Source organism: Gymnodraco acuticeps, unplaced genomic scaffold, assembly GCF_902827175.1.
Source record: "Gymnodraco acuticeps unplaced genomic scaffold, fGymAcu1.1, whole genome shotgun sequence".
NCBI classification, from domain to species: Eukaryota; Metazoa; Chordata; class Actinopteri; order Perciformes; family Bathydraconidae; genus Gymnodraco; species Gymnodraco acuticeps.
Window position 1 is genome coordinate 991,499 of NW_022990235.1, and position 122,340 is coordinate 1,113,838.

Here is a 122,340-nt window from a genome sequence, read left to right on the forward strand (position 1 = left end):
CAGCAAAAGGTTGGAGGCTGTGGCGCCGTGCATGATGTCCTCCTCAAACGTGCTGGGATCACGCATCGACTCACGGTCATCCATACCAAAGTTAGCTGAAGTGTAGAGAAGGTTATTTTTAGACATGAGTAACAGCTTTAAAATGTTGATCATTAAATGCTGTATGTTAAAAAATGTTTCCCTTTAATCATGTTGAAATATAGGCCTACATATGCAGTGTATGGTAGGAGTTGACATCAAATATATACAATGCATGTATAGTGTCGTACCAAAGTCATTGTCCTGCAAGAGGCTGAGGTTGCCAACATCTGAACTGCACAGCAGTTACAAAGGTCAAACTACATTAGAATAGAATTGTCCCCATTTTGTCTTTAATAGTTACTAACATTAGATATTTTAATGAGATATGGACCGCAAAACAAAGAATTTCCCTGGTCTTCATTTTTATAATCAAGTCACCGAATGCAAGTAGTCGCCATAGCTTATTTTGTTATGAGATGTGAATTACTGTTCAATTTAGTGTAATAATCGTTTGGTTTATTTTACATTAAAAACAAGTTAACATTTTCAAAAGGTCTTATGTTTTTTTTCGGGGGGGAGGCCCTTTTTCCAGTTTAGAGCAATAGCCCCTCCAAATGTCTGTGCACGTCCCTGCTTTGGTTCCCCTATTCTTTATCAAGTAACATTTTAGATGTGTTTAATTTATTATTGAACATATTTATTCATTAATTTCTTTATGAATTATTCTTCCGCAATTTGAATGAATCCAAAACACATTCAAACTAAAGTATCAATGTATGTCACATTTAACCAACTAGTGCCGACATGTATGGTAATATTTAAATCAGTACATTAAATGGCATATTATTCAATGTATGTATTTTTATAAATATATTTATTTTGGTAGGTCTGCTCTTCCGTAATACATTTTAATTATTATAATAAATACATGTGTCTAATAATACATACTTTTACTTAAATAAGATATGAATGCAGTACTTTAACTTGTAATGGAGTATTTTCACCGTGTGGCGTTTGTACTTTTACTTCAGGATCTGCTACCTGCAGCAAGTGCTGATAAAGGGTCTAAAGTAGGGCTGTGCGATTATGGCAAAAATCATAATCACGATTATTTGGGTCAATAATTGATATCACGATTATTTTGACGATTATTCATTGACCATTTATTGAACTTTAAAACAAATAATATTTTACCAATAAACAAGATCAACAAATATGTTGGAGCGCACTTCCAAAACCATACTAAACATATATTATTAATATGATAAATAAAAATAAATTAGACCAAAATAAATGAAATCAAACATGTTGCAGTGCACTGTCACAACCTACTGAAAACTCCTTAACATATAGCCAACATTTTGGTAAAACATATTCAACATATTCCACTAAGTTAAACGTTGAAGGCTGGCCAACCGTCATGGTCCAGAAGTAACAGGAAATAAATGTTGAACTACAATTTAAGACCAAATAAAAATGTTTAGGCCACCATGGCAAATGCTGGTAGGGCTGCTCATGTCATCTCTTAAAGATTGTTCGCAAGAAACACCAGCCTGTTTACATGGTCTGGTTTCAGAGATGAGCGCAGGCAGGTGACAATATTGCCACCTGTACTGAAGACCCTCAGACACGCCCCGACACATGGGGTGACGCCGGCCAATCACAAAGCTTTGATGCGTTCAAGTGCATTATTCTGGCACAGGAAGATTATGTTACAGGACATTAACGATAAAACAGAATATTGTTGTTCTATTTTTAGACACATCTCGCGATCGACTGGTTGGGCACCCCTGGGCTAGACCATAGGTCTGTTGTGGTAGCAAAGTAGTCAGCTGAAGCCACATCTCTCTCAACTTCCCCACGGCATTTGTCATATAGTGCAGGCAGCGCAGACCTGCTGAAATAATACCGAGACGGCATCGCGTAACGCTTGTCCAACGTGTTGACAAGTTGCTTAAAGCCCTGGTTGCTAACAGTGCTAACTGGGCACATATCTTTAGCGATGTGAAATGTAATGGCACCTGTAATATCTCTGTGTCTCTGCGAGCTCGTCGCGTCGGCCGTTGCTCTGTACAATGCGTCCAGAATCGATGACTGTGATGATGTGGTGGATGAAGTCGAGCGGGCATCTGCTTTTTGTTGTATTACTGCCTGGTCGTATTGCACTTTGTGGTTGTATTTCAGGTGATTAAAGAGATTGGTTGTGTTAGCGTGTGGTGCCAACACAACCTGGTAACAAATCCTGCACTGTACTTTGTTTTGCTCCACGTCGGACTCCTGAAAGCCAAAGTACTTCCAAATAGTGGAAATAGTTGTACCCTTCTTTTTAACGAGTTGCTGCTCTTGTTCTGACATCTTCGCTCGCGCTGAACACTCACAACACATGTCACTCCCACGTGGCCGAGTGGGCTTTTAGGGAGGGGCGAAAGCGCACCAGCAAAAATAATCGTATTTTGTCAATTATGCTGTTTTCATAATCGTCGCAAACCATAATCGTAATCGCGATTAAAATACGATTAATTGCACAGCCCTAAGGCAGCCTCATTTATTTGACAACATGTACTCGCCCTGACCTATGTTTTGTCGTGAGTAAGTTATCACAGCATTTTGCTGATCCCACAGAAGAGCACTGGATTACAGCAAAACATGTTTTCCGTTATCTTAAAGGTACAGCAGATAAACAGCTTTGTTACAGGAAGAGCAGCGAGGGCTTAGGGCTTCAAGCCTATAGTGACGCAGATTGGGCGGCAGACGCCACAGACAGGAGAAGTACCACAGGGTATTGTGTGAGTATGGGTACAGACAGCTCACTGGTTTCATGGAAAACAGGGAAACAGCCCACAGTGGCACTATCAACTTGTGAAGCCGAATATATGGCTCTAGCCTTGACAATACAGGAATGTATTTATCTGGAACAACTGCTCGAAGGAATGGATACCTATGTATATAAGAAAACTGTTGTTTATGAAGACAACCAGGGAACCATTGCACTTGCCAGAAACCCTGTGTGCCGACAGAGATGTAAACATGTGGATATAAAATATCATTTAATTAGATCTGTCATCAGAGAAGAAAAGATGACACTGGTTTACTGTCCCACAGATGACATGGTTGCAGATGCTATGACCAAGCCTGTCTCCAAACTGAAATAGAAAAAATTTGCAGGGGTCATGTTCGGTGTGTAAAATATTGCCTATTATGGAATATTGACTGCCATGTTCTTTTGATATTTTGAACTGTTATTTTTCTTGGAAAAGTTGTACAGTATACATATCATTCATAAGTGGGAGTGTTAAGTGTAAGTATTAGGGGTGTAACGGTACACGTACCCGTACCGAAATTATTCGGTACGGGCACTTCGGTTCGGTACGGGTGTGTACCGAAGTGTACCGAACGAATATAACGTTAAACGTAAAAAATTTAGAACGTGAACAACTTTTTGGAAGTAATCTCAGGTGCTGCGGGCGCAGCATTCAGAGTCATTTGCTCACATTGGGTTCCACGCGTCATAGAGCGAGCAAGTAATTTCATTGGACGAGAGAGGCATGCTATGAGAGCTGGTCACAGGGATGCGTTCAAATTTAGTCAGTAATTTGAGGAACTCTCAAAATGGCGAACGCAGGGAAAGTGGAGCTCGAAAATCCTCCACCAACATTAAAGTCTCCGGTTTGGGAACATTATGGTTTTGCAGTTGCATACAACGATGACGGACAAAGACAGGTGGACCGAACTAAAGCTGTTTGTCGGCATTGTTCGACACACATTGGTTACGCGGCCGGCAATACAACAAACATGCACACGCATCTGAAAAGACATCACCCCGAACGTAAATATTACCGGTACCAAACGAAAAATGACTGAAGTGCAAACTCAACTCCCACTATCATTTAAGCCTCCACCACTCGTAAAAAGTTCCGACCGAGCCACAGCTATCACAAACGCCATAGGTGTTTTCATAGCAGCGGACATGCGACCATATTCCGTTGTGGAGAATATAGGGTTCAAACACATGTTGAGAGTGGTCGAGCCTCGTTACCAGGTTCCCTCTCGTCCGCACTTCAGCCAGGAAGTGATACCAGCACTTTACAATAAAGTAAAAACAACAGTTGTCCACGACCTATCCAAGGCATCTTCTATTGCTCTAACGACCGATGGGTGGACATCTCGGGCCACCGAGAGTTATTTAACTGTAACGGCGCACTACATTACACCCGACTGCAACTGGAACATGCAAAGCCACGTCCTGCAAACTCGCCCCCTTTACGAACAGCACACAAGCACAAATCTGGCAGAGGTACTGAAGGAGGTAGTGTCAGAATGGAAGTTGGAGAGGCCAGGTAACACAATTCCAGTCACAACAGATAACGCAAGAAACATTGTCAATGCAATCAGTGAAGCTGGACTGGGCCCCCAAATTGGATGCTTTGCTCACACAATTAATTACCAGGTGTCCAGGCTGCTAGGCAGAATCAGGAGTGTTGTGTCTTTCTTCCACCGTAGCACAACAGCTGCACATATATTGCAGTGCAAACAGGAGATGCTCAATGTGCCAAAACACAAACTCATCCATGATGTCCCCACTCGCTGGAACTCCAGTTATGACATGGTGGAGCGGTATCTTGAGCAGCAAGCTGCTGTTTACTCAGCATTGACAGAAAAGACCCTCAAGAAAAACAAAAACATTAATACATTGAGTGACCAGGATGTGAGAATGGCAGAGGAGGTAATTGAGGTCCTTAAACCCCTAAAAACAATTACAACACTGATGTGCACTGAAACAACTCCATCAGTTTCAATGATCCTGCCTCTCAAAACAATGCTGATTAAATCCATGGGACCAAATGAGAAGGACTGTCTAACTGTGAAGGAAGTCAAAGCTGCCATCAGAGGGAGCCTAAAGGACAGATACACTGACCCTGCTCTTCAGGACTTTCTTCATAAATGCACAGCTGTAGATCCAAGGTTCAAGGCCCTTTCTCATGTGGATAATGCCTGCCGTGAACACATCTACAACAGTCTCACCACAGAGATTGTGGCCATTGAAGAACAGGTATACAATTAATTAATTTCCTTATGCATAAATTCAATTTTTGCTTAATTTGAGACATGTTATAGCTGTTACAATGTGAATAGTACTCTCATGTAAAATATAACATTATTTCTGTCATTTAATTCTGCAGAGGGAGGCCACAGAGACAGCAGGAGCCATGTCATCCGCAGGGAGAGCAGACCCAGAGGAATCTGTAGAATCTTCCTCCTCCTCCTCCTCCTCCCATCCTCCTCCTCCTCCTCCTCCCATCAGGAAGTCAGCCATGGCAGAACTGTTTGGTGAGCTCTTCAACACTGAGGAGAGAAACAAGCCCACTTTGCACCTGGTGAAGGGAGAGGTTACCTCATACATGGCAGCGGACAGCACTTCACTGGACTCCGACCCACTTGCATGGTGGAAGAACAATGAGGCCAAATATCCTCATGTTGCCATGTTGGCAAAGCGCTACCTGGCTGTATCTGCTACCTCTGTCCCTAGCGAGAGGGTGTTATCCACAGCAGGAGACATTGTTAGTGCCAGCAGATCTGCCCTTTCAGCAAGCAATGTGGACAAGTTAATTTTTCTAAAAAAAAACCTGAAAATACAATGAGAAGCAATCTGCCGGCTAATGTCAATCTGCTGGCTGCTCAGGTCTGAGTACTAGTATTACGAACAGAGTACTACAGTACAGTTCAAGCACAGATTTCAGTTCATCAAAATGCTGCACTTTTATGTTCATTTTGTTATATTTTGTATTTATTAGAGTTCACAGTTTAATAATAATAAAAAAATATATATATATATTTTATGTTTTGTGAGAATTTTTTCTGCTGTACCGAAAACGTACCGAACCGAACCGTGACCTAAAAACCGAGGTACGTACCGAACCGAAATGTTTGTGAACCGTTACACCCCTAGTAAGTATTAATATGTCTGCATGTAACTGCACTATAACTGTTCCACAGTAAGAGGGCGCTATAGGCGTAAGGAGGCGCAGCTATTGTAGCTGACGTCAGGTATCAGATATAAGGGATTGTTCCCTCCCCTTCTACCTCTCTCTCTAGCTCTCATGGAGAGCAGGTAAAGTGGTGCAATGCACATATGAAAATAAACCACGCCAGTTACGGAGCCTACACACGGCGGCGTGCGTTACCGCTTGGCGGTGGGCGTGTCTGAAGCTTGGGGATTTTTTACGAACAACGCGACCAACAACCAATCACATGAATGTCCCGCCCCGGACATACAAAGCAAAGCATTCATGCTACATCCATGCTGGCTAAATATACTGGCTATGCTTGCTAGCTGTCCATTCAAACGAAGTACACTGGATATAAACTCCCCAAACAGGCGACACCTACCAGTTTCACCCACTGTCTCTGCCACCTCCCCCCATGCCTGGCTCCTCCGGTTTGTATCCCTGTATGTAAAGAGGGACTGGTCATATAGTACCGCCACGATCATTTTCTCCTCCATTTTTTTACATATGGGAAATAACTGCGGTCTGGCTCTCCCAACATACACGCGGTTTGATTGGCTAGCGCTTGTAATGTCAGATTTGCATACGCGGGATTTGATTGGCTGACGCCTCCGTCGAGGCGGCAAAAGTAGAACATTGCTCTACTTTTGCAGCGAGCACCGCGAGAGAAGCTACGCTTTGCTCCCACAATGCAGTTCGGCGAATCGTGACGTCACCCCATTCAAAGTGAATGGGCAGAAGCGTTGAAGCGGCAACGCACGCCGCCTTGTGTAGGCTCCTTAAGGCGAGACACGGCAGGCAAAAACATCGTTTTTCAAGTACTGGTCAATTTTGAGATTTTGTGCTATTTTGATTCTATAACATGTTTTCTTTCAGGCTTTTGGAAGGAAAACGTACAAAATACACATTTAAGTGTTTATTTTACTGTAGTTTGTCTATTTGCGTCTGTAGATTTATCCTAAATTCACCAAAAGTTAGCATTCTAACTAGGGCCGGGACTTTAACGCGTTAATTAAGATTAATTAATTACACAAAAATTAACGCGAATTAACGCATTTTAATCGCACTTATTTTTGCACCGCGGAACGTTTCTCACTGGATGAGTTTCAGGCGTACCGATTATACTGGAGCACCAACTAACGTTCATGACTTCAGACAACAACAAACCACAGTGAACAACAGTGGGAAATGTTGTTTTAAAAAACGGACGGATGGAAGCGTCGATAAGAGCACGGTTGTGTGCAAATTATGCAAAAAGGAATTCGCATATCACCGCAGCACATCAAGCCTCAAGTATCACCTCAATGCAAAACATATAGCAGCTAGCGTGGAAGCTAGCGTGGACGTTAGCCTATTTTATCGCGTTCACACCAAAAAGAGCCGGTACTAAAATTAGTTCATGAGAACCTTTTTACCCCCACGAAAGTCCCTGCTAGAGAGCAGAGAGCTGCTAGAGAGCAGGGACTTTCGTACGGCTCTCTTGTGAGAAAAGAGCTATATGTCTGATTGGCTGGGCGGATTGCAAACCACGCCCCGTAAAACTCCCAAAAGGTTTTGTGAAGCCGCCATTTTATTATCCTCGCATTAGCATTATTAGCATTAGCCCAGCGCAGAAACGCAGAGAGACTAACTTATGGCAACACAAAATAAAACATGGGAGCGGTGGAGATGAGGAGGTGTCGGCGTTCTGGCGATTTACTCGGAAGGCTGCTGGGACTCCCAGCAGCTTCTACTGAAGCCAGTCCCCAACTCCGGGGACTTTGGGCGGCAGTATACGCCGTGAAGTGGTTTGCGGCCTGCCAGTAAACCCAAAGCAGAAGAAGAAGAAGTGACGTCAGCGGCTTCATTTGCCTAATCCACCCCCAGGTTCAAAGAGTTCTCATGAACTAAATTCTCATGAACCTTTGTGGGAAAAGTACTGCGGTGTGAATGCGCCTAATGGTAGCCTATACTAAAATCCATGTGAAAAAAAATTGCTTCTCACTGTTCTTAGGTCCAATATGTATATGCGATTAAAAATGCGATTAATTTCGATTAATTAATTACAAAGCCTCTAATTAATTAGATTACTTTTTTTAATCGAGTCCCGGCCCTAATTCTAACGTAACATAAAGTACCGCGACCGCTGTGTGCACCATGTCATCAGAGATATCGCTGGAAAGCTGTGTCTCTCCTGCACAATCGCATCGGATCCAAATATGGTCATTTCCTTTGTATCAGCAACCAATCGTGAAAGCACAAATGGGTCTTAAACCAAGAAACGAAATCTCATTGGCTGGTGTCAATTTCTGACAACGTGATTCGTTCAGATGCGTCACGTGGTGTGCTAAAACACTTCCTGGTTAGCTTTCCTTTAGAAATTGAAATCTCAAAATAGCAAAAGAACGGGGAAAAAAACGTTCACAGAGAAGACGACAACAATTGTCACTTGCACGAAGCAAGGTTATACAAAAAACAAATGACCCCGAACATGAAATACCTTCACGGAGTGCGTCGAGGCGCAAGCTGTCATCCAAAGAACATGAGGGTTTAGCTAGCGCCTCACTGCAATCTTTAAAGGTCGTTTTCTCAAAATGAGTTTTTTCTCCTACTCTGAGTTCGAAATTTCAACTTCAGTAGCACGTAGATACACAAAACCTTCCAGTTATATTCCTATCAATATTATGAAGGCTTTTACAGAAGGGTTTGTTCATATATCATTCATAGCCTGAATTATACAACATTGTATACCTAAAACATGGCGAAAATTGATATTTTAGGGCTGTTGACAGTATTTTCTGATTTATGGAGTGATAAAAAGAGATATCCAATATCCCTTCTGTAAAAGCCTTAGATACTAATATGACTACAAATTGAAACAAGAATTTTGAACCTGGCTTTATCCAAAGTTCAGATTTCGATTCCTGAAATGTGTTAAAATATGTGCATATTTCATGAGATAATGGATAATTTGTATATTTAAACATGCTATTTCAGAAAACTTGTAATACAAAAAACAATTGCCTTATTGTAAGTAATTAACTGGAGACATTTCTAGCTGATACTTTTAAGTTAAAAAAATTACCCTATTCACCTGGGGTGTCTCGCCTTAAGGCTAAAGAAGACCTCGTCGTCATGATCAGTTTATTGCTATACATGTGACTGTCAACAGGAGGTCATGCAAAATTGTGGCATGTTAATTATTTGCAATAATTTATGTTGTGTATTACTTTGCTTTTACTTTTTTATGGTCTTCTTAGTGACATTAGATCAGTGGTCGCCAATCAGTCGAGGGTGGTGCGGTTAGATCGCGGACCGTTAAAAAAATAAAGTAACAAAAGAAAGAAAAATAAAAGAAAAATAATAATGTTTGAAAAATACGTTTTTAGATGCAAACCTATCATCCACCACCCCGTTAGCAGGTGCCACTTGATTGATGTATATTTGAGACACCTCAATAATATAATACATTGATCGTGCTTTACGTGAACCTCATCATGACACAAGAGAGGACGGCAGGACTGCAATTTCCCGTGTTCAGTGAATGCAACAGAGGCAAGTCACCAGACCAATCAGAGAGTTGCATGGAAATACACGTGTGCTTGTGTCATTCAAGCTCGGCTCTGTGTGTGTGTGTGTGTGTGTGTGTGTGGCAATAACGCATTTAGTGTGATAGAGAGGGAGAGAGAGGGTGAGGGAGGGAGAGAGGGAGAGCCCTCTCCTCTTGGCAATAGCTCAGTAGATTATAGCATCACAGACCTCGACCCCTTCTGTCTGAGGGCATTCACAGTCAGCCCCCTAACACCCTTATCTGATCACGCAGCAGAACCCAGTAAACTGAACTATACCAAACACAGGGTTCGTACGGGTGCTTGAAATCCTTGAAAATGCTTGAAATTTGACGTGGTGTTTTCAAGGTTGGGAAAGTGCTTGAATTATGGGAATGGTGCTTGAAATTGAGATAAAGTGCTTGAAAATGTAAATGCTTTACTTTTACAATAAATTGCTGTCTGACTGAATAGTTCGCTTTTTAGATTAAAAGAAAAGAATTGCTTCGCTTCTACATAAAACAGCTCCGCTGCGGCCTTCCCGCGCTATGCGCGCGACCTGCAAGTGTTTGTGTTACGTGTGACCTGGGCATTCTGATGAGAGTGATAGATGACTGTGTGCCAGGAGGTTGCAGTTTCAACGAGCGTTGGCTAGCAGAAGACAAATACAAGCTATGGCTAAGACGAGGGTCAAGCCCACGAGTAGCCTCCTGCAAAATTTGCAACATAACGATGGGAGAGTCTGCGCTGACGAGCCACATGAAAGGTACGCTGTAGTTGAGCATTTTAGATTAGGCTAACGTTGCATGTTACGTTTGTTTAAGCTAACGTTAGCGAGCTGAATAGCGAACTCGATTGAGGGATAATAATAATTGCAGGGGACAATCATTTCAGAGGAGCGTAACCTATGTTATGTGCGTTACAGTCGCCATCCTGTGGTGTTCAGAGGATGAAGCACTCACGGCATTTTGTGTTATAGTCACGAAATATAATCTATTGATTCGACACAGAGCGATTTTGAAAGCAATGTATTTCTACTGGTAGGCCTAGTATGTTTCGTGCCTAAACCAAATGTGACTTGCTCTATCGAAATCAGTCACATTGACCCGAAGACACATTTTCGTTTGTATTACTGGTCTGGGGGAAGCTCGCGAGTATGTTCGTGTATTTTTGCGTTTGTGTACCGGGGAAACACTCACAAGAAACACCGGCTGTTGCTTGCTGTGACGTTACATTAATCCGTTCTCTGCTTGTAATTATGCCGAAGCTTCAAAGTTGTATTTATCATCTGAATTTGCCGAAACAAGTTTAATATTCTGAAAGCCAATACTTTGTTTATTTGAAAACATGAAAACAAACTGTCTTTTATATAAAATTGAAGTATTATACAAGTAAAACTACATTTTGCTTTAATCCCATGTAATTGTAGAATGAACACAGTCTTCCTTTGCAGATGTCTAAGTCAGGTGTCTTGAGTAGTCAGCATTACCTACAAGTCATTGTACACATTTGTACATATTATTTTCCACTTGTTACCATTGTGAGTCTATTTTTATGCAGCTCTGTGTGATTTTGTGGCTACAATTCAGACTAATACACTACCAGAGGTGGAATAAGTACTCAGGTATTGTACTTGAGTAAAAGTACAAGTACTCAGATCTTGTAGTGAAATTATAAGTACTCAGATCTTGTGCTTGAGTAAAAGTTGAAGTACTCAGATCTTGTAGTAAAAGTAGAAGTACTCAGATCTTGTACTTGAGTAAAAGTAGAAGTACTCAGGTCTTGTACTTGAGTAAAAGTTGAAGTACTCAGATCTTGTACTTGAGTAAAAGTACCAGAGTGTAGGAATACTCTGTTACAGTAAAAGTCCTGCATTCAAAATGTTCCTCAAGTAAAAGTAGAAAAGTATTCTCATCAAAATATAGTTAAAGACAGTAAAAGTAGTCGTTGTGCAGATTGGTCCATTTCATAATAATATATATGATATGTTTTATAATGATTGATCATGAAAGTGTTCTCAAAGCTGGTAAAGGTGAAGCTAGTTTGAATGACTTTGTATAATGCAGGGTAGCTTGTGGATTTACTCCAGGTGGAACTAAAATCTGATTTAACACTTGATTAGATTTCACATCATTCATCCTGATCTGTGAAGTAACTAAAGGGATTAAATACATATAGTGGAGGAAAAGTACACCATGTACCTCTGACTTATGTTCACTTCCAACCTAAAAGTACCTCAAAAATAGTAATCAATAATGTATTGAAAAGTTATTTGGCTGATTGTTTTATATTGGCTCAGACAGGTTATATGGGACATACAGATGGGTCACTCATTTTGAAATATTAAACTTAATTTTCTTTTCTTTAATTTTTCATCCTCGTGTAGAAGGCTATCACGAAACACACATTTGGTTGTTTATCGCATAAAGAACATCTGATTTAATGTGAGGTAGGGAAATAATCATTTGAGTATGTGTATATAAATATGTAATTTACAACAGCTGTAAGATGCTTGAAAAGCTGGAAAATGCACCTTGAAAATGCTTGAAAAGTGCTTGAATTTGACTTTGGGAAAGGTGTAAGAACCCTGCAAACAACCTTATAGATGGACAAACAATAGAAAGGACAACTACCAGAAAGTAATCAGACATCAAACAATTCAATCCCAATTAGACCGTTTTCTATCCACCCCATATCCCCACAGTAACGATGGCAGGAATCAGGCTGTATGGGATATTAACAGCGTCTTTGACAATGTGGCAGATTTATCCAATCTGAAAAAACCACAATATCATAAATCAAAAAAGTCAACCAATGAAAAGTGGTTTGATACAGACTGCAGACATCTGAGAAAAACCCTCAGAAGTTTATCAAATCAAAAACACAGACAACCTGACAATCCTGAGCTCCGCCTCCAATATTGGGAAACACTGAAACTATACAGAAGAACACTCAGAACTAAAAGGGAGCAACATGCGCAGCACCAACTTGAAATCATTGAAGAGTCCATTGATTCAAATCATTTCTGGAAGAGATGGCACTCTTTCAGCAAACCACACAAGGAAGAACTGGCTATTCAAAATGGGGACATTTGGAAAACACACTTTGAAAACCTGTATAGTACCGTTACACTGAATTCGGCCCAAAATGATCTCCTCAACAAACTACAAATTCTAGAATCAGTCGTTAAAGACAACCAGAACCCTTTAGACTATAACATTACTGAGGAAGAGCTCCTGGCTAAAACCCAGGCCCTACAACCAAGGAAGGCCAGCGGTCCTGATGGCATTTTAAATGAAATGCTGAAATTTAGCAGCCATAAGTTCAACACTGCCATGTTGAAACTATTCAATCTCGTTCTGGGCATTGGACATTTCCCTGACATCTGGAGCAAAGGAATCATCACACCAATATTTAAAAATGGAAATAAATTTGACCCAAACAATTACCGAGGCATATGTGTCAGCAGCAACCTGGGGAAGTTATTCTGCAGCATCCTAAACAGCCGACTGCAAGACTTCCTCAGTGAACATAATGTCCTGAGCAAGAGTCAGATTGGATTTACACCACAACATCGGACTACAGACCATATATATACCCTCCACACCCTCAAAAAGTTTTTTAATGACCTGTTTTTAGCTACTGACTCTGGGAACAGTGCTGTTCTTATACTTTTAGACCTGACAGCTGCCTTTGACACTGTAGATCACAGTATTCTCATTTCTCGCCTGCAGCATTTTGTGGGAATCAGTTGTACTGCTCTAGACTGGTTTAAGTCGTATCTGTCTGAAAGAAGTTTTAATGTAAATCTTAATGAATTTACTTCCTCCTCTGCTCCTCTCCCATACGGGGTACCCCAAGGCTCCATTCTTGGGCCGATTTTATTTTCTCTGTACCTGCTCCCCCTGGGCGCTATCATTAAGAAATATGGTGTCTCATTTCATTTTAATGCAGATGACTCGCAAATCTACATGCCCCTGAAAAGAAATGACCCAAACCCTCAGCAACGTCTGTCTGACTGTCTGCAGGACATCAGAGCCTGGATGGCCTTGAACTTTTTAAAATTCAATGAAAAAAAGACAGAGGTGATAATATTTGGACCCAGTGGTGGCCCCAATGGGAGGTGTGTCATCTACCTGTCTTGGTTCCGGTGTGAAGGCCTGCTCCTGCCTGCTCCTGCCTGCTTCTGCTTCTACGGGTGCGAAGGCCTGATCTGAGATACTGCGGAGAAACCTGGATAGTTGCTACGCTGCTGCCTCCCTGCCTGGTTCTTGCTGCTGTCCTGGCGTGGTTCTTGCTCCGGGAACAGCGTGGATACTGTTGTGCTGGACTGGGAGAATGGCGGGTGTCGTGTTTCTGCTGTGCCTTTTTTTGGCTGTGCTGGACAAGGAGAAGATCGCTAGTCATCCTGAAAAATCTACTGGATTCGGGTATGTTCTGCCGCCCGCAGTGGACATCCCCTGTACAGTTTCGGAGGTGTTGCACAAACAATTGCTGGTTGCACTGTCGCGGACATTCATTTCGGAAAATGTTTGTCTTTCTCACATGCCTGCCACGATGGTCCTTCAGAATTGTTTTTTAAACTCTAATCTCACTTTCGCAAAGTTTGCTGGTGACTCTAGAACAGCTGACAATGTATGTGTGTTGATTAAGAGGAAAAGGTGCTTGGTATTTTTATTGTTGTTACTATCAGGAAATGTACAGCCAAATCCAGGTCCACCTAGCAGTATTAGTCAAATAGCTACTCCTGCTGATTTGATATCTAGATCTGGGCTAGGTTTAATTCATTTAAATGTGCGTAGTCTGTTACCTAAATTAGATTTTGTCCGTATTTGGGCGAGTTCGACTGATGCTGATGTCATTGTCTTATCAGAAACGTGGCTAGATAAATCCATTTTGGCCTCTGACATTTACATAAATGGTTACAGTGTATATCGTACTGACCGGCCTAAAAAAGGTGGTGGCGTTGCCATTTATGTGAAAAATAAGTTTTGTGTAACTAATATGGTTTCCAAATCTGTTAGTAAACAGCTAGAATTTTTAGCCGTGAATATTGAGGTAACAAAGGGTCAACAGGTCATGGTGGTGGGCTGCTACAGGGCCCCCTCGGCTGTCAAGGACTCTTTATCGTCATTGGCAAAACTGTTATCACAACTTTCCTACAAGGAAATAGTGCTGCTTGGTGATTTTAATTGGGACTGGTTAACTTCTGTGTCAGAGGATTTTAAAAACCTGTGTACCTCTTTGAATTTTACCCAGATTATAGACAGTCCTACTCGCCCAAATATTAAGTCCCCAAATAAATCCTCCTTAATTGATCTAATTTTAACAAATGTTCCACATAAATACTCATCTGTGGGAGTATTTGCTAATGATGTGAGTGACCACTGTGTTGTAGCCACAATTAGGGACACTAAGGTCCAAAAGGTTAAACCACGTATCATCACAAAGAGAGACAAAAAACACTTTGTGGAGCAGGGTTTTTTACATGATCTGTTTGATTTTGATTGGGGTAAAATCAATCTGTGTGCTGATGTAGAAACTGCATGGTCTTATTTTTATCTTGGTTTTATGAAAATTATAGATAGACATGCACCTCTGCGTAAATTTAGAGTGAAGGGACGAAACAATCCCTGGTTTTCTGCTGAGCTGTCCAGTCTCCTTCATGAGAGAAACAATGCTTGGACTAAGGCTAGGAAATCAGGCTCAGAGGTAGAATGGCTACGCTTTAGACAGCTAAGAAATAGCTTCACATCTCAAATAAAAAGTGCTAAATCAAAGTACTATTTGTCAGTTACCACAGAAAACCTGAATAATCCTAGGAAATGTTGGAAAGCCATAAAATCGATTTCCACTGGTGATATCCCAAATGAGCTACCTCCGTGCCTCACCACAGCATCTGGCATTATATCAGACAGGGCTACTATGCTAAATTGCCTTAATAAGCATTTTGTGTCTTGTGGCTCTCTGTTTGATTCTGTCACTGACTGTACTTCTGCTTCTGTGAACGCTCCAATCCTTGACTCTGAACAATGTGGTCTGGAAAACCCTTTCAGTTTTACTCCTTTAACTATTGGTATTGTTCATGAAGCACTATCCAAGTTAGATCCTAGGAAACCGGCTGGCCCGGACAACTTAGAAACTTTCTTTTTAAAGATAGCTGCAGATTTTATTGCTCCACCTCTTACTTCTCTTTTTAACCTCTCCCTCAGCACAAATACAATTCCAAAAGTATGGAAGTCTGCTTATGTCTTGCCTTTGCTAAAAGGAGGGGAGGCAACTATTTTAAATAACTTTAGGCCAATCTCCAAATTGTCAGTTCTGGCTAAGGTGCTCGAACGACTTGTGAGTGAACAAGTAAAGGAGTTTTTATGTATAAATGATATCCTGTCTAGACATCAGTCGGGATTCAGAAAGAGACACAGCACCATCACTGCGACAATGAAAGTGGTAAATGACATTACTAGTATTTTGGATAATAAGCAGAGTTGTGCAGCTCTGTTTATTGACCTTTCCAAAGCGTTTGACACCGTTGATCATCGCAATTTAAAGCAGAGGCTACTCAGTATTGGTGGTTTGTGAACTACCTCTCTGAAAGGTCCCAATGTGTTCATTTTGATGGACTGTCTTCTGAGTGGTTAAACATTTCTAATGGTGTACCACAAGGTTCTGTTTTAGGACCACTTTTATTCTCCATATATATTAACAGCGTAGGTGATAATGTGGATGAAGCTACTTTACATTTTTATGCGGATGATACTGTGATGTATTGTGCAGGTCCTTCCATTAAAGAGGCTGTTGTTAAATTACAGGCTGTTTTTAACATTATTCAGACTCAGCTCTCTGAATTAAAGCTTCTTTTAAATGTGGATAAAACCAAGGTAATGCTCTTTTCAAAAGCAAAAAAGACACCAGAGCCTGTTTTAGATATTGTAACTACGCAAGGAACAAAACTTGAAGTTGTTGCCTGTTACAAATACCTTGGTATCTGGCTTGATGATTGTCTCTCTTTTAAACTTCATGTCAATAACCTGCTTAAAAAGCTGAGGGTTAGACTAGGGTTCTTTTTTAGAAACAAGTCCTGTTTCTCTTTTGAAGCCAGGAAAAGGCTAGTCACTGTGACCTTTTTACCTGTGCTGGACTATGGTGATTTGTTGTATATGAATGCACCTGTCAATTACCTGAGCAAATTGGATGCTGCGTATCACAGTGCTCTGAGATTTGTCACAAATTGTAAAGCGCTTACACATCACTGTACCCTGTATGCCAAGGCAGGTTTACCATCACTCTCTGTACGGAGGCTCAGTCACTGGTACACTTTTATTTATAAAGCTATGTTGGGCAAACTCCCGTATTACATCTGTTCTCTGGTAAAGCAGAAAGTTGCAAGCAGCTATTGTCTGAGATCGCAGGATGTAGTCTTGTTAGATGTACCAAGAGTAAGGACTGTCTTAGGTAAGACAGCTTTTATGTGCGCAGCTCCACTTGCTTGGAACAGCCTACAGTCCAAATTGAAATTGAGCAATTATATTTCTCTGAATGTTTTTAAGGCACGTCTGCACGAGATGCTTCCTGACACTATGGGTGTTTGTAAGTGTTGGTGAATATGTAAATATGATGTCCTCTATTGTTTGTTTTTATGTTGTTTTTATGTTTCATGTGGAACTAAATTGATGCAGGTCTCCCTTGTAAAAGAGATCCATGATCTCAAGGGACCTATCTGTCTAAATAAAGGTTTGAAATGAAATGAATGCCCCACCTGTGCTGGATTCTCTTGTCCCATATGTGAAACCCATTGTCACAAACCTGGGTGTACGCATTGATCGTGATTTTAAACTAGACAAACAGATTAACTCTGTGGTAAAATCCAGCTTCTTTCAGCTAAGAGTTTTAGCAAAGGTCAAGCCTTTCCTTTCTTTTAATGACTTTGAGAAAGTAATACATTGTTGTATATCCACTAAACTGGATTACTGCAATGCTCTTTATATTGGAGTGACCAAGGCTTCCCTGTCACGCCTACAGCTGGTCCAGAATGCTGCTGCACGCCTCCTTACAAGGACAGGCAGGCGTGAACATATTACGCCTGTACTCGCCTCTTTACATTGGCTACCAGTCCATTTTAGAATACAGTTTAAAATGTTGCTGTTCGCATACAAGGCCCTGAACGCTTTAGCCCCACCGTACCTGGCAGATCTTTTAAAACCATACACACCCACACGGTCACTGAGGTCTGCTGACAGACTCCTTCTGGAAGTCCCAAAATCGAGGCTAAAGCAGCGGGGAGACAGAGCCTTTGCTGTTGCAGCTCCAAACAAATTACCCCTCCAGGTTAGACTTGCTCCAACTCTGCCTGTTTTTAAATCTCGTTTAAAAACCCACTTATTTTCCCTGGCTTTTACTGTACAGACCAGGTGACACTTGTGCTGTTAAATGTGGTTTTTATTTATTTTTTACCTTACTAGTGTTTTGTATTATTTTTACGTCATATAGGAGAGTTTTTCAGTCGGTGGCTTCTGATCTGGTTTCATTGTCTCGTGTATTACATTTGTTTCATGTCCTGTCTGTTTTTATGTATTTATGCTATGTTTTTATACAGTTGATGTACAGCACTTTGTTCAACTCTGTTGTTTTTAAATGTGCTATATAAATAAAATGGATTGGATTGGATTAATAAACGTGTGCACCAAAATAAGAAGATTTTCTCTTGTTTTGTAGATTTCAAAAAAGCATTCGACTCAATTTGGCATAACGGTCTGTTCCTGAAGTTGATTAAAAACGGTGCAGGGGGGAAAAACATATGATATCATTAAAGCAATGTATACCAATAATAAATGTGCGGTGAAAATTGGCAATATGGAAACAGATTTCTTCCCCCCACAGTCTCAGCCCCACCCTATTTAACATTTATATTGATCAATTTGCAAAATCATTAGAACAATTCGATATCCCTAGACTCACCCTCTCTGACACACAAATTAAATGCCTCCTGTTTGCAGATGATCTAATATTGCTAGCTCCATCTAAGGAGGCATTACAACAGCAAATGGATCATCTGCAAAGCTTCTGTCAGATCTGGGCCCTGACAGTTAATCTGGAAAAGACCAGGATTATAGTCTTCCAGAAACTACCCAGGGGTCAGGGAAACCCACACCGGTTCTTACTGGGCTCCACTGGCATAGAACACACACACAGCTACACATATTTGGGACTCAAAATATATATATATATATATATATAGAGAGAGAGATATATATAGAGAGAGATATATATATAGAGAGAGATATATATATAGAGAGAGAGATATATATATAGAGAGAGATATATATATAGAGAGAGATATATATATATATATAGAGAGAGATAAATGAAATACTATATGGCAGTAAAACAAGAATACAGTTTGAAAGGGGAGTGATTTGTAAAATATCCATAAAGAAAAAGAAAATCTGTTTACAGTTCTGTTTCATATGGGTGCTGAGAGAGGTATCCATAGATCTCTTCATGTTGCTCTCAAAGTGCACCAGATTGATGCTTTTAGCTTCAATATTTAAAAAAGATATTCCCGGGGGAGCATCCCTCCGGACCCCCCTAGAGGAGATGAGGACCTAGAGGAGGTGAGGACCCCCCTAGAGGAGGTGAGGTCCGCCCCCCACTCATAAAAAAAGCACTTTACCCCTGCCTATATGCCGTGAGCTGATTATGGAGCCTTCATTGTAACAGTAATTCAGATGCAATTAGCCTATATAAAAGGCCTCAAATTGGAAGCACTGTCTGGGCCGTCTTTTTCACTCAATTCTGCAATAGGTAGATCTCGCCTTTCACCTATAGGCCGAGGTCGGTGATCTTGGGCTTAAAAAGGTTGGTGACCACTGCATTAGATGATGATACATTTTCGCCCTTGGTGGACAAATAATATTGTTCCCCCATTGTTTTGTCATTTATCAAAAATTAATACTTATGCAAATTGATATTTTTCCTAGTGATTACATTTATTAAACACTGTATGTTGTGTCCTGGGAGGTCTGAGATTTAAGTAAAGATTGGGCAGTATTCAGCCCTACTTCCTGCCTTTCAATCACCTCACTCTGGAAATACTGTGGTGGTCCTCATGCCAGCTGCACAGCATGAGAACAGCTTTTGCACAGGTGAGGCTTTAATAATACAAAATGTAACCATTGCGAGCCCACACATCCAGCACAGTTGAAATTACGACAAATGTGTTTCAATTGTGTGAAGTCTTAAAATATGTAAGCACACATTACCTTATCTTATTTAGTTCTACAATTCAATACAGATTGAATGTGTGCAGCTTTTGAGGAAATATTCAGTTTTTATTCAGTTCTAGAGGAATGTTATTGTTGGTATTGAGTTGGTCCAGACCACACATTTGAGGGGGAGGGCAGTAACTCTAGAGGAAATGGGTGTTGATGACTCCTCCTATATCTAACTCCACATTCCTTTTCTGTAGCCTTTTCGAAGTTTTGGAGCCAAGACTGTGAGACCAGAAAAGGGCAGAGGAAGGATAACTGCAACTAGAAAGCAGTTGTCAACAACCACTGAACATTACAGACTCAAAAGCTCTGTAGCTGAAGGGTAAGAACTTCATCTTTGTTATGTGAGCTTAAACAGACATTATTCCTGGACTTTCACGTACAGCTTAGTATGATGAATCTATTGCCAAATAAAATGCAGGTCACTCCCTAATGTGATCAAATGCTAAAATACGGTTTCATTATGATATTTAACCTTCATAAGGCTGCGTTTCTGTTGATCAACAGTGCATTTTCTGTAATCATCACCTTCCTTACTGCCTGTGCTAGTTACCTCAACATTATGTAAACCAGATGTAGCACTATCTAATCAAACACATGCCTCTCTGAATTGTCCACAATGGAACAGCAACAGTGGTTTCCCCCTCTGGACAGAGCTGGGTGGGAAAGACAAACATGAGCAAGGCGTAGGATACTCATTCCTTAAAGTAAGTTGTCTTGTTAAGAGAGGACCATTTACGAAAAGGAAAGGTCTACCCCACCATTTGTATTTCAAAAGTGATTTAATGATTTATGAAATTGGCTAGCAACAATTTACAAGATGCACAGTTAAGGTCCCATAACAGCATAGAAAAACTGCACATAACACTTGTTTCTGTTTTAGGATTATTCGTTTTTTAGTTATTACTGTATTTACGTTTGACATGATGTCCGTTATGTTTTTTTTGCCGTTAGTTATTTATACCTGTATCTATGGGAAATGAAACCAAAAAGTCTTGCTTAATGATGCGATTGCCTGTTTTTGCAAGTGTCCTCAAAAATGTTGGATAGAAAAAAGTGAATCATACCATTGAGTCATTCATTTCTCCTTTTTAGAGTTGTTCCTATTTAAATGCCTTTTTGGCTAAGGGCTGTAAGATTTCAGACTTTCACTAAACAATTATCATGGCAAAAGCAATGCACCAGTGATAATATTATCATAATATCTATAAAATATTTGAAAGAAAAATAGCGCTATCAGTCTGATTCATTGTTATCCTCTTGCCAATTCAACCTTGCTCAATATACGGTGTAAGAAAAATTGAGTCTTTAACCATAATTGTACAAAAGCGTACAAAACAAAGAAATGGAAGTTATTCAAGAGGCGCTAGATTGTTATCAATCTTAACACAATATGACATTGTATCATAAGAGAATTTAAATGTTTTTTTCTCAAATTGAACCCGATGTATTATGATGGATAATCATCCTTTATACTGCAAGGATCTTTGACTTTGGATATGTCAGACCTTGTTAGGTAAAGTTTCAGGATAAAGCTTGTTTACAATTGTTCCAGGGAGTTGATGTTCTGATTCCTCAGAGACCGGAGCTGCTCTGGAGACGAAGAGAAACTCTCTGTGTCTTGCATGCTTGTGGCTGATAAATGGGCAGAGATTGTCAGTGCAGATGTTGAGATGCGTGATGAAAGTGCTCAGAGTTTCCCCAAGAGGCCGACACAGGGTCCATTGTTTCAGGCCACTTCCTTTAGAAATCTGATGAGCATTTTGGAAATGGACCATAAAGCTGCTGATTCACAAATATCAAAGTTCCTATATCATAAAAATGGATAATTCAATTTTTTAAAGTCAACTTCACTTTCATTCAGTTGTGATGTCACACTGATACTTTACATATAGGCAGAAAGTGCCGTCACATTGTTGTTCATTCCCTGGCTACAATGGCAGAACAAACACGCAGCTGCTAAAGAAGTTTCAAACAAATGATTAATACATATAGTCAGATGGACACTATTAGAAACAAAGGTATTTTGAACAAATACAATACAAGAGGAAACCTGCTGATGAGCATTACATCACTCCTGTAGCCCAAACAGATTTTACAGATGCAATTCTATAATTATAACTAGAGAATGCAATTCCTGAAGAAATTGCTAGTGGGAATGCTTTATGCTGAAAAGCTGACGCTAAACTGCTTTGCTGAAATGTAATGTGTAAGAAGAAAGTGAAGATTTGAGATTGAAATGATACATGAACACTGGGGGCTTGAATGTGTGATGAGAGAAGAAAAGAAAGTAAAAAGGCTTGGAAAAGAAGCAGAATATTTCAACTGCAAACCTTTGAACTAACTTAATGGTGAATGATCTGTCGCCATGCCAACGGCATTTGATGACATCCCATAATACGCTTAGATGCGTTGATGGCTGCATCGTTACCAAACATGTGAAGTTTTGGGGCGTTTGGAGCATTTTCACTGAAGTTATGAGAAAACCGTGAGTATCTGAAGTGTAATTTTTGTGTACTTTCGGGTTAATAATGTGGCCTTTCTGGCAGTTTAACTAAAGGTGTGCGGCTGCTGCTGTGAGGAAATATCAGCCTGAAATTACAATGGGCTTGAAAGGAGGCATGTTGAAACTTTTTGTCACTTCATGCCCTCAAGAGGCATTTTGTTGAATTATCTTTGCTTAATTATTTGTCATTTTTCAAGCTACGAGATGTTTTCCTACGTTTGTCATGATAAATTATGTCTCAGGAATGTAGGGTTTGGGAATTATGGCAGTTTAAAAAAAAAAATATGAAGGCACATTTCAAGATTTCCTACCCTCTAGCTGTGACATCACGCACTCTAGTTAATGTTAAAATCTGAAGAAAACCTCTTTAACAAGGCCTGAACAATGTTTAATATCTCTAAAAGTAAGAATCAGATTTCAAAGTTGTGTTACACGAATAATGTCAGAAAGATGTGTAACATTTTAAAGTTGGAATGAGGTTTCTGAGTGAAAGTATGAATGAACAGTTAGCAGTTGAAGTCGCATGAAGATTTGTTGAAGTCTGAAGATTTTCTCCATTGACTTCAATGTTAAAAAATGTATGAATTATGGGATGTATCTCTGGAATTATGAAAGTTATGAATGAGAAAAGTAATAGCCATCGATTCCCGACTGAGCTGAACGTTTTGATGTTTGAATGGAGTTTCTGCGATGTTCAATGCGGGAGGAGAAGAGGGCCAAAATTCCGGCGGAATAATAATAAACTTTTTGTGCGTAGAATAACATATAGTGGGAATGCTGTATCAGCATTCCAACTAAATTACATTACAGGTTTGTTTGTACACAGGATATACCACACTTTTCCCTCATTTCCAAGCAGCCATGGTTTTCCTGCTCATATTCATGACCGTGCTGCATTTGGTGACCTTGGCCATGCTCCTCATCGCCACCCTGGAGAAGGTGAGACGCATGTTTTCTCTCTTCCTACAGTAGATGTCACTGTTGATCCCTGTATGATGTGAATAAAGGCTCACACAAATGCTGCACATCAACTACTGCCAGCTGTGGTGTTGTGCAATTCTGAGAACCTGTCTTCGAAAACTGAACCAATCTTTATTTTTGCTTTCTTTTATTCTTTCTGCAGTCCTGGTGGATATGGGATGATTTAGAAATCACAGACCTCTGGTATAACTGCTTCCATGATAATGCCACGAAGACCTGGATGTGTGCTGCTACAAATGAGAGCGGTACATTTTAAATGATTTGTTTGCATGCTAGCCTGCATTATTTACTGGTCAAGTTTTGCATTGTGTTTTGCTTGTGAGTGTCTTACACTCATTCTCTGACTCACTCTCCCAGACTGGCTGCAGTCGGTCCAGGCCCTCATGGTCCTCTCTGTGGTCTTCTCCTCCATCTCCTTCCTGGTTTTTCTCGGTCAGCTGGTCACCATGTCCAGAGGAGGACTCTTCTACTTCACAGGCCTCTGTCAGGCATTTGCAGGTGAAGTCTTGAGTTATTACATAAGCCATATCAAATGTTGTCAATGAAAAAAAAAAAACAGCTTTTTATTTTTTCACTTTTAAGAGCCATGAAAGCTTTGAATCTTTTGTGAAAACTTGACTGCACTTATATTTTCTTTGCAAATGTAGCTTTTGTTTCTACAGTTGTTACGAGAGTAGACCTGTCAAAGTATAACTTGACAGGTCTGTCAAAGTATAACTTGACAGGTCTGTCAAAGTATAACTTGATGAGTGAAATCAGCTTGGTTTTTCTCTCTCATTATTTTGTGTTTTTTTGGAATCGTGACTTTATATTAATTTAGATGAATATATAGTTGTATCAATTTGAATATCAGTCTATCCCACATTCACAGTCTTGCTGCTATTAATAATAAACAAGACTATAATAATCTACAACGGAAAATGTTAGTTAATTATAGTCCCCTATAAATGCACTAGTTAATCCTGTAAAAACATACATGCCCATCTGTTTTCGAGAATTCTATTTCAAAGTGTTTTATTTATATTTACAAAGGGATCCTAATTAATCCTTATCAGGTAGTCACACAGGCATACCATGAAATGAACAGGTGTGGTGAGACATTTTGAACTAAAACCTTTTAATGTCTTGCTCCTGCAGGCTTCACAGTCTTTGCTGCTTGCCTCATCTTCACCTTCCACAGAAAGGAGATCTTAAGTGAATCCAGAGATCTTAGCAAAGGACGCTTTGGCTACTGCTTCATCCTGGCCTGGCTGTGTGTCCCTCTCCTCCTGGTCAGTGGAGTGCTATACGCCCACCTGCGCAAGAAGCAGTGAGCCACAAACAGAAAATATGCAAAATAAAAAAGCTCTTCACTCACATTCCAGAGTAAAGATAGTGCACATGAGGAGATAAGAGACTAAGAAGAAAATACTTCTTTAAATGATGTAATACTTTCAGACACAAAATCCACCCTACCATGCTACATGGTATGCGGGACGATATGTCATGATGATGACTCTCTTGGAGACACATTGTTATTGTTACTCAAGACCAAATCAAGAAAACTTCTAATCATGAAGAATTCTGTAATGGAAGTATTTGCTAATCAATGTATACCTTGTACTTAATGTATGATTGTGATTATGTTTGATATGTTTTGTATATATCTGTGTACTTATTAAAGTAAACAGAAGGTGCAATCCTCTGATGTTATGCTGTGGTTGCTAAAGGGTGTGCCAATCGTTGTTAAAGCATCAGTCAACATGTTGTGGCATTCAATGTTTACGTTGATGTGGTATGCTTGCATTTTCCACATCATTTCAGAGGAAGTTGATAGAGAACTAATAAGATATTGGTTACACTTCAGCAGTATCACATTCACCAACACATTTTTCCCAGAGGTAATAAAAACGAAACTACTGTAATTATACCTTTTAGATGGAAAGTTATGTGTAGTGTGAAACTGTTGCCTCCAAACCTACCTGTCAGGCTGGACCAGTCCAAAAAGGGAGCTGTGAGGTAAGAAGCAGTCTCTAAGACAAAGTTGACACGGCACTATTTGTTGCCACACACGTCGAACGCGTTTAGTGTATGACCTAGAGCCAGAATACCAAAGACTCTGATTTAAGTAAAAATACTGCAGCTGTGAAGACCATAGAGCGACACATTCGGCTCGAGACTGTGTGTCTGAGCAGCGAACGGATCTGTCAGCTTTGTAGAATGTCTGGAATCTGAGAACAATGTCGGTTGGAAGGAGTGGAAGTGTTTGGAGAGGTGAGACGATCGGCATGGGAAGGAACACATGAAGAGGTATAGCTCTTAAGAGCTTTTTAGTGATACTCGAGCCTGAGAGATGAGACATGCTTTCCAGGAGGTGGTCTTGCCAACATGGAGATATTGTGACTTTTTGCCAGAAGAATGAATGGAATTACTTCAACTAGATCCAAGGGTGACGTGAGCTGGTCTGGGTTAGATTTGATATCACACTACAGAAATCAGTAGTGGAAACTTTGTTAGCAGTTTTACACAGAGACATCAGGCTGCCGTCATGTCCAACTCACACGAGCAGAGCCTTGATGAGAATGTAGTTTTTCTACCGGTGAATGAGTCCTCCCCAGAGTTCCTCCATTGTGAGAAGGAGCGTCAGGCAGTGGAGAGACTCCTCAATGCAGGACCAGAGGCCTTCTACAGCTCCATCGACACAGAGCGCTCCGGCTGCTTCCTGTCTTCTGAAGAGGTCAGCCAGATAAGCAGCTGGGCTCAGGACTATCGCCTTCACCCGCTACAGGTGCAAAGACAGGAGAATGGAGAGGACGGCAGCTCAGAGATGGAGGACTTCTGTTCCACATACTTCCCCTCCTTCACAGACACACCACCACCGGGCCTGGATCTGGGCTGGCCTGAGAAGAGCCCCTGGGGAGCCAAAGACAGCGTTAGAGTCCACACCAGCCCTCCTGCAGAGGGAGACCCTTCTGTCAGGCAGATCATCAGATGGCACTTGCAAAATGCTGGCGAAGTATGCAAATATATCATGTTATGGATAAACACGTTTATTTTCATATGGTAGAGCTGGAACACTCTGATTTAAGAACTGTTTTTATGATAATGTAATTTATTGAGAGTTAATACTTTAACACCACTATATTTCAGAGATACATCTTCTTTTTTGCTATGTTAATCTGGAGACTTAAGTTAAAGATCGTACTAAAAGAATAGAATACAATATAAAGAACTCCTTCAATTTAAACTTTTCAACAATACATAAAATATAGTAACATGAAGCAACTTTACCAGCTCCACTACTTTTGTGGTTAATATTAGTTCAGTTTTACTTCTGTGAAGTAGCATCACATCTTCCTTTTCTGCATCAATATGATTTCTTTTAGAAAAATAAAGAAGAAATAAAGGGTTCAATTTTGTGTATGCCACTTTCTGGACATTCCGATCAAGTACAGACTAAGGAACATATTTGTATAATACACAGGTAATTGCCATTGTAACGGACAAGTTGACAGATAGTGCAATTATTGGAGATTTACACAAAGCTGCATCCCGGGGTGTCCCTGTGTACATCATCCTGAACCAAAGGTCCATTCAAGAGAACTTCACGCTCAACAGGCTCAGGCATCCGGTGAGTCACCTCCTGCAAATTAGCACACACCTAGCAGCCATTTGATTGGGTATGTTTGACATGACAATAAATTAACCCAAGCACCGCCAGTCAAAAGTGCCACTGGGTTACATCTTAAAGCATTGTTATAAACTTGATACACTGCATTTTGTGTAGTGGTGTCCTTTTACTCTTACATTCCTGTTGAATAATCTTAGGAATGTGAAATGTACTCTTGGCAATAGTTAAACTGGTTGCAGAGCATTCACAGTTGACTGTTTCTCTTGAGGTGGTGAAATGCTGTGCCTGATGTTGAATACCCTACTACAAGATATCAATTCATTTCATGATAGCAGTTTATGAAATTGATGAATGAACCACATTTTAAGTTCTCCATCCCAAAAATGACTCTTGCTCACCATGAGGTTGACATTTATGGTTTTTAGATAACTGCATTGACTATTGTATTGGTTGCCATTACATTTGGTGAAGACATTACAACCCCTCAGAATGAATTTTGTCAGGTTGGTGATCCCTTAACTTTCATCTGATGCCCTCAGGCCAAATACTTTGGTTAATGACGCAAAAAAGTGCAAAACTAATGACAATCACATCTCTTCATCTTTACTTTGTTTCTGTTACTAACTTGCACATTTGTGCATGCTAACATGCTAAACTAAGATGGTGAACATGGTAAACCTGTTTCTGCTAATCATCAGCCGTGTGAATGTAAGCATGTTTACACTCTGACGTTAGCTTTTGGCTCAAAGCACTGCTATGTCTATAGTACAGCCTCACAGGGCCCCTTGCATGGATACTCTTGTTTACTATAAACCCTGTGTAAGATATTATGCCGCTTCATCTCATTGTATCAAAGATAAACAACACCTTTTTCATTTCCTTCTATCTCAAATTTCAACTCTGGTTTGTGGTTTGGCAGAACATGCAGGTACGTGTTCTTGGTGGGAAAACCTTTTGTTCGAGGACAGGAAGAATGGTGGTCGGAGAAATGAAAGATAATTTCCTTCTGTTCGATTTACAGACAGTGATTCATGGCAGCTACAGGTGAGCAGTTGTTTCATTTACCTCATTTCCCATTGTTTTCCTTATTGTAGAAATCATCATTGACATGTGGATAATAACTTCATGCCATTTTTGTATTGTTTATAATTTCAATAGACCCATTACTTTCTATATTCAATACAAAAAGGTTATAATGATGGGTACTTTATTCCCATCATTTTTTATGGTTGTATTTTCCTAGAACAATTAATAAACTGACAGTTCAATTAACTTTTTCTTTACATTTTCATACTATATTGTTACATCCTTGGCTTACAGCTTGATTGAATGTTTGGTTTTGATCCTAATATTTACTGTCATCCTTCATTTTCCTTTAAATGTATCGGAAACACTGATATAACAAGCTATCTTTGCACTCTGCAGCCTCACATGGACCGACGCCCACCTGCACCGGCAGCTGATCACCGTTCTGAACGGCCCAGTGGTAGAATCATTCGACAGGGAGTTCAGGACCCTTTTTGCTGCTTCACTCCCTGTCCCCGACACATGGAGGGAGGCAGGGACTCATGTAGATGTGACTCATCATCTGAAAGACTGCTCAGATCTCGGGTTTCAAAGACATCACCTGTATGAGCCTGAGATTACCAATCCTCCATCCCCACCTGCTGATTCCCTCCTTGACTGGGTAGCCATGGGGGTTATACACACTACAAAGTGCAGTCCTCTTGATCAGCAGGAGGAAATCATGGCCAAGGAAATGCAGATGCAGAGCCAAATGCTGTTTGATAAAAACACACTCTTTACGGACAGTTTTAGGCCTACTTACAATGAAAACCAATTTGTGGATAACAAAAGGTAAATGGATCATCTTGACTTCAATCTAAGTTGTATTTGGACCAATCATACAGAATGCTTTTATAATTGTCATTTACACAAATACAATGTTGGTATTTTTAATTAAAATGTAACTTAATACTGAAAACTGACACCCAAATGAAAAATTGAAACATGTTTTCTGTTTCTTTTCATTCTCTAATTAATTTCCCCTAGCACAGAATTGTTGTGTAATATTTTGTGTTACAGGTTGTTTGCATGACTTATATATTGCGTTCTTTCTGTATGTGACAGGGTGTATCGAAACATAAATTACCAACTTTCAAGTATGTCTTCTTACAGTCATTTTTTAAAATAATACTGATGAAGAGTATTTGTTCTTGTCTTCTTCTAATAACGTTTTATGCTAATCTCTTTCCTGGAATCTTGATTATTTCCATAGAAAATTGTTGATTTATTGTGTTATTGTTTTTATTCCCTGCAGGGTGGATCACATAATAAATAAGGCTATTTCCCGACAACTCTCCGCAGAGAAGAGCACCAATTTAGATGACATAACACGAACAAGACTTGATGATAAAGGAATAGAACCAACACACCATATAAACATCCTTCCGTTTTCGGAGAGAAGAGAGACCTTAAAGAGGGAAGCCATATTGGGAAAAGTGGGAAGCATAAATAAAACTAGCTCACCCATGGAGAACAAACCATCTTCTAGAGTAAGTAACAGGCCTTTTCTACCGAAGCACTTGAGTTAAAATTGTGGAAAACTGAGATGCATTTCTCTCCTCACAGAAACCTCTGATCCTAATGGTGCCGCAGTCTGAGAGCTACAAATCCCTGAGTGACATCATGAAGAGGACTCATCCCCAGCAGAGCCCTTCAGGACAGATCAGGAAGGGATCGAAGGCCGCCGCGTCAGAACTGACCCAGACTATGATGGAGCTGAGTGTAAACAAAACACAAAACAGAGGAGTCCCGATGCCAAGGTTTATGGCTAGTGTAAGTGTGTGGATTCTTTATATCTCTTTCTGTATGTGCTTGTGAAGAAGTAGTGATGGAGGAGGAGATACTTCTTACGAAAATAAATGAACAGCCCCGTTCAAAGCTTACAGAGATGTTACTCTTTTTAAGCTAAGACAATACAGGAAAAAACATATATTTTTAATGCAATGGACAATTTTAAGAGTTTGGGCTATTTTGGTAAAATTGAAAATGGACTCTACTTATATAGTGCTTTATCCAGTCTTTAAGACCACTCAAAGCATTTTACATGACACAAGTCATCATTCACACCATTCATACAGAGCAGTGTCATTTGCACATGTAAGCTAACATTCACACATGCCATCGAGAGCAACTCGGGGTTAAGTATCTTGCCCAAGGATATATCAACATGTTGACTGCAAGGGCTGTGATCGAACCCACAACCTCCTGATTGAAAGGCGACTGCACTTCCTTGCAGCCACAGTCGCCCATTGTATATCTAGTGAAAAGTAAACAGCCAAAATAGACATTGAGTTGTAAGTATAACCCAAAAGTCAGCATTAGATAATGTCTCATTTCCATTTGTTTACATAATATCTCTGAACAAAAACATTTAAAACAAAAAACAAATGTCTAACTTTAGGTGATAAATATGAATATTGAGCCTTTATCCAATAATCAGATTTGTGTTTCATGTATATTTAAATCAAACATATTTAATAAGGTAATGGCTACTTTGCATATTAAGCTAAACATAACTTGTAATGATATGATTTGAATGTGTTTTTGGTGCCTTAAATCTCCTTTTTTCTTTGACAGTGCTTTGACCCAGATCAAATGACACCTGCTCTTAACCTGATGAGGAAGAGGAACGATGAGTTGAAACCGTTATTGTACAGAAGTCAACAAAACCTTTTGCCCAGAGAGAGGCCCCGCAGCTCCTCTTATGCGTCCTGGAGGTGGCCACTCGCAGAGGCGGAGGGAAAGCAGGAATGAGAAGCAAGGAAGAACATACATGATCAATAACTTCTGTAAAAACATTTGTTTTCACTGACCAAGGACAGCCGTCAACAGTGGATGGTTACAACCTCTGCAGTGTTAACCCAAATCAGGCCAAAAACAGGCTATGACTCTGAGAATAAAGCCATTGTTATATGCATGTCTGTAAATTCTACACAGGAAATATTGGTGAGTATTTTTTCCAGAGCAATTACTATTTTGCTCTGAAATAGTGATATTTAATCATTTTGGAGTGTATTTATTACTCATAGCTTCTAGAGTGTGATCAAAAATGCAGAGTCAATTCTATTGGAGTCAAACCATGACCACGATGTAACGGCGGTGATCTCTGGGGCCGTAGATCTCGGTCTCTTATATTATATAGCTTCATTATTGGCGAAGTATATTACTTTGTTCCACGCTAAAACATTGCACAGGAAGCATGTGAATCTATGTCATGTATGCATCTATTTGTCACGATCTGTCTATGTTTTAGTTTGTCTGTCTCTGTTTCCTGTTGTAGTTTGAAAAGTGTTCCCCCTCCCGTCTTGTCTGTTGCTGGTGATTGTGATTGTGTTCACCTGGTGCCCCTGTGTTTTCTCCTCCCTCCTCACCTGTGTCTTGTTGGTTTGATTAGTCCTGTGTGTATTTAGGTTCTGTTTTCCTGTTAGTGTGTGTGAGGTCCTTGTTGCTGGTGACTGTGTTCACGTGAGACAGTCATATTGAGGCTGTGTATCATGAACCACAGCGATGAATAAATGCCCACACCGGGTTGTGTTTTAACTCTGCCTCCTTGCTTGGTCGGGCTGCTCAATGGTCAGCTTCACACACGCCCACATGTGTTACTTAAGCACTTTGGTTTATTGACCTTTTTCATTATAAAGATCATTATGGTTCATTTATTCTATTCTGAGTAAAATTACCTTCTATTCTGAGTAAAATTACCTTCTATTCTGAGTAAAATTACCTTCTAGTTGGAGTAAAATTACCTTCTATTTGGAGTAAAATGACATTCGATTGGGAGTTAAATGACCTTCTAGTTGGAGTGAAATGACGTTCGATTGGGAGTAAAATTACCCTCTATTATGAGTAAAATGGCAGTAGAGTTGTTTTTAATATACACTACATAGAGTAAATAACCATTAAGCAGAGTCAAATCTAAGCACATAATAGAGTAAAATGAACTCTAAAAATACAACTCTGAACAAAGAGTACATTTTACTCTATATAGGTTGGGACCAAATGTAATATTTTTAGAGTAAAATGTTCTTCAATTTGAGTCAATTTTACTCAGAGAAATGTACTGTGTACCTCTACCTGTTTTTTGTTATGTTAATGTTGTTCCTCTTGAATAGTATTAACCTTTTTCACCACTACAAGGCTGTACAAATTGTAATAGGACCTTTTGATTGAAATATAGAATAACACATATTTGTAGACCTTTATTGAATGGATATAAATGTACATTTGTTTTGATACAGTATGAAGGTCAGGATTTGTATATTATATTAATTGGAATTAATATAGTATGAAATAGATGGTATATGAAATGAATGCAATAATCGTTTTAAAGGTGATGATGTTAAAGGTTTAAAGAAGAAAGACAAATACTTTTGCTAACAGTTAACGCACATGAGGTTATATGCTTGTTGAACAGTTTACACTTTTTGATTTAAATTGAGTTATTTTAATAGCTGATACCAAACGTTTAAGACTCACAGCACATGAACCATGACATAGACCACGTGTACAACAAGGAACAAATAAAGGAATACACCAACTGTCTCTAATGTCTGTTTACACCGGTTTAAACATGTTTGCTGGGTTTGAATGGCTGCCTGGACACATGACCACATTTGTATAAATGTGAGAGGTCGACTAAAGGCTGGCTAGCAAGCAATCATTGGGAGTTAAGTATTATATTATAATATCCAGAACAATCTTCATATTACCAAATATCGTACAAGCGGAGTTGCATTTTTAGTCAGATACAGTGCTCCATTGGTTTTATATTATTCACTCATATGTTTTGTTCTCTCCCTGCACGTTAATTGATACGATATACTTTATCGATCCCAAATTGGGAAATGTTTTCATTGCAGCATGTACAAGTATTGCACATAATTAGAAATACAAAAATAGTGGAAAATAAACAATTGTACAATAAAAACATCTCAAAATAGAACATAAAACATAACTAAAAGAGTGAAAATAAAAAAGTTGACCATGACAAAAAATATGTAAACTATTTGACAAATAAAACACTATTGGCGGGCTAAATTACAGCTAACACAATATTAAAGTGGGATTTTATTTACTGGTGGCGAGGGAGGCTGGGGTTACAACAGGGTCGGCTCTAGAACAAATCGAATGGGGGGGCAATCATTTACCAAGGGGGGGCACACACTGCCGTCAACAACCAACACACAAACACCAACGCAACTTCAATTTAAAAAAACATGCTGTAAAGTCTATTGTCTTTCACACACATTGCAGGGGTGTAGTGCTATTGTATACTGCACCTATGACTTGTGCATACATGCACGGTTGTGGCACGACCACTAAAACAGAAACATATAAGGACAGAGGGTGTCGTTTTCTCATACTGATATTCTGCACAAACTGTGCTGTTGTATTTGCTGTAAAGTGTCTTTACTGTAGGTTATTTTGTATTATACTGTATATACAGCACTTTGGCTCGACCAAAAATCGTTGAAAAATGTGCTATATAAATAAAACTTGATTTGATTTGATATGGACATAGGCCATCATATAAAAAGTGTGCAAATGTATTTAGTATCCTATCCATGTGAACATGTTTTAGGTGGGGGTGGACCTAACCTCCTCTAGGAGGGTCTGGGGGCATGCTCCCCCAGGAAGATTATTTTTAAAATATTGAAGTTAAATGCATCAATCTGGTGCACTTTGAGAGCAAAGTGAAGAGATCTATGGATAGCCTACATCTCTCAGCAACCATATGAAACAGAACTGTACACAGATTTACTTTTTCTTTATGGATATTTCACTAATCATTCCCCTTTTAAACTGTATTCTTGTGTTACTGTCCTATAGTATTTCATACCCGTTTTTCATTTATTCTCTCTTTAATAACTATAATGATCATATAAAGGTATTCCTCGAAAATACTTACATAAATGGTGACCAAACTGTTTGAGACCCACTGAGATAACTTACACTAAAGTGAACTATCTAAACACTGAGAGAGTCCTTACCTCACTGAGCTGAGGTTATAAGATCCTCTCAGTCTGACAGGAGAGGACTGTCCTCCACCTCGGTGTAGAAACAGCCCTTTATATCCGTTAGCATAGCTAGCTAACCAAATGCTAACAACATTCCACGTTACCGCTCGCGCACTCACAAAATGCGCTCGTGCCACACACACACAGAGCTTGAATGAAACCCATGTACTTGTACTGTACTGTATATCATATTATTTTCGATGGCTTTACTGTATAATCAGTGTAACAGATGGACAGATTGCCACTGGGCTTTCATCTAAACACTCAGCCACGTAATGATAACAAAAAAAAGGTCGGGGGTCATTGGTCAAGCAACACACCAATCAGAGAGCAGCAGTGAGCACACCTCAGGCTGTGTTTTATATTTGTATTATTTATTTCTGATGTATTTCACACAAAAAACCTTTAGTGGAAACGTTTTCACTTAGCCTATATGATTAAAAAAAGAAAAAAAACGGCAAAGTGGCAAGGCTTGCCCACCCTGCGTTGGGGGGGCACAGTGACTCATTTGGGGGGGCATGGCCCGCGAATGACCCCCCATGACGCTGACCCTGGGTTACAATGGTGTAGACTCAATGTATTTGATTCAAACCCGTAAACAAGTCACTCAAAACTCAAACACTAAATCAAATAGATGTATGTAGCCCTCCCTCACAGCAGAGGGCGGTGTGCAGCCTTCACGTCGCTGTGGAGACCGTCATCTAAAGTAAAGTAGAAGAAGAAATCACGGAAGCACATGGCAACGACAGTGGAAGTGTGTCGATTCAACGCTATACAACTGGATATTTAATACAGTTCTCTTTTGTTTTATCTCCAGTTGTCAGCACTGGTGTTTAAAAGCATTGCTTCTTTTCCACTGTAACGTCCTGTTTGTCTGCTAACGTGCAGCTAACAGTGCATCATGGTTCGAGAAAAAAGGTGAGTTCGGCCAAAGTTAGCTAAACCAGAGTCTGCATGTTTTTATGTTGCTATGTGATTGTTATGCTGCTAAAGCTGCATTTAGCCTCATAGTTAGGCAGAGGTGTTCTGATACAGTCTATGTTTATGATATGCTTTGACACCTTGTAATCGATTTTTGTCTAAAAAGTTTACGTTTTTTCCTTTTCCAACTGGACTTACAGTAAACACTAAGTTATTCCATTATTATAACGCTAAACATTTTCCAAATTCCTTGAAAACGTATCCCAATTTTCTACAGTTTTGCCCTTTTTATTAACCATGTATGTTTGCTTTTAGTTCAGTTTATTTAGGTATTGTGCTTTCATTCTTGTCTAAGTATGAATGTATTTAGGTATCTGTAAACTTGAATGTTGTATGCATGTGTTTTAATTAGTTATGTTATTATATGAGAGGGAAATCCTTCGATACTGTGTGTTGTATTGTTATATAAGTGTAATTATTTTATTATTTAATGTCGGTCTCCTTTCTTTTACCATTCAGAACTATAAAGGCCCCAAGGCAAAAGAAGCCAGTGCAATATGATGAAGATGACCCTGAGGGATACAAGAAGATGCCTGTCCCTGACAAGGTAGAGCAGCAGATCTGTCCCTGCTGACTGCACTGTTGTTGTTGTTGTTGTTGTTGTTGTTGTCATCACAGTAAGACAGAGATGCATGACATACAAAATGTAGGGTTTAACATACTGAGAGAAATGTACCTACATCTGTTGGTTAATGATTAATAATGATAGGTGATATTTTGTTAGTCACTTGAGTTTCAGAAAAGTTTTTGCAGTAGGGCCTGGCTCATTTCGTGGCATCTGCAGGCAGTGGCAAGTCCTTCCGGCATATGCCACTACTCTGTGGTAGCTGTGGCAAGTACTTCCGGCATATGCCACAGAGGCCGCTACTCTGTGGTAGCTGTGGCAAGTACTTCCGGCATATGCCACAGATGCCACAACTTGCCGAGGCATCTGCCGCTGCTCAACGGGAGTTGCCACAAGATGCCAGAGTAAGAGAACGTTTACGGTAGCTGCCACTCGCCTTCCGTGGCAAATGCTGCTATTTAAACATGTATTTATCGTGTAAAATGTCGCTGTTTTGGCATGACTTTATCGAACTGATCTGTACACAGGACTGATGATCTGTGCACAGGGTTGGGTTGTAACTGAATACATGTAACGGCGTTACATAATCAGAATACAAAAACCAAGTAGCCTAACTGTATTCAGCTCGCGTTATATTTGAAAAACAACTAATCCGAATACAGTTACTTTCGTAAACCTGAAGTGAATACATTTTGGAATACTTATTGGAATTATTGGTGGAAAAGTTTCATTACATTGCATTTAGCTGACGCTTTTATCCAAAGCGACTTACAATAAGTTTCCTCATAAAATGTATCCTAATATTCATTACCGGCAGAACTGTGTGCACAGCGCAGCAGCATGTCTGTGAGGCCCCGCCCCCGCACGCAGATGAGAGTGAGATCTCTTTTTAAATATATTGAAAGTTAAAAACGGAGATGGTTCGATAAAACGTGCAAGATAACGTTTATGTAGCATTTCTTTACTGTCAAAATGACATTTCATAACTGGATCAAATCAAAGTGAATGGCCTGCTGCTGCTGAAGGCATGGGGCAAATGTAAGTCCTTTGCCTAATTTATAAAGTAAACCTTAGCATCTCACTAGCAGTGGCAACTGCAATCAGTTACAGCTGCCCTAAGTCTGTACCCAAGTCTAATAACACCAGTGTACACGTTGCTGTGTCAATACAGATATGTATTTGTTAATTATTTGTCTTTACTAGTCATACACCTGGTTTATCGTATAGCAAGCAGTGGAAACTCCCCTCAAGAAGCGAAAATTGCCAAGGGCGTTGCAACCCTCACTCGCCAATATTTCATCATAAATATAGCACGTTTGTTTATTTTAGCAAACCATGCTCCAAGTAAAATTGAATAGAAATTATAATGTTTAAAAAAATAGAGATCGGACCATCAGTCCTGTGTACAGATCATCAGTCCTGTGTACAGATCAGTTCGATAAAGTCATGCCAAAACAGCGACATTTTACACGATAAATACGGGTTTAAATAGCAGCATTTGTCACGGAAGGCGAGTGGCAGCTACCGTAAACGTTCTCTTACTGTGGCATCTTGTGGCAACTCCCGTTGAGCAGCGGCAGATGCCTCGGCAAGTTGTGGCATCTGCCGGAAGTACTTGCCACAGCTACCACAGAGTAGCGGCCTCTGTGGCATATGCCGGAAGGACTTGCCACTGCCTGCAGATGCCACGAAATGCGCTTGCTGTCTCTCAGTTTTTGACTGTTGGTATTGATCTACAGTATTAAATATAAACTAGATGTGGCTAGATTTCAAATAATATAAATGTTTGCAATAGAGGCAAACTGACAACATTTTGAAAATGTTTCTATAATACTGTTATCTTCTTGTAATAACCAGACACTGGTGATATATATCTCGTACATCAATCACGTGACTCTTAACTAGGGATGGGTATCGTTAAGGTTTTAAAGGTACTACTACTTTTATCGATCCGGTCTTTTAACTGTACTTTTGGAGAAAGAAATAAGGTAAACTAAACAAATTGTGAACAAAACTAACATTGTTTTTTATTTAAATTAAATACATAATATTTCACATCAAAAGAAACAACAATGTTTTAACAAATCGTATTAAATAATCTGATGACAGAATTGTAAACAGAATAGCTGAAACTTTAACAAACAAAATAACTCAGTTACCTCTAATCATTAACCCATGTTTGTATAATTGAGTTAACTCCGTGTGTTGCTGCTAGCATACATAACACCTGACGTTACTCGTGGATGGGGCTACAGAGCTATGAGAAAGACAGTCGAACCCGGTGCATTCCTCCGTCTGAATGTGGGGCACTTTTGCTAAATGTTTAGAGAAATTGCTCGTGTTACCGCCCTTACATGCTAAACTCTTATTGCACTATTGGCAACGAGCATTGTCCACATCGAGACGGGTAAAGTTTAACCACACCTTGGAGCGCTTTCTCCGCCGTCTCCGCCGTGTGTGTGTGTTGCTGCATGTAGCAGCCACGTGTGTGTAAGCTGCCCCGCCCCCTCGCACACAGACGGGAGAGAAAGATCTCGTCTGTATTGGAAAGATCGAAAATACTAAAAATAATCATAGGCACATTTGACAGTCTTTTTGCGTATTAGAAACAGAGTTGGCGACACTAAAACTGCAATATAATGTTTGTGTAGCACAATACATATGACATATATTTTTTACATGTCTCCAGTACCTATAAAAAGACCGATAACGTCGGAGCTTAACGGTACCACGGTCTTTAATAATTCAGCCCCGAGGTCCCTTTAATACCGGGGCTCGGTACCCATCCCTTCTCTTAACCATCAACAAACTTTCCTACATCAACTCTGTTTTGGTGTTGTAGATTATTTTAACGTCATATTTGAATGTCTTCCCTCTTCCTTTCAGAAATCCTCACAGTACGCAAAGGACAAAATTGATGAGTTTCATGATGACAAGATTGCAGTAAGTCCTCCTCATTAGTAGTTCTTCAGTATGTGGATGTTGCTGTGTTTACGTTCTCTTATATATATTTGTTTTGCTGCGTTTTTTCTTTGTCACAGAAACTTCTGGCCAGCGGTGTTCAAATGGAGAGCGACCAGGAGGAAATTGATGAGGAGGTAGTGACTTATGTGTTTGCTGGGATTTATATTCATTAAATAAATGTAAATCAAGAACCAATTCAAGCTCATCTGAATTTCACAGGAGGAAGTGATGGCTCTGGATGATTCAGAGTCAGATGATGAGGAGGGAGAAGAGGAAGAGGAGGGGACAGATATGGAAAGTGATCTAGAGGAGAAAAAAGAAGACGGTAAACATACAATCTATCTTTTTTTGCGAAGGGTTTTGCCTTACTGTATATAAACAAGCATATTTAACTGTAACCTTGCTGTCTTCCTCAGATCTTCCTAATGAAATGGCATGGGGCACCAAGAAGAAGATGTTCTATGACTCTGACTATGGGGCCACCAGTAAGCATCTTTTATCCCCACCAATATTATCCGGGTAATTCTGGTTTTCTAAATGGCTAATATTGAAAGAAATGTATTTGTGTTATTACAGAGGGTAAAAAGCAGGATGAGCTGGAAGCTGAGGAAAAAGAGGAAGAAGAAGAAGCTAAAAATATCCAAAAACGTTTAGCTGCAAATCTGAGCGAGGAGGATTATGATTTAAACTTCTTCCAGGTATTTTGTTATTCTCTTTGGTACACCATTTTGGTAAATGAAAATGTAATGATAGAAAATGTTTTTAATTGTGATTGTTTGATTTGTCTAAATGAAGGAATTTGCTGTGGAGGAGAAGGATGATGACAAGACTGCGGGAAAACAAGAAAGGATTGTCAAAGATCTGAAGCAAATGTCCCAGAAAGAGAAAATGAAACTTTTGAAAAAGGAGTCACCAGAGCTGCTTGAACTTATTCAGGATTTCAAAGCAAAGGTAAAACACAGGCATTCAACCAAAACCAATGTGTTAAAAACTGTTAGAGAAATATCACTCGTCACCGGCTTGATCTTCAATATCAAGACACATGTATTTATTATCCTGCAAAAAAGGAAGTAGTGATCACAAAGCTGCATGGGACAAAATAGTTCCCCAAACAGTGTCCTTGACGTGCTTATATACAAGAGAGTGTTATGGCGTATTTCCACTGCAGGGCCTCGCACGGCTTAGTACGGTATAGTTAGGCCTTGGTAGGCCAGGCTCACTTTATGCTGCGTTTCCATTACAGTTTAGGAACTGGGGTAGTAACTATAGTAACGCAGTGTAGGCGGAGCCGTGACGTCATCTTCCACGCGAAACACAAAACCAACATCAGCCGTTAGCTGTTAGCACTCAAGCTCACAGCTCCTCATATCTGTTCAGAAACTAGACAAAAGTTAAACAAGTACAAACCACAGACTGTCTGTGTCATGGAGAATACAGTCGCTGGTTTATTTATGTCTGTATAAGCCGTTGTCGTGAGTGTGGACGGTCGGAGCATATACTGCGTTAGCCGATCTTCATTCAGAAAACACGCATTTTAAAAGGTTTTTCGCCTGCCGTCTGTCTGCAGACTTGTCAAAGCTTTAATTCATGGTTTTTACTAACCGGTATCAGTATGTTGTTACTTCGGCATCATTTTGAAACGTGTATTACAATTAAATCACGGTCAAATATGTTCATTTTGTTGTTGTTGCCAGCAATTCTCTCACTAGTTTAGCATACTCAGCCCGGTTGTTGGCCCGGAAAGAACCTCGATTTTGGAGAGCCAGAAAAACTCTGAAAAAGTACCCGCTAGCCGGAACGCAACCAAAAACGAGCCAGGCACGGCACGCTTAAACCGCGCTCCGCGCTGTAGTGGAAATTCGCCATTAGTCACAAGATGCAGAATACCGGTTCAAAGCAGTATTCTGGCATTAGTTCTGATTTATCTAAGGCCTCAGTAAGCAATACACATGAGTCATATGCCTATCTCCCTAGGGGCTGTGTCATCATGTTAATCGTAGGAACATAGCTATCGTATGTAAAACAGTGTCTCATGAGCGTCATCTATGTAATCATACATCCTGTTACGTACATAGCTACATAGGGCCTTTGTTATCATGTGCTACTCTAATATTCAAAGAGTACATTCATTATTTTCCCAACAAAAACCTGAGCTTTAATAAGCCAAAAGATACTTGCATAGTTACCACAATCCAACATGTTATTGATGTGAAGTATTTTGTATGTGTGCAGCTAAATGAGCTGAAAGACGAGCTGCAGCCTCTTGTACAGATGGTCAAGGATGGAAAGATCCCCCCAGGAAAGGTGAGCACATTAACATTTGGCTGTATGAGAATCCACATTGAAATCAACCGTTGCTCTGATTAGGTTCTTTAAATAGCTGTAACTGGATTGATCATTAGATGGGATGGCTACTGTTATATTTTATGATGATTGGTGTCTGTTTTGTAAGCTTCTAATGTCCATATGTATTCAGAAGTACCAAACTACATAATAATACTGTCATGTAGCTCAGGCAATCAATTCCTAACCAATTGTTGTGCTTTTTTCCAAAGGGTGCTGACTACCTCAAGACAAAACAGCAGCTGTATCTCAAGTTAGTTATTATTGCTTGTTGTTAGATAATGTCAAAGTTTTTTAATTAGTGGCTAATTATTCTTTCCTGCTGCAGTTACTGCACGAACATCAGTTTCTACATGGTGCTGAAAGCAAAGCGAATCCCTGCTCATAACCATCCTGTGATTGAAAGACTGCTCATCTTCAGAAATGTGAGTGCACACAGTGACACCTGTTGCCAGGGGAACATAGCATTATTAAAGTAGTATTAGCGATTGTGTTTTCATTCTATATGTCAAGGAAACTGTACATGTTCTCTTTTACTTTATAGAGCATTATATTTACATTATATTTGTTATTGGAATTTTGTATTTTCACATGTATTTTTGTATATTTTCCACGTGTATATCTTTTTTTATCTTTTAACTTTTTAATGCTATTTTATTTCTATTTCTGAAATATATTGGACTGTCTTAGTTTCTCTTATGTACATTTCCTTGTGTTTTTATGCTGCTGCAATGCAAACATTTCCCAAATTGGGATCAATAAAGTATCTACCTACCTACTGACCTACCTACTGACCTACCTACCTATCTACCGACCGATCTATCTAGAGCAGCTTCCTTTAGTGTGTCATTCATGTTTTGATGCTACTGTCGTTTGAAAATGCCAGAAATGACTATTAGAACCCTGTGTATAACGCTTGAATACCTTCCTGCAGCTCATCAATGAACTCAGTTCAGTGGATGCTCGGCTTGCACCGCAGTTTCGCAAGCTGCTAGCTGGGGAGGAGAAAGATAAATCCAGCAAACCTGCACAGGGCAAGAAGGCCAAAGTCTCCAATAAGAAGGGAATGGTGAGATTTTTGTGTTCGTTTTGTAACACTATTGCATAAACTGAAGGGCATCCTCGATGTAGATCCACTGCTGATGTTTTGTATGACTATTGAATGGTATTGAGAACACGTTGTTTGCAGGATTCTGAAGAGCCTATGCCTGGGGTGGAGGATGACTCTGACTCTGATATGGACGAGGAAGCGGCTCTGCGTTTCTACAGAGATGCGGAGGAGCGTTTGAAATTGAAGAGAAAGGTCGAAGAACCAGAAACAGAAGAGTAAGTTTGATTTGAGTCTTTAAAATGGCTGTTTGGACAAGATCAACTCTGTATCTGATCAATGTGAATTTGTTGCAGGTTGGAGGAGAAGAAATATATGGAGGAAGATCCAGATGCTAAGAGAGGCATTACTTACCAGGTACAGTGTTACGACCACTAGCACTCTGAAGTATTAATAGCTAGTCAGACACTCTCACCTGGAAGTTCATAGTAATAATATAACAGAACTATCAGAACACCTTCAGAGCAGGTGGTCATTTCCGAGTAGGCAAATGGATCCTGACAGTTACTTAGACATAAATGCAAGTTATACTCCTGGAAGTTGGACTTTTTTTAATGCTTGAATAACAAAGCTGAATACATTTTTTTACATGTTTACATCAAATAAATCGTATGTAGTTTTACTGCTACGGCAGTGCATGTCTTGTCTCTATGTAGACAATTTCATTCTCAGTTTTTGAAGAAAAACTAAAGAGGGTAAAATGTGTGTTTTTATAGATCTTTGGTACAAGTACATCAGAGTTGCTTATAAAACGTTTTTTTTAATATTTGGTGCCCCTTACTCCGTGATCACTTAATGCATTTCATTTTGAGTTACTTGAACTTATCATTATGAAATTAGATTGCATAATTGAAAGCTATAAAACAGTGACACCAGGTACAATCTCCTGGGAAAGCTTTATTTACAGCACAAAGTTGTGAACAACTGAACGCAGTGTGTTTGAGTGGAAAGGGATTTTGGTTGTCTTTGCGACAGTGGCGCAACAATAGTACCCTTTTTGAAGTTTTACGGGGGAGAAGTTGTCTGTTGCCACTTTAAACTGTCATTTCTGTTCAGTTATTCTAATTATGTAACTCTTCCAATTTCACAGATGTCGAAGAACAAGGGGCTCACACCAAAGAGGAAGAAGATTGACCGTAATCCCAGAGTCAAGCACAGAGAGAAGTTCAGACGGGCCAAGATCCGCAGAAAGGGCCAGGTTTGTATTCCATACATTGATGAGAACATTTGTATTACACTGTTTCAGTGCATCATGAAGCTTCTGAGGACTGCAGGCTCATCAGTTTGAATCCAGTTTATGTTGAAAAACAAGTTCAGCAGTTGACAAGGTCGTTCAATTTCCCCAGGTCCGAGAGGTTCGTCGGGAGGAGACGAGATACAGTGGAGAGCGCTCTGGTATTCGTGCTGGCGTCAAGAAGAGCGTCAAACTTAAGTAACCAAACAAGAGTCCAATACGTGGAGCCAGGGGGTTGAAAAAAATACCAATGGATTAAACTTGTTGATTTTTATTATAGATTTGTAGTAAAGCATGTCACTGAATTATTCAACCGTCAGTCCCTTGTGTAGAAAAGGCAATAACATTACTTTGTTTCTAGTTCATTGCACAATGTGAATAAACATTTAATAAACTTTCATTAACTTGTATTTTGTCATTGTACAGAAACAGTAATCAAAGCTTGGATGATGTTTTTTAGAGTACATTAGAAAGGTCATGGGAAGGCAGGATGTGTTTAAAGTTATTACCAAGGTTATATTATCAATATGATTAAAGTATTTATTCAAGCCGAGCTCAGGAACGAGTGAGCGCACAGACAACAACTCATGACTCAGGCGTGCAGTATGGATGATTTCTGTCAGCCCCCTTGTTGAGTTATGAACTTGTCGTGAGCTGACGTCAGGTTGCTCACTATCCTCTCCTCTATCTCCACCTCATTCTTGGCATCTTCCTCTGAGATGATCAGCTCAGCCTGGGTCTCGGGGGTCACCACCACCACATAGCCCCGTCTGGAGTCCAGCACGTTGGCCACCACCGCCTGATGCCTGTAGGTGTCCAGAGCCCGGCGAGCCTTGTCCAGCAGGATGGATGCATCTGTCTCCAGCTTAAAAGAAATGACAAAAGCCTGAGGGGCCCAGTCTTTCACTAGCGGGGACAGTATCTTAGGTACCATGTTCAAACTGAGCTGAAGGGGAGAAAGAAAAAGTATATTGCCATTAACAACCAGGTAAAGGAATACTTCACACACAAAGGTAACCTTGTGCTATCTTGTATTCTTGATTTAAAAAAAAAAAGTGTGGATGAACCAGGATGTTTTTAGCAACAGCAAAACTATATAAAAACATCTGTTAACAAACTCAAGTCTTGCATCCAAATCATTGATCTAGTCATATGCACACAACTTTACAAACATACTATTTTAAAACACATCCACAACAATGCAAGATTTTCTGTTGATACATGCCATTCTATTTACTTCAGAGACTTATTTTGGGGGGTTATTCTTAAAGAATGTCACAGGACAACCATGCTAGCAGCTCTTTTAGGCTGTGCTTAGCCACAGAGAGGATTGGAGCTTAATTTACAGACGGACATTGTCACCCCTTGAGTCGTGATTCTTGCAAGGCTGGAAACAAAGTTTTGAATGTTTTTTCACCTACTTGAAGAGGTCCATTGGAAGACTGGATTTTGTGTTCGGGCATCTCAGATGCTGGGATATAGAAATCTGACACAGCTGCAGCCAAGTAAAACATGGCCATTGGTCCTATGTGCAGAATAGGAAGTTATGAGCAATACGCTTGACAAAAGCCACACATTCAACCTGTAGTAAGTTGTTAATCTGTACCTATAGCGCTGAGTGCCTGTGCTGCTGCTTTAAGAAGATGCAGATACTCTGATAGAGTGCTGAACTCGATTGGCAGAAGGAGGTTGCCTTCTTTCACTTCCTGGTATCTCTTCAGTGCTTTGGCAATGTTGGGAAGCACCTGCTGGTTAACCACCACTTCACCAGAGGAAGCTTCTTCTTCCCCTCTGAACATCAGGGCATCCAGCATGTTAATGGTAGAGAACACCCGTGTGTAGGGGTAGAGGGAGCGATGCCTGTGCAGGAAGATGACTGCGTAGCCTGAGTCCATGAAATACTCCGCTGAAGAGGCTCCTCGCCTGCCACTGCTGAAGTTATCTAGGAAGCGGACGGTGCGGGACTCTAGGGGAACTTTGGTTCCTCCTGATGTGATGAGAACCACTCTGCGACCCGCTGCAGCGTGTAGACTGGCGAAAGCAGCCATCTTCTCTTTAACCTCATCAACATGGCAGGGGACGGCAAATTCTTCTGCCAACTTCCCATCGATGGAAGATACTCTGGGATTAGCCATCACCTGATGAGAGAGAGGGCATCATAGGGATTTTAATGTTGAATGTTATTCCATTGTTTCTTGTCTCAAGGTTTGTCGTTGATGTTAAAAATGGAGCTGCTGTGATGCAAAAAGAAATCAGACTTGAACTGACAAAATAAAAGGATCTTCATCGATCATCAGGAAAGAGGATTTAGAATAAGAGGATGGGAGGCTGTGGCTCAGTGGATAGTGTGCTGGACTTCGAAACAGGGGATAGCATGTTCGAGTCCCACTGCAGTCAGCATGTCGTTGTGTCCCTGGGCAAGACCCGTCACCCCATATTACTCCTGTGGGGATTGTCCACAGTAGTGAATGTATGTAAGTCACTTTGGATAAAGGCGTCTAACAAATGACATGTAATGTAAAGAATAGAGTTGTGATCAGTCAGGAAGGTTTATGTTAGGTCTGTGTTTAATGGGGAACTTTTGGATATTAACATCCATTTTGCCTGCCTGTTAAAGTAAAAGAACAAAAGTATTAGCATCAGAATATACTGAATATTAATTATAATTACTGATGCATTACATTGTTATCAAAGCTAGTAAAGGTGGAACTACTTTGTATTATTTTATAGTTTGTGAATTTACTCCAGGTGTAACTAAAGTCTTATTTAATCGTTGATTATGTTTTAAATCAATAATCAAAATCTGCAAAGTAACTAAAAGGTATTAAATACTTGTATTGGAGTAAAAGTACACAATTGACCTCTTATCTTTTGGTAAATCATCTCCCTCCATCCCCACCAGTCATGCCACTAGTAGCCACACTTTCTCCTTCAACCCCTTCAATGTTGGGGAGGTTTGTAAGGCTCTAAAGGGCCTAGACGCCAACAAATCAGCAGGTCCGGACGATCTCCCCCCTTATTTCTTACGGCTAGCTGCAGATATTATAGCCAAACCACTTTGTCATGTTTTTAATCTTTCTATAACAAGCAATGTCATTCCAGATGTTTGGAAAACTGCAAATGTTCTCCCCTTATTGAAAGGTGGTGATCCCATGGTGATGAATAATTACAGACCAATTTCCAAGCTCTCTATTTTAGCTAAAGAACTTGAAAGGCTGGTGAATGATCAAATCAAAGAATATTTAAGCTTGAACAACATTCTATCTCCTCACCAGTCAGGCTTTAGGAAGCAGCACAGTACAGTAACGGCTGCTTTAAAGTAGTGAATGACATTGTTGAAGGCTTGGACGCAAAGAGCTACTGTGCTGCCCTTTTTATAGACTTATCCAAGGCATTTGATACTGTGGACCATGGCATTCTATGCCAGAAGTTATCCCATATAGGCCTGTCTGACCAAGCTGTTGGTTGGTTTGCAAACTATCTTTCAAATCGCAAGCAATGTGTAAAATTCAGCGGTCTCTCCTCAAGCTTTCTTAATGTGCCCAGAGGCGTTCCTCAAGGTTCGGTCTTGGGACCGACCCTTTCTTACTATTTATATAAATGATGTGGGTCAAAGTATTGATGCCTCTGTACATCTATATGCAGATGATACTGTTGTGTACTGTTGTGCTAGCACTGTTGCCCTTGCATTTGAACGTCTGCAGTCTGCTTTTGACACTTTTCAGTCACATCTGTTCCACCTTAGGTTGGTGTTAAATTCAGATAAGACAAAAGTCATGCTGTTTTCCAATAAGAAAAAGTTACCAACTGTTCTTCCCTGCATCATGTCTGCACAGCATAACCCCATTGAAGCTGTTAACACCTACAGATACTTAGGCATCACTATAGATGAAAATCTCTGCTTCAAACCACACATTGACAATCTTTTAAGGAAATTGAAATTAAAGCTGGGATTCTTTTTTAGAAATAAGGCCTGCTTCTCCACAAGTGCGAGGAAATGGCTTGTAGCTGCCACATTTTTGCCGCTCTTGGACTACGGGGATGTTGTGTACATGAACGCCTCAGCTCACTCCCTTCATCTGCTGGACGCTGTTTACCATGGGGCTCTGAGGTTCAGAACCAACTGTAAACCCCTCACACACCACTGCACGCTGTACGCTTTAGTCAACTGGACATCATTATCAATGCGCAGATCACTGCACTGGTACAAACTCATCTATACCGCTATGCTTGGACTGCTGCCCCTCTACATATCCACTTATATATCACACAAACAGTACAGCTATAGACTACGATCTCAACATTACATCACTCTGTCCGTCCCCTCAGTACGCACGGTGCTTGGGAAAAAAGCCATATCATACTCTGCCCCCTCGACCTGGAACACACTTCAGCAGGAACTTAAGCTGACCACTTTGATACCCATCACGTATTTTAAACTCATTTTAAAAAAGCTGGAGAAATCATCTGTGGGTGTTTGCACCTGCTATATCTGACTGCTGTATATGGATTTTAATGACTACTTTTTGACGATGTTGTATTTTAGTGTTGCCTCTGTGTTTAGTGTCCTGTCTGTCTGTAACTTTGTGTGGTAGTGTTACCACTGACAGGTCTCTCTTGAAAATGAGACCTTGTGTCTCAATGAGATCTACACCTGTATAAATAAAGGCCAAATAAAAAAAATAAAATAATTGTAGTGGAGTAGAAGTACAAAGAAGCAGAAATGGGAGATAATCACTGGTAGAATGAACATAACTTACTGTTAAATTAATGTCTCACTGGCAGATTCAGGAATTAAATACCATGCTTTAAAAGTTGGATTGTGTTATTAAACTTGTGCAATAGTAAAGTAGTGTACAGGAATAATACATGACTTTTTGTGGAGTAATTTCAGAGAGTGGTATTAGTAATTTTACTAAAGCAAAGGACCTGAATATTTCTTCCACCTCTCTGATCACAGTATGCATAAATGCTACAGTCAGTAAACTTATCAGGTGAACCTTGACCGTCTGGCGGCTGATTCACTGAAGGACACACAGCCTATTCAAGGTTTTCTGAATTGTATCGGCAAATGATCAGTAATATGACAGGTGGTGAGTCATTTTACACACGCTGCTTGCTATTAGACAGTAATTTGCCACCGTGACAACAGCCTTAATAAAAAACACATTTGCTTTACCACAATATACTCACTAAACTGCGAAATGCCCTACTTTCGATTCCGATGTTGATATCAGTCAGCTTCACAACAACTTCTGCACTTCCTGAAACCACTGAGCTGATTTGGTTGCTCTTAATAAAACAGAGAAGAAAACCTTCAGCGCCCCCATTGGCCGTAAACTGCACTGCACCCACGCAGGTTAAATAGTGTCGACTCGTGCGTCAATTACTATTCTCACTTTCAATGAGGTGTTACTCTTAATTAATTAACATCACCAACACACAGACTCCCATGGGGCAGAGAGGGATTTCTCTTAAAGCGGATCTTTTCACCTTGACTAACCCTCTGAGTCAGTGAGTTTCATAATGGCAACACACATCTTGAAGTGTTGCTGCTGATCTGGTTGTTTTATATTTATGATAAGTTTTGTATTATGGAAATCAGTTTTTTAGAACAGTTCTATAGTATCACTCATGACTCACATCTATAATTACAGATACACAAATGAAATGCAGTAAGACTTCTTTCTTCTTGCCAATAGTCCAATATTGTAGATTCATACTATTGTTTTATACAAAATAATCAGATGCCTATTTGGTAGTCATGTGGCATTTTAATTTAGGCCTTTTTCTTTTTAATGTCTTTGGCCTATATTTAGTTTTATTCTGGATATGACTTGTAACCAGAGGTGGGAAGTAACTAAGTACATTTACACCAGTACTATACTTAAGTACAATAATGAGGAACTGTAAAGGGGAAAATACTCAAATGATTACGAAAAAAGCAAACCAGAACTTTGTTTGACTACAACAGTAAAATGCTCCTTGATGCAACAATATTATCTAGAAATGTTACTAGAAATATATATTTTGGCACAATAATTACTTTTACTCTTTATACTTTAAGTACATTTGGCTGATAATACTTTACTGATTTTGAATGCATGACTTTGACTTGTAATGAAGTATTTTGGCAATAATTTATTGGTACTTTTACTCAAGTAATGGATCTGAATACTTGTTCCACCACTGCTTGTTACCTTACACAATGAAACATGTCCCCACTAGAGAGGCTACATAAAAGGAAGAAATGTGTTTTATAATTTCATTTGAACAAATAAATGCTGTAGGCTCCCTGAATGACCCACAGGAGGCGCTGTTGCCCTGCTGAAGAGTCGATCACATCACTTAAGCATGGCTGCTTTCGTTAATGCGTAGATTGATTTTGTCCAACTGGATTAGATTCCACTCAATTTGTGGACATGCATGTTTACTTTTATAAAAAAAATCACCACGGCAAAATATAAAATGGCCAAAAGTCAATAAAATACGAAAAGATAAGATTGTAGAATATAAATTCAACTACAAAGATACATTGGCTATAAATAGAGATAACACATCCATTGTCCCTGCTACTTTACTTTAACTTCATATTTTATACACCAGATATCCTACTAGTATTACAAATTGATAATTTAACTGAACGTATAAAATAAAACCTGTAACTCTATTATAGGAGATAAGACAACAAAATGAAGACAGGTTAGCATGACCTCACTAGACCTCACTAGACCTCACTAGACCTCACTAGACCTCACTAGACCTCACTAGACCTCACTAGACCTCACTAGACCTCACTAGACCTCACTAGACCTCACTAGACCTCACTAGACCTCACTAGACCTCACTAGACCTCACTAGACCTCACTAGACCTCACTAGACCTCACTGTCCAGTGAGTCCATTAAAGATGGTCATGTCCTTGACAAAAATATATGTTTTTAATCCGGTAATGAGGTATTAAGTTACCTTGAATTCAGTTTCCACTGTTCAATAAAGAGTTAGACATGGTGAGGGAAATATAACTTATTTAATTAATTGTTTTTGTTTTTAGGCAATAAAATAACTAGGACATTTTTTCAAACTGCATTTAGTGGATGGCATAGTTTAGAGATCTTTTTAGATCATGGACTAGAATACTTAATCCTTTATCAGCTTCTGTATATGTTTTTTCTTATCTGTACAACTTTAAGATAATTCCCGTTATTAAAATGTTTGTAAGTTATTACTAATAGATTTATTAGTGGTCAATGAACTAAGATTTCACTAATGACAGATCAATTAAATAGATTAATGAGGGAACACCTTTTAGGTAGCCAGGTGGTCAAATTAAAAATAAATCCTTCTAAGCTGTTTATCTGCCAGTGGAGCATGGCTTTTATTTAATCAGAAAAACCACAGTGGTTCACAAAGATTTTGGTTGTTAGATTAAGGCTAGAATTATATTATGAAGAAAGAAAAAACCCATGATCAGATAGTCACCATGACACTTACACGTATAACTGCAGACTTCAATTTCACTTATTAGAAAGTGTGAGCACCTCAAGTAACGTATTCATATTTTAACATCATCTAATACACTTTAATATGCATTGTACCATGAAGGACACCAGTCACAGAACGTTTTAACAAACCTGACAACCCAAAAGTTCTCCTGGCTTGTAACTGGAAAATGTAAATGATTTATTAGCCTTTAATTATAACTTGTAAAACCTTTTATAAGAGGTGACTCATTGCACAGTGGCCCCCATGTGGACTTATTTGCCTTTATTCTGTAACATTGTTTTAACTTGTGTGCTTCTTCCTTCTTTATTAAAAAGGTTATGTCCTAAGATATTAACCGTGTTGGGTTATATTCAGTTACAATGCTCCTTTAAATAAAGCACTTTTTTTAATCAATAGATTTATTGATAGGATCTGGTGAAGTGCAACCTAGTACATTTACTTGAGTCCTTAAATATAATTTTGAGGCACTTGAAATGTTGCCTATTGATTATTTCAAATTGCTGCTATTTTATAATTATACTCCATAACATCTCTGAAGCAAATAATGTACTTTCTACTCCACTGCAATTATTTAATAACTTTAGTTTCTTTACATAATCGGATTGCTAATAAATTACAAATCAACTTATAATGTAGTGTCTATCATAATATATTCTACAAAGCAGTATACATACAGTAACATTCGTTCACCGTCTATTACAATAAAGGGATTCAATAATTATAATCTAATTATATTAAATAAGTCTAAAAATATATATGCACAATTATTACTTTGTTTCTAATATTTTGATATAGGCCTAGTTTAACTTGATTATGAATGCAGGACTTTTTTTGTAACTAAGTATTTATACACTTTGGTATCACTATTACTTATATATCTGAGTACTTCTCTAACACTGTTGATAGACAAGCGCGTGTTTGGTGGAACAAGTTCTCAGATCTTGCACTATTTAAGTGTATGATTACTCTGTTACAAATAAAAGTCCTGCATTCAAAATGTTACTCAAGTAAAAGTACTAAAGTATTGGCATCTAAATGTACTTAAAGTTCCAAAAGTAAAAGTACTCATTATGCAGATTGGCCCATTTCAGAATCATATATGTTTTCTTTTTTATGTATTAATGTTTTTATCAAGCTTGTTAAAGTGAAACCATTTTTAATTATGGGTAGCATGTGAATTTAATCTAGGTGTAACTCAAGTTTAATTAAGTGTTTGTTTTTTAATCATTGATCCATATCTACAAAGTAACAAATAATAATAGTAATAGTACACTATTTGCCTCTTAATTTATAGTGGGGCAGGAGTACAAAGTAGCAACACAATTGAAATACCTAAGTAAAGTAGTAGTACCTCAGATTTGTACTTAATTACAGTAGATTAGTAAATCTACATAGTTACTTTACAACACTGTCTGGGGCTCGTGCGTACACCGCGCGCTAGTTTCTGTGGCGGCAGGGGTGGTTAGAGAGGGAGAAAATAAACCTTCATGTGCGTCGTCGTATGGGAAAGTAGTTCCGGGCACTTACCAAACGGGGGGGAGAGTCCCGGATGTTGGCTCGGCCGCCGAGAGAAAGGCGAACGGGAGAAGGCGGAGAGTAGCTGAAGAGGGACACCACGGCACCGCGGGCTCACCGGTGAAGCTAAGGCTACAGCGCTTCTTTTGCACAGGACGGTAACGTCAAGAACACAGGACCCTCCTGGGGAGCCCCTGCGAGCTGAAGAAGAAGAAGAAGAAGAGAAGGTGGAAGGAAGGGGAGGGGGCAGTTACTCTCAAACTACCGACAGGATTTAACAGACAGCCGCCGTCACAGCAAGCTTTCACCCAGAGTAAGTGAGCTACACGGGCATGGAAGTTGAACTAAGGCCCACGAAATGGACGACTTTAGCGGGGAAGTGAGCTGCACTGAAGTTGTGGGGATTGAGCCCGGGGAACAGGCCTTGGCACACGGCTTTCCGCTCGCCTTGGCGGGGCGTGCGGTGCGGGGGACACCTTTTTTCTCAGAGAGGCAGTCCGTGTTTCCCCGTGGTCAGTGTTAGTACACCCCGGCCGTGTTGATGTAACTCTCCAAGTTGACAGCTCTGGCGTTAGCCCGCTGCTAGCACCGCCGTGCAACCGGTGACAACTGACAGGGCAACTTTGACAGCTAGCTAGCCAGTTTTGGTAGCCAGCTAACTTTAGCTGAGCGTTGTCGGTGTTTTCTCCTGGGCCAGGACTAGGTGTGTGCGTGTGTTTCCCCCTCGCAATAGGTGGATATAATGACCTATCTCAGCCCTCCAACAGCTATCGTTAGCTAGCTTTTTTTGTTTGTGTGACTGTGTGACTGACTGTGTGTGACTGTGTGTGTGTGTATAAACCTAGTGTCATTTGCCTTTCCTGCATGCTCTGATGGTATTTGACTCACAGCTGTTGCAGTATGTTTTCTCGTCTGTCAATCGTCAGTTTCTCGGGCGGCTGGAAAATTCCTCTAGAAAATAATGATCTTCGTATGGAAAACTAGTCGATCTTTATGAGAAGGCGCAGGTCTGTCATGTGGCTGGACAATCAACAAGTGCAAAGCATATTTCAGGTGAATTGTCTGCAACTGAATGTAACCTCGGACTGTGTCTTTGCCTCTGGTGGCATACCCTTGTGGATTGCCCTGAGATGGTACAGAATGTGTTGCAGTTTAACATTTGGACCTGCATCTCTCAGGGCATGTCTCCCTGCTATGATGTTTCACCAGTTGGTGTGTGATGCACTGATTAGTTAACGCTACGACTTTAAACTAAATAGCTGTGGCATTTGCGTGCAGCTGTATACAAAACGGTGCCCTTGCTTTCTCCTAACGGCCTTTATTAGACGATGGATGACTGAACTCTTAATATGCCCCGCTGTCAAATTGTGCACGTTTTATCAATGAAGTCACGTTGTTGTTTTAGCGACTGAACCGACTGAGAACATTATCACATCATACTCCCAATTTTATTCAATTTATGACTAAAACAAACCATTATAAATTCCCCCAAAATAACCTAACCCTGCCAGACGTTTTGCTTCAACTAACAAAATGCCCATAGCGTTAGTCAGCTCCCACAATGAAAGGTCAGACCTGGTTTGCTTAATCACCCATCCTTTAAATAGCAGGCCTACAGCGAGCTGTCTGGATCAGAATATCTGTGCATGCAGCTTTAGAAAGACACATGGTGTTTGAGTTGTCATGTTCCCCCGGACAGGTAAGCAGAGCCAGAGTAGCTTTATATATATTATTTTCTAGTACCTGGTTGTTCTGTCTTATTCTTTGAATTGTCCTACTGCTGTTCTCTGTAAAGCTCCATGTGCAGTTTATATGAATTGGCATTTTGTTACAGGGTCCCTAGCTCCGTATAACATGAAAAGACATCCCAGCTCCTTCACAGGAAATGTCTAAATCGTTGATGTCATCATGAAATTCAGAGTGTTTTACAAGCAATAATGTCTACTGAAACAACTATGTGAAACGCTGCAGTGGAATAATTGGCGTGGACATCGGAAGTGACATGTTGCTGTTGTATGCTGCCTGGCTGTAAGACAATAGACCTGGACTGCAGCCGCTGCTGGCTTTCCTTTACATACTGTGTGCAGAAACATGAATACCGGCCCACAGACCTTTTTTAGAATTTGTTCATTAGACTTATAACATACTTTCAATTCCATTAGCTATGTAATCATTCAGTTTTGATCATGACTCGAGGTGTTTTGACTTAAAGGCTAGATTTGGCATGTTTTCGGTCCGCTTTAAGCCGCTGTAGTAGTGGCTATGTGCTATTCTCATCAAATTAAATTGAACAGTGTTACCTTTTTACATTTGTATGGGTCACCTGCTTTAAAACATTTGTTGGATTAGTGGATGAAACAGTGGAGGATATAGCATAGAGAAGATCACACATCTGTTTATCCTTACAGTAACCATTTAAAAGTGTGGATGGGAGGATGTGATGCAGCCTCTCTTTAATGCTGGTTTTGGCCTGCAGTGCTCTGAGCAGTCTTTTGCCTAATGGTTTAAAAACACCTTTGTCTCCAGGTCTTCCTGTGTTTTGTGTATGGCGCCAGTAAGAACATGCATCTATCGTCCCTGAATAAAAAAATACTCTTTCATCGTCTGTAAGGTGAGAGTATAATTCATATATTTAATAGAATAGTGGCATGATATGAAGCTCATTTGGATGGGTGGCAAGGGTCAGCGTGCTAGTATAGTAGAGGGACTTCAGAACAGTTTTACATTGGAAAAGCTCCTCATTTGGAATTCAGCATGTGGCCCGGTCCCTAGCCCCTTCTCACTGAGAGGCTTTTTAATTTCTCCCCTTGTTGAAGTGATTATTCAAATGGCCATCCGTGAGATGCAGTTATCAGACTCCTGGTGGTAGTTCCGCCTGTGGCAATATGAACGCCCATCACAGCCCCCCCCCCCACCACCCTGTGTTGTTGGACTGCACCCAACAGGTACTCTCTGTAGCAACCCCTATTAGACCTGCCACATCTTAACCCTTTAGGCTGAAAACCTATTGTGTGAAGCCATTGGCAGATGGCAATTTATTCATGAGGACGTCTGAAATTTCTATTTTTTGGCAATGTGTAGCCGTGATGCTGTTGTTCAAAGCCCTCTCTCTAGTTTTTTTTACATTTATTTTTGGTCTCAATCCAAAGTAACATCAATTCCTCTCTGCTGTGAAATGTAGCGTTATTTCAGGTTGGGGGGTTTCTTTCGTTTTACCTCATCGCCCATCATCAAGTGCATTTTCCCCTTGGATTGGGCAAAACAACACTGGATCTTTTTTTTTCTTTTGCAACTGCTGTTAACTCTGCATGGAGGCTAGGTGACCTCTAATGCAGCCCAGGCCAAATGACTGGACACATTTGTTAGAGATGTCTCCCCGCATTGTGCTTTTATATCCAGTGGGAGGTTTTGTTCTCGCTGTGTTGGGGAGAAAGGTCTGGCTCAGTCTTCATTAGCAATGCTGTGCATCACTAGAATGCAGATGAGCTATGAAGCCATTCATCTGCTGGAAATGCCTCCCTGATTCCAATTTGAATCTTGTTTGCAGTCACATTGTGTGAGCCCACTTCTCCATGTTAAAGAAGTCTCTTTATGTGAGAGATCAGAGGGGGATAATTGCACTTAAGTGAACCTCATTTAGTGCTGGCCAGAGCAATTACTGTAACTGCAGTTCTCTGCGTTTTTGGGGAGCCTGGAGCAGCTGTCATTGAGTCTCTGTAGCTGAGATATCAAATGGTGAATAGAATGACATTGGCATGGCATCATGGGAATGGCAGATCCTTGGATGGATTATAATTAGTTTATGCAGGTTTCTCCTCTGCCCCTTTTTTTCCCATCCCAAGAAAAGCGTAATTAAAAATGACAATTAGAAATGCATTATTTTAGTAATGATTGAAAATAAATTATTCTCAAGGTGCTGTAAGGTGAAAGAAGCCAGTACTCTTTCTTCAGGCAACCCCCCCCAGGCTTGATGGAGATGTTTTATCATTAATGTTATTCCGGAGCCACATTTTGAGTTTTGCTCAGCTGGGTGCTTTAATCTATTTTTGCTGTAAATTAATGAATTTTTAAAGAGCCCCTTGCTGGATATGGGTGGATGTGGGAATGCAGCATTCCGTTTTCAAACAAGCCTCTACTCCACCAGCACCCCCTCCCCCTCCCCCTCCTCACGGGATGGAGAGAGCGAATTTACTGAAGCACTACACTTTCATTTTTTATTCATCCTGCAATACACTGCCTAGTTCTCCTCGACCGACCCCCCCCCCCCCCCCCTCCCAGTCTATTGAGTTGATTCTGTCAGTGAACTAGTCCTATGTGCTTCATACTCCCGGGTTGGAGTCGAATGTGGACATGAATCAGTGAAAGGAATATGTGATGTTTAATTCAACCGAGTCGAATTATCGGCATATTTGCTCAGAACATGTTTTATCTGAAAGTGTTTAGCCATGTATTTCCCCAGTCTGACTAATCAGGGCCCATCTTTCTATTCGGGCATCTACTATAACTACCTACACCAGTGCACTGTAGGAGAGGATCCTGGGGTATATATTGGTGACTTTTGTAGTTCATTGCGGTTTCTCTGACTCATTTCAACCTTCGCTGTCTATTTTCAATGTTCGGTTATCTCTGCATCAAGATCAATTCTAGAGACTTGATGAGGTAGATGAAGAGAAGTGTTTGTGTAATAATAGAACATGTGTTGGAGGGAATTGCATTGGAAGTCAGGGCCTACAAATCCCCCAACATCAAAGAGGAGTTAATGTAGTGCTTAACGACATTTCAAACAAAAGATTTTAGAATAAATGCAATGCTGTGTCATTTGACATTTTACTGACCAAGACCTGCTTAACTTTTCAATGCCTTCAAGAAGTCACCCTATTGTACGCTGTATCCTTGAGTTTTGATAAGCCATCGATATCAGTGTATTTCTCAAGCTTTTTTGCACTTACTGCATAGAAGCAGTTGATATGCTTATATGGATCACACTGTTAGAAGGCTTTCGAGCTGTGTGCAGCGAAAGAAGCTGGCTAATCTGACGCATCTTAGGTAATAAGAAGGTGTCTTTCATCATTTGGTATCTGTTTGAATCAATACAGGGGCTCCTGTGGCAGATACAAAATGCACATCCAGGTGAAACGGCAAAATACCCAGAGACAGTTTTAATATAAAAGACATGGGGCCTTCTGTCAGTTTTCAACGGGGAATATTTAAAAAAAAAAAAAAAATAGCACCAACAACTGGCTAAATAATGCAGCTTTGTGTGCAGTTCAGCAAACACATAGCTGTTCTACATGACAGATCATACACCTGTACTCAAATCCCGTAGAGATATCACAATTTAATAACATTATATTCCCCAAATGGTACTCTCAGCTTTCTTCTTTGAAAGGAACGTATTTCAAGGCAGTTTAAATATGAAACCATGACGATGTATATTCAGCCATAAACTAGACTTCATTGATAATGAGATGGTAAGCGAGGCAGTGGTTGGGGCATGAATAGTATAGAGAAACAATGAAAATCTGTCTGGATTTTAGATATACTAAGTGACTCTTAATTCAAAGAGATAACAGGGTTGTCTTGTCAGTCACAAATCCACGGTCATGGAGCGTTAACCTGAAGCCAAAGTGAGTTAGATCTCCTTCTTAATAGGCCTATGGACAGTGAGGTTTGATGGGATAATCTCTGCTGTAATAGGTTCTTGCTTGCATACTGCAGCAGTAAGGAAGTGTGCAATGCAATGATGTCAGCCCCATAGGTTACCTTACCCTATCCCTGTGTACTACAGTGCCATGTGCAGCAAACTCTCACATGTTTGGATGTCAATCTGCAGATGCTGAGAAGAAATTCAGCGATGGTGATGTCTAAGCAAATCCACAGTCTGCTTTGTAAGGTTAAACAGTGGAGTCTTCAAGACATGGTTGACTCCCACATCACTCAAGATCATCCACTGCTGATGGTAGACTGGTGGGAGACGGATCATTCCTCATGGAATCACATGACGGGGCACATTTCAACAGCTTTGTGTCGGTGGATCAGACCTGGAGGCTGTGCGCCGTGGCCTCTTCATTTGTTTTGTGATTGCAGACAATGTTAATGTGGGCCGCTCCAGAAATAGCTTCATGTAAAAGTTGGAGCCTGTGTGTGATGTGGTGTGTGAGGCTCATGATCTGTAGGGGCGAGTGCCAACTTCTGCAGATGTGGTGTTGGGAATGAGCCGCGGTGGATCCGTTAGATTAAACCCTTTTTCTTCATATGTCTTCACCATGCCTCATTGTCCTTTGCATGCTCAGCAGAATTGCACATCATAAACCTCTCTCTTGTCGTCATTAGTCACTTTTTTCTCTGCATGGAACCTGATGGATTATCCTTAGATGTAGTACTTGGAGTCTCCATCTGTGATTCAGAAAACCCCTCTCAGAAGCCAAAGATTCTCTCCGTGGAGTTGGAGGAAACGTTGATATGTGTGTGTGGACCAGGAAACTCACACTAAAGTTGACTCCCTTTGCCCCAATCATTTCCAAGACATGTCACACATAATCTCTTAATTATGAGTCCTCACTCTTTTTTCGTTATCTCTCTCTGCGCCTACTCTCCTGTGCTCTTCACTTAGCAAACAACACGTCTGTAGAGAGTTCAGAAGAATGCGTCTTGTTGCTCAGATGAGTCATACTTCCTCTGGCCTGCATGCCTCTCCCTCATGGTGGATGAATGAGAGGGCGGAGGGGTTAGCTGGAGGAGGGGCTCCGTGGCGGAGGCAACGTGGTTAGTGCCAGTTGCCCAATGTAATTAAAGTATCGGTGTGTCGGTCACAGGGCCAGAGACTTGCACATCAGTGTGGTCGTCCCTGGGTGGCTCTGTGACCGACGGCTTTAACCAGGCTGAGTCACCGCCTTCAAAACTGTTTGGAAATCTCATGGCCAGCTCTGACCCCGCGTGTCGGCCCCTCTGCTGAGGTGCTGTGGCCCTAGAGAGAAGCGAGACTACACCTGCAATCTGAGAAATGTCTATAGTGGAATGTAAAGACTCATGTGGAGGAGTTTGCACGTAACTAGACAGAAGTGTTCCTCAGTGTTCCTGACTACAATATACAGCTGTGTGTGTGCTAATGCAGATGTGTGTGACACAGTTTTCTTGGTTTCATTTCCTTAACTTCTGCATCCAATTTTGCCTGATATTATATTGTACCAAAAAATGCACAGTTGTAAGTAAAGTTGATTATGTTTTTATTAATAATAATGAAACGGTATCAGTAAACCATTAGGCCCTTCTTAGCTCGAGCTGTTTCTCTCCCTTACCTGCTCTGCTTGGTCCCCTGCCAACATCTATGACTCACAGGAGACTGAGTGACCTACTTTTTAAGTCTTCGAGGAGTGCCAGAAGATCTTTTTTATTTGCGAGACAATACAGTGAGTAAATATAAGTCAATTAAAATGCACTTAATGCACCCATTTTTGGATATAAGCACCTAAAGGCTGTGTCAGCATGGCAGAAAGCTCCCAGGAATGCCTTCATTATCACAAGGAGAGCAGATATGTGGTAAACAGTTGATATCTCATTATAGGCAAACTGAGTTTAAGGCCACACTGGCTCTCAACAAGCTCATTTCAAAAATATAACTCATTTAAGTGCTCTCATAATCCTGCAATCTCTGTGTCCTTTTATATTGCGCATTGGCAGTTTATCCAGGTTGTCAGAGATTATGGTCTGTACTTGTAGACAAAGCATTTATTTACACGAATCAGCGAAAGTTGCCTCGAGGCCTAGTCAGTTTGCTTTAGTAATGACAGAGGTTTGTCTGTACTGGGAAGGTTTAAGTCTGAACAGTTGCTCTTAAATATGATATGGATTAGGACAGGAGATGAAATGTTTGGGTACAGAAGCCGTCTCCCTAATGCCTGGTTTAGAGTTGGCCTATACCTCTGAAAAGAGAACAAGCATGGGATCAAAGGCCATAGGATATCTCGGATGGTTTGAGCTTGTTTTTCATTGGAAGAAAATGCCGCTTTGCAGTAGATGGAATTTCCACTTGAATCACTAATTGGTGTTTTTTGGTGGTGTTGTCTCATCGAAGCAGAAACAAGCTGTGCGGCTGAATGCAGTGTCGTTGCTGCTCTTTTCCCTTAAACAAGGCTTGGCTGCTTTGATATGTCAGTTTTGTTTTAGTGTGCCGCCTCCGTCTTGACACGATTGGCCCCGCTCGCTCCGACCTCCTGGAAACCCCCCGGCGTGCCCGCCCCAGGGTGTGTGTTCAGTCATTTATTCGGCTTCCTCTCAAAGGCTGCCATGCCTTCACTTCCCTCTGGTTTCCCTCCTCTTATTAAGATGCAGAAGGCAGAGCTGGGTCTGAAAGGCTTTGTGACTGGTGTGTGCAGTGGGGGGTTAGGGAGGGACTGCGAGCAGGGACACTCTAATGACTTAATGTGCAATGTAAAGACCGGCCACACTGCAGCTAAGTTCCACAGCTCACAGCGCTCGGAGTCCAGTCGAGGAAAGTCAAAATGATGCTCTGACAAAAGTGACTATAATTGGAGAGGAAGAAATGAGCAAGTCTTTGGTTAATGCTGATTGCTGCTTCGGTTTATGCCTGATAATCCCCATTTACTCATCTGAAATGACTGCCTCTGAAAAGCTCTTTTTCTCGTCATTTCTCCAATAAATGTTGTGATATTTTTGCCACTTTTTCAGAGGCTCGAGCGTCAAACCACTTTGAGCTCCACTCTGCCATTTTGTTTTCCGTGTAATCTTCCTGGTGACTTTATTCGAAACCTAGCGGGACATTTCTCAGTTCAATACATTCATAGTTGCCTGTATCTCTTTACTGTATTTTCTCTCTTGGTCTGTTACAAACGCACGTCCTTTTATTTGTGGTTTGTGTGGTTTGCTAGAATACTCCTGAGATAAGAAGCAGGGCTAGTACAAATAATCACTGGTGATACTGGTGCCTGTAAATGCAGTTCCTGGCTCCGTCAGACAATCTGCTCACTCCCAAAAATGTGATTCAGCACCACACATTATTCCCCACAGAATTGAACATATGATTTTTAGTCACAGGACATTTTCATATATTTTAGAGCCATGATGAGCTGCGTCGATGAATTGAAAATCCATATTTTTAAATGCATTTCAAGTAGAGGTGAAAGGCAGTGAGTTATGCACAATGAACCCACAACGAGACTTTTAAGTGTCCCATTATATTTCATTAACAGAATTCAACTTGAATATGACTTTATAGAACCTCATATGTTAAAGTTGCAAATGGCAGTGGCTACTTGTGTACGTCTTTACTAGAAACATCTCTGCCTCATGGCATTGGAGGAAAGTAATGCAACAAAGCCTCCCGTCATGAAGATTATAATGTTTAGTTTTTCGTTAAATGGTTTTCGAGAGGTTTTGATTATTTTGGAGGATGTCCTTTTTGGTGCTGTTGTTGAACTGCATTGCATTTCATGGAGTGTTGAAAATGTTGAGTCACACTTAGCCCATTGTCATACCGGCCTAAAGTAGAGATTGAAATGTTTTCATCACAACAAACACTGCAGCCACATTTACTTCGTGAATCACGGCGGTTTAAGTGTAATACAATATCATGTATTATTATTATTACACAGCTTCAATGACAGAAAGTCCCAGAAAACATTCCCTACAGATGAACTTAATACAAACAAAATATCAACAATGAACCACTATCCTATTGACATGCAGCAGGTTTATCTTGTGACATTCAAGAGCCAAAGCGCTCTGGGTTAATATGATGCTGGTTAACATTTGGGTTTTTAAACCTCCAACATTTCAGAAACCAAGAGAAGATATAGGCATATTACACATAATGTTCCATTGGGGGGGATTTACCTGTTTGATGATCGGCTTTCAGTTGTTGTGGCTGCAGTGGGTTTCTACTCACGTCATCAGTCAAAGCGTCCTCAACCACAACCGTCACCAGCTTCTACGTAGGGTGAGTGAAACCCCTGAAAAAAACTTTCAATGTGAAATATCAAAACTGCATTTCTGAATGGCAGTGAAAACATTTGAGGTCATTTATATTCCTGCACGGCAGATTGTGGTTTTACAGTTAATACATGTACAGAGGTTTGTTTGAGGAAAGGTTTCTATTCTCATAATAATACAACTTTCTGAGAATATGGATCTGAAAGTCTTGAATCAAAAATAGTGTCTAATTTCTCATTTCTCTTTATTTAGTCTATCTGCTGAGTGTGAGTCAGAGAGGACTGAGGAGGATGTTCCTTCTCAATAACAGGTAGCATCTCAAAGTGCAAAATAAGGAGCAGCGCAGTCTGTTTGAGAATTTCCATTTGAAGAAGATAAGGCTTTAAATGTTTTATTTTTCTGGCTTGGTGCTATTCTAAATAGAAGTCCATGGTCACAGGAACCACTACAGGTCTGGTCAGGAGCGGGCACGGTGCACTGTAGGTCTCTCTGCTCTTCCCTTTCACAGTGACTCATGGCACATGACTCACCACTTTCACTAAGAGTCATCTTGAGCAAAAGCTCCTCATTCAAAAACAGAACATGTACTTTTTCCTCTTTTTGCTCTTTTTTTAGTAAAGTATGTGACATTTAGTCATTGCTGTTGAAACTCACCTTCTGCTCAACAACTTTAGATGTGTTGACTTGTGACTGATATTTATTAAAATAGAGCGTTAATATATAAAAAGGTCAGAACAGCCTGCACCCTCTGTGCATAACATTTGACCTGAGGCAAAGCTAATGTCTTCATCTTGATCATTGTTTCCAATAAACCAACTTGGTCAAATATAAAGCTATTCAATTTATCATAATATCAAAAAAATGTATCCTTATTTAAAAAGGTGAAACTAGCAGCAAGTAAAACTGTTTGGCAATTGTCTAATCAGTTGGTTGATTAATCATTAAAGCACTAAAACTACCCCGAAACAAAAAAGCTCTCAAGTATTTAAGATCTGACTGATTTGAAGACTTAAGTGATTTCATTATAGAATGTATTTATTATATGATTTTAGATGGTGTCTTTTAGAGCAGTGATTCTCAAACTTTTTTCACTCATGTACCCCCTTTGAAAAAAAAAATTCAGCCATGTACCCCCTGATCAGCGCAGAAACAATTTGTTAGGGAAGAAATGCCTATATAAAGAGGTACAGTACAGCGCTGCACCATCAGTGTCTGATTTATTAAAACAACAACCTTGTAACTGAGAAACACTTAAATGCTACATTTCAAATGTTTACAATCCATCACTAAATTCATGGCAAACCAATTTTAACATCATGCAATAACACTAGGACGACATTAGTTGCATTGAACTAATCTTTTTAATAAGTTGTACTTACAATGTAGTGAGAAACATGGGCTTCACTGAGGATCTGTTATTCTCGGTGACAGGAAGGCCACTGCAGTTAGTACACTTCGCGTTTTGAAATATGTGTAACTCTGTTCATATAAAACCCACTCTGCTCAAACTTCCTTACATTTCCTAAAATTGGTATTTATTTATTTTTTCAATTAACATAAAAATAAATCTCACGTACCCCCTGCAGTACTCCAACGTACCCCTAGGGGTCCGCGTACCCCCATTTGAGAACCACTGTTTTAGAATGATCCCCCAGCTGTACCCAGTGTATTCATAGACTGTTAAATAGCGAAAGGACCAGTTGAAAAACGATGTCATGCACATAAAGAAAAGCCGGTCATCGGTCTCAGGTGTGTGAGACCTTAGCGTGAATGGAGACCGATGGCTCCATCCCATAACTCACGGTCTCATCCTTCTCAGTTGAGCACACTTGATTTGTAATGCACAGGAAGGGGAGCAAAGGCTGGAAGGTAGACCTCTGTTTTTCAATTTATTTCCTGAATATAGATATATTTAAACTGAATATAGTGCAGTGTGGATTCTTTCTGGGGGAGTAGCTTTGTATTTGTTAGTGTATTTATGTGTGTGTGTGTGTGTGGCCTGGTAAGCAGCCTGCATTTGTTTGCTGGCTGTGTCTGGGGCCCAAGGTGGAGCTCTTTCTGTCAGATGAGTGAAGCTCTGCAGAGGCACTGGGAGTTCCGTTTCATCTCCTCTCATACTGCTCTGGAGCAGACATGCAAATCTGCTGTAATGAGCGCAGCCTGTGTGGTGGTGGTAGGGCGAGGAGAGGGGGATGAACTCAGGAATTTAAAGTGGAGGAGGGGGGGGGGGGGAGGAAGGTAGGTAAGACGCCGACAGCCGATGCCAGATAGCAGAGCACGAAGAAATGTAAGGGATTTAGGAGAGGGTATGTCAGGAGCGTTGGAAGTGACAGGAAGTCTTCCCTCTCAAATCAAACATTCATTAGCCCGCTGCGGCTGCTCCCTTCCCTTCGCTGTGGAAACACCGAGGTGAAGATGCAAATGGTGCTACGCTAATTAGCCTTATCTTTTACACCACCAAGACGAGGTGTGAAGAAAAAAACCCCGCTGCATCATCATCATCCCTGTTAGCGAATGTAATGAGGCTTTTGTGTGAATTCTTCCGAAAGTTTAGCATCCTGAAATGCTTGTTTGTGTGAATGTATTATTATCGGTTTACTACAAAGAGGTGACGTTTTAATTTATCACAGCAACCCAAATATTTTGATTGAACGCGAAAAATCACACCAATAGTAACAATCGCATCATGAGTTAAGAAAACAAATCTATTCAGTGTTTCCTTAACCAGCAACAAACTGGTTCTACTAATGATTTGTGCTGATGGATAAATACTCTGCTGTGACTGACATGCTGCAGGAATATTTCACCTGCCATCCGGGCTGCAGTCCGTGAAGTGTGTCGTAAACCCCATTAGTCAGTGCTGGGCTGTCCAATAACTGTGCCAATGTGATTTGATTCACTCATAAAGAATGAAATCCCCAGTCAATGTTTGGATGCTTTCGCCTCCGTCTCCATCCAATAATGTTAAGCACTCAAGACTTTTGATGAGCTCTGCAGATCGATCGGAGGTTAACAGCCACTTCACATACGCTGAGACCTATAATATGTCATCATGGGGTCCTTAAATCTCTAGAACTATTCAGGGGGCAGAGCCATAGGGCTTTTTGTGCCCAAAAGCCAAAGTAACTATAAGCTCTTATAGAAAGAAACAAGAGTATCCTTTAGTGCATTTTTTACAACAATTAAAAAACCATGAAGATTAGGCAAATCAGATAATGGATTTAAAAGCTTGGCCTTAAAAAGAGTGGTCTTTTTTTGTCAAGCACTGTTGTGTGACATGTAGGATATTCCAGGAATCCATAATGGAGATGGTTTGGATTGAGAAATCCGGTTATTTTATATTTTCAGTTTCAATTCTCTGACCTTTGCTATTTTACCATTTCCTTAACTTCCCGTTTCCTTTTTTCCTTACCCTTTTATACAATTGATAAATAACAACACATGTGCAGCTTTAGTCCTATTTAATGAGGACCAAGTGACAACTAGTGGTTTTTATGCTCTCTGAATGAAAGCTATACACACAATTATTATTACAATTAATGATCAAAACAGTTGGCAATAGTTTGTCTTTGTAGATCAACTATCCAATGCATCAACCAATTGCTGTAGCTCTTTGTATAGACCAGCAGAAAAAGTACCTTGGGAGCAGAGACTTGAGGGAACTTTAAGTGAAGTTGGACGTAGGATTTTGACATTTACTGACTTTTCCATAACCGTGTCAGAAGCAAGATATTTTGAAAGTTGGGAGTGAGCTATTGACCCATCATGGCCAATATGATGCTAGAGAGCAGAGTGTTAGCAGCCCACACGGTGTCTTCACCTTCCTCCTTTGAAAGGAGTTCCTCATTGGAAACAACATATGTCACAACAGTAGAGGAGTATCTCCTTCTGCTCTCACCTCCTGTCTGAAAACACACGCAGACTGCCTCCTGCCTGCTTCTCTAGAGAGAGAGGTCCCCGGAGTTTCTCATGCTGTCTGTGACCTTTATTTGTCTCTTACTGACAAACACGTTGACTATTACTCATCTGCACTTGATCAGTGCTGAGTGGTTAACAGAGGCCTTAATCTTATTGTTTAAAAATAAATTGACCAATATCATATAGTATTTTTGACATTTTTGAAAAACATCTTTCGACACAAGAAGTTACCTAACTGACATCATCTTTTGACAACGTCCATATTTTGAGGAATGCTTGAATTTAATGTAATCGTCATGCCAACTCCTATGACATCCCTGATTGGCTTATAAGATATCTTGCGAAATATCAATAATGCACCACCTTGCCTTGTACAAAGATAAGCTGTATTTAACAAATTATTTTTGTCAATTACATAAAAAGACAAATGTTCAGTTATTTTGATGTAGTATTTTTTAAGGAAAACAGTCTCACACATGACGATCTATCTTGTTGTAGCAAATTGTGTTCCTTTTGAATTCGGACTGTTTGAACTTTGATGACATTGCCTTTGAGCAGGAAATTATACGGGGTATTTTTCACTTTTCTTACGTGGTGTTCTTATTTTCCATTAAGCCTACACTATAGAAATGTTGTTGTTTCCTATGTACATAAAATCCAAAGGTTTAACAACATAATGATGAATGAAGACCAACGATATATTTGAAAATGTAATCAAACTTCTTCAATGATATTTATCTTCAGGCTACAGATCATTGTTAATAAACATTAGTCATATTTTTGTCTTGGTTTTTCCGCTGAAGGAACTGCCACATTTGTAGTTAGCTAATTTGTGGTTAGTGCCCAAATAATGCCAGCAGCTAATCCATCATTTGCCTAAAAGCCTTTCTTCAGAGGAGTGCCACTATGCTTGAGTAACCATTCAATCTCGTCGTGTCGGTTTAGCAGTGAAAGCCACAAAGGTTTGACTGTAGGCCTAACTCACGTGTCTGCTGTTTAAATGGTAAATCCTCAGGTTTTGTGATGAGCTATTGTGGCTCTTGTAAGGCAGTAACCTCACAGTGATGAATCCACTTTTATGCTAGGAGGTATTTTCAATGCAGAGCTTAAACCAACAATGACTGCTGCTACCTTCCCCCTTCCCCATCCACACCTAGATAAATAGCAACATTGTCTCCAGGATACCGAATTAATTGAAATGATCTGGAACGGAGCAGAGTGAAGAGAACAGGTATAGACAACGACAGATGTCCGTCCACGTGATACCAAATTCCTTGTCTGTCATGCGGCGCTTTAGACAGCCACAGCCTTATAGTTTACTCTTCCTAATCAGCAGCAGTAGTAGAAGGCAAAAAGCTAGCTGCCACCAAATGACCATGGAAGTCATCTGGAGAATGCTCAAGGAATTTATTAGCTTGAATAAACACAGACAATTCCTGGTGACTACGAGAGCACCAGTTAAATTCAACAGCTGATTGGAGTTCTGTGCTGTATTCTGCCACACTGTCTTTCAGGAATAAGATACATTTTCATCATTACGCAGATTATTGATCACGTGACTCTCTACATATAGCCCTTTTACCATGCAACGTACCAAGATTTAGGCCAGCACATTGTCCGGAGTTTACATTTCCACAAGTAGCGCACAACAGGAGACTGTCTTGGTCAGAAGCATTATCCCCTACTGGGAATACTGAGAGTGAGTCTTAATGATACGAGGGCCATGGGTAGATCGCGCTGTAGGCCAGACGAGATGCATGTGTGGCCGGTTCATGGTTTGGTCATCAACAACCAAATCTCTTGCGGTTCCTTGAATTTGTGTTACGATTTCACTTTTTACTTCCATTAATTCCAGATTCAAGTTGTCTCTCAGTTCAACAATTTTGCTATGTTTTTTTTGTAAAGAGACCCTTCTTCTTTACCCTCAATTGTGTCATCAATATGCCCACTTGCTCTCTGTGAATTCTCAACAGTGAGTGCTTCTGTTTATACATTGCTCAATCAAACATTAAGTGGACTAAGTGCTATATATCTGGGTGTGAGTATGAGAGGTCCAAAAGACATTTTCGTTCTCACATAAAGCTTGTCCAGTTAATGTCTAGATCATTTTAGTATGGCAGTGCATGTGTGAAAAGGTGTGTATGTTATTTACCTGCACATTATGTGCTTGACGGGGGGATTGAGTTTGGGGGTGTTTCTCAATCTCGAGTACGCTTGCTTGGTAGCACATGACTTCCGAGCGTCTTGCTTCAGAAGCGAGGCAAGAATACTTCCTGGCATTCGGAAAACGAAGAGTGGAACAGGCGAGCAAGTGTGCAGGTGTGCGTCATACGAGAGGCCCCGCCTTACATTTTCCGCCACAGATTTTGGGAAATTGGTCCGTGCGCAAAGCATTGTGGGGATTTTGAGTCTCCACATGTGCAGCCTCGAAATGTCTCCAAACGATGTACGCCGGGCTCGGTAGAATTCCATGTATGCTGGACATTGGAACAGTACTTCGGCGGCACTCGATGACGTAGTATGCTTGAAATAGTGGCTCTGGAGCAGCTTTACTCGAGATTGAGAAACACCCTGAGACACTATAGGAGTTTTAGCTATACGTGCTAACACAGTGGTAGAAAAAGCAAAAGAAAATATGTAACTATTGACCTGTGACTTGTATCCCTCTAATATAGCACATATTGAATAGCACGTGTTTGTTGTGCAACTTCCAATGTATGCTGCATTATCGCTCGGGGGGGAAAGGGCATGGATTTATGGCAGGTGGCCGCCCCTCAGCAATACGCCATGAATCAACCACCTTGATCATAAATGGCTGCTATTTCCTGTGAAGCATTTGCATTCAGCAGACTGTTTAAGCCTTCCATTTGTCACGTACAGGTTCACTCATGTAGCTCCAAGTGTTTATATGTAACATGTTCAAAGCCAGTGGGAGAGTATACACGCTGCGTGTTATCAGTGGGCTGTGTTATGATCTGCAGGTACAGTACGACTCCAGGAGCATTTTAAAGAGCCTGTACGGAGGCGCAGTAAACCAGGGAAATGGGACATGCAGAGTCAAAGAGCAGCGCTTCAACAGCTTAATGATGTAGAGGCATCCAGCTCCGTCAGGCAGTAAACTCTTTAATATGCTGTTAATTATTTCTGAGAGATTGAATATTGATTAAAAAACCAAATGGTTTTAATTATAACTCCAGCTCCAGTGCCATTTTAAATGAAGACGATTTTAGGCTTTACGTGAGAACTAACAAATCTACCAAACCAAAGCTAAATGTAGTTTTGACTGTTCTTTCTGGGTTTGAGAGCAGCGGTGCTCTGCCTTGGTGTAACCAGTGTCTCAGCTCCTTGAGCTCCAGAGCTGCCAATGCTCATCCACTGTCTGTATTTGAAATGCATGACCTGATTCCTGCTCTGTGTAGCACATGCATTGTCAACCCAGGTAATTCCTTTAAATCACGCTTGGGTAATTCTAGCATGGTTTCTTTTGTAACACGTCTCTGTCGCACTTAGAGACACGGCTCACACACTGTTGTTTCTGAGAGCGATGACATGGATACATTTAACCATGATACATTGTTAAGAGAAACAAATATATTTATTTGCTCAAAGTATACTGTTTTATACTTAAGACGGTATTTATGTAAACAATTAAATGTGAGGTTCTCATTTATCCAAACAATCTTCTTTACATTCATTACATTAGAAACATGCGAACAAGCCTGCCTGCAACCAATGATTATTTCAATTAACGAGCAATCTGACAATTATTTTCGCAATCAATGTATTGTTTAAAGTGGCATAGAATAGTGTTAAGAAATGGCTGTCATCATTTCCTGAAGCCCCAAACCCAAATATATTCAGTTTACGCTCACAGAAGAAAAAAAAGCAGCATGCTCGCAATTATTATGCTGTTCCAATGAATGCTTGGACTTTTTCTAGCATTTAATGAATTCTTAAAAATATTTGCTAATCAATCTTTTTTCAATGAATACATTCTTCCATTGACAATTGGCAGCTTTTTCCTCCCAGGAAAACGGACACTCGCAGCTCACTGCGTGGCTCAGAGACTGGCTCGACATGTAACACTGACGCTGGAACAGATCTAGCGAATGCAGATGTAGATCAGCCCTCACCAAAAGGCTTGGCCTGCCGGAGCCTTAAGTGGTCTATTTGTGATTCAGCAGCAGGACCTTGCTGGCTGCCAGGCTGGCGTGGAGTCTACCTCCCAGGGGGAGTGTGTTAATGCGGGCCCCCAGGCCGTGGGACTGGGGTAATTGGGTTCGCATGGTCGATGTCAGGGCACCCCTGCCACCTCCAAAACAAAAGCCACCTCCCAGGCAAGCTGTTAGGTACAGAGAGACCAACCTCTCCTGATCGCTGCTCCGATTCACTGCAGAGGCTTATTCCATTACTGGCATGTAATGTACGTTTTTTATTTTTTACCTGCATGTTAGACTATGAGCTGTTGTGTGTGCTGCTTAGATCTGTACCTTTTTATCTACGTCCATTCAACCAAACCCACATTAAGATGTCTGCTCGGAGCATCTCTCTATTATCTAAATGTGCTGCATCTATTCACATTTCTCTCTTGGTTTGACTGTGTCTGGAGTCAAGGGTCACAAACCCTGTTGCTTGCTCTGTGTCCTCTCCAGACAGCCTGAAGCGGCTCTGTTGATCCACTGCCAGCTCCCAGACCTCTGATCCTCCGTCCCTCTGCCCGTCCATCTCTCTGTATATCTGTAGCAGCTGTATGCATGTTCTCCTCACCACATTCAGAAGACCTTTTTTTTGGCACTGACTAATAAGACAAAGGTGTCTCTCCTGCCTTTTTTAAGGTTCAGTGGGTTTAAACGAACTCACAGTTTAGCTTTGCTTTGTTGACAACTCTCTCTCCTCAGCGTTTAACCGCCCCACAGCCACAGTTGCACTCCCGATTGATTGGCAGAATAATTATGAACTTGATTTGTTCAACCACAGGCGAAGTGGGATTGAGGGAGTAGGGGAGCAGAAAGAGCATGTATACCATTATTCCTTTGTGAGAGCGCAGCAAAGAGGTCTGCTTGTCTGCATCTTAAAAGCCAACTCTAATACAACATTGCCTACTAATAACACTGACACACAGATTGCACTGTAAAACATAGACGTTTCTGCACATTATGTCAGCGGCGAGGAGGCCCCGGTTGGCGCCCGGCTATGCTTCAGGCTGCAATAAGCTGAACAATGCGCTCAGTCGCGTGAGCGCTGAAGCGATAATTGACACATCCTGAAAACGCAAGTAAGGACTGGGTTATTAATGCTTCTTTCCAGGGGGTGGTTTGAGCTGAAGCATTAAGACCTTAATTGAGAAGGAAGACTGACATTAAGAGCCGTTGCCTTGGTTTTGCCGTTATCTACCTTTTTGTTTTTTTAATGAAGACGAGGCTTAGGGTAGTTGGCTGCATAATTACAGAGCTCATGTGCGATCACAATACTGAGATGCATGCTATTTTATTTTGAGAGATTTCAAAAATAACCCTCCAAGTCCTTTGCCTCCAGGGCTGGAACAAGTGAGGAGTCTGCCTTTTGACTGAAGGGCAGGTGAGCAGAGTTCCCACCCCTCCCTGTTTATCCCCCTTGCAATCGCTAGGAAAACAAGGGCTTCTCCCACGCTGGATATAAAGCCGTTGATATGGAAGGTATGACCCGGGTTTCGGTCGAGAGTAAAGAGGCCAAAGGCTTGTTACCAGGTTACATCACTGTTGTTGTTGTGAGTGCATGTGCCAAATCTTCAGGCATAACAGGGAGCACGCTTCACGATTCTCCTCCCATTTGCCAAGTTACCATCACACTACAGGAAGATTCTTGTCATAATAAACTCTCTCTCTCGACACACACAGCAAGGTTTGGCCAGCATTTAACAATCAGTGGTGTAAATATTTATTTTGGTCTGTTTGAAACCTAGTGACATTGTTATTAATGCAGCATTCATCACGTCTACTGTTCCGAGGTAGCGGATACCGTATGGCGGTTGCACGTCTTAATGGAAGTGTGTGTGGAGCTGAGCAGACGCATGCTGCTGCAGTGTTAGCCCTGGCGGATGCATGTCTGCTGTAGAAGGGGATTAATCGAGGAAATTGCAGATAAGTGCAGGAGACTCTGGTACCTGTCAACAGTCATGTGTGTGGGAGTGAGAATGTGAGCCGACTAGCCTACTCTTTTCTCAGAAAGGAAATTATGACAGTAATGCACAGGTATTTGAAGGCAACATATTCTAAGAAAGTGTCTAGGTGTTCTAGGTAGAGAAAGAAATAGGCGAGGTGAGTGTTATATACAAATATGAATAGCATTTTGGTGAATTTGAGGATTGAGCCTATTTTGTTTAAGTCTGTCCTTAGATGCAACAGCAAACTCACCAAATAATAACAAATACCAATACTTTTACATCTAGACTTTATGCTAAGCTAGGCTAATTGACCTCCTGATTCTTATTTAACACACAGGCGTTACGAAGGTATCGATGTTCCTATTCACTATGAGAAAGGAAGGAAAGGCAAGTTTATCTATACCACATTTCAACTTAAGGCAATGTAATGTGATTTACAAAGATACAACATTTTAAAAGCTTAAACATAGAGTGCAACAGAAACACATTATAAAATAGCATTTAAATAAATGAAAAAACACTCATTCAAAAGCCCAACAAATTAATTAAACAAGCTAAAATAGAATAAGAAAGGTATAAAATAAAAGCATTCAAGTAACAGTGCAGTGTAAGATATAAATAGTTATAAAGTTACCAAATGAAGCACTGCATCTTGCTTTCTTTCATCCCGCAGAAACACAATCAGCTCACAGGTAAACTCATGTGTGTCCGGTTCGTCAAACACAGTACAAATACATTTTGTCAGGTTTATTGACCAAACATTAAGAGACAGAAATGGCAGATGAAAAACATTTATATATATCCTTTATTTAACCAGGTAAAAGACTCATTGAGATTAAAATCTCTTTTCCAAGAGCGACCTGGCCAAGAAGGATAAAACAGACATGACAGGCAGACAGCTGTAAAACACAAATAAAATGGCACATTAGCCAGTCTATATGCGAAGTAAAACAAACTATTAAAATCATTCAAAACTGGCTCAATTTAAAACGATTAGTGTGCGTCCTGTCTCCTTCAGTTAGGGATATGCTTCTTATCCTTGACTAACACTTCCTGTGGGGTGTGTTGCTGTGTCTTTAAGTATTGCTCACTACTGGGAATGCCTTTTTGCTCTTGACTGAGACTTGGACTGTAATTTAAATAGTAAAATCAGTCGTATTCACCTTATTCAGTTTTACATACTTCCCTTTAATGTGCCTCTTTTACTTCTGCTTCAGTCAGCGGTTCCCTCTGGTTTTGCAGAATGTCATGAAACAGGAGGCGTTTGTTTCATTCATTAAAATAAAGATTGCATGTGACAAGAGTGCAGGGATATTATTATAGTGTATTTTGTGGCTGTCGAAACCAGTGGTTTCAAATAGTTCCTCATGTGTTTCTAATATTTGTATTGTTATAGTCTTTCAGGTATGATATTTTGGATGTGTTGGATCTCATAGATTCACAGCACATAAACCATATGCAAAATAACATAGTTTTGATAAAAGCAATAGTGTTATTCAAAGGGGACCTATCATGCAAAATGCACTTTGTGATGTCTTTCATACATATGTGTCCCCGGTGCGTCAGGGAACCAGGTTTTGGTTGTACTGTAGAGCAAGTTGTAAAGCTTTGTACAACATCATCTAGTGTTACTAATTGAAAAAAGTGACCTAACCCACAAATAACAAAATACAACATCCTCTGTTGTTCATTCTGATGTGATATTGACAGTACTTTCCAATCGCAATAAAACGGTAAGAAGTTGAACTTATGTTCATCGGGTTAATTCAAAATTCAGAAATGAATAAAGATTTACATTCATCAATACTTCATCAATACTTTTTGCATTAGGATTCAAATAACGTAGCTGCTTATTGTCATTATATCAATTGTTTATTAAAGAAAGTCATTGTAGCAAATATCCCACTTTAAGTATTCATATTATCCCGGGCCAGCCATTTTAAGGGGTACTGAAAAATGTAAGTAGTTGCTTAAGTACAGACATGAATTTTGCAATAGTGGCGATGGGGAGCAGAAGTGACGCAGTAACTGTCTTGTCATCGGAGTACATACTTGCCTAACATGATGAAGTTGACGTAATCTGCTGTTTTGAGTAATCCCTGGTTGTTACTCAGCTCATTGTCTCACTGGAGATTCTTGAATAAAAGCGCAGTCTGGCACATGTTTAATAACCAAGCTGTCAGTTTGATTGAGCCACTTCAGACTTAGGAGCTGAGACACAAAACACAATCACTGGTTTGCTGTCAGTGCACTGTTGGCAGCGGCAACGTTGATAAATCCTGTCGAGACCTTGGTAAATTAAGATGTTAGAAAAACGCTTTCATTTCCCATTCAGAACTAAATCTGCCATTAATCCACTGAGGACAAAGAAACTTTGAGTGTTGAATAGAGAATACATTTGACCATCTTTTTCTCCCTCTCAGCCCTCAAATACTCTCCATTCTAAAAACAAATTAAAGTTGAGAAAGAAATGTCCCTTTCCTTTATTTGGCGGTGACAGTGATGGAACCCCATTTTCCTAGAGCTGGATCAAAGTGGCTGTATGTGTTTGGGATCCCAAGTCACTTCCCTTGGGCTCGTAATAATAGCGCCTGAACTCTCAGACTGCGACATCTCCCCTGGCTTTTTCTTCTAATCTGTTCCCGCCTCCTCAGTACTCCTCGCCTCACCCGCCCCAGACCCAGTTAGTGAACACACTCCGACAGTCATCTCTGACGTGGCGGCGGTGGCGGCAGGTCGGGGCTTGTCCCTGCTCTGACTGTCCCACTGCCTGGCAGCGTAATGAAGGCAGCGGGGGGGCCGCCTCACTGCCTGCCTGTGATGCCCTGCTTCATCATTCCTGCCTCAGCCTGCCGAGGTTTCTCTAATTAAGACACCGGCTTGGCCCTGCAGATTATGTAGCAGCTGGATCATTAGCGGAGAGGGTCAAATGGCATGTGTCTCTGTGTAGCGGGAGGAGCTCCTTTCATCCCCCCCCTCTCCATCAGCTCACCTCTGGTGGTCGCCACGAGGCTCTGCCTGCTACTTCTCCTTCGATACCCTTATTCATTCTGAGCATTTAGTGTCAGTAGGAGGATCACAGAGACTTAACCTGTATTAGGGCTGCTCAATTAATCGTATTTTAATCGCGATTATGGCTTGCAACGATTACGAAAACAACGTAATCGAAATAAAACGATTATTTTTGTATTATTATTACTTCTTTTTTTTTTAAAATACATTTTTTGTTTGGTTTGTCAGTTGAATTATACTTAAAGTTCTGGGTAATCAACTCTTAAAAACATACTGTTCACATTTTTTTTCTCCAATAAATGGATGTTTTCAAAGTCAATGAATAATCACATTTAATAATCGCAATTACAATTATTGACCCAAATAATCGAGATTATGATTTTTGCCATAATGGAGCAGCCCTAACCTGTATAGATCCTGACACTGAGCTGCCAGTTCAGGTGCACCCATGAAATGAAATGTATTAAATAGCTACAAGTAATTACTATTTTCAGTTATGATTCATCTGCATTTTTTTTATCTAGTTGATAAATGTTAAAGACAATCTTATAAACAACCGTTAGAGTTGCTTCTAATGTGTTAAAACCAGCGGATTGTCCAAAGACTTTCGATTTGCAATAACACAAAACCGATCAACGCTGACAATCCTCAGATAAGAATAGTTGGAAGTCGGCATCGTTGTTATTTTGTCTTGAAAATGATTGAAAGGATTCATAAAATATGAAAGTGGTTATCAAGAACTTTTCTCTTGATCAATATGGTGTTTCAGCTCTATTGCATATCATCAAATGTAAATGGTTAGTATTAATGAACACTAATAATGTATGGTGGCTCTTTGAAAGGTGCTACAGACAGTCAGAACAATAATGAAAGATCTTCAAAATGAAATGAGTTTTATGTTTCAATGGGCGGCCGTTCAAAAGGGAAAACCACTGTCATTATGACTCACCTGTGCTTCAGTTACAGGGTGGAGATATTCTGTGTATGATTTGTTTGTCTTTTCGTTGGTGAGGAACTCTTCTCCTCCATTAGGCTGACTCACCGGTCCGTAGCCACTCAGCAGCTCTGCTCATCCATCAGTCGGCTCATGACTGCAGTGGGGGTGGGGGGTGGGTGAAGTTACTTCAAAGTCTTAGGCGTTTTCATCCAGGTCTCCAACCTGTGAACAATTTGCACATTTTAAATGAAGGAGGAATAGAAAATAATAGAAAATAGGCTTTTTTTTCTCCATGTGAATAATTTGAAGTTAAACTCGATATATCTTTGCTTATTAAAAGGTTTGGCTATAAAACAGTTGTTGTGCTGTTCTCGTTGAAATAGTACCGCTGCGGACAACTTTGATTTCAGTCAGTTGCAAAAGATTTGAAAGGTCACAAGTATTCATCGAGATAAAACCGTCTCAAACCACTCCTCAGCAAAATCCCTTTTTTTGTTTTCAACCTTCATGCTCAGTAAGTTCCAAACATTCACCATTTTGCCAAACTATGGCAAAATAGGCTTCTTTCAAGTCATGCCTTCGCCCTTCTCAAAGATTTTGAACTGAGCCAGAAGTTGCATTCTGGGTGATAGTTTGGTGAAAATATTTTAACATGTTTATGTGGATGGCTCTAGCAGTGATAAGGATTCTAACATGTAATGCAATGAAATCAAGGTAACTAACTACTGTTCTAAGTACAGCCATCTCTGAACTGCTCAACAAAGGATAAACTTAAGGCGGAATACAGGCAGGATATTCAATGAATTAAAAGGTACATGCAATTAACAGAGAAAAACATTGGATAGGAACTTTAAAGTTCTTGATGAAACCCAACACTGATTATAAGGTAGTATTTATTATCAAAGCTTGACTCCATTAATGATCTCTACTAACTACATTTGGCTTTTTGCTTCTTAAAGTTCTGTTGGGTATTTGGAAGAGAAAAAAAAGCCTCCATCATCTGGCTCTGGCTGTGCACGCTGATGGCAGATTCTGAATTGGCTGCTGAGCACCGGCTCCCCCCCGCTGTGAGAGATCAATTGAAGGAACAACCACAAACTGCTTGTGACCAAACGACTGCCAAAGCAGTTTGCCCAATTTATAAATATCTCAGTATTCCTGCTTCATTTCATATTAACAGCAGATGCCCATAAAATGTATGTTTTTTTTCAAAACTCCTTCCCAACTTTTTGGCTCGCTAATGAAGTAACATACATATTTTTTTAAATATTGGTGTACAAATATAATACACACTCCTGAAAAGACCAACCTATTTAAAGCTAATCTCACTGTGGTATAGTATTTATTAAGATTCATGTCAAAGTGGTTGAATGGTAATAATTGGGATTCCTTATACTATTTTTGAAAGATATGGTATTTGACCTATTGAGTGCAGTCAGGACTATTTATTCCCAGTGTGACAGCCCACTCAAAATCGCACATGCTGACACACACACACTCACTTGTGCGAGCATGCTTAGTCAAGAGAAATCCCCCCACTTGTTGAGGATTTCTCGTTCTCCCGCCTGTTCTCTTTTCTCTCTCCTTCGGCCAGATTGCAGTGTCATCCTGCTCTGGGTTTTTTTACTCTCCCACAGATCCGCGTGTTCACCTACGATTGTAACTCTAGACCTTTCTACTCTGCCCTTCTATTTTAAGCCGGGCAGGGCAGTGTGCCGAGAGGGACGGGCAGACAGGCTGTTGTGGCCTGCGCAGCCCGGCCGACACGCTGAGGGTCGACGACGGCTTTGCAAGACGACACTGGCTGGCTTGTTTACGGCAGAGGCTCCGTCAGGGGGAGGAAGGGGAGGAGGCAGGCAAGCTGGCAGACAGGGAAGAAAAGAGAGGGGGTTTACTACCCTCAAGAGAGTCGGAATTCCTCCTGAGCCATTCCCCCATTTGGCTGGCAGTTGTGAAAACAATTGCCTGGCATTTACTCTCTCTCTCCGTGCAGATGGAGTCCCTATGAGTCAGCTCTGAGAGCAGCAAGCGGTGGAGAAAGTGGTGGGCTTGTGATCTACTGCACGGCGAATATAAGCATACTTTACAGAGACACTCGGTTTTTGATGTTGGCCAACTGTTCCTAGCTTGCGTTTGTTTTTATTCTCTGCAGTATTGATATGCATAATCTTTTATTTCCAATGCTCTCCTGTGCTCTTTGTGAGATAGAAAAGCTGACTAATAAAGCCTTCTCTGTTTCCTGTTTCTCCAGAGTTGACCTACGGAGGACATCATGCTGATGAGCTGAGGGAGCCTTCATCCTCAAGCTGTCACTCGTCTCTGTTTGTTATTCCGCACCTGGTCCACTCTCCATCAGTCACCGAGCGCCAACAGCAACCACCACCACCTCCACCTTTTCCCCGCCCCCCTCCGGCCCAGCCTGCCGTCACCATGACGTCGGAGCTGGAGAGCAGCCTGACCTCCATGGATTGGCTTCCTCAGCTGACCATGCAGGCGGCCATCCGCAAGGCGGACGCCCAGAATGCCCACGGGCCAGGCATGGGCAAGAAGAGCGCCATGCTGGATCCTAACACCACGCTGGACCAGGAGGAGGTGCAGCAACACAAGGACGGCAAGCCGCCCTACAGCTACGCCAGCCTCATCACGTTCGCCATCAACAGCTCGCCAAAGAAGAAGATGACACTGAGCGAGATCTACCAGTGGATCTGTGATAACTTTCCCTACTACAGGGAGGCGGGCAGCGGCTGGAAGGTAAGAGAAAAAGCCTTTCTTTTTAGCTGATGTAGCTATTTTCATAATAAGGGCAATTGGGTTGCATTCCGATTAAAGTGGGGCTTCAGCCTTTTTACAGACTTCCTGATTTCTTGTCAAACCAGTTTTATTCCATTGTTTTTGAATACCGAATATCCTTTTGGTTTTTACAACAGTGGATATACAGTTACTCATATAACCTAATTCACTCATTCATTCACGTTCTTCTTTGACCTTACCTTCTGAAGAAAGCTGTGGACAGCCTTTGTGAAAGAGTTGAGATAGATTTTTTCCTTGACTTAAATCATTGTTTTGTGGTCGCTGGGCATTTTAAATAAAGTGAGATGCCGTTAGTAATCACCATTGTTACTTCTGAGAAAGCTCAAAGAGAAACTACGAGTGCACCAAATCACACTAAGTGCCTTACTTCTGAAAAATGGTGCAGCGCTGAGAGAAGCATAGAAGTGTAAAACCCTGGATTAATATTCAGAGAAGTGGCCCCTATCTGTGCGAACACAGACTAAATAGCCCATTCATGGGTGGTATTATTCATTGCAGATGCCTTGATAGGAGAAGGCCATTATGCAGAAAAGAGAGCCAGTGCTGTGTCATCATCTCAAGGAGCCCATGATATACCGAGATGAAGCTATGCTGATTGCCTTTTTAAAGGGTCCAGATGGAAATTGATATTAGAATGAGTTTTCCAATCAGTCGACGTTTATTGGAAATAGAATCTTAGGCACTGCTTTATTGCAGTCAGACAAGATGTATGAAGCCCATTTCCTGGGGCGACAAGATCTGGTGTGTGTGTGTGTGTGTGTGTGTGTGTGTGTGTGTGTGTGTGTGTGTGTGTGTGTGTGTGTGTGTGTGTGTGTGTGTGTGTGTGTGTGTGTGTGGAAATGAATTGTTTCACTATGAAATCTTTTGTTTCCTCCTTTGCCTTTATCAACCCTTATTAAGTTGTCAGAAACACAACAGTGTATGTGATGTCACTCTGCATTGAGACACAGGCATCGTCTTGATTGTGTACACCACACGCCTTCTTTAGCATCCAATTGAACTATTCATCACACACTTATGGTTTTCTCTACAGATATTGGCACAAGTTTTCAGCATTTTTGTTGTTAAGCGGGTTTGGTTGCATATGGCACTCATTGGTCAATCTGTATGATTTATGGTACTTTAAATTCTTAATGTTTCTTTGTACGAGAGAGAGTTAATCATCATGTATGTGGGTTGAAGTGGACGTTATTGCTTGTAAGTATAACAGTGTGACTGGCTAGCACAACTAAAATAACTGTAGATGAGACACAACATTTACTTGACACTTGAATGCATACTGTTCCCTGCTTATACATTTCAGTGTGGGAGTCCTCAGTGAGAATCAGACCGGTACTGCTGCTGCCACCTCTGCACTTTTGTTCTATCCATTACAGCCCAGTGTAGATGGAGCAGAAAGGTGACACATGATATTAATTAGTCAACGCTTGGCTAACGAGTGTGGCCATTCGCGTGACTTTGTTTCCTTTGTTGTCTCCTGTGGTTTTGACATGAAATCAGCTGCTGCTTTCAGTATTGCTTTGTACAGGAGACACTTAAGAAATGGTTATTTTGTTAAAACCTCGTCTTAAATGCCTCCAAATATTTAATAAATGGCACTCAAGAATTGGAAATGTCACACAGTGTGAATTGATAACGGGTTGTTAAAATATCCCAGGAGCAGTTTTGAAGATTTGACATTTTAGATGAGGCTGAAATCTCTATTTTCAAGATTTTTGAAAGTGTCTGATTTAATTTGGAAGTAAGAAAGCATGCTGTTTGAAGCGGTGTTAGATCGTGGAAGATTTTTAGGATGTATACAATTCAATGTTTGTATTTTTTTTTTGTGTACCCACAGAGGTAACACTTACAGAAATATAAAATGTGGAAGTGGAAAGTGTTTCCATTAACTGTAGGTAGTACTGTAGATTTGACATGACTGGAATAACGCCATGGGGTATAAGAGCAAGTTATAGATTTAGTCAGCATTGGTTGAGATTACGCCGCCTTCAAGTACTTTCTAGTTTAGTAAAGGTTTGCATAGATCTACAATTTTGGCCTTATTGTGGGCTGCAACTGTAGAAATACCTCTCGTGTAAAAAACCACATCACGTTAACCAGGATGCTCAGTACAGGAAACTCTGAAATGCGGTTTGACGATGAGCTCAAACGCTAGAGCCTGCGTCACATATTTCTCAGTTCTTGTTAATGTGGTGTTTTCCATGTCATTGTTTTTTTTTTCAGAGTATCTTAACAACTGAAACAATGTGTATCGAGTATTTATAAAATAGTTTTATTGCATAAGACATTTGAATGAAATCCAATAGTGCTGTTTCCATGCCTGGGGCGTTTGAGCGAGCTCCAGCAGCCTTAGGTTAGTTCCTAATGTTTCTACGCTTGGAGAATTTTCACATCCCCATTACACAAATGATATTTTCATCCAAGTCTGTGCAAAAGCATGAGAAAAGTTTCCCTCCCCAAACTCCAGGAGGTCACTCTTGAGTTGTTTTTGACTTGAAATCCCTCAGAAATGCGTCTTTGCAAAAAAGGATCACATCATTGAAACGGTATAATCACGCAACGTGCATGCAGGAGTCACGTTTCCCTGCACTGTGACATTACTATGGTATGATTCCACCTATAGTGTGACTGAGTGTGCACGTTTATAATTAGTTGGAAGCGAGCATGCTTGGGTGGGGTGAATGTAGGTCGGATGTAGTCATCGCTCCTCTGTTCCCCGGAGATGTCAGTCGCTGGAATTTGGGACTCGACACACGCATGCGTCTGTTCTGTATGATAATGCAGGCTGTGCTGGCGAGATGAGACCGGGCTAATCCCAGTACCAGCAGCTCATTTAATAATCTCAATAGAACTCCATTAGCCGGCGCTTTTAAGAAATATCAATAAGTGCTGTCAATAAAAACAGATAATTCATCAAGGTCAAAAAGTGTGAACGCTGCCTGGGAGAGTGCGGAGTATGTGCTCGGCATCTACGAGCAAGCAATTAGGCGGGGATTTTCTTAACACCCTCTCCAGCTCTCTGAGGTACTCTTGATTTGTATTTGGCAGGTCAGTCCAAGCAGTCTTTTGTGCGGTTCAGCTTGTATACTGTAGGGTGAATGGCAAGCGCGGCTTATTGAATATCTGCCAGATTCCTTAAGGATGTTTTATATACTAGGATTCCTAAACGCATATTTCCTAGAAGAGTATAGGGTTCTGCTTGCTGCATGTGTAGATTGCAGAGTACTACTTCTGTGTCTTCCTGATTATAATTCATATCTATCGCTCAGTCCCATTCAGTCGAGGTCAGAAGAGCGTTTTTAAAGATGTTTTACATTAGGTCAGTTTCATTATTTTAGAATTCCAAAGAGCATAGTTGGAATTCATTACTAAACCTTTTAGATGATTAGTAATCAAATGAATGGACTACATGAGCGGAGTTATTTCTGTCCAGTCTGCTGTCACATCTTTTGAAATTCTTCTCTTCACAGATACTGTATTGCGTGTCATTAAAGGACAATCAGCGGTCTCTTACTTTCGCTACAACTGTTTGTGGGGCAATTGCTTCATAAGTCATTTGCAGACGCGTGGCTTCAAGAAGCTGCAGGGGAGGGGGTATTCCCCTTGTCAGCCTTTGCGTGCATGCATCATGATGAGCAGTAGGCTAAATGACTAGCTGCACTATACATCCAAAGGTAAAGATTTAATTACAGTAAGTGTAGATGCTGATGTCTCCGGTTGAACCAGTGTCAAGTTATGACATGCATTTGAGTTATTAGTTGAAAACATGAAATCAGTCGGTTCAAATGTGGCAAACTCATCTTAAAGATAACTTATTCAAAAGTAGTTCTTCTCATTAGATGTTAAGAGCGGCATATTCAACTTTGTACACATCAAATGAGTATTATGTGATATTCATTTGCTGTGAAACTCACTGCACTATTTTTTTAAATAAATAATATTTTAAATGGTATTTTAACTTTATTTAAAAGTCATATAGTGAATTCATAATTTAAAGATAATACGGTGACTTCAAGATCAGTCACAAAGTCACCGTTAACAGATTATTTGTTGTCTAATAGTGGTCGATACTAAAATAAATCGTAGTTTTCAAAAATGTATCTATTGCCTTTAATTCTTGCTGCGTTTAAATGCACTGTATCTCAATTTTCAACAATATTTAAGCTCATGTTTTGCTACAGAAATACTTTGATACTGGAGGGGTAATTAAAGCAAACGGACTGTACGAAGTCCTTCTCCCCGCCCCCCTCTGATCAGCCGTCAGAAAACATGAGGCTCTGCTCATCTCAGCCGCAGAAGGAGTGACTGTGTGCCATTTCTTTTCTGGGATATTTTCTGTTTGAAAAAGTGGTCAGGAACAGTATTGAGTAGAGCCTCCACATACACTCTGAAACGTTGACCCTCATCTCAAACCTTCTCGCGGCTCCTTATGGGCTCTCTCCAGGCAAAGTGTGTCAATTCCCCTCTGCATTTCTTCGAGGTGAAGAATGCCAAAGAAAATCTGGAGCAATTCTCAACCAGTTTAGAAATGTTTGAAATGTTTGCTCTTGAACTTTAACTGTCGAGAAGATTGTTGCTACTGGCACATTTTTTTTATTTTTTACTTCTTCACTTCAACACCTGTGTACAGGAATGGAAATTAACTAAAGGAGAATGTGGGCTACTGTTGATTGCCTCACAAACATCCACTCTCCCACTGCTTTTTCACTGAGGCCCACAGCTCTTAGAGGGGAGGGGGGGGGGGGGTGCCCTGGACCTTGCTTTGATCTCATTATAAAATGCAAATACACAGTACCCTAAACAGATCAAAGGTTCAACTTCCCATTGGATCTGAGGCTTAATAATAGCAGCCTGGAGCAGTTTTCTATTTTTGAAGAAGCGACTTGGGTAGCTACTGGTCCTCCAGGACATTATTTACTCTGGAGATAATGTTCCTGCTTCTGACTAGTGACTAGCCACAGCTCAGAACATCCCTGCTCCTGTTGCCTATTTAAATAAGATTGGTCAGGTATGAGAATCTGTGCTTCCTGCCCCTATCTCCCACCTCAAGCTTAGGTTTGCAGGGCCTGAAATCTGAAAGTGTAAAATTGCTTCGGTGCAAGACTCTCTGATACCTGCATCTACTTTCTCAGCCTGTATCATCATTACACCGTAAAGCAAGCATTTAAATGTTAAGCACTTTACTCATACTGAATATTTTAGCAGCAGTGAAACATATTTAGAGCACCACTCACACGAAGTCAAAAGTGATCCTTTTGACAAAGTTCATACATTTCTCTTTTTGTAGGTGTCATAGAAACCTTGGCTGGGTGATGAGGTGACACAGCAGTATTTGTGTCTCTTCCTGAATTCCTTGTTAATTGTAGAGACAGCAAGTGGCTGCATACTGGCCTGGCTCTGACTTTGTCAGGTGGTAGGAGAGGTGGTGATTCACTCGGCAGCCAGTTTGATCCTGCTGTGAGGCGGGTTCTTGTGTCAGGAAGCTCCAGCCTGGCCACCCGCCCACCAGCCTCACCTTGCACCCGCCTACCGGCGCCCCACCGCTCACGCTCTGGCCCTTAGAGTGGGCGGGGAGAGCAGGCTGGCAGGCCTTGGCACAGATACATTTTGGCAAGAGCTGCTGTCCCCACTCTCCGCTGAGTGAAGTGCTGACTGCAGTGCAGAACATAAAAGGCCTGAGGCTTCTATCGCTTCCTCTTGTGGCCTGCAGCCCTGCGAGGAGATGTTGGCTTCAATTTGACTTGAAACTAGCTGTCTTTTTGACAATCATAGCTATGGCCTTTTAGTTCATATGTATATGTATGGCTCCCGTTAGCATTTTAGGCAGACATTAACGGCTCCTTCCCGTTTCCTCTTTTTTGCTCAGGGAGAGGAGATACAGCGGCAGGTTGTAAACGCTGTTGACCACGGTCATCAATTGATTCAGTGAACTTCCTCCTCCGTGATAATGAGATCTGTTGAAGTCGATACTTGACTCACACTCTGGGACACACCACTTGTGCTAACGGGCTTTTTCCTTCTTTCTAAGAATCCTTTATGATGCAGATAATACTGGACTGTGATGGGATGGTGATCCCTGCACACATCTTAAGACACACGCTGAAGAAGCTCTTACATTAATCAGCTGGCATTGTTGAGGCTGGCTCTTCAGTTGGTTGTTATGGAGAATGATGAGAGGTCAAGGCAGTCATGTATATTCAGTAGCTACACTTTCTCTCGTCCCCTGGCTAGTGAGGGCCTGGCATCTGTCTCAGTTGGATAGGACTTTGGATATGAGAACTTTCTAGTACGCTGAACTTTTTTAAATCTGACTGGCATTAATGAGACCCATACGACTCCCTAATAACTGGAGGAAGGGTCAGGATCTGTATTACTGTGTCTTTGCTAGAGCTCTCCGTTTATGTGGTGACTGAGATCATCACCTCCTGTAGGCCGTGCCCTCTCTTAGTCACAAATATGTAGCCTGAGGCACAGTTGGGCTAGAAAATCAACCCCAGTGTCACAGTTAACGTTATAAACTGCCTGGTATTTGAAGCACATTTCAAAACAACTCATAACTGGAAAAATCATTAGTTATTTCTTATACTCTTCAGAGGGAAAGATGAAGGGTCGTGGGGAGCTGTTCAAAACTCTTTAGTCATCGTTCCATAGCTAGAAAGATTTAGACAAAAATAGCTCTTAGCTTTCTCCTGTATTATAACTTAGTTTCCCAGTGAGTGGCCTTTTGCCCTCTATCATTTCTCGACTTGGTTTGCGCTCGCCTTTTGTGTAATGTGGCGTGTGTACAGTTTAATATCGCTGAGCATGTCTGTGAATACGGCCATCTCCTCAAAAGAAAAAACATTTCCTTGAGTATTTGTTAGCGTGAAGAATAAGACAAGCAAGCAGTATTGTACTCCGTATTACAAATTAATCATAAGTGCATTCTCAGATAAGATTTCTGGTTTGCCTGTTTCTTCCTCAACTGATTTATAATTGTAACATCCAAACTGTTTTATGCATGTTCTTACAATGTACTGTTCAACTGTAAGTCACCAAAGTGTGAATACAAAGTAAACATGAGCGGAAGCCACCAGCTGCTAAAAGGCTACAGTATTCAATACAAACCTAATTGCCTCCTTTATTTGTATTAAGATACTGAACTGTTTCTTTGATATCTGTCCATAATATAACATTGGCAATGCTCCAGTGCTCGTACAAGCCAACAATGCACCCGGTGAACTTGTATTGTGTAAATATGAAACACTGCCTATTATTTCCCTGAACCAGGACACATCTCTGAGGGATATTTTAGAAATGGTCCTTGTATGTCCATTAGGGATGTAACAATATCTCGAATATCGCCGTAAATAAACGTCTCAATACCGTCGTGAGACTGACAAAATATACCAAGATTTTTTTTTTTTTTTAATAAATTTTTTTTTTTTAAACCTTTATTTAACCAGATGGCCCCATTGAGATCATCAATCTCTTTTTCAAGGGAGACCTGTCCAACATGGCAGCAAGTAGGTTACAACATGAACATAAAACAACCGATAACAATAAAGGACATCGTATTTACAGGGCTACATGTACACACCTAGAGACATTGACACGTACCAACAGTATATTTATATCTCGCCCTGTCAATAAGCCTCACCTTCTTGGCATAAACTGTATTGTTTTTGAAGTGGTGGAGAGACAATGCACAGTTTGACCCACTGCTGTCACCCATGGCCAAAGCATATCTCTCTGTCCCAGCAACATCAGTACCAAGCAAGAGAGTTTTTTCCACAGCAGGGGATATTGCAAACGCCCAAACATCCCAGCTTCTACCTCGAAATGTGGACATGCTCATATTCCTAAAAGATAACCTTGATGATGCTGAGTGAGAGAGTGAGAGAGTGAGTGAGAGAGTGAGTGAGTGAGTGAGTGAGTGAGTGAGTGAGTGAGTGAGTTAGAGTTGAGTTACTTGAAAAACTAAAGTGAAACTTGATTTATTCTATTGCAGGGTCTGATTATAATATTGTTGACACTTTAAAATACTACTATCCTACTAAAATGCTGTACAAATCAGATGTATTATTTAATAAAGAAAAAAAAATCAAGTAAATTTTTTTGAAAATTATTTTTCAATATCGCGATAAATATCGTACCGTGGACTTTTTATCGCGATATTATCGTACCGTGAGTTTTTGGTATCGTTACATCCCTAATGTCCATATCAACTGATAGTCTCTCTAAATATTCATATTAACTGGCTGTAACTGTACGCAGCCTAGCACAGTCAGAGCCTCCAGTCCGGATGCATTAGTGCAGCGATTGGTTAGAGTCAAATCAAATCCTGCCCTCCAGGAAACTGCTAATAAGAAGCCAATGTCGGACTGAATAATGGAGCTGTACCATCATGGCTATTCAGTCTGAATATGACTCTACCTTTGTTGACACTGGGATCACAGATGGTGCCTTTTAACATCAACTCTTATGTGTGCACTGATTTCTGCCCTGACAAGGAGGCAGAGATGTACGCTGATGAATGCTATAAATAGATCACAGTCCTTTTGAATGTGCCTTTAACACTGATTCTGCCCCGTTAGGTTCATCGGAGCTGGGTTACACTGTCTCCTGCTGCCAGCTCCATCCGTATACCAAATGTTATTTTAGAAAAGTAAACAAGGTGGCATTTAATTTCTAACAAACGTCTTTTGAGTCTGATTGATTGATTTTTTTTTCTCCCCGTCTTTTTAAAGGTATAATTAATAATATTCATAATTAAGGTAGCCTGCTCTCCCTGAAGAGCGCTTGCCTCCTGTGAAGCATGCGGCTAATTGATCTGCCAGCGCTGTAGCGTGCACGCAGCATTTCCTTTTTGGAAATGAAAGGAAAAGAGGCTGCAGGACTAATTGGCAGAGGCTGGAGAAGGATCTTTAAAAAAAGTTTACAGCAACCTGAGACTGCTGATAGGGTCAGAGGTCTGTAGCTTGATTGTGAAACCCTCCACTGAATATCCACTCAGAGCGACGTGGGCTCAGCCTTACGTCCACACTGTAGGTCGGTCACTTTTGATAGAAGATATAACAAAATGAGTACACTGGCCCTGATGATGCCGTGTTACTCAAATATGCATGGAAACTAATTATCTTGAAAAATACGTCAGGCCGATGTTGTCCCATTTCCTCGTTTGATTTAACCACCTTCTCCGTCAGCCTCCCGCAGCTTCATTTTGCTCTTCACAAAACTTGCTTTTTTTTAAATCAAAGGTGAGCAGCCACATTTCTGCTGCTGCCCGCCATTAAATTCTGCTTATTGATAAAGATGTCACCATGGTAGAGGATATGGGGGGGGGGGTTGTCCTCTGACTAGTCAGTGAAGCAACTTGGCTGTCTCTTATCCCAGAGAGATATTTGATCATGCTGCTGCGTCCTCAGTGGGGTCAGCAGTCTGTGAGAGGGGGACGGTGACACAGCTGTGGCAGTCGAGTGGAACCAGTGATGGATGACATGCCAGATTGGGCCGCGCTGCCTTCCCCGGCGCCTGCGATGACAGGCCCTGGCTCTCGCATCTCACATTCAGCATCAGTAGGGCTAATCGCGGGTCATGCCGGCCACAGATGTGACACACAAATATCGCTCCTGTAATTGCTCGTTTGTCAACGTCACATTCTCGAAGAGCAGATTTCTGCCACTTTATTGAGTAAAACTGGCAGAAATGGACAAACTCAAAAACGAAAGTGATGAAATGAAATCGAAATGCAGGTCATTTTACACAAAGTCCTCACAGGATAAAAGCATGTCTGTGTGTATAAACGGATATAATCAATATTTTTGTATTCAAAATAAATAACATGGCTAATTGTAAAAATCTAATATTATCACCTAAGTCTTTTACTTATTTTATCGCAACATTTTAGTCCACTGATGGAGTCGCTAAAGACCCAAACCATCGGCTCAGGAGTCGGTGGAAACCAAAACGGAGCTTATTAAAGGAGATTTTACATTCATTGGTCAACACAAAAACAATCTACATTAACGCTCATGTTACTTCGCATCTGCTGGACTTGTAAAAGGGAAAATGTTTGAAACGTCAACTTTCAAAAATATGTCTGTGTTGCTTAAATCTTTTGTATACCTCCTCTTCAGGTATTCTTATGGACAGTATTTTTAGAAAAACGTACTGAAACAGAAATGTAGCTGAGGGTAATTTACTAACAGTATCACTACGGATACATTTGAAAACGTTGAGTAAATGGCATCCATTCTTTTCTTCTCATATTCAATATTGAAAGCTACATTATTTTTGAACTACAAATGCTCCCTGCTTGTAGTATGTCAATTGTTGTGTGTGTGTTCGTTTGTGTGCTCATATTATAATCCCAGGCCTGGCTCTAAGCCCTTCAGCCTGTGCTCTTCCAGCCACAAGGCCACAGCCTCTCCCCACCAGTTAATTGCATCTGAATTAGCCCATTAATGTGGTTGTGTAGAGGGATGAAGAGGTGCACCGAGGTGTCTGGCCTCTATTGACCACTGCAATGTATTATTAATGGGTCAGCAAGTATGGCAGCTCTGCATTCACTTGGCTAATGGACTGTAGGGTGGGTCTGTGATTTCCTTTTCAGAAGAAAATCACATCGAATACATATTACAACAAAAAAAAGATTCTCTTAGGCCCTTTTCAGGAGAGCAGAGCAGTGATTTAAAATGTTGCTTCTTGCCGTTGCTTTGTGGACTTGCTCCCTGCTGACAGGTTACTGTGGGTAAGGGTACACTGAATCATCATCACCCTGTGTCTGTCATGGACATGTACCGTGCTAATGCAAAGTATCAGTTCAGATTCAAACGGGTGATGATAGTAAATGGCTTAATCATTCCTCTGCTTGTGTAGTAGCCGAGGGTCTTTGCTACTGACAGCCCAACCCTTTGAAGAATACACACCTTCGCTTTGTGGAAATAGATAACACCAGGCAGAAGGAGAGGCGTGGTCATGTTGAATATCTCTCTTCTTATGATATCTAAATATCATACTTGATTTTGAGTTCTTTAACCTAATATCAACGTAATGGAATTCTTTGTTTGATCCATTTGCACTGAAAGAACAGTGGTGTGTCGTTACGGGCGCAGTCAGCAGCCACAGAGATATGACGATGCAAATATAGAAGGTTAGGGAACGCATGTGACTGTTTTATTTATTCGTATGCTAATGTGCATATTGAGCAGCAGCATCAGCTCTATAATGTGTGAGTAGACATGCAGGGGAAATAAAAGGTCAAAACCTCTCCGTTCCCCCCCCACTAGATATCATGCGTTTTCAGTAGGACTTTTTTCTGTTTAGCATTTTCTCTCCCGAACATCACATTTTACAGTCTTAGTACAAGGATGCAAACTGTGCTCCTCCTCGCTGCCTGAGCCTAGACAGAAAAGGATGTACATTGAAGCAGCACACAAAGATTTCTGTGCTGCTTTGTAATTTGTCTAACTCCTAAGTGGACAGTTGGCACTACCCCGTCACCATTAGTAGCTGCAGTCAGTTCTTCATTGTTAGTGGGCACTGTAGTCAGCAGGCTGCTGTGAGCCATTGTCAGAGGATAGCATCAGAGGCTCTTCTTCTGGCTGATAATTAAGTGGCGTACTGACAAATGGCTTTCATCAGATCCCTCATGTGGAACTGAGAGCATGCGAAGGCTTTCAGGGAGGATAAACCGGAGGACGTCACTTTGCCTCCAATCTTTCATGGCCTTGAACAGCCTCTGCAGTGGAGGAGGAGGAAGGGAGAGGAAAAGCACAGGAGAAGAGTGCAAGCCTGAGTCGCTCACAGAACCAGATTTACAGCGCTGCGCAAGGCTGCTTTATCTGCTTATATGCACTCAGCGTTTCCCTCAAGTGACCAAGTATGTGTCTTTTTTCCCGATTTGAGTATCTGTCAAATTATTTGTGTTGCCTCTGGGCTTGTATAACTTGTGATGACCTGAGTGCATGAGAAAGGAAGGTGAACCAGAGCGTGCAATCACAATTATAACCCCTAAAAAACTAAAGTGACTACCACCTCCCTGTTGTTCCCAATCCCCCCCCCTTTGGTTCAGGAGTAGAGTCACTGTGCATGCTGTGTGCCAGCTCCTCATTTTAGGTTAAGCTGCTGTACAAACATTTATTGTGTGGGTTTGCCAAACTGTAACAGAAAACTGTCGTCTGTTGTGATATGCATTGCAAACTGCTGTCCCTGCGCTCGGCCAAAGATGGTTTGTTTGCTAACGTTAGCTCATCAGCAGCTAAGATGGAGGTCCATGTTGCTATTCACCAGAAATGACCAGAAGCATTTCCTATATCATTCCATATTTGAATGGATTTAATGATTATATTATTGAACATGTTTTTGATTTGAACATATACAGTAATGTAGCTGTTATTTCTTAAAAGTGAGCTACAGTCAGTTGTTCTGGTTTTCTAGATACATGTAGCTTTTTAAGTTCAAACTAAATACTGATGGAATATTTCTCTGGTGAAACAAAGCAGTTCACTTTCTTGATTGCAACACGATCCAATTTCTGTTTATTTGAATACAAAACAAGATATGTGACTTAAATAAAATAAATGTTCATGTCATTGTAATGTATTTTTTAGCACAATAGACCCCCAACAAAATGGTGTATTTGTGAGATCACTCAATCTGCATATGCAAGTCTCCGCCCACCATCATTTCTTCTCAATGTTGTTCTCATCGCCAAAGACAACCCTGTCGAAGGTCAAATCTAAAATAATCCACTTCATGGAATAATGCTGCACTTCTGCATGCCGCGCCGTGCTAACGTTTACACGTTGGAGGTTGAACAAAACGTCTTGGCTGTGTGCGGTTTGGAGTGAGAGGCAAAGAGAGACAAAGACGGATCGCCTCTGAAGGACTCTGATCAAATAGGTTCCTGTAAGTGGCTCAGGGCTTTTGTGGTTGTTTGACCTGCCATTCAGCGGTGCACTAAGTTGCATTTCCCACATGGCTTTTCAAATCAGCAGTGACCGCCTCCCAAATTATAAGGAGAATGCTCCATTTTCAAACGTAGCATTCAAGCCAAGGCTGTAACCCTGAGCGCACCTAGAAAATAATGCAGAAGCAGTTTTTTTCCCTTATTTTTCTGCAGGTCCATTCCAAGGTTGGCTTTACAACAACAAAGCAGGAAGGGAATGTGGGTGCATGGGCCCGAGTGGGATTGAGTTCAGAACATTTATATTGAAGCTTTTGGTCTCCAACCCCACGCTGCCGTTGAAAAGGGAACATCCTTGGTGCAGCATTCATAAACCTCTTTTATGCCACCAGAGAACTATGGGGGTTTTGTTTGGGCTCAGTCTATTGCCTGGGCTCTATAGGATGCAGTATCCCTGGATTACCCTCGGCCAAATGACTTGGCGGATAAAGTTGGATTTCTTTTTCTTTCAGAATAGGCAGGTAAGATAAACATCTACTGCCGATTTCTTTGGTTAATGTGTATTTAAAGGTGGTTAATATGTAGACGGCTTGTATTTATTCAAGATAGTGACGTGTAGACGCCTTTCTCCTGATTCTACTCTTAGCCTTTCCTGCAGTGTGAATGTATGGAGCTGACCTCTGGAAACACAACACCTGTGGATACTGATGCAACACACTGACCTCAGTTGTCATCTCCGTTTGCTCCCCTGTAGCGGGAGGCAACATTTGAAAGGTTTTTATCTTTTTGTTTTGCTCTTTGTTCCGTGTTATTTTCCATAATTAAAGCTTTTTTAAAAAAAAAAAACATAATAACCAAATCCAAGCATCTCACTAAATGTTCTGAATCTTTTTTCCTGCCGTCACTGTTCTCCCTCCTCGTGATAGCAATGTCTTTTTGAGTCCACACAACATGTAATCGCTTATCAAGCTCATTTCTTTCTTGCATGTACTGGCCTCATTATATGAGCCTGCCGGTGAAAAATGGGTTTAATTTAGCCAAATGCTCATTGTTAAGCGGAGGAAGAAAAATACAATTTCCCCATAGTGTCATCTCCTTCTGCACAAGTGGCTGGTGAGTTTTAATTACTATAATACCTCAATGTGCTACAGAAGGTGACCTGAGTCTACGTAGTGAAAGTTAGTGATCAGCGCTCGCTTTCTTTTGTCTTTGCATCGTAGCCATAGCGCTCTCCTAGCATGGAATAACCTGTGAAATGTTTTTAGGACAATTTAGTATTTTTCTGCAACAGACAAGCAAACTGTGTATGTTTTATTAAAACTACATACAAGTCAGTAGAGATCAGAGAGTACTGGGTTTAAAACCTTGCATGCCAACATACTACTACTAGATGTCAAGGGAGGAAGATCAAATGCCTTTGAAGATGGTTGGAGTAAATCAAGTTAAAAATCGTTATAGTTGCTGTTGTGTGTGTGTGTGTGTGTGTGTGTGTGTGTGTGTGTGTGTGTGTGTGTGTGTGTGTGTGTGTGTGTGTGTGTGTGTGTGTGTGTGTGTGTGTGTGTGTGTGTGTGTGTGTGTGTGTGTGTGTGTGTGTGTGTGTGTGTGTGTGTGTGTGTGTGTGTGTGTGTGTGTGTGTGTGTGTGTGTGTGTGTGTGTGTGTTGTAGTCAATAAGGCTTAAGCAGTATGATGGAATACAAAATGTCTTTAATAGATGCCTAATGTAATATTTGTAGTCATTAAACGTACTTGACTTTCTCCTGATTTCCATGTACATGTTGTGAACGCGTGCAGTAGAACACGAGGTGACAGTGAAGCATACAGCTTCCTGCCACTTCTTTTGTCATCACGCAGCAGGTTCTCATCCAGTCAGTCAGAAGAGCCTCGTTCGAATGGCCTCAGGGTCACCGCTCTTCTCACAGCTAACAGGATTAAATCATCCTGTGATTGCACCTGGATGAACCTACCTTTCTCTACCTGCGTGTGTGCGTGTGTGTGTGTGTCCAGTAAAACCTTATTTTAAAGCCTTGCTGAGCGAACACTGTGGCATCCCACATGCCTTCCCACACCCACTACAAATAGACAGCGAAGGTGCTACATTCCGTGGCCTCGGTGCAGATCCCCGAGGCTGAGGAGTATGTTCTGTGTTGGTGGGCATGTCACAGGGTCCTTAGAAAATAACAAAGGCCTAAAAATACAGTAATCTACCTGCGTGTGTTACTGTACTCTATTGATCCACTTCCAGTTCCTTTTATCGTGGGCTTGCTCGCTGCTCTTAGTTCTCGCTGCTCCTCGCTGTCGCACCTTTCATTCTTTTTGGTAGTCTCTTGGTAAGGCCTGCAAAAAGTCTAATGAGTTAATGTGTACTGATAATTAGCTATAGATTAAATGCTTCATAATATTCTGCATATAATCTATTTTTGTAATCTTTCAATTGTTCTAATAGTACTTCAACGACAAATTGATTGGAAACAAAGTAATATTTTCTTGAGTTTTGTAGGGCTGCAACTACAGTACCTTTTTCATTATAGATTATTCTGTCCATTATTTGTTTTAGGTATCTATTTTGTGAATGCGACTGATATTTACCTCCAACTGAAAATCACCTATTCAAATATTTGTTTGTATTCATCGAACAGTCTTAAACCAGAAAGTATTCAGAGTGCTCTCAAACATGCAGATTAACAAACCCTCACGTCGGAGAAGCTGAAACCCTTGAAAGAACGAGTTGGTTAACAATCGGTACTAGATTTCACAATTCATTTTGTCTCAACGCGCACAACTGATGCCCTTTAGGCGCTGCTATGGATCCCTGCCCACCGTCTCATCACGTTTTAAAAGCTGCAACACCGCTTACACTCCTCACCATCCACTTCTCTGACAGATGTACTGAACTTCAAACCCATGTTGCAATCTTGTAAAAGCTGTCTGTGAACTGCGTCTTCGAGTAATTTGTGAGTGATGTCAGTGTGTTAGTCATGAGTCTAATGTGATCATATCTGCGTTTGATATCTCTGACACTGCAGTTTAGAGCCTTCCCACCATGATGTGAAGAAAGCAGACCCCACCACGCTTCTTGGTCGTGTTAGGAAATTATAAAAAATGCTGCATTCTTCTAGCATAGCAGGAAGTGCTTCGTCATTTTTGACAGACGTTTTTTTCAATGATATCTACTCTCCGTGTTCGTTTACACATGTCCAACCACCAGGTCTTTCTTTCCATTTCTTTGGCTACCGTTTCACTCATTCATTCTTTCTCTCACCCACTCAACGAACTGCTTTATCTTTCCGTCTCACCGTTCATTCCTCCAGCAGATATTATTTCTCTATGTTTTAAACTGATCTAAATCTCGGCCATGGCTCGAGTCTTTTGTGTCTCTCCATCATTCAGACTTGTTGACAGGTCAATGAGAGGTCCTCTCCTCTAAAGGACCAGCAGGAATACTTTCTTGTTATTTCAGATTTTCATTCTCCCTCCTCTGGACAGACACGCGATACAAGATATTAGACGTGGCACCACAGGCCTGTCTTATATTTTCTCATAACTTTACTTATTTTTCCCCACTCTAAAAGCCCTTAAGCAAATTATGGTAAAGTTAATTGTTAATGTGGAAACACTGTGATTGGGTACACATTACAATGCCCCCTTAACTTACTCTGAGCTTTAAATTGTACATCTTTTGATTCAGACCTGCTCTTAATTTGAAATATAAATGTAACACGGACAACATTTCTATTTGAAATATTTGCTTTCATGCACAGCTCCTGTAGCGGGTGTTAAATGTTTAACCACTGGTTTCTGACATTATTCAACGCGGCCTATTTCCCACAAACTGCAATGCTAGGGAGCCCTTTCATCCCAGCCCCCCTTCTTTCTGGAGTTTAATCGTAACACTTTAAGAGCCGCTGTAGGTCATTAGCCTCTCACTCAGGAATGTTACAGGTAAACTCAAAAACTGCCTTTTGTTGCTCTTTGTTAGTTGTGGGAAATGTAAGAGTGGGCTGTGTGTCGGTCCGTCAAAGCCCCCGCACACATTCTTTTTTTTCTTTCCTTTTTTAAAATCTTTGTCCTGAGGCTCAAAAGTTTCAGGAAGTTGGTGTGAATGTGGGAAGGCCAGGAAGCTGCGGGGGCATTGATTAATTCACGTCGGACCGCAGTGGGGCTCCTCCTCTCCCTGGGTTGCTGGTGCTCATCCCTATGTCATAACCGGTATGTGTGCATATGTGTGTCTGTCCCAGCATGCCGAGTCCGCTCCCCTGGGTCCCTGACCGTGTGCACAGGGTGCCTCCTCCTCCCCAGCTGTGAGGAGCGGGGCTCTGACATGGCCTGTCCCTTTAGCTCACTCCGAGCGTTTGACACGCCGAGCGCAGAGGTCAGCCTGACCTACTTTCCCCTGGCGGTCCTTCTGCTGAGCTGCAGCGCTCCTCAGCAGGGGGGGGCAGCGAAGGCGGAGCTGCCTTACGCCTCCTCTGCTGTCCTGGTGTGTTAAATCACCGCCATTTGTTCGGAGACACGTACCAGTGTGTGTGTGTACGCATTTCTTTAGGTGTGTAGGAGGCATCCCACAGACACACACAGGCCCGTGCTGAGGTTGGATACGAGGCGCTCTATGGGGGTTGCAGGTAGATGCTGGGCAGCACTTGTGCCGGACCCCTGCAGTGGGCTCTGTCTAACTCACTTTGTGCATCACTGTGCACATCCTCTGACCTCTTCCGCCTACCTCACATCCCTTTTACCCTCATAGTGCTCATACCCATTTTACTGTCTTTAAGCAGATATACTTTGTACATAAACAGCCTTAGGATTTAAATCTAAGGAGCTGCTTCTCATTGTTTATATGCTCAACGGTAATTGGCCTTCATTTTTCATCAGCCTATCGTAGTCTTGGTACTCCTTTCCCTCCTACTCAGCAAATGCACTGCGATCTATTAAATGCCCTGATAGTCTCCGTCATCATGTTTACTTTTCTTCCCCTGCTGCTGTTGTAATATTTTCGAGTTCCTTTTGTTCTGGTTTATGTCTTCGCCTGCAAATGACCCACAGCCTGTTAGTTTCACACCACATATGTGTCTAAAGCAGTGGGGAGAGTTGGTCTGACACAATATGTGGCTTCACGGCCTGTCAGGAGGAGAGCAGGCAGGCGGAGTTCATTAAAAAGTAAACTTCTAATGTAGCGGCAGGCCTCGGCTGCTTGACTGTATCAATGATTTAGTCCCAGCAGAAGGACCTTAATGGATAGAGCCACCTCTCTGAGTTCAGCTGCTGCTGTCCGCCTGGCATCAAGTGGCACACACACTCAGGGGCTGTGATGGGAAAATGATTTGAAGTACTTAAGTGTGTATAAGAATTGTACAGCTTGCATCACAGTCCCTCCCGCTCAGACACTCCCCTGTTGTCATGTCTCAGGGTTGTAAAGTAGCAGAGCTTGCTGAATTGAGAGCCTTATATCTGTTAGTCACCATCCACTATGCATGATCACATTCTGTGTTCACATTGTTTTATTCATCTGAACTAAAGTCCAACTGTGACAAGGCAAGGGACAGAGTGAGGCTAAAAGGACAACGTCTGTGTAATGGTGCTTACACTGCAGCCTGTGTGAGGTAGACTGCCTGTGAAGAGGAAGAGCAGCTGAGTGATATCTGGTGGTACTTGGCAATATTGAAAAAAATCGATGACGACAATATATTAAAAAAAACATCTATTGACATTGTGATGATATTGTACGTTTGGCAGTTTGTGCTTTCATAAAACGTTTACATGTTCAAAAGAAATCATCAGTGGATATAATGACTAAGTGGGTAAACCCGAATAATACACATTTGAAATGTACATCAAGTTACTTTAGTGCATCCTTTAAAAGCAGGAAAAGCCAAAAATAATTGTGATATTACGAATTCCAAAATGGAACACAATATCTGGTCTTATATCATGATGCCGATATCAAATCTAAATATTTCATGTTTATGTGCACTCACATTTGGGGTCAATCGGTACGTTTAAGAGCCACCACATCACTAATACTGTGTTTGAATTCAAGTCTTTGTGATTCTTCTCAGGTCCTACAGATCAGTGATGATGCCTCAGCGTCACAGCGTTGCACACTCGGAGGGAAAGTGGTTATCATGTTGGCTGGATTTCATTCAGACCACATAGAGTTCAGTCTGATTTCTTCCGTGTGTAGTTTTGAAGATCCAAGGAGAATATATTGTGGTTTGAGACCTGTCCATAAATGCATACTAGTGTGTAGCATAGTTACGTAACGGAACTTGGCATGTTCACTCTCTTTTGAAAGTAATAACAGAAATCCACAAATAGGTAATTGAAAACATATACAAGATTTCTTGATTTTGAAAGTTGAAAGGATGTGAGAATCTCCTTTGTGTGACTTTTATTTGAAACCTGATGAACTTTTGTGTAGTAGGCGTGTGATTCCTGTTTCTTTAATATCTGGTGAGAATCTGTGTCTCTTAATACCCCGTCTGTTGTGCTGTTGTCTTTGTCTGTATTGTTCAAACACCCTCACTTCAGGTGTTTAGGTGATACTTCAGCCCAAATCTTTATCGCAATAAACACTTAGCCCTGCAGTTTGAAAGGCGGCTTTTAAAATGCAGCATTTAGCTCCTTCAGAAACAGCTATGGTTATCTTGAATTAGTGTAAGTTATTTAGAATTTGGCGGTATAGACACAAATGTTTTGTGAATTATGAGTCATGTGGTTTGAGCAATTTCATTGGACATGTGTCACGCCAACAATTTAATCATTCAAAAAATAAATGATCTCAAACTAATACATTCTTCTTTGATGAGTGCAAAGTTATTTTAAGTGCAACCTTTTTAAACGCACAACTTAAATCATGTCCAGTGCTACAGTCCAAGTGCTTAGGACGATAAAGTGAGAATGTTACTGACAGGCGTAATCTGCTGTTGTGCGCTACATGTGTGAACACTGTCGAAAGCTCTTACGGGACAACGGATTAAGTAAGTGCTAGCATCTAGCTCCTTTTTTTGTGAATGGGTGTGCCAGACTGCCGGTTTAAAGGACCCTTCCTCCTCACTGCCCTGCAGGCTGCGAGCGCCAACAGATAGCTAATGTCATGATCACATTTTGGGGATCCATTGTAACATGAATTCATTGTGAAGAAGCAAACTGCCTTCTTTCAAGCCCGCAGGGAAGATTATTTGATACTCAAAAGATGGATTCTGTATCGAGTTTCACTTTCAGAAAAGATTTCCTTTTGGCACAACAACACAATTGTTTTGTCTATTGCTCCAGTTTCCCCCGCTACCTTTTCTGTTGGGAAAAAAGTGTTAGACTTATTCTGGATTGCATTGGCACTTTAGAGTGATTTACCCAGAAAGATTGACAGCATTACAACGAGGCTCTCATTATCATGCCTCCTGCGGGATAATTGCCCATACTGTTGAATAAGCAGCTCCCATCTTTTGCACCTGGGGGGTCTCTCCCTGTCTCTCTCTTTCTGTCTCTCTCTTTCTGTCTCTCTCTTTCTGTCTCTCCCTCCCTCTCTCTTTATCTCTTTCTGTCTCTCTCTCTCTGTCTCTCTCTTTCTGTCTCTCTCTCTGTTTCTCTCTCTCTGTCTCTCTCTTTCTGTCTCTCTCTCTTTTCTCTCTTTATTTCTCCCTTTCTCCCTGTTTCTCTCTCTCTCTTTATCGCTTTCTGTCTCCCTGTCTCTCTCCCTTTCTGTCTCTCTTTCTATCTCTCTCTGCCTCTCTTTCTTTTCCCTCTTTATTTCTCCCTGTCTCTCTCTCTCTCTGTGTTCTCTCTTTATGTCTCTCTTACTCTCTCTCACTCTCTCTCTTTCTCTCTCTCTGTCTCTCTCTTTATTTCTCCCTGTCTCTCTCTCTCTGTGTTCTCTCTTACTCTCTCTCACTCTCTCTCTTTCTCTCTCTCTGTCTCTCTCTTTATTTCTCCCTGTCTCTCTCTCTCTGCCTCTCTCTATGTTCTCTCTTTATGTCTCTCTTACTCTCTCTCACTCTCTCTCTGTCTCTCTCTTTATTTCTCCCTGTCTCTCTCTCTCTGCCTCTCTCTATGTTCTCTCTTTATGTCTCTCTTACTCTCTCTCACTCTCTCTCTGTCTCTCTCTTTATTTCTCCCTGTCTCTCTCTCTCTGCCTCTCTCTATGTTCTCTCTTTATGTCTCTCTTACTCTCTCTCTCTCCCTTTCTCCCGGTCTCTCTCTCTGCCTCTCTCTACTGTACGTGTGCATCGGTTAAACTCATCAGAGGATCTACAGCTCTTTAGTGTGGCCATCTGTCAATACCACTTCATAAAGTGGAGTAGACAAACGTGTGCATCCATTGGTTCTTGTTCGCCGGCGGCTGACCTGCCTCCAGCTGCTTCTGAGGGCCCCGCTGTAGCTGGTTAACCCGGGGGCCCGGAGCGTCGCTCTCCAGCCCTTGTGGCTACTCCAGCCCTCCCCCTCCCCAATCAGGCAGCTGGATGAACCTCTCTTCACCGGCGTGGAGTAGCTTGTAACACTGTAATGAGTTAACTTTCAGAATGATCTACATAATTTATTTCCTGCCCCCCCAGGAGCTCGCTGAAGCATTAATTAATATCAGGCCCAAGTATCAGCAACCATCCCAGTGTGGGATTCCTTCTGGCACCTATTTTTGGCACCGGAGGAATTCGATATGTTGTGCAACCAGTCTGCAGTTTGTTGGACATTGATGAAAGATACTGCTTCCTGTTGGCTTGGTACACACACTGGGCTCCTGCATGTGTTTGTGGAGTGAAATCTGGACACAGTGGCAGGCCAGATCTCACGTCACTGAGACGAGCTGACCTCGATGACAGGAGCTGTGACTAAACTTTAAAGATACATGCCAACGAGTTGTGTGCCCTTGTTACTGCTGGTGGTGATGTTCTCACGTCCTGCAGACTTGTTTGGGTTATCTTGTTTTTGATATGTGTACACTGACCCCCCCTCACCTTTGTCTCTCTCTCTGTCTGTTTCCCCATAGAACTCAATACGGCACAATCTGTCATTGAACAAGTGTTTTCTCAAAGTGCCTCGCTCCAAAGATGACCCCGGAAAGGTGAGAATCTGAAAAGAATGCATGCAGTTAATAAAAATAATATATATACATAGACTAATATGTTTAGTTTAGTTTCTCAGCTGCCAAAAAAGCCCTGTTACAACATTTCTTTGGTGTGTATCAGCCTATCTCTGGCAGAAAAATGTTACCTTTGAATGGCTGCCAGGACTCTGACACTCTGGAAATGCATGGCATGCTCGTAATCTATTATGAACCTCCCGCCCCACAGAACTGCATTTCAAATGTAAGGAGACTAGTTGGTTGGACAAGCACAGACAGCAGATGTGGGTGATGGAGAAGGGAAAATAGAAGGGGCCGTAACAGGGTGGAAGTCAGGTCATTTCCAGAATCTCAAGGTGAACCTGAAGCTACTCTAGGAGAGAATCAGCCCTCATTATCTCTCCATTCTGCTCCCATTTTTTTTCTCCGTAAACAATGTAAAGACCAACATGTTAATTTGACATTTGAGTCTCAATAGGAGCACCTTCAGTTGCTTTTCCAGCCTCCCAATCTGCAGCGACATCATCCTGATAAGAAGTGCTCCACTGAGGACTATATTGAGTTTGACGGCATGCATAGGTCTAACCATATGTAGCCTAACCCAGATTTTATCCCGGCGCTGTCAGAGCATACGCTACATATGCTTAGGGAACTGCACAAATAATTACACATACACACGCACATGCACACCGACACATGCATGAAGAGCTACGCCTAGCTGTGTAGAGGATGGGGACTGAATGCTAATTTCATGTTTTGCTGTAATCCTCTGATATTGACACTCCTGGGAGCTGCTCCACTAAATACAAAATAATCTATTGCTGTATGGATCCCATTCCAAATGCATGGCCAACATGCTCGCATCCTTAATGTTTAATTTTGAATTTTCCTCACTCCCTTCCCCCCCGAAGACAACTTCAAAGAGGCGCTAGCCGCTCTTGATATGTTGCATCAATATTGTAATGTGGCAGGAATATGAGAACTGCTGGTTGGATGAGATAGGAGAGTCATGCCATTCTCTGTCTGCCTCTCACTCGGAGATGGTGTAGGAGATGACAGTTGTTATTGTACATCGACACCCCCCAAAACCACCTCGGAGGTAGAAATTCATGCCGTGAAGGCTACCGTTAATAATCATTTTTGTAATTGTCTTTGTCTGGATTTTCCAGGACCGGTGTACCTGTTGTGTTTGTTCTTCCTTTATTTACACACAAAAGGGGAACTACATGACAACACTTATGTAGATGTATGAAAATGAGCGTTGTCATTTACGGGAAGAGAATAGGTCATCTGTTATCAGTTTTATTTAAGTCTTTACAGCAGCCTTTGTTTATATGGCTGCAGAGGAGAATGTGGCTGTGCCCCAGACTCCACTTCACTTGGCAATGCTTCAGTATTTTGCAGTATATTTGTGAATAATTTAATGACTCTTTATATGTTTTTCTTTTTTTCCTGCCAACTCTCTTGGGGTGGGTGTAGTGAAATGCAGAAACTGCCCTCCCATGAGAGTTAACTTCATGTTTTCTTCCCCCCCTAATTAAAAGAAACGCCACCAAGCCTGGCTTTGTTTCTCTGACTCCTAATTTTGAAACATCTGCATCAGTACCCCTGCGTTTAACCCCTTCATCTTAACACGGAGATGAAGCACATGTAGATATGCCTTTTTCTAACCTAGCCATACGTTTGTCAGTGAAGCTTCATGTTAAAACACGGGGTGGGTAATGAGGTTTTCTGCTTTAGCCTACATCGATACGAGATGTTTCTTCATCTTTGCTTGATTGTGCTGTGAATTATTCCTCCCCTCTGAGGAAAATGTTAATTGACCCCAAAGCCTCGCACATAATAAAACTTATAATGTTAACCCCCCTGACAAATGTAGGCCAACCCTGGCTTTCCTTTTTAACAATTGCAGTAGTTGTGTATTCGAGCCGTAAAAAAAGAACATATTCTCTGGCTTGAACAAGAGTAGGCCGTTATGCAGCAGTTACTGTATAGACACTTGAGATACAGCTGCTTCTATTGCCTCTCCTGTTGTTCGCACAATTTCTCGTGGAAATAACAATAATTTTCTCTGCTAAAGAAGTAATTTTAAAGGTCCTGAACTCACTTTCTCTGGACAATTGAGATTTTTATCGGGGAGTCATATGAAATATTAAAAATAAATTCACAACTCGCAGGGCCTCAGGGTGAAAATCTGTACTGTGAGCATTGTTCCTGTTGGCTTCGAGGAAGAAAAGCATTGAAAAATCAATTAAATGGGAATGCAAAAGATAAATAATGCAGCCTGGTTGTTGAATTGCTAGCTGCAGCCCCAGAGCCAGCCCAACTGTTCTCTCCTTGATTAGCCTTGCTCAGACCTGAGAAGAAGAAAGCAACACGGCAGGGCGAGCGCTGCCTCAATTCCTGAGCTGAGACTGTGGAGCCTTCATCCTTGGCAACAGCACTCTGACTCAGTACCTGAGGCTGAGGAAGTACAGCTTCAGAAAAGGCTTAGCATTTCACCACCACCAGCTGCCCTCACCAGCCTCTCATTGAGAAGCAGCCGCAGAGGAGGAAAAGCCAAGCCTCTCTCACTAACAAAGCCCACCCACACGCCACGCAAACAGCTCAAATATATATAATAATGCTTGAATAACAGCTTGGGCTGATAGATTTTAGCAGAGCAGATTAGATCTCTTATTTCTAAATAATGTTGGAACCAAACATCTGGCGCTCGTGTGCTGTGATTTCGTGTCATAGAGTAAATGTCCAAGTCCAGTGCAAACACTGAAGGGATGTCGTGTGAAACTAGGGCTGCTCAATTAATGGTATTTTAATCTCATTTACGATTTTGGCTTGCAACGATTATGAAAACAACGATTCTTATTTTATTTCTTTTTTTAATCTTTTTTTTAAAGGTATTGGTTTTTCAGTTGAGTTATACTTAAAGTTCAGGGTAATCAACTGTTAAAAACATACTGTTCACATTTATTTTGTTCAATAAATGGATGTTTTCAAAGTAAATGGATAATCGCTTTTAATAATCGTGATATCAATTATTGACCAAAATAATCGTGATTATGATTTTTGCCATAATCGCACAGCCCTATGTGAAACAGCAATATGTTGTGTTTTATCAGCTCACAGGTCTTTTTGTTCTGTCCGCAGGGCTCTTACTGGGCCATTGACACCAACCCGAAGGAGGACGCCTTGCCTACACGGCCAAAGAAGAGGCCGCGGTCTGGAGAGCGGGTGAGTCTGATGAAAGAAACGGCATATTCCTGAGGAAGCTCTTAATATGCTGCTCCTCTGCTTACGCTTCTGCCTCCATCTCAGTATTTATCTGTGCCTCTGTGCCTCCTTCCTTTTGCCCTCCTTTCTCTCCCACTCTTTCTCTACCACATGCAGACACACACACACACATGGGTGAACACACACACAGACTCAGTAGGAGTTCATATCCAGACTTTATGTAACTGCCTCTCCATGCTGCTTCGCTAGCCTGTCATAAAGTGGGGTCCTTATTAATAAACCATGCCCGAGGCAGCCATTACATACATTACATTCTGCGCCCACTTTTTTTAACAAACATCAATTAATGCAGAGCTGTGCGCGCCGGCTATTCTGAGCGGGAGCTTTTGTCTTTAATTATGGATGAGGTTCGCCCAGCATTACGTACAGCTGTACAGGTTTTAGTGCGCCGCTCAGATTGACCTGGCCCTGGGGCATCCCAACACGGGGAGCTCTTGTCTCCTCCTTCCCCACAATGTGGCTGACCGGAGGCTACGAGGGAGGGAGGGTCCTGTTAGGCTGGCCAAGGCAGACTCATGCACGCACACGCCTAACACACGCCATTGTCTCTAAAAGACACGCACAAGCATGTAGACGACATAAAACTTAGCATGCTGTTCATGTATTGGCCCTACAGCAGCAAAATACTATCACATTCATTCAACAAACTGCGCCTATTTTGCTTGTGTGAGATGTAATAGACAACAAAGGTAGAGGAAAAAGGTGTTTTTAATATGCAGCTCTGCCAACAGTTTCAACTAAAGCCCTTCTGATGCAGTTCTGTTCATTTGAGCATGACACAAAAGAACGCACCAAGTGAAGAGTGTGTTTTCTGTAAGGACACATGCGCTGCGTTTACCCTTCCCCCCCTCTAGACACTGTCTGCCTGCCTCCATTAAGAGTCTCAGACATTGAAATTGAGAGTTTGTGAAATCTCATTTATGTTTATCATGAATTAAGAATGGTATTGTTGGCAGCCAATCCTCTTACAGTAAGCAGTTTTATGAGACAGGCATGGCAGAGTTATCTCTCGCTACAGTGCGCCTATACAGCAAGACACGGACATGCATGAGGGTGTGTGTGTGTGTGTGTGTATGTATGTGTTTGTTCTGTATTTGTGCTTCGGTGGGAGGTGAGGGTTGGGATGGGGGGGTTGTCTCCATCGTCTCAGAAGGCTCAGTTCAAATGTGACCTAAATAAAAGTGTTTCAATAGTTCTGCTAAATATTTTTGTTTTGTGCAGAGGGGCATGTATCATGTCTAGGGTTGCACAATATATCGTTTTTTCATCCTCGTCACAATGTCAACCTGCACATTAAACCCATCGTTACAGACTAACATATTAGGGATTTTTGTTTTCTACAGATATTTGGGGGTCTGTGGAAAACTGCACTTTAAAACCTAACTGACATTCGTTTTCAGTTGTGCCTTTTGTGTTCAGTGACATGTTAATTGGTCAACAAACAAAATTCTATATTTCTTTATATTTCAACAAGCATTTTGTCATGTTTAAGCACTATAACGAAAGCATCAGAATGCCAGAACTTTGTACACTTAAATATGTATCTATAATATCTTTATATTCCCTTTTCAAGTAGTTCTGTTTTTGCTTATTATCGCTCGTTTTCCGCACTGTGCAGCCCTTATCTGGTCCAAGCAGCAGATCTGTCACAAACACAATACAAGGTCTTTTTTTTTTTCCATCTGCAGTTGGATTTGGATTGTTTGATAATTAGACCGTGTTGAATTTTTGTTATTTATTTATATATTTTTTGTCTGCCTCCCAACCCCCACAGGCTTCTACGCCGTACAGCCTGGAGTCGGAGTCTTTGGGGATGGAGTGTATGATCTCTGGAAGTGCCTCTCCAACACTGGCAATCAACACTGTGACTAACAAGGTACTACAGCCAGCCATCCAGCCTCCAGCTCCAACACACACCTGGCTACACGGCTGCACCCTGACCCCACCCACTTCTCCAACCACCTACAGCACTATTCCCCACAGAGAGAGGAGCACTCTAGTGGAGGGGAAATACACACACACACACAAGCACATGCTCATATGCCTAAAGCTTCTCTGCAAAGCATCCCACACCAAAATACACAACTATCTGCACTGCAGCACCTTTTTCCTCTACAACAACAACAACAGGCAGCAGGCTCTTGTTATCTTCAACACGGAAATATGATGCTCACACTGATACTTAGCTCTTTGCAACCTGATAGACCTCACGCAGTCCCGTGAAGACTTGCAATAGGATACACCGCACGCTGCATGGGGTTCCTGCGCTCTCACCTGTAGTGGAGGTTAACGCCCAGAGTCGTGTTTCTCATTCTGTGACCACGTTGCGCTGTTACACCACAGGTGACCGTCCCTGCTGCTGGCTCCTTCTGCTCTCTTTTTTTTGTATTCATATATTTAAAAGCTTGGAACCACTTGTACATCACAGAGCAAAGCCACGGGGACTGTTAGCTGTGAGTGTGCCGCTCACTCTGACATTTAAATAGGCTTTTTAACCTTAAGCTCCCATCCTCTGGGCCCAGTGGGGGCAGCTCTCAGGTGTACTTTTAAAAAGCCTACAAGAGTCGCTTATTCATTTGCTGCCAGCATTACAAAAAACGATTTAATGTGAACAGGAGTGTTCACCGGGAAGAGGAGTTAGTGTGTGTCTGTTTGACAGGGGCTCCAAAGTCTGAGCATATGTCGGTGTGTGTTATAACTTGCGTGTACATATATGTAGAGTATGTTACCGGGGGTTTCCACTTGTTTTGACGAGCGTGTCAGTGACGATTAGCTCGAGGCTGTTTCTACAGAGAACATGCCGTTGTTCATGTTTCTGTCGCAGAAAGATTCATGGGCCTTTTCCTCTGTGATTGCTACAAACAATCACTTGCTACAAGCACCAGTCTCTCCACCACCAGCATGAGTGCATAATGAGGCCCTAACATACAGAGCTGACAGATTAAAGTTTGGACTCCTGCCATCAAATACCTCCAGTCAAATAACTCATAGGTGCAACCAGCAGAAAACATTTAAATTGCATAGATCATGACTTCCGTGGGATTCCTAGAGATGATAAAAGAAGCGTTGTGTCTTTTTGTTCACTTGATAGTGACACAAACTTTAACAATGGTGAAATGAACAGAAGACAAAGTGGAAGAGCAACAGATCTGAGGCCTTAACTCCTCGGAGGGAGCTTGTTTCTCACTGTTTTACACTGTAAACACACGACAGGCCACGCCTCTTTCTGTGCAGTGTGCCAAGCCACAGGAATTCCCTTTCTGGTTTTCTCTCCCCTTCTATTCCAGTCTCTCTCCCTCATTCCCGCCTTCTCAGATAGACCAATGGGAGACGCTGGCAGGACGAGTTCTGAACCAGCAGGAATCTCTTTCTTTCTCGTCTGTCGGACATTCCTCACAATTGCCCCCCCCCCTCCTTCCCTCTTCTTCGTGTGCCTTTCTCATATAGACTAAGATTTTACTCCCCCAACCCCCAAAGGTTGTATTCCGGGGCAGCCCTAAACACTGGCGTGAATATGATGAAACTCTGGCACTGAGGTGTGATGATGGATGTAGAGAGGGGATTGTTGGAAGTGTGTTTGCTGATGAATAGTCTGGCTCCCCCCCCTCCCCCCCTCTCTTTCCCTTCCCTCTGCCTCTCCCTGTCTGTTCAATCCTGCATGCAGGGATTGTGCTGAACACTAGCTGGCATTGTTGGAGACACCTGGGCCAATCTTGCTTTGATTTCATAATCCATGTCTCATGCTCCAGATTAGGCCCCCATGTAAAAGACTCCTCTGGTTTTTTACTTAATTTACTGCTAAGAATAGATCCTGACTCGCTTGCCTGCTAGCTCACAGCGTACACGGTATTTACCGCGGAGCCGCTCCTGCCTGTATGAGCATGCCTGCCTCTGTCTGAGTGTTTTTGTGTGTGTGTGTGTTACTGTACCTTAGTGTACATCTGTAGCTGTACAAATGTGTGTCATGTGTTTGTGCATGCTTCTCCGTATGTGGGTGAGATGCGACTGGGTGTTCATCTGTGTCTTCACTCGGGGGACTCTGGGGTCTGCGTAAACCACAGAGCAGCCAGGTTTAGAAATCATCACACTTTATGGGTGCGTAGAGTAAAAAAAGATTGCGGTGAGAGACTTGAAGCTAAAAGCCTGTTTTATGACTTCATTACACATAACATTTATATTTCTGTGGCGCGCTGTTTTTGATTAGCATTGTCGAGCTGATTTTGTAGATGTGCTTAAGCCTTCAGTCTTAGCTGCTCATTGAGTTCCCCTTCACACTAATGAACGCTGGAGCCAAGCCCACACTGAGTGGAGAAAGGCTAGAGTTGCCTAATGAGCTTCTCTTACTACCCCCCCATTCTCCTCTCCCTCAGCCCGACCCCTCTTCCTCATACAGCGTTGTTTGGATTCAGAATTTGCGCTCTGCTTTTAAATGCAGTCGTTACTATCTCATTGTAGCAGCTCAGGAGCTTTATATTAAAAGCTTAACATTATAGGACCCTCTCACCCTGCGTGTGTACGTCCGGGAGTTGTACCAGCATGTTAGCGAGCGGGCCAATCAGTCAGAGGAGAGGAGGCAGTGAGAGCTTCCTTCCCTCCTTGTGCACCTCAGCAGAAAGACAAGAGGCTTCAGTCCACTGCTGCCGCTGAGAGGCAGGGGCCCGGCCAATCTGCTTGCCTGAAGGCTGCTGCCACTGCTGTCTCATTGTGCTGAGCACAGAGCCCACTCTGTTCTACACACAGTGATGAGCAGGAACCACCACGCTGCCCTCATGTCATGGACGGACACACACAAACGCTCGCACACACACCAGTGTTCGAATGCCAGGCCCCTCTTCCACTGCAGCACCACCATCAGTGCATTACCGCCATTCCTTTCTCACAATAAAAAGCTCATCACATGGACTACTCTCTGCGGGTATCATTATATTCATTATCTGGATCGTTCTTCTTACTACTGTTATAATTGTCTGACGGCGCACTTTATTTGGGAAGGGTGGGAGGGCCAAACCTTGTTAGACGATCATTAAGATTGTCGTCCTGAAGTGCTCCTGCTAGTTTCCCGGCCTCATTGAAAGGTCAGTGTTGTCCCAAATGGAATTGCGCTTGGTGAGCAGATGTGGTCGACATCGCCAGTAGTGTGACCTTTAGTGATAGGAATGTCTCGGTTGTCTCCAGACCCATTCACACGTTCAGCATGAAGCCCTTAGTGGCTGTGGTGGGTGTTCAGCTCTGCAGCACCCTGCGTCTCCCACACACACTCTCAATAAAGTGAAGAGCAAGTACTCTGCTATTATGACATGTCATTGCATGCAGCACACACACACACACACACACACACGCTCACGCTCAGGCTTTACATTTCCATAATAAATTATATTGTTTAACTATAGACCAAAATTAACTCAGAGGAATGCTGACATGCGCTACCATCACTGTGTGTGTGTGTGTGTGTGTGTGTGTGTGTGTGTGTGTGTGTGTGTGTGTGTGTGTGTGTGTGTGTGTGTGTGTGTGTGTGTGTGTGTGTGTGTGTGTGTGTGTGTGTGTGTGTGTGTGTGTGTGTGTGTGTGTGTGTGTGTGTGTGTGTGTGTGTGTGTGTGTGTGTGTGTGTGTGTGTGTGTGTGTTGTGTGTGTGTGTGTGTGTGTGTGTGTGTGTGTGTGTGTGTGTTGTGTGTGTGTGTGTGTGTGTGTGTGTGTGTGTGTGTGTGTGTGTGTGTGTGTGTGTTCAACTTAACAATTATTTTGGCCAGAGTGAATATAACAAATGGTCACATCGTTCCTATGTGTGTGTCGAAGATAATAATCTGATGTACATGAATGTGTTTCAGGTGGCGTTGTACAACACAGACCAGGAAGGGAGCGATAGTCCAAGAAGCAGCCTTAACAACAGCCTGTCGGATCAGAGTCTGGCCTCCGTCAATCTCAACAGTGTGGGCAGCGTGCACAGCTATACACCGGTAAGCCCGCTCTGCACAGCTCATCAATCTACATTTTGCATTCGTTCTGTTGCCTTGCTGTTCCTTAAAGGTCATTTTCCCTGTCGATGTCGCAGCTCCTAAATGTCTCTTAGTTGGATAGTAGGAAGAAGATATTTCTATAAATCTGCTAAAGTTTGGCACAAAGCTACATTGATGCCAGATGATAAATCCTCATGCTATCCACATTTTTTAAGCCTGGAAAGGAGCAACAGTCACTAAATGAATAAAAGACGAAACACCGCCAGACATAGAATGTGTACTGTTTCCCTTATTTCCTCTGATCCGAAATCCTCCAGAGGTTTTTCTTCAGAGGAGGCAGCCGTAGCCAGCAATAGACCGAGGTTCAAGGTGGACATGCGCTGGAGTACAACATCAGGAAGGGGGTTAAGGGAAACAGAGAAAATGTGCACGCTCCTGGAAGCCAGACAAAGAAAAGCGCTTCCTCTGATGTCCTCCCACCAGAGATGCCCCCTCTTTGGTGTGGTCCTCTTGCATCCTAGAGTGCTCCCTGCTCCAGGCGCTGGGCATCGATCGGCTCAGCCTGATGGATGTGCTCTCTCTCTCTCTCTCTCTCTCTCTCTCTCTCTCTCTCTCTCTCTCTCTCTCTCTCTCTCTCTCTCTCTCTCTCAGCAGCTCACAGTAAACACTCTGGCTTTATTATCACCTCTTCACTCTTACCCGAGCCAGACTGCGAGCCGTGCACTTCAGCAGACTGCCCGCATCTCGGACGAGGAAGATGTTGCGTGATCAAATATTGGACGTGACCTCTCTTGTAATGCTAGCCCCGCAGTTGTCAGGTCCTGCTTTGTAAGAACAGCCATGGTTTTGCATCAATGCCTCTTGCTCCGATAAATCCCGTAGACAAACTTGCTGCTGGGGGGAGCGCTGCTTGCCGCCTCACATCTCGGGGCAGTGCATAACATTGACTGCCCACACAGAGACGTGGATAAAATGCTTGCTTATTTGTACACGGTATTGTTATTGATTTTGTTTTGAATACATTTCGCTTGGCCACCAGAGTATTGGGATTGTGTCCATTTGAGTTGGTCTCTTAATGCTGTGTGAGCCAAGGTGGTTAAGCACTGACCTATATTGTTGTGGTCGGCCTGATTGTTCTTTACATGCTGTGTGAGTGACACCTCCTCAAACAGGAACAACAGTATTACAGTGCCATCGTCATATTTAGCTCACACATTTAAATAAACCACAAACTTTGCTTTAAGTATTCTAGAGACTTTCTCTTTGCGGCTCCATAACCATATGAGCATTGCGGGTATCTTTTTGAAAAGTATGTATATTATTAATGTGTATGTTTGAACATTATAGTGCGCTCCTCTTAGCCTCAGTAGTCCCTGTGGAACTGAGGCCAGTGTACTTCCACGGAAATCTATCCAAGATTAAACATTAAACATAGCTCTCCTTGTAGCCGTTTGCTTCTGTAAATCTTTTTAAGATTTTTATTTTTTTATTTGCATTTTTAAGAAATTATTCACAAAGCATACATAACAAAATAAACACATCTAGGTACATAAATTAATTCCATAACAGTTGACAAATCTGAAATGCAATAATAATCATAATGATAATAATACAAATAAAAGAATGGATACAATATTAATACATTAATTGATCAAAAAATTACAATTATTTTCGTTATGGATTAATCTACAGATTATTTTAAAGTTGTTTGTTTTACCCTCGATTTACGAATCGAAGGAAAAGGCAAGAATAAACTTGAAATGAAGGCAGCCCATGAGGTCAAATCTTACCTCAAGTCTTCATTATAGTGTTCTATACTTTACCTATGTTCCTCAAAGATATGCATCTGCTTCTGTAAATCTTAAGCTCTATTCCTCTCCTCATCTCTCCAGGTGACCACTCACCCAGAGCCCGTGTCCCAGGCCATGAGCCTGCAGCAGCCCCCCCAGTCCCAGTACAACATGCCAGACAGGGACAAGCAGCTCCTGTTCTCCGAATTTGAAGATCTCAGTGCCTCTTTCCGCAGCCTTTACAAGTCTGTTTTTGAGCAGTCCTTCAGCCAACAAGGTGAGTGGCCTCCCAGGACCATCGAGTGGAAATCTAATAAAGAGCCTAAGCTTATTTATAAAGGAACGGGATGATTCTCTCAACGATTTTCCTAATGTTGGTTTGTTCTTAAGAGCCAGGGCTATAGAGAGTCTTTAGGCACTAATTAGGTTTACAGAGACACGAGCAGGTATTCAACAGGCTGATAGCCTATAGTGCAAATCTGCACGGAGCATTTTCATGCTCTTCTGCCAGAGTAATGTGGAAAAGGTCTAATTTCATATTCAAAATAAGAATCTGAGAGTTCATGTCTTAAATATTTCATTACATTAGTAAACAGATGTTACTGCTTTCATTAACGGTTAATACAGAATTGATACTCTATCCTTCTTGCTTTATGTTTTTCAAATTACTTGAAAGTTGTCTGCGTCTTGTTTTAGATGTCTTCTCATGTAGGCTGTGTTTCATCAGAGGGGAGGAGGAGTTTGCACAGAAATCTGTTGGATATGAGGTTCATGTTTCATAATGATAGGGAATTTGTTATGATATAATATATACTAGCGGATAGCGCACAGCTTTCCAAAAGCTTGTGAATCCCTGCTGAACAAAATGCATTTTTGCTTGTAATCTGATTGACTGATAAACAAAGAGCACTTGACAAGCGGGTTAGGAACAAAGTATACTGAGCTTTATGTGCATAACCTACTTTCACAAATCAAATGCATTTCATGCTAATGTTTTCAAAGAGTTCCTCTCCTTTAATCTATCATCTGTGTTTCAATAGTTCAAAGTTGTTACCTTTTTTTATGCGCATAAAAGTGAAATCTCTTAGTCAGACAAGCTCTAGCAATTAAAAAGCGTAAATAATCGAGCTAGAGGATTTCACACTCTGCCGCTGTAGACAGTGAGCTAATTCACTGGCTTTGATAATAGGTAATGAGCTTGCATTATTATTCTGGTGCCGCGTTAATTGCTTTCTGTATTTCCCTGGTTGGACAATGGGCTTTCTCTGCCGATAAGAGATGCACCTTTGTCACCCCTGCAGTGAGTGTTACGTGCCGATTGTGGAGGTTCAGGGCTAGAGTCAGCTCTAAAAGCACTCCAGTGAAATAGGTTTACCGTGCCAAAGCTGTGAAGGACAGGGCCTCTTAAGACCACTCCCTGCCACTCAGATGATTGCAGTTGTTTGTGCAGATGTTCATGCCCCAGTCATGTTTGTGCCGCGGCACCGTGAATTTGTCAAAGGCAATCCCGAGCTGTGTATCTGGAGAGGAGAGCGACGGTGAACCTCAGAGACACTGCTGATGCTGAGTCATTCCCTGATGCAACAAAATGGCAGCTGGTGTGTCTCAAGTGTAGAACTACTTAAACACAGGAGACCCAGATCCCATTATTGTAAGATGTAAAGATGTATTTAAGTCGCTGTTTTTACATGTGACAACCGTGGCTCTCCGTGTGTTTGTGCTCAAGTTCGTTATACTAAAACACGTTGGTCTGAAACCATTTTCAGTGACATTTGTGTTGGAATCAATCGTCTCAATTCACCGGTGAAGGCTTTTACCAAAAATATTTTGTCAGTTTATTTATCAATGATTTATAGGTGATTTCTGCAAATATATTCCATTTACAATGATAAGAAACATCATATCCTCACAATTGAGTAGCTTGAACTAGAAAGTGATGGCATTTTTAACTGATAAGTTGACTTGAATGTTCAGGTTAATTATTCATTTGTTCCAGCTTCCTCAGTGTGACAATTTGTTTCTGTTTTATTTAATTGTAAAATGGATTGCCTTTTTTTAGCCTTTTCTAAGTTTTTGATTTATTGGAAATATTAATATTCCATATTAATGAATAGTGAAACATTGAAACAGGGATTCAAGGGTTACCTCTCAGGATAAACAAGGGTACAATTACAGTAAGTGAAGTAGATATTACTGTTTTAAATGTGCATTTTCATTCAAACTGAGTTTAGACTTGCCATGTGTACACATCTTCTTTTTAAAATGTCCTCAACAAAATTGTACAATACCCTGATTATACTGATAACTATGATAATGTTGGTCAATATGACTGTGAGGAACCACTTTGTTACCGTTTCATCACTATTTAATGGCAGACGGATCCATTATCAGGATTGTTGTGAGTGTACATAATTGTCTGTCATGGACTTCTTGCAGCAGCACACTAAGCAGCCCTTTGTGCTTTGTCTCCAGGTCTGATGGGCATACAGTCAGATTCCTCCCAGCAGACCCACACCTCCTGCTCCTATCAGCACTCCCCCGGCGGCAACATTAGCACTCAGAACAGCCTCTCAAACAACCAACCCAACAACAGCCACTCCGCCAACAGTGGCCAGGTGCCCCTGTCCCACCCTGCCCAGGCCCACCCTGGCCACGGCTCGCCCCACGCACAGCACCTCCCGCAGCACGGCGGCCCCCACACCCAACACAGCCAACACGCCCAGCACAGCCAACACAGTCAGCTCCCCCAGCACCCCCAGCACGGGCAGCACCCATCGCAGCACCCGTCCCACGGCCAGCACCCACAGCAACACACGCCACACCCCTCCCAACACACGCAGCACAGCCAGCACCCACCGCAGCACGGGCAGCAGCACCCGAGCCTCTCCCTCCAGCCCCATCCTACCCAGCAACAGATGGCCTGCAACCCAGGTAAGACCCTCCGTGCATCTGCGTCTACTCGCTCCTCATCATGTTCATCTCACACGTCAACACGTTTAGAGCTCGTTTTGTATACATTTTTTGTAATAAAGCATTTAGACATTGTTGTAGGTGGTAGACAGCAAATCATCATCTGATTTATTATCTGTGCTGCTGTGAGAACAAAGCAATGCTGCATCCAGCGACTCCAGCAGCTCTTTCAGAGTCGACTGGCGCCTCCTAGTGGCCGCAGCACACAGCTCATATGTTTTAAAGCCTGGTAAAATGTTTTATTTGGTGCTACCTTCTCATTCATTTGGTGCTACGTCTGGCTGCACAGCTGTAAAAATGTGACTTCAATGAAAATGCATCATCTGGCATTATTAGCTAACCCACAGTCAATAACAATTACAGCAGCAATTACTGTGCAGTTGTCCATAAAAGATGTAATGAGGACTACATCTGTATTTGTCCCAGGAATAAACTTGGTGCTGGAACCAACATGACTTGTTTCCACCAAGTCTCGTATCTTGAAATGTTACAGATAGTTTGCTGTGTGTGTTGCAGGTTTACTGTCTGACTGGTACCCAAATCTGGATGCACTGAAAGAAAGCTGTCGTATTGCTAGCAGCTATAACTGGGCTGATGTCGACCTTTCACCTTTCCAAGGTGCGGTTTGGACACAACAAATAAACCTTACTGCATTTACAAATACTAAACACACAATGGACATGTAATGTATTTGATTGAATTGTAGGAGATTAAGATTTTTCTAGATTAAAGAAGGAAGAAAACATTAAAAGCCGAGAGCTGATAGTACAGTTCTGCCCCGGCTTTTGATTGAGTGCTCAAGTGTTGACACTGTGGAGTTGATTACAAGTTTAATTAAACTGAGCTCTTCAATTAAATAACACTGCCTTCAAGTTTAATTACCAAAACACCGAGCTCAGCAGGTCAGTTTATCCAATTACAGTCTAGGATTGCAAGGTAGGATGTTTTTTTAAATATCACCCACTGAAGGTTACTGACATAATGAATATATATTGCAACCAAGGTTTTTGCTTTGTGTTTGTTAATTAGTTTCTCATTTACTATATTTATATTCTAGAGACAGTTGGCTGGTGCAGTTTCACACATTTCATTGTCACTAATGCATTTTAGAGCAGATACTGTCCCTAGATCTGGTATTAACTTTGATTGTTCCCTCTATAATTGTGTGTTTTATGCTCTGAAGGGTTGAGAGACAGTATGAGACAAGCGGAGTTGAACAATTGGTCCCTGGAGCCCACCCAGATCGCCGACCTCTGCTCGTCCATCAACCAGTTCTTTGCCCGCACCGGTGTAATCCAGCCACAGGGGGCAGTGCAGCCTCCTGTCTGTCACGGCTCCATGCACCCCAACAAACCCAGCCAGCACCTCAACACAGGTCAAACACACACTCCAGCACACACTCCAATACACACTCCAACACACACTCCTTCACCCTACCAACTTGTTAATTAATGTGCTCTGTAGTTGTTGGCTGTGGTTTTTGTTTTGATATGAGGAAGTTTTTGTATGTGATTTATTATAATCTTGTTGAGAAAGCACCTTTTATCTGGTTTTGTTTTCTGGTAATAATAGCTGTAATTGTTCATTACTATGAGGTATTCTTTATCTGCAAGGGTATTTTCATACTAAACTCTAGTCTGAAAAAGCCAGTATAAGTTAACCAAGAGCCTTAAGAATGTATCTAACCTACATTTCCTTATATCAGAAAGTGCAAACAGTCTGGAGACGTTGTGCAAACAGTGAGCTCTGCTCGCCCTTCATGCCAGCGATCTGCAACCTTTTTGGTCCCTTGAAACCAAATAGGGTCTGCTTGCGTCGCCTCATCAACAGCTGCATATGTCTATAGTTCACCCCAACAATGATTACACCGAGAGAAACACAGTTCTTTAGCTGCTGTATTAGACTTTCCTTTGGTACACATTACTTGAAAATTCTAAACATTAGTTACAAAGTTCACTTACTATTTTGAAGTGGTGTTATTATAATATCAGCTGATTTCAAGTGTCAAACAATACCAAATATTTGTATAGACCATGATGTTTTTTGTGTGGGTAGTAGCTATAATCTGAGCTAATGCAGAGTTCCTTCTGTAAAATGACGCTGCAGGGCCTCACCCTGAAACTAGTTTGTTTTTTTGCTTGACATCAAATTTCGAATTCTATCTTCAGGAAATATCTACATGGACACCAGACAGAGCATGTCCATGATGGGTCCTCCAGGATATCCCCACATGACCCCTATGAGCGGCACAGGACCCACAATGACAGGTGACATGACGCCACAGAGAAAAACATTTAGCTATTAGCCTTTGATTTACTGTTTTATTGATAAACTGGGCCGATCTGACTCTCCCCTCCCCCTCTCTCTGCAGGACACCATGCACAGATGAACCAGCAGCACATGATACCTACCAGAAACTTCCAGATGCATCGCATGCCAGCTGATGACATCCAGGACGACTTTGATTGGGACTCCATCGTTTAGCCCCCTAAAATCTCCTTTCTGCAAAACAAAAGGGAGCGAGGAGAGGAGTTGGAGGCCAGAGGAAGCCAGGCTGAGCTGAGAGGCCGCAGGAGGAGGAGGCCGCTGTGGGTGGGAGGCAGAAGAACGTTTGACAAGCTTAAGAGACAGACAGACTTCACAGCCCTGACATTTCTACGAAAAGCAAAACATACCTAGAAAAAGTTACTTTGAAGACAATCATATTCAGTTGGACATGTTAAAGTGATTGCTTATGTACTTGTCTAGAGACGAGTAGAACATATTGACGTCCAAACCACTCGCTCCTCAGCTCCTCAGCCGGCCCTCCCCCCGTCCCTCGCCAGCAGCCTTCCAAAGTCCGAACCCCTCTCCCCCCCGACCCCCTGCTCCGTAACTGTTATGTGATTTGAGCGACGTGTTCAGCTTGTAATTCTTCTCGTGTTGACATTGGCCTCCGCTGCCTCTTGGATGAGTTTATCTCTTTTATTTTTTAAAAACAATTTAGTTTTGTTTCTTTTGTTTTTAAGAAACACAGGCCGTCTCTGTGAGTAATGTGATGGTCACTTTTGGGAGAAAGTGGGCCCCACTGTGGCTGAGTTGGTGGAAAAGTGAGGTTTACAATAACTTTGAACAGGGTGTTAAATGTTTAAGCAGGCTTGATATTATACAAACCGAGAGAGGAGGTGAGAGGGAGATCACAGAAAGTATGGTGATCTGTTTTCAAAGCCAACCATCGTGATAAGGCTCACTGCAACAGACCATGAGAGTACAACAGCTTTTTCTTTTTTGAACTTGTTCAAGCACTTCAAGGCGCGTGAGAATGATGAGTGAGAAGGTGAAGCAGGGAAGTCAAATATCTTTTTTAATTCACTCCACCCAAAGTAACATGTCGGGTCTCTGTGTGCATCGTGTCGGAAAATAATTGCTTTACCTATCAGAAACTGTTTTAGCGTGAACAAAATGCACGTTTTATGGTAAAGTTGACTTTAAGGTGACTATTCTATTGATCATTACACAAGCCACCATCGTTCAGAGACAATGAAAGTAGATTTGGACGTATTGGTAATGCTAACATCAACCGCTTATCACAAATACTTCGATATTAGCATTTATGTCTGCTAATAAGTACAAGCTGGTTTTCAAACAGTTTGCACCGCTCAGCATGTATCATGGCGACAGTTTCACAGACACTTTAATGTTAAAAAACTAACAATGGCCAATATATCATTATGTTATTATGTATCATAGTAAACATATAGTCATTTGGGGAGTAATATGACAAGATTGTTTGGTAGATACACTTCTCAGGATTAAACGGCTGAACTGGCTCTGACTGAAGCTAACACATTATATCTCCAAAAACTGAACGGTTTGACGTTTACGGGGGGGGGATGTGCTGGACTATATTTCAGATGGTTGCTATGATGACTCCCTGGAGATATAATGTGGTCATTTCTTAACTTTAATGTTTCTGGTTGGCTGATTCTGCGTTAGCGCTAGACAGAGCCATGCTAGCTGCTTCTCTGTGTCCTGTTCCTCCAGACGTGAGATTGGTTTAGAGCTAATCTTCTAACTACCCAAGAAAGCATATAAACATAATTTCTATAATGCCAAACTATTAGTTTAAACAATTGTGTAAAATTGTATACGAACCATGTTATAATTGTTTTAACTAGTGAGAGAAACAAGGAAAAGTAATGAGCCTGAATGCAATTTTTAGAGTTCTGGTTTTCAGCCTTGCCGATTTGAAACATTGCTAGTGGACAAATAAAATGTGTTTGTATAAAGACTAATGAAGGGTGGTGAAGCTTCTTAAACGTGCCATTATTGGATTGATTAATGATCAATAGAATATGCATCAAATGGTGTTTCCATTTGTAAAAGGTAAAACAAAAAAAACATTATTTACCGAACTCTCCTTTTTTAATAAATGCAATCCAAATCCACCTATCGCACATCAAAGCGATATTTCGATGCTACACGTGTTCATTGTCACTCCTGACATTCAAATGACATAGATACGAATCTTTCAACTGCCCTGTGTTTTGTTGTGATGGTTCGATAGCGTCAGAATTTGCTATTATACAATCATAACATAATGAGAAATGTGACTCATACAATGTGTGTGTGTGCGTGTGTGTTGGTTGAACATATGGTGTGTGTGGGTGTTTTGGTTTTATTGTCATTCTAGGGCTATGATTGATTGCTGCAATCATCTCTATGCTATCTACGAGCACAAAAGCAGATGCACACAGTGATTAAAGAAGAGATTTCAGACATGCTTTTTTGTGGGAAGGGTTTCCAAAGCACAGAACAGGGAGATCCGCGGTTCTGGAAACCTGTCCTCTGCGTCCTGAAACAAGTGGCTCCTCAATCAGACAGGTGCTGAACCTTAGAGACACTATGTTAAAACGAGCCCTTTGCACACTTACACTTTCTGTTGATCCGTTTCTAAGATGCAAAGCACCTCTGGATCTCAACGCTATCTGACCCTACAGTTGACAATAAACAGGATTCTTCCTCCTCTATTCTATACTGGTAAACATGTACAAGATGGTGCTTTGTATCTACTACACCTTATTGAAAGGATTAGTTTCACATTCTGGGATGTTTTTTGAAGCTACAGCCAGCAGACTGTCAGCATTAGAACTGGAAACGTTGGGAAATGAGCTAGTGTGACTCTATAGGTAGCGAAATATGCCTGCAACCTCACCAAAACGATTTACTTAACACGTATTATCATGTGATTATCTGTTTGAAAAAGACAAAACAAAAACGTTTTACAGTAGGTTATGTGTTGGACTATTTAATGTCCACTTGCAGTAACTTCCTGGAGTTGTAAAATGTTAATTACTGAGTTTTCGAGGTAGATTCCTGTCTGACAGAGACAGGCTGGCTGTTCCCTTTGTTTCCAGATTTTAAGCTAAGCTAAGCTAACTGTCTACTGTTTGTAGCTTCATATTCTAAATACAGACACCAGTGCGGTTTTTCCATATTTACCAAAATGTCTAACTATTCCTATAAAGATAATTTCCCAGCTAGGGACTCCAGCAACAACGTTTAGGTTTTTATTTCATATTTTGAATGACAATCATGGATTCTTTTTCTATGATATTACACAATGTCTTTGTTATTGTGAGAAAAGGCATGTTCAAATCTCACACGGTTGTTTTATTGGATATTATAGAACCAGATGTTTTTACATTTGAACACAGAAGGTTATTTGAAACTAGAACCAGCCCAGTTTTATATTGTCGGTCTTCTGTTAAACTGTCCACAGCTGCACTGTGCGGATGAAGTCAAGTTCTCTTCTTTCAACTGATGATACTGCCATTCATTTTTATATTTTCCTGCCAATCATACAGTGACTGTCCACTCCTGCTACTTTCTGCTCTGTTTTGTCTGTCTTTGTATATCAAATGTCCGCCTGTGGATCTCAACTATGAGTTTTGTTCAACTGCCAGAATTTCCTCATTAGTGCTCAGACAAAATACTTCAGTCCGTTAAATGACCCAAATCATAGCTCCTTTAGTCGAGTGGCCCCCACTCGACTAAAGGAGCTATGATTTGCCACTGAAGACAGCCGTGAAAAAACATCAATTCGTGTTTTCCTTAGGACTCTTTGGACGGACAGTAGAGAGCGTCCTGTGAGTCCTTGGTTGGTGTGAAGTGTGTTTCAGTTCCTCCAGGTGAAGATCGTGAAAACGCACAGAAGCTACTGTTTGACCACAGCAGCACATTGGGAAAACAAAAATATTTTAGTGAACGGATGTGGCTAAAAGGGAAAAAGGTGAAGACAATGACTGGATCACAATCACAATGTTATGTCTATATGTGTGTGCGTGTGTGTGCTTGTGTGAGATTTAGTTGTTTTTCAAAAGACAATTTAAGTTTTTAAAAACCGCTGGACATGTACCTGCCAGAGAGATTACAATTATTGGGAAAAAAGATTAAAAGATAAAAAAGCCTCATCACGATATGGGAGAGAACTGCCAACAAGTACTGCTGATTGGGGCCTATTTTATTCAGTGCTGGTGTGTTGTTGTGCTTGTACATATATGTCTTTTCAATCATCCCTTTTTTCGTCTCGGGGGTGGGGTATCAAGGCTGGGGGTGGGTCTTATTCATGAAAGACAGGAGCGAAAAGAATAGAGTATTTTGTTATTGTCCAATCAGAGGGTGACAGTATGTATATAGCTATATTGTATATATGTGATGAAAATGCGTTGGCTTTTTGTGTGACACTACCTTTTACCTGTACTATGGTTCTACATTCAGTGTTTCAGTGTTGATAATATATATTTGGTTTGTGTTTTATTTTTCTGTTTTGTTTGATTTTGTCTCCGTCATTTCTTGTATTTTTTTCTCCTATTTTTGTTTATTGCACGGTTTATTACTTTTGTTGTCCAATGAGATGACACAGCTACTCTCTGTATTTGTTAAGTGCTGTAAAATAACTCAAGTGTTATTAGAATTGTCGATACCACCGCCCACCCCACCCCCTTCCCCAATATGCATGAATGGCACTTAAAGAAATAAAATATGGTAACTTCACTGTGGAATAATGTGCTGTTTGAGCTTTGTTCCTGAAGACTGCCATCAGTAGAACATGGCAGGAAGATGTTTCACTCTCACATCATTGGCAGATTTGAGGAAAGGAAACAAATGGCCTCAGAACAGATAAAAGATCACTCCCTATGCTACAGTATAAGAGCATTTGTACATTGCCCAAAGGACATGCTTATACATCTTTATAAAGATGCAAAAACTAGTAAATGTGTTTAAACATGCATGCATTTCCAGGCATTTCTTATGATTAAAGTCAATATTTCTTTGCCAATTTTTGGCAATCAAAATCTTAAAGTAACCCATGTTTTTGAGAAACTGTAGAGAGCTTTTCTTACAAACATATATCTGCTTATTTAG

At 41.2% G+C, this 122,340-nt stretch overlaps 6 protein-coding genes across 14 annotated transcripts in view; 4 read left to right on the forward strand and 2 right to left on the reverse strand.

The window, feature by feature from the left end:
• The window catches only part of LOC117548161 (double-strand-break repair protein rad21 homolog A-like), a 13,173-nt gene extending 6,719 nt beyond the window's left edge, over window positions 1–6,454 (reverse strand). Inside the window, exons 1-2 of the mRNA XM_034219213.1 lie at window positions 6,409–6,454; window positions 1–95 (exon numbers count right to left, since the gene is read on the reverse strand). The exon at window positions 1–95 is cut by the window's left edge and continues 103 nt beyond it. Coding sequence (XP_034075104.1) covers window positions 1–84 — 84 coding nt within the window. The 5' untranslated portion in view covers window positions 85–95; window positions 6,409–6,454. The remainder of the gene's footprint in view (window positions 96–6,408) is intronic.
• A 13,552-nt stretch (window positions 6,455–20,006) lies between these two features.
• LOC117548220 (epithelial membrane protein 3-like) lies at window positions 20,007–25,054 on the forward strand. Of its 5 annotated transcripts, none has more exons than XM_034219366.1 (6): window positions 20,007–20,146; window positions 20,453–20,531; window positions 23,141–23,269; window positions 23,454–23,556; window positions 23,669–23,809; window positions 24,449–25,054. In XM_034219366.1, exons 3-6 carry the CDS (start codon window positions 23,192–23,194, stop codon window positions 24,622–24,624), a joined length of 498 nt encoding a protein of 165 aa, XP_034075257.1. In that variant the 5' UTR covers window positions 20,007–20,146; window positions 20,453–20,531; window positions 23,141–23,191; the 3' UTR covers window positions 24,625–25,054. The 5 variants fall into 5 exon arrangements, with proteins under 5 accessions (XP_034075257.1, XP_034075258.1, XP_034075255.1 ...); XM_034219367.1 differs by having other exon boundaries at window positions 23,157–23,269; XM_034219364.1 differs by lacking the exon at window positions 20,453–20,531 and having other exon boundaries at window positions 20,011–20,146; window positions 23,157–23,269.
• A 274-nt stretch (window positions 25,055–25,328) lies between these two features.
• fam83e (family with sequence similarity 83 member E) lies at window positions 25,329–32,528 on the forward strand. Of its 2 annotated transcripts, XM_034219340.1 has the most exons (7): window positions 25,332–26,306; window positions 26,775–26,921; window positions 27,841–27,965; window positions 28,347–28,778; window positions 29,242–29,476; window positions 29,553–29,759; window positions 30,564–32,528. In XM_034219340.1, exons 1-7 carry the CDS (start codon window positions 25,839–25,841, stop codon window positions 30,738–30,740), a joined length of 1,791 nt encoding a protein of 596 aa, XP_034075231.1. In that variant the 5' UTR covers window positions 25,332–25,838; the 3' UTR covers window positions 30,741–32,528. The 2 variants fall into 2 exon arrangements, with proteins under 2 accessions (XP_034075232.1, XP_034075231.1); XM_034219341.1 differs by lacking the exon at window positions 26,775–26,921 and having other exon boundaries at window positions 25,329–26,306.
• A 2,158-nt stretch (window positions 32,529–34,686) lies between these two features.
• utp3 (UTP3 small subunit processome component) lies at window positions 34,687–43,598 on the forward strand. Its single transcript, XM_034219343.1, has 16 exons — window positions 34,687–34,921; window positions 35,444–35,531; window positions 38,436–38,492; window positions 38,591–38,647; window positions 38,733–38,838; window positions 38,930–38,998; window positions 39,090–39,211; window positions 39,309–39,464; window positions 40,746–40,817; window positions 41,069–41,109; window positions 41,185–41,281; window positions 41,791–41,925; window positions 42,046–42,182; window positions 42,261–42,321; window positions 43,055–43,162; window positions 43,311–43,598. Exons 1-16 carry the CDS (start codon window positions 34,905–34,907, stop codon window positions 43,398–43,400), a joined length of 1,413 nt encoding a protein of 470 aa, XP_034075234.1. The 5' UTR covers window positions 34,687–34,904; the 3' UTR covers window positions 43,401–43,598.
• On the reverse strand, window positions 42,842–48,491 carry ppcs (phosphopantothenoylcysteine synthetase). Of its 4 annotated transcripts, none has more exons than XM_034219360.1 (4): window positions 48,412–48,491; window positions 44,805–45,336; window positions 44,620–44,723; window positions 42,842–44,144 (listed from the first exon to the last, which is right to left on the reverse strand). In XM_034219360.1, exons 2-4 carry the CDS (start codon window positions 45,331–45,333, stop codon window positions 43,818–43,820), a joined length of 960 nt encoding a protein of 319 aa, XP_034075251.1. In that variant the 5' UTR covers window positions 45,334–45,336; window positions 48,412–48,491; the 3' UTR covers window positions 42,842–43,817. The 4 variants fall into 4 exon arrangements, with proteins under 4 accessions (XP_034075251.1, XP_034075250.1, XP_034075252.1 ...); XM_034219359.1 differs by having other exon boundaries at window positions 48,392–48,483; XM_034219361.1 differs by having other exon boundaries at window positions 48,378–48,420.
• Window positions 48,492–52,233: 3,742 nt separating this feature from the next.
• Window positions 52,234–121,362, forward strand: foxj3 (forkhead box J3). The gene is made up of 12 exons (XM_034219339.1): window positions 52,234–52,531; window positions 78,427–78,926; window positions 100,854–100,928; window positions 104,076–104,159; window positions 105,994–106,095; window positions 110,045–110,173; window positions 112,066–112,240; window positions 114,436–114,894; window positions 115,450–115,551; window positions 116,117–116,308; window positions 117,102–117,200; window positions 117,305–121,362. Exons 2-12 carry the CDS (start codon window positions 78,606–78,608, stop codon window positions 117,415–117,417), a joined length of 1,851 nt encoding a protein of 616 aa, XP_034075230.1. The 5' UTR covers window positions 52,234–52,531; window positions 78,427–78,605; the 3' UTR covers window positions 117,418–121,362.
• The last annotated feature ends 978 nt before the right edge of the window (window positions 121,363–122,340 follow it).

What these genes read in the sequence shown, in the direction of transcription:
- LOC117548220 (XM_034219366.1), top strand. Translation starts at nt 23,192, where the DNA reads ATGGTTTTCCTGCTCATATTCATGACCGTGCTGCATTTGGTGACCTTG. An exon ending in TCATCGCCACCCTGGAGAAG is followed by an intron (nt 23,270 to 23,453) that starts GTGAGACGCATG and finishes TTCTTTCTGCAG; the next exon opens with TCCTGGTGGATATGGGATGA. An exon ending in TGCTGCTACAAATGAGAGCG is followed by an intron (nt 23,557 to 23,668) that starts GTACATTTTAAA and finishes TCACTCTCCCAG; the next exon opens with ACTGGCTGCAGTCGGTCCAG.
- fam83e (XM_034219340.1), top strand. Translation starts at nt 25,839, where the DNA reads ATGTCCAACTCACACGAGCAGAGCCTTGATGAGAATGTAGTTTTTCTA. An exon ending in TCAACAGGCTCAGGCATCCG is followed by an intron (nt 26,922 to 27,840) that starts GTGAGTCACCTC and finishes GTGGTTTGGCAG; the next exon opens with AACATGCAGGTACGTGTTCT. An exon ending in GTGATTCATGGCAGCTACAG is followed by an intron (nt 27,966 to 28,346) that starts GTGAGCAGTTGT and finishes TGCACTCTGCAG; the next exon opens with CCTCACATGGACCGACGCCC.
- utp3 (XM_034219343.1), top strand. An exon ending in AGAGAGGCATTACTTACCAG is followed by an intron (nt 42,322 to 43,054) that starts GTACAGTGTTAC and finishes CCAATTTCACAG; the next exon opens with ATGTCGAAGAACAAGGGGCT. An exon ending in AGATCCGCAGAAAGGGCCAG is followed by an intron (nt 43,163 to 43,310) that starts GTTTGTATTCCA and finishes CAATTTCCCCAG; the next exon opens with GTCCGAGAGGTTCGTCGGGA.
- ppcs (XM_034219360.1), bottom strand. Translation starts at nt 45,333, where the DNA reads ATGGCTAATCCCAGAGTATCTTCCATCGATGGGAAGTTGGCAGAAGAA. An exon ending in ACAGGCACTCAGCGCTATAG is followed by an intron (nt 44,724 to 44,804) that starts GTACAGATTAAC and finishes TTCTGCACATAG; the next exon opens with GACCAATGGCCATGTTTTAC. An exon ending in CTTCCAATGGACCTCTTCAA is followed by an intron (nt 44,145 to 44,619) that starts GTAGGTGAAAAA and finishes TCTCCCCTTCAG; the next exon opens with CTCAGTTTGAACATGGTACC.
- foxj3 (XM_034219339.1), top strand. Translation starts at nt 78,606, where the DNA reads ATGACGTCGGAGCTGGAGAGCAGCCTGACCTCCATGGATTGGCTTCCT. An exon ending in GCAGTCCTTCAGCCAACAAG is followed by an intron (nt 112,241 to 114,435) that starts GTGAGTGGCCTC and finishes CTTTGTCTCCAG; the next exon opens with GTCTGATGGGCATACAGTCA. An exon ending in CACAGGACCCACAATGACAG is followed by an intron (nt 117,201 to 117,304) that starts GTGACATGACGC and finishes CTCTCTCTGCAG; the next exon opens with GACACCATGCACAGATGAAC.